Raw genomic sequence first — 108355 nt, 5'->3', positions numbered from 1 at the left:
GTCTCTCTATCTCTTGCTGCGCTGCTGCGTTGTGGTTGCTATTAATACCATTGTTAGGGTTTCGGTTTTATAAGGTGTTCTTCTGACTTTTAATTTGCTGTGTTGTTTCTGACTTTTGCTCTGATAGTAGTCGGAAGATGGACAATTCAACAGCATCAGAATCACAATTGGAAGCAAAAGCGAAAGCGAAAGCAATGGCACCTGTAAGTTATTATCCCACTTTTGTAGCACTATTATATACGCCACCTTGACTTGACTACAACTACGTTCTTGTTGTCAAATCAGCAAAATTATTTAAATTAATAATTTAATGCTGACTTTTATTATTATGAATTCCCATCAACTTATTCCCAAACTCCCATTCCCACATGCCAAACGCCCCGTTTATATTATATAGGTAATTCAATGGTATGGTAGATAGATAGAGTATAATCAAATATGCATTTAAATATATGTATGTATGTATGTTTGAAAAAAGTAGTACTCCGTATTATATAGCTGGACATGGACCAAATGTTGCAAAGGCAATGTAAAACAACTACCACATTAGTAGTACTCCGTACTTGTTATCTAATCAAGATGAAACTTTGTACTGTATGAGCTAACAATAATATATCTCAGGCAAGAGAACGATTACTTGGTGCTTGCAGAAAGAAGGCGAGGACAGGAAAGTATTATTCAGCACCTATTATTCCCTCTGATATCATCTTTAAAATATTATTACTATTTCCTGCTTCAGTTCTTGCGGAGATTATGAGGTTTGTTTGCAAGGAGTGGAATGCTATAATCACTGACCCGCTCTTCGTTAGAGCACACCTTCACTCGTATGAGACATATAGTATAAAGATGGACACAGGTGTGGGTATGGTGCATTTGCAATCCCCTCGCAAATGCTGGAAGGTCTGGGAAATGATAGAGCCAAAAACAAGCACTTGGGGTAGAGCTACGGATCTTCATGTAGCTTGTATGTTCCGAAAGCTTCGTCGATATTTCCCTCTTTGTAATGTTGAAGGCAGTACACCATTTCTTATTAATTTGAAAATTGGAGATCTTTGGTTTTGTTGTCGCGTGAATTGCCATTATATGTTGGTTATGTACAATTGGAAGACGAGGAATATTGAGTCACCTCAAATTAAATGGCCATGGCATCTTGCCTTCCCACATCTCCATGTAAACAGCTTGTTATCACCGAAAAAACTCTAGCTGTGGAGCGCAAGTGTTGTAGTTCAATGCAAGCATGTGGGAATGGATACTCAATAATTGACATGTTATATTCTTAATTGCCCTAATAATTGTCATTGCTGTAGTGTTAATTATCCCATAGTTTGTAATAATATTCTTATACTTGGTATAAATTAAGCTTGAAACACAACTATCATTGTGATTGTGTTGCAATGCATGTTGTGAACAAATTTTTCCTTTCGCATTAAATAATCTAAATGTTGTCAAGCTTTGTTTCTTTCGATACTCCTTCTCTTTTGAAAGTTTTGGATTTGTTGTTATATATTCTTCATAATGCATATTAAAGCTTAATATGTACAAATCCGTGATTCCATCAGATCAACTCTTGAAAAGAAAAAAAAGAGATGGAGAAAGAGATCGGGGCATATGATACGGTGCATAATCTAATAGAAGTATTAGATTACTTAAATTACTTCATAGCTGAGAGTGAGGGATAGCTCAAGTGGTTAGATCTCCCCTCTCAGTTTCATGGGATTCTAGAAATTGCTTCGTAGCAAGTCCACATCTAAACAAATGTCTTACTCCCAAAAGTACTACGGAGTAGTAATATACAAGTATATAAGCCGCTTAGCCGCACATATTTAAGTGACAATCATATGCTTTTTTATTGCTTGGACCAGGAAACACATACAAATATGTACACATTGTTACTTTATTTGACTTACGTTTGAAAATCCTTGTTTTTGAAGATTAAATTATAGTACCATTTCCAACAACAGGTCATCCAACAGCTGTTAACAAATTGATTTAATGATTGTAAAAGATATGATTCCCATGGTTCTACGAGTTTTGCTTTTGTTTATATGGATAATTGCCCTATTTAGGAGTTGTTAATTAATGACTATATATAGTTGATTATTCTTTTGTCAACTAGCTTAAGATAATATGAATGTTACATACTTCAACAACAACAACAAAATGTAGCTTCTAAAGAGGATACACTAATATAGGCCGTTAATAATGATTCCTTTATACGTAGTATATATATTATTAAAAAGGGGCTATAATTTAATGTAATTTACAATATATTCAAAGTTTTCATTAATTAAAGTTCGATTTGTTGAGAGAACGATAAGTTATTTTCATTTTGATGTCTTCGATCTCTAGTTGTTATAGCATGACACTTTACACACATGAAATTGATCTATTAATGCGGTTATTGATCATAATGTTGAAAACTAAACATGTTATTAGTCAATACTTAGATGAATGGACGAATAACAAGATTAATTCAAAGAACTTAGATTTTGGTTTCAATTTTCAAATGGTATTGTAGCTTAAGTTTAGCCTACTCAAATTTAAGTGAAGATATGACTCAAGTCTAAAATGATCATTTTAAGCCTAAATTGACTTAAACTAAATACAACATTATTTCAATGCAAGATCTCTTTACACTTAAATACGGAGTGCAATTATCTTAACAAGTTTAGTAATCATCCACGATTTAGTAAAATTCAGCATAAACACTTTAAACACATGCATAAAAGAAATGATAAGAAATCAGAACATCCTCCACAATACCAACCTTGTATAATGCCATGAATGATGAGTCATGACCCACAAGGCCACAAGAACAATTGGATATAACTTGGTTGTTACATTCAACTAACTCTGTCCTCAAGCCCCAACCTCCGGTTCTCATTACACTTAACCATCTATACAACACATTATTGGCCTAGATTTTAGTGCATTCCACCTAGTTTTATAAATATTTTTTAAATCCCCTTTTTAAAGTTTTGTTTATTGTCAAAGATAACGATGTACTTCCTTCATTTTTATTAGATGCAACACTTTCTTTCTATCACTTTAAATACATTACTTTTTCTTTTAATTAATAATTTTTTTTTATCTCTCTTCTATTACATGGGCTCTTTTTATTTATTTTTCTCTATCTTTCTTTACTCTAAAATTTTTTTAAGACTCCGCATTTACAAAAGTTATGCATCTAAAAAAATAGAGGAAGTATGAAAATTTGATGTCGATAAATGAATCAATATCTTTATGAATTAAGATGTGAATTGTGATGTCTCATTACTGCAACATACTTTCTTTGTTTGCCTCAATTTTCTCTTGACGATTTTCAAATTTCACATAATTTTTTCGTTTCTTATAAATTAGTGATAATTTATGTTCAAAATTTTTAAACTTTACATGAAATTTTTAAAAATTAACAAATAGATACAGAAGAGAGTACGGAGTAGTTAGATTACTTGAGAATTGAAAGAAGAGAAATGCTCCTATAAAAGTGAAATTCAAGGGCATTATATATTAATACACCACACCATCTTATTCTTTCATTTTTTTCCACCAAAAAACCCCTCCAAAACTCCCTCATCATGCTTAAACCCCAGCGCCACCTCTACCACCTCCTCTCCCTCCTATTTCTATTCCTTCACCTCCCATTCTCCCTCTCCACCACCGCCCCCGCCGACATCGCCGCGATAAAATCATTAAAATCCTCCATCACCCCTTCATCAATCCCTCCCTCCTCCTGCCTCTCAAGCTGGGACTTCACCTCGGACCCATGTTCCAAACCCATTACAACCCACTTCATTTGCGGACTCTCCTGCTCATCCAACCGAGTCACCTCAATCACACTCGACTCAGTCGGTTACTCCGGCACACTAACCCCCCTCATTTCTCAACTCACCCAACTAATCATCCTTGACCTCGGTCAAAACTCATTTCACGGCTCAATCCCACCTTCTCTCTCCTCTCTCTCTCTCCTCCAACAACTCACTCTTAGATCAAATTCCTTTTCTGGCCCTCTTCCTTCCTCAATCTCATCCCTTAAATCTCTTCAAGAGCTTGACCTTTCTGGTAATCTCCTCACTGGTATTCTCCCTAATACTCTCCATTTTCTCTCTCATTTGACCAGGCTTGACCTTAGCTTCAATAAATTCTCCGGTAATCTCCCCAAATTACCCCCTAATCTAATCGAACTTGCAATCAAATCAAACTTATTATCTGGGTTAATCTCGGAATCCTCCTTCTCCGAGTTGACTCAGCTTGAAACGGTCGAACTCAGTGCTAACTCGTTCACCGGGGTTTTACAATCATGGTTCTTCCAACTTCCGGGTTTGCAACAAATCAACCTCTCGAACAACAGTTTAACACGTGTCGAGATCTGGAAGCCTACGAAATACAACTCATTAGTAGCCGTTGATTTGGGGTTTAACACAATCGAAGGGTATTTCCCTTTAAATTTGACGGAATACCCTGTTTTAGCCTCACTTTCATTACGGTACAACCGCTTACGTGGATCAATCCCATTGGAGCTGAGTAAAAAGAGGAGTTTAAAGAGATTATTTCTTGATGGAAATTACTTGACGGGGATTCCGCCGCCGGGATTGTTTTCCGGTGCCGGAGAAGAATCTCCGGTGGCCGGAAGTTTGGGGGATAATTGTCTACGTGGGTGTCCACCGAAGTCGCAGCTATGCTTGCCTTTGCAAAAACCGATGTCAGTGTGTAAGCAAGTTTACGGCGGTAAAAGACATGGCAAAAATTGAATAGTCAACTTTGTCGGGAAAATTAATTAATTGAAAAATAAATTAATTATTTTGAAAAATTGTTGTTTGAATAAATGACTTCTACTTGCTGAGGTGGCGCGTGGTATTACTTTCTGGTGGGGAAATGTGATTTTGGCCGTTGATGAGGTGAGGAGGGAGATTGTGTGGTTTTTGCGGGCTTACGTGGACGGTTGAGATTTGTGGTGCTTTTGAAGGGTTATAAACTAATTTGCATGCGCGTGTAGATTTCATTTTCTTTCACTTTCATTTTTTTTTTCTTTTTTTTTTTTCGAGAGAGGAAGGGTATTTTGTGTAGTGTAGGACTATGCTACTTTATAAAAGTGTATAATAATGTGTATATTAGAATTTTTGAAATAATAAGATTTATACTCCGTAGTAGTTTATTCATTACTTGTCGTATGAAATTGTTCGATTAGTTATTTTAAGATTATTGTCAATTAATGTAAATGAAAAGTAGATTTGATGAATGTAATGAATTTAAATATCAAATTAGGGATTGAATTTTATCTATATGACTATATCTATGCTCTTTCAGGTCACAATAGCTCTTTATAGACCAACAATTATGTAAATAAGGAGTAAAATTAGTAGCAATACACATGATACGTGTTACATGTGTATGCTCATTGCTCAAATTTTCACAATATTATCGGAAATAATAACTCAAAACAACTAATCGTATTTAATTTCAATTGTCTATTCCCCTTTTAAGATCTAGCTAATGTTGTTTATTTAGTTTGTCGATTTCATTTTTATGTTCCTTGAGATCTATCTTTAAAAAAAAATTATATATGTCGCATGCAAATTTTATCATATGCCCTACTTTTAATCTAAATCATTTTATGATTTGATCTTAAAGATGGCACAATTGGTCTATCTTATACAGCATGGGTACGAGCTAAGTAACACCGCTCGCCCCGTGTTGGACCACAATTTTTGTTACCAAGGTTTTGAAAGTGAATGAAGCACAATATGGGGACATGGGGTACGAAATTAGCACGATAACTCTAAAAAAAACCTAGGCACAACACTTGGTCATCTACTTTAATTGTATGATGGGAAGAATATATTCAATTTTTCTAAAGTAATCACCTTTGCTAAAATTATGCCTACCCATAGCTTTAATCAAATGATGGCAATAAGAATATTAAACTAGTCGCCTTTTGGCAACCTTTGTATTAGTAATAGCAATATTAATACGGAGTATATAACTACAAAGTACAATAATATATTGAGTGGTATCAAGTACACAAATACTCAAACTAATCGAGTAACATAATATATACAATTAACATGTACGAACTACGAAGTATTACCCTTGTTTTTAAATACTTGTAACAATTTAATCGACACCTTAATCAATGGATACATAAGTTTGATTATAAATTTTAATTTTATAGTTGAGCCATTTAGCAAATTGAAAAACAAAGATTGACACAGTTGTCAAGTTGGGTAAATGTCGGTAGTAGACTAGTAGCAGCATTCGCATGTCATCCATGCAAATGCAAAAACTATTAAACGCCAAAAAAAATTAAATAAATGGTGGGTCCAAATATAAAACCAAAATTTTCTGTCCAGATATGTTGTTAAATTTATTAAACTCCAGGTACAGATCAGACACTGTTATAGTTTGATCGATCATATGATACGGAGTAATTAATTTATTTTACTCGTACTGTATTAATTTTGGATAAAATAAAATGACCAATATTCAACTATACTGCAAATTTTGTTGATCAGATTTACCGCATATTAGACATAGAAATGACGTTAACTGGAATCCAATGAGTCAATGACTGACTGACTGACATTAGTCAGAAATATTTTTTATAGCTAAATCATTGACATAGTACGGACTAACGTATTTTAAGATGATTAATTTAGAGTACGTATAAAATTAATGGATGATTGTATTCTCATTTGCTATTAGCAAGTACAAGTAGCTAGGACCAAGCAAAGCTTGGTGGAGTTGGTGGGGAACTCACCTTGTGACTTTGAGGTTACGAGTTCAAACCCCACCAACTATAAAATGCTTGGGAGTAGGTAGGGGTGAGCAAACCGGGTACCCGGTCAAAATTTTAGGACCCGGACTTGGAATTGGTTGGAACCGGGTCCTGGGTACTAAATTTTAGGAATTGGAATTGGAACCACCGGGTACCGGTTCCGGTTCCGGGTACCTACTTATGTATGTAATTGTTAAAATATAATACAAATTCTGATTCTTATTTTAGTTAGTATCATTATTAGTGTTTAATGCTTATATTTATATATGCATTAAGCTATTTGTATTCATGTTAGGCATTAATAATACTTTTTTTATTGTACAAATTAGATACATTTAACATATTTTTATTATTTAAAATTTATTTAGTTTAGGATATATTGGATAGCCGGGTACCCAATTAGTTCCGGGTCCAAAAAGTTGAGAATTGGAATTGGTTATAACCGGGTCCTTAATTTATTACCCAGAATTGGAACCACCGGGTCCAATCTCGGTTCCGGACCCTTCCGGTTCCGGCTCCAATTCCGGATACCCGTAATTTTTGCTCACCCCTAGGAGTAGGGGGATTCCCTTACCCTTCCCCTCTCTACTCTCAAGCGATGACCTGCGGAGTTGGGTTGGCTAAACCTGTGAGAGGTGCAGTAGCTAGAAAGTTATAATCCGTATTTTTGAAGATTATGCACACACTTGATAAATGAAAAGTAAAAATTCGTTATTGTATCAATATCTAAAGAAAGTTGTACTTTGACGATTAATACTACATGAGTACATAGTAGAATCGAAGAAGTTTTAAATGTACATAATTAAATGATATGATAAGACAACAATCAAATTAATGTAATTACAAGAATGAGACACTACTTTATATAGAATATAAGGTTTTATGCCTAAACAAGTTATAGAAAACATTCAAAAATTTGAATGATATTGAATAATGCTTAATTATTTGTCTAACGAAGACTTGCTTTTTTCTCATTATGGAACCATATATGGGAAAGTAAAATCCAAATATGCAGCATCAAATATTCTAGTGTTGAGACTTTAACTTGGACTCAAGTCTCAAGTGTAAATCCCGTCAAAAAAAAAAAAAAAAAAAAAAAAAAAAAAAAAAGTCTCAAGTGTATATATATGGCAAGTGTTTTCATTTTAGGAGTACTCCGTAGTTTGTAAGAAATTAAGGATGGTGTATGGAGTTTAGCTCCTTATTCACGTCAATCGTAATTAATAATTAATAACATGATATAAATGTAAATTGTCAGAATAAAAATGTTATCTACATTCTTGATGTTGCTGAATCCATGTAGTGGTGTATTGAGTTCGTAAATACCATTTGTTGAGGAGCCTCTTCTTCTAGATTTTAATATGATAAATAACCTATCAACTTTTCATAATACATAAATCTGTTAATAATTTAATTAGTTTATACTTCATAATATATATTTTTTTTATCCATTTAATTAATTCGTTTATTATATACGAAGCATACTTTATACTTGTATTTGATGTAGTAAAGAAAAAAAAAAGGTACAAAACAAGAAAAAACCTTGAGGAAAACTTGAACTGAATTTGTTACCTTCTTAATCACCAACAATAGCCAAACATTGAATCAACTTGAAAATTAATTAATTAGTAATAGTACGTGTAATATACATACTACCTCCGTTTCATATTATTTGTAACGATTAGACATTTTCAGATTTTCTCCTCACACTTTATGTCAAATAATCGTTGCAAATAGTGTAAAACGAATGTATGTATGTGGTATATACGACGTTTGCTTACAACTTAATTTATTACAAACATCTTAGGGATCGGGCCAATAAAACAAATGCTTCACCCGGCCATTGTCACTTATTTAGTCCATAGTGGCATAGGCTATTAGGGAGGTGATGGGGATGATGGGTTTGGGGTACGAGAAGATGTTGTTCTAGGCGGCGTATCAGGAGGATAATAGACCGGTGATGGTGTAGAAGGCGGGGTTGGATCAACTATTAGAACAGGAGGAGATGAAGGTCTAGGTGTATCAGGAGGATAGACCGGTGATGGTGGAGATGGTGGGGTTGGAATAATGGTTGGATCGTCGATTTGAATAGGAGGATATACTGGTATTGTATCGGGAGGAGCTGCTGGATCGACGACTAGAATAGGAGGAGATGGCGGTGTAGGTGACTCGGATGGACCGGGGTTTGAAGTTGAAGGATATGGTGCTGTTGTATTAGGTAATTTAGGTGGATATATTGGAATTGAAGTTGAAGGGGCTTCAGGTGCAGGTGGTGGAAAATAACAATTTGCAATCTGACCGCCTTTTTTATCATCAATTGGAGGCGAACCATATTCAGGAGATGATGGTAAGGATACCGGATTACAAATTGGCTTACATGAAGCACAATCAATTGTACAACCATTAGGACAAAACTCGGGACAAACATGCTCTAAGTTATAGCACATTTTGTACTTTTTGATCTTACACGATGCTCTCTTGAGATGGTTCGTGTTCCCTGGAGGAATCGCGGCATCTAGCAAGACTGTCAATGACAAAAGAAAACACCCTAGATAGAATATCTTGTGTACAGCCATTTTAAAGAATTTGATTATTAGTTCTCAACTGATGGGTTTGTAGCATCATTGCAAAACAGCTTATTATGTAGAGGTCTAGGCATCCAAGTTGATAATTTACTATTAATACTTCGTGTTAATTCCCTAAGATGTCGGGTCAAGGCGTTAACTAAACACAAGAAGTGAAATGTATATACATACCTTCAAAGTCATCTCCCATGTATATATTGTGCATAAGGCGGTCCAACATAAATAAATGGCTAATGAACATGATATATATGAATGTTGCAGAAAATACAAATAATTAAGGACCTTTGATTGTTAAGTCTGCAATGCTTCTTTGTTCTAATACTTTAATATGTACAACTTGGGATTACCATACATACAAGTAGCGCGATTGAATTGGAGCTTAGCTTCTAATATCGTGATGCTTAATTATCGATGAAGTTAATTATCATTTAAGTACCAAACATTAACCAATTGGATATAGTGTGATCAAAGGGTTAATTAAGAAAGAACTTAAGCTCAATTCTTGAATGGAGGAATGCTTAACCCTTAGACATCGGAGCTATTTTCCTTTTGTGGGCATTGTGGAGTTAATTGAAGCCACTTTAAGTAAGGGACTATTAATCTAGTAATCTACAGAGTACTAATCTTTACAGCTATGAGAATTTCAAATAATAATTAGTGTAATTTCTAGCAACATTACGTATTCCCTCTGTATTTTTTCAAGTGTTACAGTTTGAACAAACACGCATGCCGAAACACAACTTTGACAGCTAATTTATCTAATTATATGAAATCTGATATCATGAAATTATACATTATAACGAATCCAACAATGTAATATACAATAATACTTGTTTTTTTAGATTAATAAACTAATCAAGTCAAAACCATTATGTAAATAGTAAAAAGAAGTCAAACTGTAACAATTAAAAAAAAAACGTGGAGGGTGTATCATATACACTTGTAAAATATTGCTCATTATTAAAGATAAGTTCAACTTAATTAATTGGACTTATTCACGATAACATAAATTTAGTTAAGTTTAAATTCCTACAAAGATATTGCGTTCAAATGCACGCACTTACAAAATATGATTTTGATACATTAACATATCATTCATGTTAATTGATTAGATAAATTTTGACAAATAATACGTTTTGTGTGCAGTTGGCCACATCATGTGACCGCTTGTAAAATAAATAAAGACCTCCAACACTGATAAGTAACCCTTATAACAGTGATCAAGTAACCCTTTTATAATAACGGAATAACCCCGTAATGGTTGTCAAGCACTTATAAGAATTGTGAAATGCAAAATGAAAATGTTTGGATCGGATCTCTCAAATGTAAAATTTGTAAAGTCACACTCTCAAGTCTGTAAACCCTTTTAAGGGTCCGCCCTGAGATGTAGTGGGTCGGGTCAGACCCTATTATTTTAGGGCTGGGTCGTAAAAAAAATTAGCCCAAAAACCTTCTTTCTCTTTCCTCAAAGAAAAAAAAAAAACAAAACTTCTCTGTTTTTCGTAGTCGGCGAATTATCAGAGAAATAATCAGGGTGTATTTTCTGTTCAATCTTTAGCTCGGGAAATCATTCAATATGGGATTGAAAAACATCAGGTAATTCCTACCTCAAAAAATTATTGCAATTGTTAATTTTCTTATGAATTTAGGGCTTAAAATTTCTGCAAAATTGATGTTTAGGTCGGATGCTACGAAGAAAGCAGATCGCAAATTTGAGAAGAAACTTGAGTTTTATTCGAGTAATAATTCCTTTTCAATTACTGAAATATTATTAATTTTTTCTGGGTTTTTACTTTAAATGGTTGATTTGGTTGTTTATGATTCTGGGTTTTGTTCAAAACGAGTGCAGAAGTCAGAGAAACTGTTGCTTCATTAAGTGCTACAAAGGCGATTGCAAAGGTAAAATTTCTAATTCAAGCTTCATCTTTGTTGTCTTTCTCAAGCTTAATTAATTTGCAGTAAAAAATAAAAAAACAAATACATTGTAGTATCCAAAAAAAAAATTAAAACTTTAGGCTATGACAGAACTCATAATTTGTTTATTACCTTTGTTATGTTTAATTGTATATGTATATTTAGTGTATTGTTGGAGGTATTATGGTTGTTGGCAATTGAGATATACAATGCACTTTGCAGTTGTTGTAGCTGTATATAAGAGAACTAGCAATAAATTGAGATATACAATGCACTTTGCAGTTGTAGCTATAGACTTATAGCTTGTAGCTGTATATAAGAGAACTAGCAAAAGTCGATTATAAATTAGCGTGGCTGTGCTAACAGCCACCCTAAGAGCTAGGGCGATGTGCTGGCGTGGTTGCTTAGGGTGGTGGTCGTTGTTAGGTTGGGTGGTTAAGGGAAGAATAGAAGGGCATACACATTAAAAACCTGACTGTCAAATGTCATACCACCACCAAATGAAAGAGTCTCTGAAGTCTCAACAATTCTATCACCACAAACATAACCAATATCAGGAGCAATGTGAAAATTTAGCAAAACTAAAAAAAAGGGAGAATGTGGGGGCACCTAATTCTGATAAAGGAAGGCAACGACAGTGGAGGGAGCGAGGTTGATTTAGAAAATCCAATGATCTTGATCCAGAAATATGGCCTCTGCCTACTTTGCTATGACTGTTTGGTGGATAGGGAGGTGGTGTAGTTGTGTAGCCTTTTAATCAATCGAATGCAAGTTGTTCCTGTGGATATAGATATATTTCTACAACTTGAAAGATTTGAGGAAGTTTGGAGGGTTTTGGGTGATAATGTGACTGGTTATAGCGCAGCATCTAGAATGAGGAGGGAGATTCAAGTCAGATGGACTGGTGATAGCCTTTAATCGATCGTAATAGGATATATGTTTTTGGTTAATTTCTCTGATTTTTTTTTTTTTTACTCTATATCACTGCTGCATTTGGTCACTTGTGTTCTGTTTCTTTCGTTGCCAGAAAAGCAAGAGTGCAAGAAAACGGGAAAAGAAATTAAAAGCTTATGACCTATCCCTCCTCAATGAAGTCTTACCTGAGGTGAAAGAATCACAGCAACCTGCTCCTCCACCTAAAAAATTGAACTGCAAATCCAGACAGAAACTAGTGTGAGTGGCTAATTCTCTGTTTAATTACAGTTGTTTAACTTGATTTACTGATATATCTGTTGATGGCAGATTGAAGGAGACAGAACGAATGGAGGCTGTCTTAAAACATCCTGCTTTCCAATCCGATCCATTCGCTGCCATACATCGGTACCTGGTGAACACCCAACCAGCTCCTAAAGCTGAGCCTGTTAAGAAGAAGTCCAAAGACGATGCAAAGAAGAAAAGGAAGAAGAAATCAAAATCTTTGTCAAAACCACAGTCCATGGAGATGTGAATGGCAAACTTGGGTATGTTGGCAACAGCTTTTCTATCGATCCTTCTGAAGGCATTTTTAAGAGGTCAAGCTTTGCTGATACTTAGATGTTGTGGGACTATCATCATCCGATGGAAAAAGAACTTAGTCTGCTGGTAGGCTTGATTATCCATCTTATATGGAAATTATTAAAAATATCAATAGGTCATGTAGTTCTTAAATGAAAGAGTCATTGCAAACCCAACCACACCAACAGTCTTTTATGGCTTTAGGTGAGTAGATGTAGCAATGTCTTATCAAATACGAACTGCAGTTTTTGTATGATTATAATTTTCCTTAGGTAGACATCTCAATCGATTGCATAAGTTCTCTCTTGGCTCTATTATGAATTTATGATCATGAAACTTTTTAGTTAACATTACTACTACCTCTGTTACATATTAGTTGCAACTTTGTAATATTTTATCTCTCACAAATATTGCCCAAAGTTGCAACTAATATGTAACGGAGGTAGTATATGGAATAGAAATTGTCTATATTAATAAACCAACCTCTCCTTATTTTTCCTAACTTCACTACAACAGCTAGAAAGTGGTGACATGTATATTGTATATGTTGTTAAATAAAATAGGGATGAATTTTAGGAATGTAAAGAAAGGCTTCAAGACATTTTTAGAATGATGTATTTCATTGTTTTACTATTTTCTTTCTTTTTTTTTTTTTTTTCCATAAGTTACTCTCATGCAAGTAAGCAAAATTAGTATATGAATAAAAGGAACTTGATGCAGACTAAACAAAAAATTGTGGATGGAATTAAATTTTAGTTTCTAAAATGTTTGTTCAAGTTCTGTTATAAAAGTGAAATGCTACCAACAAAGTCGCACCAGTGGTCTAGTGGTAGAATAGTACCCTGCCACGGTACAGACCCGGGTTCGATTCCCGGCTGGTGCATTCTTAAATTTTTTTGCTCAAATGTAACCATGACAGTTGATAGAAGTCCAAATCTTCATTGTGTATTTAGAGTTTAATTTTTGACAGAAGTAAAGATAAATCATAAATGACCATAAATCTTCATATTAAGGTAATACTAATAGACTATTATGCTACTTCCTCTGTTTTTTATTACTTGCAACACTTCTCTTTTCACGCTTGTCGATGCATTATTACAATCATTTATATCTTTAATTAGCAATATGTAAAAATTATAAACGTTAGATATTAAAATAGTATAAAACGAGACGAATCTAACAAGATCACACATGACTATATTTTTTCTTAGCTATAAATCGTCAAAGCTAGTCAAAGTGGAGTACATGAATAGTGTAAAAGTCAAACTGTTGCAAGTATAAGAAAACGGAGGAAGTATATTACTATGTGAATTATGTGAGAGGATTAACATATAAGCAAGATCATGCATATAAAAATCGAAGAGGCAAGTCTATATAAGATTACAAACTCTTTCTCCTGAGTCCTGAATGAGGTCAGGCATAGGTTACAATACAAAGAACATCGCTGTCCTACTAAGCCTACAGAACAAAAAAACATTGGTCCAACATTAAAGTCGCACCACCTATCTACTCGCATTTGATTGACCGATATATATGACGGACAAAAAAAAGTGCAGCACGGAAGCCAACCATTCCAAGCATAAGGAAGAAGCCATAGCATATGCAGGCCATGTAGCCGAAGAAAAATGATGTCTGCATGAACCCAGACATATCAGAGCGGGCATAGTAGTAGTATAGGCAATAGCCATATATAAATAGCCCTGTAGAACCACCGCATAGGAAGGACCTGCCATAACAAGTAACAAATCAGTTAATAACTTAATATCATACTTATATGATTGCATCGGTAATACAGACTTATCTACTATATAAACAAATCCAGGATAACATGGGGGAAAGTTGGGAAAGCAACGCTGACATACAAAACAGAAGCACCAATGAAAGTGATCGTGAACTTTAAGATAAATTAGGTAGCAAATAATTCATATTGATGCATTCAAGTTATTCACTTATTCCTAGAGTTAAATGAAAACGCAACTTTCAAACTCACTAGCAAGGCAAAAGCATAGAAATAAATCATACAATATGAATATACCATTCATGAAATAATCAGACATGAGCGCAGAATACATACCTCCACCACCACTCATGGTCTTCAGCAGCAAGTTGGAAGTATGTCAAAGCAACAGTAATGAAAGCAGTGACTATAATCAAAATAATGAAGACAATGAACAAAATGCTATAAATTGTGTAAATCCTGTGTCCCCAAACACTGGCAAAGATGTAGTAGAGCTCTATGTATATCGCACTGAATGGTAAAAACCCAGCCATTGCCATCTGAGGAAGAGTCCCTCGGTACCACGGCAGTGGTGGAATTTCTCTGGGGTACTTTGTTGTGCGACAAGGAGCTTGGAACTCAGCCTTGCTATTCTTTCCAGCGATCCCACCCAATACAAGCAACGGTGAAGTTACAAGTGTCCAGATAAGAAGTATAACCATTATTGTGCCAAATGGAAGAGCAGCAGTAGCATGGTATGCTATCGCAACAGTGTTGAGGAAGCAAAAAGTGAGAAACAAAGGACCACAGAACAAGAAACCAGTCAGCAACAGATTCCTAACCTGTCAAAACAAATGGGGGACGCAATCAGTAAGCTTTCTGATACCATTTAATCAGTGGGATGGAAAGGGGTGAATCAGATGGAAGGCAGAAGCAGAGAAACTAAGATTTAGCATGCCATATGCGGTAGCACATACCCAGTTTGATCCTTCTAGCTGGCAATAAAAGGAGGTTGCAGTATAACCAGCAATGCCAGATGTAAGAGCATAGATAACAACCAATGCTGTGAACAGTGCTCCTCGGTTGTAAGGATAAAACACTCCAACTAGTGCAAGCAAGAATATGAATACCGTCCTGAGAGCACAGAAGATACAGGTCAGATAAATATTACAACATAGACTCCCCCATCCTCAAATGATGAAATAAATCAAGACAAAAGAAAATTTAGGTACTTACAGAGTAAATAGCTGAGTACCAGATCCAAGAGCAGCTGCCAGCACTGATTTGTACTTGGGAAACCTGAACACATCCCCATGAATATATTTCCAACCAGTTTCTTCCTGGTCTTCAGCTGTTTCTTCATCGTGTGCATACCTTTTCAGCAGAGAAAATGATGCATTAGAATTACAACAAATGATACAAATTGACCACATGCCTTGGTAAAAACAACTACTTGGCTATCACTTAAATAAACATTCACTCATCAAAGTTGGAGAAGCTGCATGGTATCCATAAATACAAACAGCATAATGAAAAGTTTAAATCAGCGATTCTTACTTAACAAAATCATTCTTAAGCACACGCATGAGAATTGTGGCAAGAAATCCAGTAAGGAGAAGCACTGTGACACATGAGTTTATGATAGAGAACCAATGGATCTCTAAATGATGAGGAAGAGAGGAAGACTGTGAGTATTTATCCATTCTCTTCTCAAATGGGGTGTTTGTCTCTTTCCACTTCACAGAATACATAAATTCTACATCCACTTCCTTATCATCAGTAATGTCCACCAAAGAGTTGGGATCAGTTCGGACATTGATTTCAATAACACGGTCCTTGTTGTAGAAGATGTCAAAATGGATATGCTTATATAAATAATACTTGTACTCGCTTGGATCCAGTTTGCCCTCCTTGTCAACTTTGCCAAGGAACCCCCAGATTGGCAAGTCATCATAGTACATTTGAAAATAGTAATCTTTGGCTACTGCATCTCTAAATTGAACAATGTCTTCCTTTGACAACTTTTTCTTGCAGATGACTTCTGAGTCCTTGTCCACAAGGAAATCAAGCTTGTAGGGAGCACTGACTAGACGATCTCCATTTAATACTTCACCAAGAGCTTCTTTCTTCTCCTTGACATGATCTGCAATTCAGAGAAAATAGATCTAGAATACAGCAATACACAGGTGTAACATGCACAAATGACTAAAATAGTTACTTACCTGGAACACAGAATGGAAGATCAAAATACCGATATGTTTCACTGAAAGAAAAGGACATAAAAATCAGACAGCAATATCAAAGCCAATATGGATCATCAAATTCAAACAAAGATAAGCAACCAAAATTAAATCAACTCAATTAACAATACAATATAAAAAAATCCTGTAATGTTGAAGCTCAAGCCTTTGTCACACGTGATGAATAAAATCTAGTCCTGCTTGTCAGTAATTATTAATTGGTTAACCATTAGATGTGTTGTTGCTCAGTAACATTCTAACGAAAGGAGGCCTACATTTAAAACCCACATATCTATGACCTTCCATGTAGAATATTTACCTCGTACAAAAGCAGAAGACAAAGCTACAAACAAGGGATGAGCAAGTTCTTTCGTCCAAATTCCTAGGACTTAACACTCAATCCCAGAAGATGAACTTTTCAGCATTCACAGCTCACAAGTCTACATTTTACCCAAATCTACTTCAGACAGTAAGAACATTACAAACCAAGAGCTGAACAATATCCCCAAAATCTCCAATTTCAGTCGAAGGTAACTTCACAACCAACATAATTCACACTTAACAACATATTTCGTATTTAAGACAGCATATAGCAAAAAGTTATCCTAAAACAACACAGCCTAAAGTAACATATCATCTTTTTGTCACATCTGTATTCAGTCACTCAAGTGCAAGCTAGATTCAATATAAACCCAAAATCCCTAATAATTAAGCCAATATTTTAGGTGTAGAGTATTTAATAGCCTGATTGCACCTGCTTAAAAGTTAAAATATCTATACCTATTATGGTGCATTGTATTGACCAATATCAAATTAAATCGAATTTCAATATCATGCATAATATCTGCATTTAATAGTAACCAAATAAACCAAACCCTAAAAAGGAAAGTGAGATTCCTTCCAAAATCAATTCAAACATGAATCTTGAATATTTCACCATTATTCTGTGAGCTTAACACATCTGATCACAAACAGGCCAATCAAGCATGATCCAACCACTAATCCAAACTAATTACGCTATAACATCATCAATTTCTCACATTGATCAAATTAACCCCAAATTTCACATCACTAAGCTAAAATTCAACATATTATCAACGCAGAGATCAATCATCCTAATTCCATAAAACGAAATCTATTAATCAAAACTGCAAAATTAAAAACATGATAAATCAAAACAACGTCAAATCTTTTCCTAAGCTCAAAATATACAATTAGTTCACAAATTAACAACATAATTAGCAAAAAATAGGAAAATTGATGACGAATTAGGAAAGAGAGTGACCTAGGGTTGTGGAAAGGGCCGACTTTGTTGGCGTAAAGAGGAACTTGTTCTCCGGCTTTGTAACGATGATTAGAACCATCGGATCTCACTTGAATAAAACCAGAAAAGAGAAGAATAACAATGGCCACCATTAAAGTGGCCTTGGATTTCTCCATTGTTGCGCAAAACCTCAGTTTCTCTCTCCTCTTTCTCTTGAATTCTGGAGTCAAATCGCAGAAATGTAGAGAAGAAAGAAAGAAAGAAAGAAAGAAAGAAAGAAGGGAAGATTGATCTGAATTTGGGTTATTATGGGCCACCGTTTTATTGGGAATTTTTATGGAAGGTTGGGTTTTTTTTTAGTTTTGTGGGTCCATGTAAACATTTTTTATTTTTTATTTTTACTGTTTGAGGAAATACCCAAAGGTAGAAAGATGTAAGTAACTCATGATTGAAATTTCTTGATTCAATTTCTGTATGAAGTTCTGCCCTAGGGGGTAATAAAGTAATGATCTTGATGGTAATTTAATAATTTGAGTTTGGTACAAACATAACGGCAAGTCGGCAATTGATGTAAAGTTGTGGCTTAAGTGCGTAGTTTATTCTTGTAAAATTTAGTACAAATAAATAAAAAGGGGTACGTGAGAAATATGACTTACATGTTGGGATTCTAAGATGAATAAAAGGCACAAGATATTAACTAGACACATTTGTCAAATAGGGTTAACGTCATATTAGTGGTTGTGTTCTTGTGTATGTTTACTTTACATTAATACTGAACATGTCTATTATACACCCGAGTGTACCTAAAGAAGATAGACTTAGTCACTTAGCAAAATAAATGCATATTAACATTCAAGACTGTTATTTTAAGCTTGAAAGCTACGAAATCATTATATTGGACTATCGGACACAGGTTCAAGGATATAGTAACAATTGTGAGTTCCACTCAATTTATTTTCTTGTACAATTAGGCTACCTTGCATGTTAGAGTTGGTCTTCTTTACCGTCACTTTGGGACGTTCGGGTCACATTGTTTGTCCTTTTGACAATTTATTAAATGCATTTATTGGAAGTTTAAACATCCAAATTTTATCAGGGGGATGACAAAGACTATCCAACTATGTGAATGGGCAATATTTCAACCAAAGTGGTGGGTTGGCCTAATTTTGATAACAAGTTTATAACATAATCTTGTCACAGTATTGCCAACTGCCAAAACTAGATCATAAATCCCAAAAGCAGACCAATTTCAATAACAAGTGATCATAGCAACATATTTCATTTTATGGAATGTAAAGAACTAAAAACTTTAAATACGAGGGAAATAGATTTGAGAGTTGAAAGAAAGAGCTAGAGGTGGGTAAATCAAAGAACGCGTGTGGGTTGGGAATATAGATAATGAAGTTCTTTTGATGTTACGCATTACACCCACATAACACACTTCGGATCATGGATTGCGCTATGTTTTAAGCGCTAACGCAATGGTTAGCGGTATTGAGGCTAACTTTTACTTCTATCAAAGAAAAAAAAAAATTATTGCAGGGTGGTAACTCCTTGAAACCCATTATTCATAATTAGTGGACTGGAGCAACCACCACCATACTGTGTCGAAGAACTGAAGAATTGGTAATGCTCTAGTCTTGCTGCTTGGCAATGATGATGCTAGACGGGACAACTTACAATCATTGAGAAGATGCTGCTGCTCATTTTTACTAAGTGTGTTTAGATGAGAGGAGTTAGGGGCTGTGAGAAGATTGCGCCCTGTAAATTGTTGATCACATTGAAGTGTGTAATGGATATAGTTCAAAATTAATTCAAATCCTTTTGCTGTATGTTTACTTTCAAATACGACGTGGTGTTGCACAGTTTATATGTATCTGAAAGCTCTAAATTGAAATAATCTGAAATGAACATAATTAGGTTGTATACACTTGCACTTGAAATCTGGAGACAATGTCTTGCCAGAGAAAGATAGAGAGCTTAAAGGATGTAAATTTTATACTAACAAGGAGAAAGATGAAGGGAAAAAGAGAAACAAATTTGAAATTTCATAAGATATAACTGAAAATTAATGTCAAAAATCTCTTAACAATTGATACAATTCTAGTATTCTATTACATGACATAATTCTCCAGAACTGAAACTATTTTCTTCATCCAGCCAATTTATAAGGAAGAGGATTTGGGGGCAAGATCTTGTGTGTAGCTAATACTGCAACGGCAAAGATGCCGGTCAAGTTTGAAAGAATACTTCTCCTTGATGAGATTAGAAGTTGGTTACAACACCAGATGGATCATTACTGGTGATGGTGTACAGAACAAAGACGACACTGGCACAAACCTAAAGTTCCATCGCTTATCTATTCACATTTGATAGACCGGTAAATATGGCGGACGAACAGAAGTGAGGCACGGAAACCAACAGTTCCAAGCATGAGGAAGAAGCCGTAGCAAATGCAAGCCATATAGCCGAAGAAAAATGATGTTTGCATGAAACCAGTCATATCAGAGCGCGCATAGTAGTAATATAAGCAATAGCCATAAATAAATAGACCAGTGGAACCACCACATAGGAAGGCTCTGTCATAAAAAGAACAAAGAGGTTAGAATCATGACCACATCAAAGTGAAGGGGGATTTGGTGTGACCTTTCCCATCACAACTGTTTACAAAGGATCACAAAGTGGAGACAAAAATGAGAAGTAATAGTACACAAGACAATGAAGTAGATGAGTATTTCACAAAGAATGTACTACAACATCATGTTTTGGCATGCTAATGTCAGATATTGACCATTTTTTTTACAGTCATGACTTTAGGGCAGAAGTCACATCTACATACATGCCAGCAAAATGGGTATGGACTAGTACCCGCAAGAAAGTTTAGCATGCATGAACACTGCATCTAAAGCAAAGTTTCCTAATCCACCTTCCACACCAAAAGGGCAGTTACTATGCACAATGGTGCAAACTCATCCCCTCCACCTCCCTTAGGCCCCTTGCCAAAACAAAAAGCAATGATAACATGATTATTGTGTACTCCTCACACTCTTGTACATCCTCAAAGAAGTCCACACAGAATACATGGCCTGAACATGTGATTAGCAAGTGGAAAGGTTCTCCAACTTTAAAGTATGTGAGTCAAAGCATCCAAATCATAGTGTGTTACAGTCCACAGTCCATTTTCACATCATTGAAGCAAGTGTTTTCCAAAATAAAAAGTTAATAACATCACAAGGATCTCACAAAGTGAAAAAAGACACAAACAAGCAATCACAGCAACCAAGAAAAAAAAATCTCTATCATTAAATGAAAGATATGAAATAAAACCACCAGCAAAATCAAAGCCTAGCATGACAGTATTGTTGGAAGTACCACTAATGGGAAAAGGCATGAAAACATAATTCAAGCATATATAAAGCCAGAAATTATATAAATAGTGCATACCTCCACCACCACTCATGATCTTCAGCAGCGAGTTGGAAGTATGTCAATGCCACAGTGATGAAAGCGGTAACTATAATCAATATAATGAAGACGATGAACAAGATGCTGTATATTGTGTAAATCCGGTGACCCCAGACACTGGCAAATATGTAGTAGAGCTCTATGTAAATTGCACTGAAAGGCAAAAATCCAGCCATTGCCATCTGAGGAAGAGTTCCCCGGTACCACGGTAGTGGTGGAATTTCTCTGGGGTACTTTGTTGTACGGCAAGGAGCTTGGAACTCGGCTTTGCTATTCTTTCCAGCAATTCCACCCAAAACAAGCAATGGTGATGTCACAAGTGTCCAGATAAGAAGAATCACCACAATGGTCCCAAAAGGAAGAGCTGCAGTAGCATGATATGCAATTGCTACCGTGTTTAGGAAACAGAAGGTCAGAAACAGAGGCCCACAAAACAGGCAACCCGTCAACAACAGGTTCCTTACCTGCAAAAAGGAAATATTACAAAAAGATCACACACGAGTTGTTTCTTTCAAATTCTCTCTAGTATCTTTCATCTATTTAATATGCTCTTTCCAAAGAAAAGAAAGCAGATCATACCCAGTTTGTTCCTTCCAATTGGCAATAAAAGGAGGTTGCAGTGTAGCCAGCAATTCCAGATGTGAGAGCGTAAATGACAACAAGGGCTGTGAACAGGGCTCCTCGGTTATATGGGTAAAACACTCCAACTAAAGCGAGTAGAAATATGAAAAATGTACTGAAAAAAAAAAGTGATGTAAATGTTAGGTCACAGGATGAAATAAAAACATAAGATGCATTAGAAAACACGTTGATGCACACAAGTGGAAGAACAACAACATTAGAAACTTACAGGGTAAAAAGCTGGGTGCCAGATCCAAGAGAAGCTGCAAGTAATGATTGGTACTTTGGAAACCTAAATACATCCCCATGGATATACTTCCATCCAGTTTCTTCCTGATCTTCTGCTGCTTCCTCATCGTGTGCATACCTTTAGTCAAAAACAATGAAGCATGAATTTTAAAAATTTACATGATCACTTAAAAGCATGCCCAGATATAAACAAATACCCAGACCAACTCTCCACTAATCAACCAGGAACTCCAACGCAGTTAATAGATACAGTATATATGACTGAAAGAAGGGAAAGGGAGGAAAGCTTTTGGATTCTTACTTGACAAAATCATTCTTAAGAACTCGCATAAGAATCGTGGCAAGAAATCCAGTTAGGAGGAGTACAGTGACACATGAGTTAATGATGGAAAACCAGTGGATCTCTAGATGATGAGGAAGAGAAGAAGATTGTGAATATTTATCCATCCTCTTCTCAAAAGGGGTGTTTGTCTCCTTCCACTTTACGGTGTACATAAATTCCACGTCAACATCTTTATCTTCAGTAATGTCAACTAAAGAGTTGGGATCAGTTCGAACATTGATTTCAATAACACGGTCCTTGTTGTAGAAGATGTCAAAATGAATATGCTTATACAAATAATACTTGTACTCGCTTGGGTCTAGTTTGCCTTCCTTGTCAGCTTTACCAAGGAACCCCCATATTGGCAAATCATCATAATACATTTGGAAGTAGTAATCTTTTGACACTGCATCTCTAAACTTAGCTACTTCTTCCTTTGTCATTTTTTTCTTGCAAATAAGTTCTGAATCTTTGTCCACTAGAAAGTCAAGCTTATAAGGAGCACTGACCAGACGATCACCATTCAAAACTTCACCTAGAGCTTCTTTCTTTTCTTTCAAATGATCTGCAATATGAAATAATTTTTACTTTTGTCCAAAATTAGGATAAATACAAATGCAAAGTAGTAAAACCAATTCAACTAATTTGTACCTGGAACACAGAATGGAAGATCGAAATAGCGGTATGTTTCACTGAAAAGAATAACCCATAACTATTAGATTGTCAGCAAGGCAATGAACATAACCAACTCTAAACATTTACATGCAAGGCTTTTCTATGAGAAGTTACAATAAGCTTAGCTACTGTAGGGTACTTAATGGTAAAGCTGCAAATAACAGTTCAGTGATTGCCGTGTGATGTTCATTGACACTTGAATGCATGTCACTAAATTACTACTTTGGGGCAAGAGGACATGGTTAGCATGCATGATCACTAGCTTGACTCGAGAAGTAGAGCCTAATTTTGAACCTCTAGCTAGAATGTTAAATGCAGAGCTCAAATCAGTAACAATTTCCAGATTGTTAAGATTCTCGACATCCACGGAATAACCCCAAAAATCAAATACACCCCCCACTAACCTGCTACACCCTTAATCATGTAACAACACTTCAATGGCTATTTCTTCTAGGTTCCTAGTAGCATCATCATTCCAATTATAGCCATATAAAGACCTGCTATACCAATATAGAAGTCACAACTTTTATTTTTCAGAAGTAACGGCAACAATCACAACAAAAGAGAACCTTTAGTTGAAACATTACCAAATTCAAGATCTCAACTTCTCTACATTACAGTTTCCAGTCAATCAATGATCAAAAATCACCCCAAACACACCAAATTAACACCAATTAACTCAATAATCACTTCACATTACAATAAAAAACTCAAGAATGCATAAATCTCAAGCAAACACAACAAATTATCAACATTTTATAAAAATGTGAGATCTATAATCAAATCAAATTTCGCATAAAACACAGTAAAAAAGGGCGATCAAAGAGGAGAAATGCGAAACCTAGGGTTATGGAAAGGGCCGACTTTATTAGCGTAAAGAGGAACAGCTTCACCAGCTTTGTATCGATGATCGGAAGCATCAGATCTCACATGACTAACACCAGAAATCAACACCACTGCAAAAACGGCCACCATTAAAGTGGCCATCGATCTCACCATTTTCTTCAAAATCTATCAATTTCTCCCTCCAAATCACAGCAAAAATACGGAATTGAAGAAGAGAAATTAGATCGAAATCTGGAGATGAAGATTGAGAAATGAGGGTTTTAGATTTGATTTGTAAGAAAAGGGAGTAACGTAAGAGATAAAATTGGGGGAGAAATTAAAAAAAAAAAAAAGGAAAGTGATAGAATGCCGAAGTTAAGTACGGAATTATAGTGTGGGGTTTTAGTGTGTGAGCTCGCTCTTAACCACCGACGCTTTCTCTCTCCTATTTTATTGTTTTTGTATCAGAATTCAGAATTGAAATGGGAGATCCAAGATTTCGAAACGTGACTTTTCCGTGACATCAGTTGTCAACGAGTTACGGTATGAATCCCGTATCAGATCTCTGACTATTCTCGACTCCGAATCAAGTCGAGTCGAGCTCAAATAAGTTGAATTGGGCCAAATTGAATCAAGTTAAGCTGGTTTTAAAGTTTTTGACATCTAATGTATGAATTCAAAATTTACTGAATATGAAATGATATTCTTATGTACGAGACTACGAGTATATGAAATACAAGTACTGTATATTCTTTTATAAATACAATGAAAAGTTACTCTCACTATGAACCTAACAACTAACAAGTACCCCGTATTTAGATATAGCATTGTTTATTACTTATGGAATAAATCGAGTACATACCTATGTTACCTACACGTGCTTAATTGCTTATGATATTATAAATGTTCTTTGCTCTTTTCTCACTCTTTTGACATTTTACAATACGTAGTATATGGAGTATGCAACATGCTAGGTCAACTTCCATGGCCTTTTGTAAATCTCTAACTTTGAAAAAGAAAAGAATCAAAATCTCTATTTGAAATGCATACTTTTCCCTCAAGCAACCAATATAAATAAAGAGAAAATGAAAATAAAGCTAGACTTCAACATGAAACTTTTGAAAAAGTTTTATTGTAAAAGAAAGACAATATTTAGAAGTAGTATGAACACTTTGGCTGGAAAGGCAAATTGTACCTACATGATGCCTTGCATTTGTTCTGCTCCCATGCAATCATGCAGAAAAAATTACAGAATACTAAGAAAATCGACGAAAAAAATAGATATTTTACATTCACTACAATCTATTTGATGAAATTAAAAATTTTCATCCTTGATCACAGTGTATTCTACTATTTATATATCAATGGTGCAAGTCTTTGTAAAAGCTTCCAAAATACTGGGGAAGGCCGAGAAGCGTCTATCATGTAAGATTGTCTTAGATATTCTGATTTAACCAATTAAGACCTTGATAAAGTCCGCGGCCAGATATTGCAGAAGCATCCTGGATAAACCTACAGCACACACAAGATCAATAATTATGCTGGTCCTAGTAACTTCAAATCTGTGAAGCAATCAGTTTGTTAATCTAGAATAAAAGTTTACCATCTGCGATCACGAAGTAAATATAACCCAAGCTTGTGAGCTACCTCTGAGACCGACATAGCATTTGGAAGATCTTGCTTGTTGGCAAAAACCAATACTGCTGTGTTAGACAGTTCATCCTGCTACAAAGATATACTTTCTATCAGCAAGTTGCACATATGATGATAATGAAAAGTTTGACATTTATCAAAAGCCTGAAATGACTGACATGTCAAACAGCAAGAAATTTAAGTGTAACTATTTTCTAACCTCAGTGAGAATCCGGTGAAGCTGATTACGAGCTTCCACAAGTCTTTCTCTGTCAGTGCTGTCCACTACAAAAATGAGTCCCTGGGTGTTCCGAAAATAATGTTTCCACAATGACCTAATCTGGAGGACAAATTAGTACGTAGTTAGTTGTGTCCCCTCATTGTGCAACGGTTTGATACTAAGAATCTAAAAATGCACTTCTAGCCCATTTGAAAAATCACAGCAATAGAAAGTAAGAAAAGGTCAACACTCAATAGCATCAGAAGCAAACTAGTGGGGGTCGAGGGAGAATAATCGCCACCAGATGAAACAAATTGAAGGATGTTCGGTACAGGTCATATAGAGGGAAGTTAAGGGTACGAAAAAGTAGTCTGATGAAGTATGTTAAGACAAAAGACAGGATTTGTCAATTACCGTTTTTATTTATCTCTTCTTTTTCAAGAAGGGTGGGGAAAGGAAGAGAAAAGAGCAAGAATAATATGCAGATACCTTCTCTTGTCCACCAAGATCCCACACAGCAAAGCTTAGATTATTGTATTCGACTGTCTCCACATTGAAACCTGATCCAAACAAGGAAATGCACGATTAAAACCGAAGCAGTTGCTGAATTAGGATTTCTACTGTCTACTACCTTAACACAATGCAAAAGAAACAACACAGGGAATGATAATGCCATACCAGCTAACATTTTCATACTAACTATTCATATTTTATCATACATTAATAAGAGTAAACAGATATTTCTCCACACTCTCTGTCTCCCGAGAGAGAGAGAGAGAGAGAGAAAGAGAGAGAATAGGAGGAAAAAAAAACACTGAAGGAAAATGAGCTGAGCATGGATGCATGCCAACATAAGCTAGATTTGTGGACTGGTTAATACCTATAGTGGGGAGTGTCCGTACAACTTGTCCGAGCTTGAGCTTGTAAAGGATTGTTGTCTTCCCTGAAGCATCAAGGCCAACCATCAGTATCTTCATCTGATGTTTAGAGCCCCTCCTTTTCATAAGACGGGATGTGCCTACACCCATGGAGCAATTAAAAGATTTGACAAGGTGGAAAATTCAAAATATCCAAAACAAAGAAAGGGTCAGAACTCAGAAGTGCGATGATCACATCTTCACCATCTGGAAATTATATATACTGGAAGAAAGAAAACAGAATTGGATTCTCATAAAGAAAGGAATAAAAATAAAATATTGAAAAGATCTACTGTCTTGAAACTAATTATTAGTTAGGAAAAAAAAAACATTTTTCTTCACATGGTCAATTAAAATTTTTTATTGCAAAGAAAAGAGTATTTAATTCCCAGCTTAAAAAATCATATTTTACCTGGAAATTCAGCAGCAAAGCTATGGTCTATTGATCTTCAACATATCACAGTGTGTACACCATTCTCAGTAGTCAGTAATAATACATAAAAAAAAGTATAGCAATAACTCAAACTTTATTCTCTTGAAGAGCAAACAGTTGGAAGATTCATTTTCCACATGCTTCAGAATATATATATTTCTCCACTGTTCTATAGAAGTGTAAAGGTCATGAGAAAAGGTATTGAACTGAAAATTTCACCATGCATTGAACTATTATATTATATTCAACATCATACCCAAAAAGAGTATATAAGATTCAACAAAATCTTGGAAGAAGATATGTTTGCATTCAAATTGCACTTTTACAAAAGGTTAGTTCTTCTGCTTGAACTGTAGTCAAAGCATCCGTACTTGAGCTTAAAAAACTAAGACAGAATAACATGATTTACAAGGAGCAAAGACAGCAGCCTGCATTTAATTCTTTGAGGCAGACTGGAATATGAAGACAGCAGTCAGAACACCGACCAGTCCTGTTACTGCAAGAGCCACAGTTGGCAATGGGGATGTGAGCCCAAAGTTCTGCAGTTCAGATTAAATCATCAGAATTAGCAATTGGCATCGACTTTTTACATGGATGAAATAACTTGTCCACAACAATGAAACACACAAATTCAGTCTCTAGCAGCCGGAAAAATATGAGGGAAAAAAACCGTAATTCTACAGAAAAAACATGGACCATATATCACCTTAGCAAATTGGGCTACACACCTGAATGGAAAGGTACATGTCAAGAAAGCAACTTAACGAAGACATTTTTATTTTATTAGCACCAATAGCATAATTTTATCCTCAAAATTCTTTGTCAAGACTACACCAATATCAGAGTCATACACTTACACTCAAAACTACTAGCCAATATTCACGAGTTGTACTTATTTACATAAATTTAGCGTCAGTCCGGTTGTTTTTTAATTATAAAACTAGAAACTTCAAATGGTTTAACTCCTTGTGACTTTGTATCCAGCTTGGAGTCCTTTTTTTTTTTTTTTTTTTTTTTTTTTTTTTTGCATGGATGAAAGCGAAAATGGTATAAGGGTAATTGTCACTATATAAACCATATAATATGATCCCCTCTTACCACCATCACAGAATAGTCATTAGTTTTACATTACTTAGAGAAGGGGCCTATGAAACTGATGAGTTTGTGTCTTTGTGAGATACAGTGATGTATACCTTTCCTGTTAAATGTTTCAAAATTCATTTTAGCCCCAAAAAATTTACGTTTTCCTTTCTAGTCTTCTAGAAGCATTCTTACATGGCTCATATCCCATCCTCCATTCAAGGTAGTACATAACTTCATACTAGTTCCCTTCCAAAAAGTTGAATACGGAACTGCATAGGTCTCAGAGCTAAACTTGACTGACAGGAAATTCTTTCAGTTTTCGTATTCAAGAAGTTTACAAATAGAAACGCACACTCTGTTGGGATATCTACAGTCTCTTAGCCCGTTGAGCTAGGGATAGCGCCAAGTGGGGCAAAAAAAGCTCAAGCTAAAGTAAACAGCACATACATTCCACCAACAATCAAAATTGTGTACAAAGGTTGGTGTGCAAGAGAATCAAAGCACCAATCTTATGGTAGGAAGAGTGACACTGGTAAAGTATGACAGCCAATAGTAAAGCTACCAATTGTTAGTCATTCAAATGATGAGAAAGGGAAATTCCATAATATGCATAAAAAGTAAAGGGTCTGGAGAAAAGGGAAATTATGAGATGCCAATGGAATAAATATGTTATAATGATTAGCTTATTTCGGGTGACGCTAATGCATCAGAACTCCATACCTCAAGAAGCCCCTTGCCAGTTGATACTTCAACAGTAATTGCCACAGCAAAGCCAATCATTGCAATTCTTCCTAACCAAATATCCAAGCCACCCTCATTTGCACTTTGCTGACACTTAATAGAAACTGAATTTGATTTGTGTACAGCCTTCAATTGAGCAGAGCTTGTCCTTATAACTGGCAAGACAATTACAAGATAAGTTGCTAGCTAGAGATAAGTTAATTCAATGTTCAAAACCTTAAAGAATTTTTAGGTACCAAACCCCCACTGTGTCAGTAATGGCAGTACCCTAATTTACCACCCACCCAACATAAAAAGGAAACAAATCAATGGAAAAGTGGTAAATAAGCTAGTAAATTTTTCCCCGATGGGATCTGGGGGTGAGGGTGGTTACCAGAGATGAATTTTTAGATAACGAGTCTAAAAGAAAGGGTCAGAAAACATCCATGATCCAAATTTTAATTATGAAGATGGAAGCTTTTTACAAGCTTAGTCCAGGAATAATGTTTTAAAATCAATATCTGACCCTACATCAAAACTAGCCAATACATCAATCACTAGCAGCAACTCAGTGACTGAGGTTAACATTATCTTAGGAATAGAATAAAGTAAGACCATTTAAAGTTCAAAGCACATTCACCATATCTTCATTAACTAAATTAACTTTACACCATCTGCTCTCATTCCTCTTCCCTAATAAACAATGCACCTCCAACTGGTAATTGTCGCATTAAACTAATCAATCATTATACCAAAATACCTTCTAGAATAATTGTAACTCTCCCATCCCCATTCCCATTCCCACTCCTTACTCAATAAGTCATTAGTCATAATCTCCTATCTTCTTAGCCTTTAAAGAAATAAAAAAACATTTTCATACATCCTGAAAGTCCATACTTCCAAAGTTATAGTGATGATCAACAGCGGTCATTCTAACAAAAGATCACATGATAGATTCAAAAGGCCAAATTTTTGCCGCCAAGGCTCAATTGCTTTCACATCAACCAATTACCACAACAATCAGTAATACTAACCACCACCAATTAGATAATAAGAGTTTATGATCGCAATCGTTGCCAAATTCAAACATACCACTCTAAAAACATCGTAACTCGAACATTGGGTTCAAAACCCATGAATTAATCAACCTATGAACTACCTCCTGAACACCATCAAAGCATCCAAATAATTCCATCAATCACCCCACTAAATCAAATGAGCTTAACATCAAAACACAAAACATTAAACCCTCAAATCAATTACAAGCCAAACCTTACCACAAACACTAAGAACAAATTTTACAGAACAACATACAATAATGAAAATTCAATAGAAGCATTACCAAGTGGAGATCCCCTCACAAAAGATGTAGCATTTCGAGCAAAATTCGAAGTGGGTATCCTTGAAATTGTACAAAGTCTTGTAGAATTTGGAGTACAAGCATCTACAATAAGAATCCCAACAAAGAAATTGTGAGAATTTCAAACATTTGCTAAAAAACCCAGAAAAAATAAATAAAGAGGAGAAGTATACCATAGACAGAAAGATTAAAAGAAGCAGTAACTTGCGAAACAGCCATATTCTTCAAAAAATTGAGTGGCTAAATTCTACTTCACCCTTCTTTTTTGCTTCTTGATTATCTTATCTTCTTTAGAAAACAATTTCAACAGAGGGTGATAGTAGAATTGGTGTATGTAGAAGAAGAGGGAAAATGAAATTCGTTGGAGGAGAAGATGTACACGTGTTTTGGGGGTTAGAGAGTAGAGACCAGGTATTTCAACTTCCAGCTTGTAAGTTGCCACTCTTATCCATAAACAAAATTAAGCACCATTACAAAAAAGTTAAGCATAAGCTTGGAATCTACCCTTTTAGATTTAATCCATATTATCTTTTGAGATACTCAAATTCTCGACTTAAATGTTTTTTTTCACCCTAAAGACCTCAGTTAACTATAGACGATATTTTTACAAAGGATCTTGTTGACGAACACTCTCAGCGTAGGATAAGCAGTTAAAACATTTTCTAAAGTGATATTAATTTGGAGAAAAAAAAAAGAATAAAAGAAAAGTGATATTAATTTGGGATTGCATGTCAAAAATATACAAGTACGAGATTTTTTCAATGTTAAATACGAATAAATAAAACCTGAAATTAACCTAAACATAAAAAATGAGTTTAACCGTGTTGCCTGACTCTGTAATTACTCTATTTTGGGGGAGTACTCTCTTCTTAAGCATGATTAGTTCCCTCTAAAAGAGATAAGATCTTGGATACATATTTTAATTCAACAAAAGCAATTTTAAAAATTATAAATAAGTTGGAATCAATAAAATTTAATAGTCTAATACGAAGTACAATGGATAACGATTGAAAGTTAATATTGAGGGTGTTTCAGCTCTAGCTATGAAGTATAGATTACAATAAGAGGTCATTGTGTCAAAAATGTGACAATATAGTTGATTCTGAATCTTTTGTCTCACAATTTGTGCACCATATGTTTGCAAATTTTACTTATATTTTTTTTTTTTTTTTTTTTTTTGACGGGTACTTATATTCCTGTTAATGCATGGTCCACCTTATTATCGAAATTTAAAATTACAATAATATCAACTGATACAAAGAAAAAGTGACACAGGTGATACACCTACTGACTGTAGGACAAAAAATTCGGATTCAATTCAATTTATTCTTGGTTTGCTCCCCAGTTTATCTTTTAGGATTTTTTATGCATATTCATAAATTCTACTCCCCCTTATACCCACTATGGAAATTACAGAGTCTTGCTCAGTACTGATCATGTAGTTTGATTAGGGCAATGCAACATTAGTTAACACTCTTAAGAGCATATGTCTGCTGAACATGCTATTTCCAGATTTTGTGTATTGGTTTGTTTTAAGAGTTTTTTGTAACAGTGTTAGTGTATTACTGCCATAAACATAAAATCATCAGAGTATAAAGATAAAACAAAGATGGATGAATGACCATAATTTTTTGAAACTGAATGGTTTGCATTACTGATTCATCCATCTTTATTTTTATCTTTACACAATTCAAAAGTGTTATCAAATGTGGGGTGTTGACTTAGCTATAGAATACTTCAACTGGCCAAGCTGAAGAATACCTATTCAAACATGAACCTGCAAGTATCAATTTTAATCAATATACTATAGTTGATTTCAGTTACCGGGTATGACTGTATGACTAGGTAACACTTCCATTATGTGTATCTGAAGCTTCTGTTTACACCCCTGCTTGCGATTTTTTCTTTCATGGTCCTGAATTGTCTTCATTGGAATTTTTCGAGTTGATCTTTTCCACTTCCTGTGATTATCTTTCTTATACTATTGTATTAGACTTCAAGTTGTCAAGCAGAAAAATACCTGTTCAAACTATAGCTAATATCAATCGATATTGTTTCTTCTAGTGCTAGACATGACTAATTGGTACCTGTCTTTTCATATCAAATCTTATCTGATGGCTTCAATGGGTATTAGATTAGTAAATAAAGTCAATCAGAAGCAAATTGCACGCGCTCTTATTGTTGTTAAAGATGTTGAAGCATTGAACTCAAACAGAATTCTGGTTGAAATTTGAAGGGATTATTTTGAATCCAGTATGTATGTAGTTGTGTAACCAAGGCACTTTTCAGTAGCACTAAAAAAATACTGAAATATCACAAGTGTAATATCTTTGTTTTTGTTTTTCAAATTGAAACACAAATACAATATTTTTACATCAAGAAATCAGTGCTTCAAACCATATTCCTGTACTCACATAGTTTTCATTTATCTTACAAAAACCACAATCCTGAATACCAAAACATCACACACAAGACTTCATATTTACATCCAAACAATTGTTTAAAAGAGGATAGAATTTCAACTGCAAAATGTAATCAATCGAGTGGATAATGGATCTAACTTTCAAGTAAGCTCTCAATAATACTTGATACTGGAAGTCTGAAGTTGACATTATTAGTACTTCCTGATGCCGGATCCCTTGTGGATGCAATATGTGAATATGAAGATATTAAATTCGCAACTGGCAGTACTGTAATTTTATGCTCTATGTGATTCTGTCTCACTTCATCGTCTAGACCAGTTACAGACTTCTTTAGGATGCAAGTATGATCAAAATCAAGACCACACTCTGTACAGCTATACTTAGAGCCATATGTCTTCCACTCCGAACAAGCAGAACAGCGATAATCACTGCATGATCTCTGAAGCACCAGTGGATGGGGAGGGTGTAGTGGATGGAGCAAGTATAGTGGTAACTGGCTGCATTCAGGGTGCATGAAGAATTCACATTCTTTGCATGTGTACACTCGATTATTTCTGTTACTCCCTTTTGTTCCACATAGTTCACAGTATTTAAAATGTGGCCTGAGCTTGAGTTCAAGCTCGTGCTGGGGGTGCAGGTGGGAAATTAGTCGGGTTGGTTGCTCAGCGCAGACCTGGTGCAACGTGACATTACATGCTTCACAATAATACCTTAGGCCATCCCCAACATTCTTGCAGTGGTCACACCTGAAAAGCTTCTGTTTGTACTCAGAAATCATCGAGTGCTGGGGATGGGCGAAAGTCTGAATGGTCTCATGATGGATCCCAAACCTTTCAATCTCTTCGGATGGCATTTTGTGTAAGAGCCACACGATGGGGCTTTGAGCACAAATCTTGTGCAGATCAAAGTTGCATTGGGCACAACGATATCTCTTTCCTTTCCCGTAATCTTTGCAAGAATTACAACGATAACGTTTATACTCAGAATCAGTATATGTCAGGGGATGTGGGTGGGTGAAGTGCTCAGTAATCTCCGTTTGAAGATTATCTTGAGATGTTTTTTTCTCCAATTCTCTTTCCCTCACTCTCTCCTCCGTGATTTCTTTGTCTTTTAGTTTCATTTGACTCCTACCCTCTCCTGTATTCCCACGCAACATTTTCCCCCCCTTCTGTTTTGCTCAGGATTGTAGAGCTCTTATGCATGAATATATATATATACACAGAGATAGGTGCTTTGTCAAACATGATATCGTAAAACATTCAAGTGAAGAATGAGTTTTTAATTTTATATTTGTATCTTTGCTATCCTTGAATGGTTTATATTGAATAATTCTTGATGATCTTTGCATCTTTTTATATTTATATGATCCGTTCATCCTGCACGTTATGACATGAGTACTTCTTAAGTTCTTATGAATTAGAAGAAATAGAATACTTTAAGTAGCCAAGCTGAAGAATACCTATTTAAACATGAACCTGAAAGTATCAATTATTATCAATATAGTTGCTTTCAGTTACTGGGTATGACTAGGTAAGTGACACTTTCCTCATGTGTATATGAAGCTTCAGTTAACAATCTTGTTGTGCTTTTTTCTTTCTTGGTCCTGAATTGTCTTCATTGGAATTTTTCAGAGTTGAACTTATCCACTTCCAGTGATTATTTTCGTATATTATTGGCTTAGACTTCCAAGTTGTCAAGAAGAAGAATACCTGTTCAAACTTCAGCCTACAAATATCAATCAATATTGTTTTTTCTAGTGCTAGACATGACTTGGTATCTGTCTCCTCATATCAAATCTAATCTGCTGGCTTCAATGTGTATTTGTATTAGATCGGTTAGTAAATGAAGTCAACAAGAAGCCAATTGCACACGCTCTTGTTGTTGTTGAAGATGTTTAAAAACATTGTACTCAATTAGAATTCTGGTTGAAATTTGAAGGAATTTTTTTGAATCCAGTATGTATTTGTGTAATCAAGGACAATTTTCATCAACAGTTACAAAATGCTGAAAATCACAGGTAAAATATCTTTGTTTTAGTTTTTATTGAAACATAATTGCAATATCTTTTACTGTTTTACATAATGAAATCAGTGCTTCAAAGTTCAAACCATAATCCTGTACTCACATAATTTTCATACATTTTACAAAAACCACAATCCTGAATACCACAAAGCACCACACATCAGACATCAAATTTACATTCAAACATTTCTTTAAATGAGGATAGAATACCAACTGCATAAATACGTAATGAAGAGATCAATCAGGAACTACGAATCTAAATTTCAGAAAAGCTCTGAATAATATTTGATGGGACCGTGAGGAAGTTAAAATCAATGCTTGAGGTAGAAGAATCCTGTGGAGATGCTATCAGTGCGTATGAAGATATTAAATTTGCAACTGGCAGTACTGTGATCTTATGCTCTCTGTGATTCTGTCTCACTTCATCATCCAGACCAATTATAGACTTCTTTATGATGCAAGTATGATCAAAATCAAGCCCACACCGTGTGCAACTATACTTAGAGCCATATGTCTTCAACTCGGAACAAGCAGAGCAACGATAATCACTACATGATCTTTGAAGCAGCAGTGGATGGGGAGGGTGTAGTGGGTGAAGCAAGTATAGTGGCAACTGGCTACATTCAGGGTGCATATAGAATTCACATTCTTTGCAGGTGTACACTCGATTATTCCTGTGACTCCCTTTGGTTCCACATAGTTCACAGTATTTAAAATGTGGCCTGAGCTTCAGTTCAAGCTCATGCTGGGGGTGTAGGTGGGAGGTTAGTCTGGTTGGTTGCTCAGCGCAGACCTGGTGCAACGTGACATTACATGCATCACAGTAATACCTTAGACCATCCCCAACATTCTTGCAGTGATCACACCTGAAAAGCTTCTGTTTGTACTCAGAAATCACCGAGTGCTGGGGATGGGCGAAAGTATCAATGATGTCATGAAGGATCCCAAACCTTTCTATCTCTTCAGGTGGCATTTTGTGTAAGAGCCAGATGATGGGGCTTTCGCCACAAATCTTGTGCAGATCAAAGTTGCATAGGGCACAATGGAATCTCTTTCCTTTCCCCTTGCAGTTGCAAGAATTACATTGAAATTGCTTATAGTCTGACTCGGTATATATCAGGGGATGTGGGTGGGTAAAGTGCTCAGTGATCTCTGTTTTAAGATTATCTTGAGCTGTTATTCTCTCCAATTCTCTTTCCCTCTCTCTCTCCTCCTTGATTTCTATGTCTTTTAGTTTCATTTGACTCCTAGACTCTCCTCTTACCCCACACAACATTTTCCCCCTTCAGTTTTGCTCAGGATAGTTGAATTGTTATGCATATATACAGTATATATAGGGAGAGGTGCTTAGTCAAACATTATATCATAATAATTCAAGTGAAGAATGAGCTTTGAATTTTATATCTGTATCTTTGCTATCCCTGGATGTTGTATGTTGAATGGTTCTTAATGATCTTTTCATCCTTTTAAATTTATATATGATCAGTTCATTCTGCACGTTATGACATATGAATTACATAGTGTGTATGTATCATAATGTGGAGTTTATTTGGTACATTAGTGACATAATGACTTCACACTGCAGGTACAATATTTACCCCAATGGCTCCGCTATACAAAGCTAGTTCAGATATAATACTCTAATCCCATCCAACCTTTTTCTCTAATCTAGAAGATTAAGGATCAGAAATACACAAACAGAAATTCATCTTAAGTTCTAAAAGTTGGAGACCAGCTAACATAGAGTAGAATTGTAGAAAAGAGCAAAGTGAGTTCACATTTCAGACAGGAATCACCAGGATTTTTCAAAGATCACAACTCTATATACGTAGTAACTTGTTTCGTTGTAGCATATGAGACATGAAATGACCGGGGGGAAAAGAAAAAAAAAAAAATCAAGGCATCAGGGTTCTAGTTCAGTACGTGGTTCTACTAAAGAAAGTATCCCATAAATGCTTCCCAATCAGCAAGGTGCCCCCAAAACTCCCTTATCTGTAACCCTAAGTCCCTGAATATACAGTATATACTCCTGATGCTCGTCTAAATAGATGCAAATCTGATATACACATATCATCCCTTGAATCTACAGGCATGAAAGAGTAAAGGTTCTAAGACTTCTAACATTGATAAATGCTCTAATAGTAACAATGAACAATACAGAATCAACAATTGTTGGGCTCCTAAGTGTTCCCACAATTACGACTACAACACCCAACCAAAGAAGACAGCATTTTCTTACTCTATTCTTAAAGCACTAGAGTCCTTTGCAAATGAAGCCCAAATAGGATGGTAGTTGATGCAAGAAAGTTAGTTGAATCCTAGAGTATCATATATACACCTACAAGGTTTCGGCAACACAAGCTCAAGGTTTAACTTCAGCAGGAAGCACGTACAGGGGAAGGAAACAAAGAGATTTCATCTTTGTTCAGGAGATCTAAATGTGTTATTAAAAATATTCATCGACTCTCCATAAAATTGGATACATAGAGCCAACTCTTAGCGACTTCATCAAAATCAAAATTGATTCTCCATAGAAATTAGTACAACTCCAAAACATCAATAACCTTGACATTCAAATCTCTCCCCTGTAGTGGCCAACATACAACCACAACCTACACATCTAACTAGAGTACTAGACCATAGAAAGATTAATATCATTATCATGTTCACCATAGTAAACCAAGGCATTATAATTAGCAAAGATTAATAAACAGCCGCATATAAAATGAACATGATGACATATACAAAACATACCTATTCACCAAACCCATCAAGCAGCAAGATCTTCAACTTATATTGTTTGGTTTCGCTCAATGGCAATTAATGTTTTATATATTGTACTGGATAATTCAATCAATATAGGATGGATTAAGCACTCTGAACAACACAAAAGCAAAAACTAAAATCAAAATTGAAGCTTCATAGCATTATAATTTAACACTGCAATCATCTTCATCTAATCATATATCATTATAAATCGTAGATCATACATTGCCCACTAACACAAAAGTCTGAATTTCCATCCATCCCAACAACAAAATTCAAAATTGAAAAAAACCCAATTCAAAGTTCATCCTCCATCCTCAAATACTCACCAATATCACCCTGATGAATAACCACCATAGTTTGCGGGTCCGATTTACGAACATCCTTAGTCGATTTAGTAGCAATTCCAAATCCCAAAGGAACATCAGACATAGAATACACAACAATACCATCACCAGCATTAATATCCTCCGTAATCCTCCCTAAATGAGCCTTCAACACAGGATTCCCATACAAAAACGACATCTCCGAAGTGGGTTTAAGCCATACCTTATGCTTCGCATTCGCAGCAAGAATAGGAAGTGCGTGAATTGTCAGATGGAAGTTTCCATGGTGGGTGAACTTCCCGACTTGAACACCCAACGAAACGAGCAGCTCTTTCGAAACGTTTGTGGCGCGTTTCACGAGCGATTCGCTTGCGTAGTAGACTCGATTCTTCTGGAGGCGGAAGCAGTAGCGACCTGGAAGTGGGTCTGAAGCTGGACCTTCGTAGGCGGGGTTGTCGACGATGTTTTTCAGGTTGTTTCCCACGAATTTGAAGAGCTTCTCGAAGACTATGGTGGTTTCTTGCTCGTCTAGGGTTCTCATCTTCTTCGTTGTGTTGAAGGTTACGTTAATGGCGGCAATTAGGTTTTAGAGGATTTCTGGAGAAAAGGAGAAGCTTCAAAGGGTTTAAGACCTTTTATATGGAGTACTTCGTATAATTTGTGTACATAGGTCAAACGCAGCGTTTAATAGTTTTAAGGAATTTTTATTTTTTATTTTTATTTTCATTTTAATAAAGAAAGACTATCATCAAGTTAAGACAAATAATCTTGTCAATAAAAATAAAAAAAAGTTAAGACAAATTAGGGTCTGTTCACTTCAGCTTAATTTCCGTTCAGTTTAGCTCCAACAAGTTTTGTTCAGTTCAGCTCCTAATTTCCTTCTACCATATTCAATTCAGCTCAATTCAGTTCAATTCATTTCAGCTCAGTTTAGTAAATATGAACAGACCCTTAATATCCCATTATCCCCTATATTATACTAATTCCTAAAAACAGCCTTTAAAAAAAATATATATCCCCTAAAAACACATTTCGAGGTTATAGTTTAAACCATATAAGAACATTAGTTGGTCACATATACATCCGTGATGACTTGCTCGTATAGCCAACAAAAGGAGGTGTATACAAAAATAATTATTTTGATTGTTTAAAGACAAAGTGGACGATTCTAACCATTCAAAGGACCTCCCAGGTGTTTTTGGGGTCCATAAGAATCACCTCGAACTCTTCATTTCCAGATTCGGTAAAAATTTGAATTTGTCCAAAATTGAAGGGTATAATTCACGTTTTGGAGAAAATTTTCAATTAATGGGACTTGGTGTCAAAAATCTCGTAATTTTAGGGTATTCATATCGAAGTCATATAATATTGTTTTGAACCATAAATAACAACTAGTCGGTCATATACTCATATCAAGTCATGTGGTGGCCTTGAGTAAATAAAACGAGTGTAAACAATCAACGGATAAATTGACTGTTTAAAGACAAAGTGGACATTTCAACCACCAAAATGGATTCATGTGATGTCGTGAAGTCTAGCGGAAGCACCTCAACATGTTTTCTTTCCGTTTCAAAGCGTGTTGAAAATGGTCCAAAACTCAAAGACTTAATTCCATTTCCGGGCTAATTTGAGCCCCTAATTAACATAGACTTGTTTCAAATGTGTACGTCTTTAAACACAATACGAGAGAAAAGGGAATAGGGAAATTGCATTATCCATAAATTCATAAAATTCCATGATCATAACTTCCATTCTTGCTCACTCTACTCTCACTGCTCTCTATCTCTCTAATGGCGTCATCTCTCTCCTCGCCAGCCCACTACTTGTCGACTTCACTTCCATCACTTAAACGCCCATTTCTACCATCACCCTTCCCTTCGCCGGTACTTCTCCGGCGAACCTCGCCGGCGATTGCTCATTCTCCGGCGAGCTTGAGTTCGAGCTTTTTTGGCAGAAAATGTAGGAACTTTAGGGAAGGTGTTATTGTCAGAGCTGAAGATAAGGCCAGAAGTTCATCACCTCCGCCACAACTTAAGGTCCTCTCACTCTTAATTTTTTTTTTTTTTTTTTTTTCAATTTTATTATCATATTTAATAATGTAATTGTTGATTTCTTGCAATCAATTGATGAATTAGTAGGGTTGTTTTTGTGTTGACTTGGGAAAAATACGGAGTATGTAATTGTGTGGGATTAATTGTTTGTAATTAAAAATTGCGGAATTGATCTTGTTTTGACAGTTTTACAGTTCAACGCTATTGGATTATATTGGAAAATAAATTCATTGTTGTCGTCTTGAATTCTAATTTTGAGTATTTGAGCTTGATCCTGATGAGTTTATTTATTTATTTATTTTGTGGTGAGGTTCTTTCTTGCTGACATGTTTTTGGGATAATTGGAAGTTGCTTGGGTATTTTTACTGTTGGATGACAATATCATATTGAATTACTGAATTTGTGCATTAATTGTTATGGATATCCGAAAATCGGGTTGTAAACTGCAGACTTAGAAGTTGAATTGGATGAGGTTGGATATTGTAAATGGAGTTATGCAAAATTGTACACTCTGTATTTGTATTTTGCTGCTATGTTACTTGAAACCTTCTTTTCATCTAAGTACCCATGTTTGATGATCGACATTCTTACATAAACGATAAACACTAGACACTTTACATTAGAACTTTAATACGCTGATATAGCTAAGTTTGACACTATGATATTTGGATGTGTGACTACTCTTGTCCAAGGAACATAGTTTTGCTGTAGTCCACTGCATATCTATGTAAGTATGTTTCATGTATTGTTCAACTCACTCTACCTGTGTTGAATACTGGACATCGTGGCATAGGGAAACAGATGCTTCTTATGTAGGTCAGACCACCAGAAACACGATGTTTGACGTGTATGGAAGTTGGATTCCTGAGCTGCGTGCATTTAGCAATGTAGCATAGTTGGTTGGACCTTAATATTCATGTAATTGATCACTATTTCATTAATAGTCTTGTGTATTATAATTTATTGACGTGACTACTTCTGAGTTGTGCATTTACCTTATTAGTGCATTCTCAGGAGCTAATAAATTCATCAGGAGAATGTGATCCAATATGCTCAGTTGATGAAACAAGTTCCCAAGATTTCGAAGCCAGTTATCAGCCAAAGACTGATTTGCTGAAAGCTCTTGCTATTTTTGCTGCTGCTTTGACTGGTGCTGTAGCCATAAATCATTCATGGGTTGCTGCTAATCAGGTTAATTTTATGTTTGATTGCACTATTGCAGTCTTTGCTTATCCATATTGCTTTAGACCTGAAGTAGACAAGCTGATAGAAGTTTATTTATATAATCTTGTGACGCAGGATCTTGCTATGACATTGCTATTTGGAATAGGATATGCAGGGATCATATTTGAGGAATCTCTGGCTTTTAATAAAAGTGGAGTAGGTTTAATCATGGCAGTAAGCTTGTGGGCTGTAAGAAGCATAGGGGTAAGTTTTTCTTTACTTGCGGAATTTTCTGGCAGTGTAATACTTCCTTTTTTCCACAAACATTGCAACATTTCCTTATTTGCACGTGTTCTCTCTCTCTCTCTCTCTCTCTCTCTCTCTCTCTCTCTCTCTCTCTCTCTCTCTCTCTCTCTCTCTCTCTCTCTCTCTCTCCCCCCTCATCACTTGGGTCCCTATCTTTACTCCTCTCTATCTCTCTCCTCTTCTTAAAATTCGTGTCCCATCCCCATATTGCAATATTTGGGGAACAAAGGAAGTAGATGGTAAAAATTTAAATGCTTAACATGCTCTCCTTAAAATGTTAGTTTGCTAGTTGCAAAGTTAAATGCTCTAGACGTGCTGATATGCTAGTTGCGTACAGAGAAAATGTTTACAGCACCAAATTTACTTGTTCTCTATTTTCTTATGGAAGTAGCTAAAGCAATTAGAGTTTTATAGCAAGGAGTAATCTGCAGCTTGAATAAGTGGAGCTAGCAGAATAGCAGTTACAATTTATTGACTCTAGTGCAGTGCTCCCCATGAATGAGAAGCAAAAAGCTGTGCATTTCATACTCGTCATATCTGGTGTGAGTTTGTAGCACTACATATCTGATATAATAAGCAATAACTACGTAACTATACCAATACTAAGATCAATAAAGGTTATCAGTCCCCCATATCTTTTGCATATTAGTCAGTCATTTCGTAACATGTCATTAATTTGTATCTAAATATTTTGTAGGCTCCATCTACTGAGGTTGCTTTGTCAGAGCTTGAGCATGCCACTGCTGAAGTCAGTCAAATCGTTTTCTTTCTGTTAGGTGCGATGACAATTGTCGAAATAGTTGATGCTCATCAAGGATTTAAGCTTGTCACTGAGAATATTACAACGCGTAAACCGCGCACCCTCTTATGGGTGGTAAGTGCTTTGTTTGATTAGTTACGAATGTTCAAATCCAATGCATTTGATGAAGGGAAAGTTTCATGTTCAGCAATATACAGTGCAATCAACAGTGGATTTAGCAGCTATCTTTAAGATATCTTTCTTTGCGATTCCCGGAATAAAGCTATGGTCTTTACTTTACTATGAAGTATTTGTTAATAATTAGCTGAAGCATTTTTTTTTTTGGTTTCTTGTCTTCTGTTTTCCTCCGTATACTTACAACCTTACTAGCATCCGGATATTCTTTGCAATGAATCCCTACTATCTAACACCTACTATATCTTTATGAACCCCTACTACCCTAACCCCTACTACATGAACCCCTACTATACTAACCCCTATTATATCTATATGAACACCTACTATCTAACCCCTACTATCCTAACCCATACTATCTAACCTCTACTATATATATATATATATATATAATCCCTTGTTATCCTAACCACTACTATCCTTACCCCTACTATTTAACCTTGCCTATATCTATATGAACCCATACCAAACTAACCCCTGCTATCCCTACCTCAACCTTTACTACCCTAACCCCTAGTATCTCTACCCATAACCCCCTACTATATAACCCCTACTTCTAACCCTTGAAAACCCATACTATACTATCCTCAAAAACTGAAGAAGGGGGGAGTATCGGATAGTGGGGTTCATATAGTAGGGGTTAGATATAATAGGGATAATAGGGGTTAGATAGTAAGGGTTCATATAAATATACTAGGGGTTAGACAATAGTTTAATATAATAGGGGTTCATATAGTTATAGCAAGAGTTAGATAGTAAAGGTTAGGGTAGTAGGGGTTAGTAACTTAGTATAATATGGATTCGGTAGTAGGGTTAGTATAGTAGGGGTTCATGTAATAGAGTTTAGGGTAGTAGGGGTTAGGATAGTAGGGGTTCATATAGATATAGTAGAGGTTAGATAGTAGGAGTTAGGGTAGTAGGGGTTGAAGTAGAGGTCCATAGATGATAGGTTAGGATAGTAGGGGTTGAAGTAGAGATAGTAGGGGTTATATAGTCGGGGTTCATGTTGATATAATAAGGTTAAATACTATGGTTTAGGGTCGTAGGGGTTAGAATAGTATATGTTCATATAGATATAGTAGGGGCTATGATAGTAGGGATTATTAAGGGATAGTAGGGGTTCATATAGATATAGTAGGGATGTCGGATGGTGCAAGGGGGCGTGTGGCATGTGCACAAGACATGTGCACCCAAGGACAAGGCATACGTTAAGATATTTTTGTCATTTAAGGGTATGTGAACTTTGCCTTGAGACATGATGATTAAGTATGAATGAGATGGTTCCGGGCACTATTTATGACTTCCAGGGCCCTTTGGAAACCCATGGAATTTCCTGGATAGATAATCTTGTTGGGTAAAAAGATGATATAAGGAAGCCAAATATGATGGCTATAATACATGAAATCGGAGACCCATTGTCGGAAATTCACGGAATACTACGGGATGCATCCCGGGGTCATATAATATTGTTTCGAGCCATATATGACCATTATTCGGCTACGTAGAGGCCCCGTAAAAGCTTATAGCCAATACAAGAGGTGTGTACGAAAACGGGTAAATTGGATGCTTAAAGGCAAATTGGATGGTTCCACCCACCTAATTGGACCCCCGGAGGGTATTAGGGTCCATGGTAAACATCTCGGCAATTTTTATTTCCGGGCCAAAAGAAGTTAAAAATTTCCAAAATTAAAGGCTATTATCCATGCTTTTTGAGCAATTTTGGAGGTTTCGGGACTCTGTGTCGAAAATTCTTGAGATTCTAGGGGATACATCTCGGGGTCATATAATGCCGTTTGGAACCATATATGACCATTGTATGTTGTCATAAATGTCCGTGGTAGGCTTGAGTTTATGAAATTAATGCAAGTTGTAAACGGGTAAATTGATTGTTTAAAGGCATATTGAATGGTTTTACCTACCCAAGTGGATTCCCGGGGTGTATTAGGGTTCAAGGTAAGCATCTCGACAATTTTTATTTTCGGGCAAAAAAAAGTCAAAAATTCCCAAAATTAAATATTTGGACTCGGAAATAAAAATTGTCGAGTTGTTTACCATGGACCCTAATACCCTCAGAGAGTCCAATTAGGTGGGTGGAATCACCCAATTTGCCTTTAAGCTTTCAATCTACCCGTTTTCGTACACACCTCTTGTATTGGCTATAATCTTTCACGAGGCCTTTACGTAGCCGAATAATGGTTATATATGGGTCAAAACAATATTATATGACCTTGGGATGCATCTCGTAGTGTTCCGTGAATTTTTGACACCGGATTCTGACATCTCCTAAATTCCTCCGATTTCATGTATTATAGTCTTCATATTTGGCTTTCGTATATCATTTTTTCACCTAGTGAGATTTTCTATCCACGTACTTCCATGGGTCCCCATATGGCACTGGGAGTCATAAAAAGTGCCCGTAACCATCTCATTCATTCTTAATCATCACGTCTTAAGGTAAAGTTGACATACCCTTAAATGACAAAAATATCTCCAAGTATGCCTTGTTCTTATAGTATGGGTTAGGATAGTAGGGGTTAGAGGGGGGGGGGGATAGTAGGGGTTAGTATAGTATAGGTTCATACTAACAATTAGAGATTCTTGTATTGCATGTCTCCATAAGTGCTTTGGAAAGATGTTTGAATAACATAAATAGCTCACGTTTATTGCTTACTTAGAGATTTGTTGCTCAACATGTTAGCCATTCCGTCAAAAAAATCAATGATCATCGAATCTAGCAGTGAAAGGCTGATTACACATTCTATTTCCAAAATCTAAGGAAAATGAAAGTGTTCACTTCATTGGACTAACAAAGCATTCATGGCTGCACCTAATTTGAACATCTACTTGCAGGTTGGGTTAGGGTGAGGCCGCAATCCCTGTTTGGGTTGAGGTTAGGTTGGGGCTTCGGGGAAGGCTATTGTATAATACCTCCGTTTTTTTTTTTTTTTTTTGTTCTATTCACTTTCTGGTTATGTTGTTTTAATTTGTTAATTTTTATTTATTTATTTATTTTTTTGCTCTCCTCACTTTTCTTAATTGCATTCCATTTATTTGCGGATTTCCACCATTTTACCCCTCATATCCCACAATATGTACACTTTTCCACACTCTCTCTAACCATTCACATTCTTATTACATCCATCCACCTTTTTACACATTTTCTACTTAGTCTCACACTCATCTCCTAGCTTAAAATAAGATTATATTAAAATTAATATTATCTCTTAGCACCCTTGTAGATATGGATGTTTCTTGATTTTGATGCATTAATATAAGTTACTTCTTGCTTAGAGAAAAAATGTCTCACTCTCATCCATTTTTACGCTCTTTCTTACTTTTTCTTACACCCGCTCATCGTTTTCAAAGTTCTTAAAAACTAGATATCTACAATTTGTGGGTCGAACAGATAATTAAAATAAACGTAAAGGTTATAATTATGTATTTTTTAAGCATCATAAATCTCTCGTAAATCATAGACATACGACTATATGTGTGTAATTTTTTTATTTGTATTGAATCTATTGTACATTCTTGCTAGCTTAACTTTACAAGTTGTTAAGTTGTGATATGATATTCTGTATTCTAATCATACTGCAGGTTGGTTTTGTAACCTTTTTTTTGAGTTCAATCCTTGACAACCTAACATCTACAATAGTCATGGTTTCTTTGCTGAGGAAACTAGTTCCCCCATCTGAGTACCGCAAGTAAGTTCCTTAACTTTTTTTGAGGTCTCCTAGCTTAAAATAAGATAATATTAAAATTAATATTGAATTTTAATTCTGAGCCACTACATTAAAATAAAATAAAATAATGGGCACAAATTTGCTTAATGTTACAAAGTCATGCAGTTGTTGGCCCTTAAAATCTGCTGGAGTAAAAGAAAATACTGGATTTCATACCTGTATGTTTGTGCAAATGAAACATGAAATGTACTAGCTACAAACAAACACATAATATGCTGATGCAGAATTCTTGTTAATTTACAAGTACCACAGAAGTTGGAAATATTTAAAAGTGGATGATTGCCATATAGGCCTTCCCTAGTGGGAATCATTTTTTTCATTCTTACTTTTGTTGCTTGTTTGGGATATGGTGAGGGTTATTATTCTCCCAAGAAAATTACATATATAATATCTCAGAAAGTTAACCGATAAGAAGCCTATGAATGTCAATCCATAAAGGCCAGTTCTCATGAATGACAATCTCTGGAAGCCGGTTACTAATGAATGTCAATTACTAGAACCCAATTAAATGGGAAGCAATATTCAAGAGACTAATTTTCCAGGGAGGGTGGGGAAGATGTTTTGTGATAGTGGAGGTTATCCACTTATTTTGCAACGCAGGGGCTTTTACTCCTAGACATTTCTAATTGGGGCCTGAGCTGTGCAAGAGAAAACTGCGACGTTGCCGACATATTACAATTTTACATGGACAAACTAATAGCTGTCAGTCAGATGAAAAGTTGGTTCCTGTTCAATGTAGCTTCATTTCAATTACTATTCTTAATTCTCAAAAAAGACCCACTAATGGTATCCCTTTTGTGTGTTGTCTGTGTTTAGGAAGGGGATAAGACCCATTTTAAAAATGTACCTATAACACTTGCTGCCAGATTTGTCTGCATTCTTCAAACAGCTTGTGCCCCTGTACATCCCATTATTCCCTTATTGTACTCATGAGAGTATAAGATTTTACTTATTATTATCCCTGGCAGGATTCTTGGGGGTGTTGTTGTCATAGCTGCAAATGCTGGGGGTGCTTGGACTCCCATTGGTGATGTCACAACTACCATGCTTTGGATTCATGGTCAGATATCCACACTGCCCACAATGAAGGTTTGTCGTGGTTTATGAAGTCAGATTTCCTAAAATAGTAATGGTTTGTGATAGCTTGATAGGTTTTCCATTTCTCCCAAAATTTTTATTAAGATTTGAGCGTATGGGGAGGATTGGAAATTCTCATACAATAATAGAAGTAATACATGTGACGAATTATTTTACCTATCCATGATTAGTTAATCAGGGTTAGGATGATGTCACTAGGGAGTTTTATTGTTGTGGTGGGCCTGGTGCCTGGTGGCCACTGTCCGTAGTCTGTACATTCTGCAACATTCAATCGAGGTCTAGAATTACGTTTCACAAGTTGAAAATACTGGCTTAGCATATCTGGCTGTCATAAGTTGAGATTCTTGACAACTGCTTCTAATTTCATTATAGCTTCCTAATCTTGACATTTCTGTGGGATTTGTAGGCCTTGTTTATACCTTCTGCTGTTTCTTTGGCTGTCCCATTGGCCCTTATGTCACTTACAAGGTATGTATCTTACTAATAAGTGCAGTATATTCTGTCAGCTGGAGAAAAATGATTCTTTTTGGATGAAGCTATACCAGTCTCTTTTTTCCCCATCACAGTGAAGCTAATGGAAAGGCAACAGAATCTTCTGGTGTCTTGGCATCTGAGCAGATGGCACCTCGAGGGCAGCTTGTTTTTGCAGTAGGTATTGGTGCTTTGGTCTTTGTTCCCGTGTTCAAATCCCTTACTGGTCTGCCTCCGTACATGGGCATGCTTTTAGGACTTGGTGTTCTTTGGCTATTAACTGATGCCATTCACTATGGTGAATCTGAAAGGCAGAGACTGAAAGTACCTCAAGCTTTGTCTCGAATCGATACTCAAGGGGCTCTTTTCTTCTTAGGGATTCTTTTGTCTGTTGCAAGGTAATTTCAAACCCATTTAGCAGTGTTTACAATCTTGCATCTCTGGTTAATTTGTGTTTATTCTTTTGTTTCTTTTGGGTGTTTGAGCTGTTTAGTCTTACTTGTGGCTTAACTGCATTGCATACTTTGTTTTTGTTTGGGTTGGGCCGAGGGGGTTGGTTAAATGAGGTGCTCATATTCGTGATAATTAATGAATAAATTTGCACTTGCATATATCAACGGATTACAGTGGACTAAAACTTTCACATTTTCATTAACATTCTGATCTCTTTTCAATTTTTATGGCTGTAGCTTGGAAGCAGCAGGAATCCTTCGGGAACTGGCAAATTACCTTGATGCTCATATACCAAATGTTGAACTCATTGCTAGCGCTGTAGGGGTGGTTTCAGCGATTATAGATAATGTTCCTCTTGTTGCAGCAACAATGGGAATGTATGATGTAACTTCATTTCCTCAAGACTCTGAATTCTGGCAACTAATTGCATATTGTGCTGGTACTGGAGGCTCCATGTTGATTATAGGATCTGCAGCCGGAGTTGCCTATATGGGCATGGAGAAGGTTGATTTTTTTTGGTACTTCAGGAAGGTAATACATTCATCATGATGACATATCATTTCATCAGTTTTAATCCTTTTAATTGAGCTCATCACACAAGTCTTTTTTGTGTAGGTGAGTGGTTTTGCTTTTGCTGGGTATGCTGCTGGAGTTGCAGCTTATTTGGCTATACATAACCTTGATATCTCCCTGCCTACTACACTCGCTCATGTCCCATTCCTGTCTGGATGAATTTCTTCCTTAGAAGCCAGGAAACTTTGATTTGCTTGAAGCAAGAACTCGAGGTAGACACAGTCTGGAACCACTAGTGCTGAGGTTCAAAGCAATTGTGAAAAAGCAGAGGCATAGATAATGTTGATTCTGTTTCCAGGCAACATTTTCACTTCATGTATGTAATTCTTTTGTTAAGTAGACTGGGGATCAGATGAATGAGAATTACGGGAAGCTTCCCAAATACGTCAAGAGATTAGTTAGGTTGATAGGAAATAAAGCTAGCACAGCTGAAGGATGTTATTATGCTTTGGAAACAATAATCTTAATAAGAAAAAACAATCATTCTGATGATTTTACGTGTTGTATGGCCAATGAAACTAATATCGTTTGAGTTGTTCAGTAATTATCCTTTACAAGTTAATACTTGATTACAGTTGAATAACTGAGTTCACAGTTGAGTATAATACTTGATTACGGTTGAATAACTGAGTTCACAGTTGAGTATATATTCTTGTTTTGGGAAGGAAATTGTGGGAAATCATAAGGGAAAAAGAAAGAAAAGAGTGGCAAATTTTTTTTTTTTTTTTTTTTTTAAAAAGCAATGCTAGAAAGTAAATACCCCTTAGGCTCTGTTCTCTTCACCTTAAAAAAATAATATTAAATAAAAATAATTTCAGTTTAGTAAAAACAAGTTCAGTTAAGCAAAAATAATTTCAGTGCAGTAAAAATAATTTAAGTTTAGTAAAAATCGGTAACTTCAAAGAAGAAATATAATATGGAATTCGTAAAATTAATTAGAGTTCAGTAAAAATAATTTCAGTTCAGTAAAAATAATTTCAGTTCAGCAAAAATAAGGTGAAGAGAACGGGACTTTAGTTTACCAACAACAATTTATGTTTTATAAGATAGTTATCAAAAACTTTCAAAAAAAATAAAAAAAAATACTACAAATACTCCTTAGTTTACCAACAACATTTTTTTGTTTTCACAAAACTGATTTTTACAAGTAAAGTTTCTCACAATTTTTTTTTTCTTTTATCCAAATGGGCGGCAATACAAATTACAAATAGAGATGGGGAATTTAAACCTGTAACATTCGTACACATGCTATCAATCTTAACCACTAGTTCAAGCCCTTAGCATTAATAATAATCTAAGTTGCTACAGTAGAACCATATATTGACAGAAACTGTACACATTGTTTGCGCCAGGGGCTCAACTATGAGAAGCCTCTATGCCAAAAGAAAAAGACTGCTGAGCAAGAGCTCTTGTACAGCATATGAATACATGGTATGCCTCTTAAGCAACTGTAAGGATCCTAAAATCATAGCAGTGAAGTACTCATTGGATTTGCAAAGTAATGCTGTCGACAAACAAACTTAGGTCTAGAGTGGCTGCCACTGAGACTCTCCAGCAAGGCAGGGGGTGTTGAAGAAATTCTTTGAGTCATCTTCCGCACAATGAGGTGTTTATCCAAAACCATCAATTCCAACAGCTTTCGGCAACTCTGAAGAAAGTGTAAACAAAGCATAAACAAATGCAGCTTTGATATAACGAAGAAAGAAAAGGTAAACTCATAATGAATCAAGCAGGAAACCAAAACTTTGTGGCTTAGTAGTAAAAATATTTTCATCTGCCCCATATAAGACCAAATTAACAAAAACATTCTCTCTACTGCAGTGTCAAGTCATATTCTCCATGTCTTCATGACCACATTTACCGCTAAAGATTTTATTGCCATGAATAATCTAGGTAAGGTGCCTCCCAAGCTCTAAGTTTTACCTGTGATCTAACTATAATCACACCACTAAATCTCCACATCTTCTAGCATAACTAATTTATGAGACAATTTACATTCAAAGACTCAAGCAGAGTTCCTTATTCAAAATGTTTTCCTCTAGGAAGAGGCATATACCAACTGCCAACATCATGTTGTCAGCTGATCAACTAAAACAATTCAATAAAAAAACAAATTTTATGTCTTGATTCATAATTTCAACCTCTTTCAATTGGCAGCATTACATAGAATTTAGCTATTTAACACATGACATTTTAAGATGCTGCGATTAACTTAACTTTGGACAATACAGTGACCATTCAGACAAATCTTCACTCTGAAAATCCATGAATATGCAAATAAGTTTTAACGATAAATTAAAAGATTAGGACTTGGGAGACAGCAAATAATAAGAGCTTAAGATTTAGTCCTGTAGGCGGCCTTTCAATTGACAAGTAGTTAGAATCAGAACATGCATACTCGTGTATCATAGATCTGTCTTCTTAACTATAACATCCATGTAGTTGTAGAGTTGGAGTATTAGATATACAAAACGCATCAACCCTTAAATACTTCATCATGATTCATGAAGAAGATGCAAAAACATTTTTAAGACCCACTCTAATACACGGAGTAGTCCATTATAGCCCAAAGCCAGAAATTAAAAAGTGAAAATTTTGGCTCCATTGATTTTTACCAGTTAAGAAAATATAATGATAGTAGCATAAAGAGTAGGGCGCAAGGCATATTATGTATCGACATGCAATAAATGGGGGTGGGGGGGATTGTTTAATATTCAATATCAACCTTGCTTCCAGAATTTTGCAATATTCAATGGATTTTATTTATTATCATATTGTTAAATACTTGTTATCTATAGCTGTCTATTAACAGTTCATATTTAAACTGAGCTTCCAATCTTCCATCTTAATTGGCATGAAGTATAAGACAAAACTGATCTTTATAATTATTTATTCAATTTTAAGTGCTGAACAGGCAGAACTCAGGCACTGAATCTTTGTTTATACTCTTGCAACAACTCCATGTCTCACTGCATAATTTCATAGCAGCATGCAATTAAATGAAAAAGAAAAATCTTTAGGTTAAGGACAATTAAGGAAGTCAGTTAAAAAATTACTTAGAGAAAATTGATGATATGTTAAGCAGCATAAAACTTTAAGGTTAATATCTTGTTTAAACAGACAAATCAAACAAGAAAAGGATACCTGTGGATTTAATACTTCCATTTGACTGAGAATACCAGCCTGTCAGAATCATACAACGATCAGCAGAGGGGACAAAAAAAATAATAGTAGAAAACCACGACCATACAAAAATCAACAAGAAAAGAAGGACCATACAAAGATCAACGAGAAAAGGACTCTGTAAAGTTTAAATTGGACTATTCAAAAACATAAACAGAAAACCAGTCTAATTTATTATTGTAAAGCATAAGAAAATTCTACTAATATTGGAAAGCCACAATACCATTTCCCCAACACCTCCCCTCCCACAATACCACCCCCCATTTAGAACTCGTTGAAAGATTAATCAACAGCCCCCCTCCCCCTAAAAAAAAAACATGTATATCACTTCTGCCTTTAACAGGATCTGGAGAAGTCCAGATTCCAGAATTCATGCAATTTTGACCTTAACAGTACAACAGCAGAGTTACTTTCAGGAGGAACGGCCCCTCATACAAAATAGTGGATAAAGTAATATTACCTCTAGTATGGCAGGATTTTGAGTCACAATACCAAGTATACGACGTGTAAGCCCCCTGTAGACAATCCTATTAATAGTTCCATCCCCGTTGATCCAAGGCAAAATTGGCCGAAAAGCAGCAGTTGATTTGTCAAAGTTTTGGATATTTTCCCTATCTTCAGTGGATGTTCTAGAGCTGCTTCCTTCAAGCTTTTTGTGAGCCTGAACTACATTAAAGAGTGGTGAGACCTCTTCAGCTGAATTACGACTATGCACTTCACAATCATCTGAGTAATTCACTTTATCTTCACAATCTGCAGTCCCTTCAACTGTATGTGTCTCATCTCTCTGAGGAACTGAAGATGAAGCCATTCCAGGACCTTGAGAAAAAGTTGTCTTTGAGGCCAGAAAGTACTTGGTGAGATATTGACCATCAACTACATGAACAGAATTGTAACCATTGACCTAAATCACAGGAAATATTATCAGCTCACTTTAAATATTAAAATCGTTGAGAAGTATCAGAATCACCATCCTGAAATCAGAAATAACACCAACCTTCAATACAAGGCCAAACAGTTGAAGCACATCAACAACATGTTCAGCCAGAATTGTACCTAGTAAGAGAAACCAAATAATCAGTATGATGACTATGATCTTTAGAGTAAGAAAGTAAAAAAAAATACACCCAACTCCGAAAAATAATACCTTGAATTCCCAAGCACTCAGAAACCTTTGACATGGTTAAGCCCTGATCACCAGCTTTCTGAATATTTGTGTGCGCAATTTTGAAAAGCTCTGGATGCAATTGAGCATATTCTTGTCCACTATGTTTGGACAGACCTTGAATAGTGAAATTTGTCATAACTTCCCATAATGAATTACCAGAAATAATAGTAGCTGGAATAATACTGCCAAAATCAGGGGATTCTTTCACACTCTCAATGGAGGATAATGTGCAGCTGACTTTCTGACCCAAAGTCGAGTAAAACTGATCATTTTCACTGAACAGCATTGCATTACCTTCATTTTTGAAAAATTCAACAGTACTGGACCTCAAAATTGTTGCTCGACTTACAGAAACTTTTATACCAGGGAAGCCTTTCTCTCGGCGGGAAAAGATCTCACTTTCTTGCAAAGAGTTACATTTATGTTTCTTGCTAACACCACTGTCCTCAAATTCATGGTCATCGTATTTACGCTTTGTACTTCTTGAGTCCTCAGCCTCCCCAACACCTTCAAGAGGTAGAACCGGCATAATGGACAGCTCTCCAGAAGATATTAAAGCAAACAAATGGAAAACATCTCCACACTGCAGATCTGAAGGTAAATCCACCATTCCTTCCATCAACTTCTTCTCCTTTTCACTTATCCATTTTACTAACTTAGAAGCTCGCTTCCCCGTATTTGCTGGAAATTGAGACAATGAAAGGCTCCTCAAGAAATTTTGAGACAGGACAAATGGTTGACTGGGACCACTTCCTACCTGTTACACATTACGTTAGCCCCCAAAAAAGGCAATCTTGATTCATAAAATGATAACAACAATAAAGTAGCAGTAGTTTCCATAACATGAGCATAAGCATAACCAAAGCATGATCCTTCTTTCTTCTTTTGGATTTAGGGTAGGGGAAGATGGCCGGCATGGCCCTAGTTTTACTCTTAGCACCTCATCCCTCATGTGAGTTAATTTGACTTGGTGCTTAATTAATAAGCAGCTTTGCAAGCTACCAAGCCTGCAACATTTTTTCACAAATTCTGAAACTGGGAGAAACGAAACATACCGCCCAGACGCCAAGGTGAAAATCAAACTTCCAGATTTGACAATAAAAATTATTAGGCTAAGCATTAGAAACTCGAAGCATATTGTCTGAGCCAATGCATTTCTAATCATGTACAATGTACAATACTACCATTCTTCAAAAAAAAAAAAAAAAAAAAATGTACAATACTACCATAACACTTACTAGAAGACAGAAAGCAGTTGAGAGCAGAGAGCATAAATTAAAATGCAATCAATCAATCAAAGCCTTAATCCCATAAGTGGGGTCCATAAATTAAAAAGCCATACCAGAATTTTTTTCTGCCTGAGGTAGTCAAAAGCTGAGAAAAGATCATGCTCCGAATAGCAACATAACGTTTCCGCTAGCAAATTTGGCATTTCAGCTGCTTTTGAGTTGGTCAAGAAGACCAGCTTAAAAAGCTCAACAGCACAAGAAACAGCCAATGATTGGTTCATTCGTTTGGTTATGCTAACCCCCTCCTTCAAATGCATGACAAACTTCTGAGGAAGGCGGTGGCGTCTGGATCTTTGACTGGAACCTATCTGTTGCTTTTCAGAGTCATTGTCAAACTCACCTGGACTACTTGCAACAACATTGTGGGCTCCCTACAACCACAGATAGCTTTATAAGCACTAAATTGCATAAGGATTTAAACTATTTTAAAAGATTATAACTCCATGTCGATAAATTTTTGGCTGATGAAGTTACAATGCCTCCCAACCTTGAGGAGTTACATTCACAAAGTCAAGGAAGAACAATCTACATTAAAAGTCTTTCAAGGTTATGCATATGAATGATGGATGTGTAAATTATTGCATTGGTATATAATAAATAAATAAATAAATAAATAAATAAATAAATAAAAACTATAAGAATTTCATTGATACTTTAAAGAAGAAAATTATATAGCATTAATATTATTAAATTTTTAAAAAACAATTTTTTAAAAAAGGGTTGATAACATGGAATGGAGAGAGAATAAATGCATATTCAAAATTGGAAAAATCACAAAAGGCTGAATGAATAGACAATTGATCTATTTAGATAGGGAATAAGGGAAGCATTTAGCAGTTTGGTAAAAAAAATTCAACAAAGAGTAAAGTGAGTTAGTTTGAGCAATGGGTAGTCTTAAGCTGCTTCATTAGTTCATTGCATAGAGGTTATTTACGCATCTGTGCTAAAAACTTGATAAATATTAAATACCTGAGATGCAGATTCACTTCTCTTGGCGGATTCCAATTTCATCATCTGCTTTTGTACAAGAACCTCCTTAAGGGCTACCTTAATTGTACTATCATCAAAATCATCCCAGCGTTTTCCCTGAGAATGGGACTCTTGACCACACTCATTTTTTTCTTGATCCAGCTGCTGAGCATACCTCTGAGTAAGCAACTTACACAGCCTCATCAAAGATTCTGCAAATTTATTGTCCCTTCTCAGAACAGAAACTCTTCTACGACAGGTATTTGGAGGAGCAGGAAGATCGCTAATTGAAGCCCAATCTGTGCCGCGCCTTGCACCTTGAATTGCTCTTTGTCTTGCATACTGAATTAGTAAATGCCTGACAACAATAGGAGAGACAAAAGGCAATCAAGCAACATGACTACTAATGAAACTAATACTCCTGTAAATGAATGACATATATACACAAATTTCAACTTCAAAACCTGTGTCTATAGGATGAAGTGACGTAAAAATACCAAAAATTAACCATCACCTAAAGGCCATCAATTTCCTAACCCTCTTCTGTTGTTCATATTAGCCACCAAGCTCCAAACCAAAGTAATTATATTGGCAGACTGGTAATTACAAGTTTTAGACCCTTCATATATTTTTTTTGACATACCTGTCTGCTTCTTCTGTCCATGAGAACTTTTGCTGACGAGTTGGTTTCAACATTGGCATGATACACTGCCCAATCAATGCCTCCTGTTGCTCCTCATGTTCAACAACTTCAGGCTCCTCCAACTCCTCTTCTTCACTATCTTCATGGGATTCTAGAATCCAGCATGCCATCAAAGAAACAACATGCTTTAGTACACTGGCAAGTAGGCTCGGCTAATACATCTAGTAAAAAACAACAAAAATTGAATTTCAACAAACCACTTGTATGATTGGCTTTCGCACGCTTTGTCGATCTTTCTTCTTCAGATACTTTCCTTTTGCGCCGAGATTGAGGATGCCTATCACTTCTAGCATCTGAAACCACGCCCTGAATATTGAAATCTCCCTGAAATCTGTTAAGACGCTGTTGCCGATTATCATAATATACACGAAGCACCTGCAAACAATTTACTGAATCTTAGGATTTGGTGCATATACCTCTCAGTGTAAACTAATTGCAACAAATAAAACACTTTACTCGATCAATAATTGATACTCCATCAGCTCCATCCAACTTAGTTCAACTTTATAAAACAGTCTACAAAGACACTTTTACCGTTGACTTTTGGTAAGATTTGCTCACTCTTTCCCTATAACTGTCCTAGCAGGTTTTCTACACCAACTTTAGTAAGAAAAATATGTTAGAGCAGGTCAAAGAGGATATCTTACTTTCTATAGAGAGAAAGAAGACCAATTTTCAATTCTTTTTCCATTACAAGAACATCAAAGCAATAGCAAGACCAAATTTTATCAAGAGGTTGATTATTCATCATGAACTAGCAACTGTGGTTTGACCGGTAAGGAACATCAACATGGTTACAGGCAAGTGAGGTAACATTAATCCCTCTTGGTAATATGAATTTTAATAAGAAAGGTTTTGATCACATGAGACGTGAGCAGACTGATGTTTTGTGATCTTGGTCAATATAAAGAGGAAAAGAAAAGAAAAAAAAAAGCCTTTTTCGCATCCATCTGCAAAACTACATTCAATGACTTTTCAGAACATTAAAACAATCAACAGCTGCATCATCTTTATTCTCATCATTTGATAGATAGCTCTTTTCATAAACTTCGTTTTCCCATCGTAACAGTGAATAACATTCAGATAATTAAGCTTAAAAATAAGATAAAGGTAATGAGATAGGTAAGGAGTGGTATAATTCAAGCCTACAGAGTTTCATGACAATAAAGAGCTATAGCCTATAAGGCTCCTTCACCTGCTCTAAAGAAAGATTGAGATCTTTGGCGATTTCTCTACACTCCTGAAAGCTGAGTTTTTTACTTTGCTGATCCTTAATGCGCTTGAGGAGCTCAGCACGTTGCTCTGCCTTCATCACCCTGACTGTAGTCCATGACCGATAAAGACAAACCTGCAGACTCAAATGATTGAATTTATCAATTACAAGCTGAGAATACAGGACTAAGAAACAGGGGGCAAGACAAGCTGGTAATGGGTAACAATTCTTCAAATTTTGTACAAAGAGAAGTACATACACACGTATGTTGGTATGCACAAGTCAAACAACAAAATGGAAAAAAAAAAATGTATCAACTATCTACAAGGGCTATCACCCTCAAACTTAGTGATTAAAATGAAGAGTGACGCTAAAGATTATTTTTTCTTAAGGAAATACTACACCTAAGCTTAAGTGAAGCCATATATATACAAGGGCAGACAGTCATATAATTGAAAGAGAGTACGTGAATTGTATGGATACATTATTGTCTAATCATTACCTCAAAAACCACAGATCCAGGGAACGCACGTATAGCAGCTTTTGTGTCAGCAGCAGCATAGCAATACTCTAAAGTCTGCCAATATTTTTCAACAGCTTCGCCAGTGGACAACACAAAGTCGTGCCTAGGGCCCCGAGGCAACAGGTCCATTGATAGCGGTTCCTCAATGTATGGTTTCAGCTCTAAAGCATATGTAAGTTTAGTGTGTGAGATCTTGGTTGCATCCGTGGGACTTTCATCAGCTACCAGCCGGATAAGCTAGATTATCAATTCAAAATGATAGAGATGAGGAGAACATAAAGACAAAAAATATTACAAAACCCAGAAGGTTCAGCTTTCTATTCAAAACCAAAACTGAAGGAATGACAAATCCTAATTAATTCACAAGGTGAATAAAACTTCTCTATAATTGGACATGCAAGATATAGTAAAAGGTGACCCAGGTTGCAAGGATTAGTCCATGATAAACTTGACATCAATGGAAATAAATCTGAAACAACATCTTAATATTGATGAAACTTCTTAATTCCCTGCTAAGAGCAGGATAGTCTTGTGCGCATGGAAGTCATAATGTTTGGACATTAAAAATTAGATCAATTCAGCCTTACACAAATGGTCTGACCTGGGTTATATAGTACAAACAAAGTTGCAATAACAAGAAAATATAACTTCCTTCAACAGTTAAAAAAGAAAAAAGAAAACAAAAATTGCATTAAACAATTTAGCTGACTCCTGACATTGAAGTCCATAAAATAATAAAAACAATTTACATTAACTTCGTAATTATTCAGCATTAAACAAGTAGCCTGATACTTGAATGCCTATTAAAGAATGATATCTTCTGTAAAAGGTATTACGGTCTTTTGATATAGAATATAGATAGTTTGGAGAATGAAGGTGGGGCCCACCACTTACCTTAAGAAAAAGAAAAAACTCACCTCTAATGAGGCCAAATTAGTTCAAGGTGTCAATGATGCCAAAAAAATGTGCATAACTGCTTACATGTTAACTTTCAAAAATATACAGCTTTACTCATTTTCATCATGAATCAATAGTTAACATCCAAAATATAAAAGATGAAAGTCAAAAAAATCACAGTCAAAGAGAAGTAGGCAACAAGGTTAAAAAATAATAACACCGTATATACCTTGAGACGGCGCAAGATATCAATAAGCCACGATAGCCTTCCAGTTGCTCGAGTATCCATCATGCTCTTGAATTCTTCGTCAGAAAGATCAGACAGAAGAAGGCCAGTCTTGCACTTCTCAATCATATCAGTCCATTTAAGAGGAGAGCCCACAACTTGCAAAAACAGTTCAAAAGGCATAGCTTTGATAGCAACATCTAAACCAAACAATAGGCAGGAACTGTTTTTTGTGGGATTTACACTTTTAGTCGATGTTGACACCTCACTGCATGCAGCTGAACTATTCACATAATCCCATAAAAAACGATGCAAGAGCTTCGTTCGAACCATTTTTGCCAAGACAAATCCATTAGCACGCATAACTTCCGATTTAGCACTTTGAGTGTCAGAGTGTGCACTTATCTGAATTCTCTCAATGCCATGAAGTACAGGAATGGGAAGTTCCTTCTTTGACTGAGATAAGGCACCACGGGTTTGCATCTCAAACGATCTCAGTCTATCATGCACTTGGTCTGACAGCTCACTAGCCGAACCTTGGACAGAAGGATGAAGAACCACGAGTATTTGACGGAGATGTCCACAATTTGAGACACCTGGTATACTAAAGACCATGAGTTTACACTTCCCTTCTCGTTCAAGCTTATTCAGACAATGTGTCAAGGTCTTTCTGTCCATTCTTGTCTTCTTGTCCTTCTCAAAACTCTCAAGCCACCTTTGCAGCTCAGGTTTAACAATGATTTTCTCAGTCTGCAAAAGTGAAGAAATTTTGGACAAAAATGCAAGTACATAATTGAGGTATATACAAAAGAACTGAAGAGCAAAGCCAAAGAATATATACAAAGATCATGCTATTGCTATCATGTCAGTCTATTAATTCAACAAAAACTACTAAAATAATGCAATTCATCAAGATCAATAGGATTGGCTGTAAAATTCTTCACAGACATACAGCAGTAGGAATCATAGGTCAGAGTTATGTTTTACTCCCTCCGTTTCATATTAATTGCAACAGTAGGGTTGGCACAAAGTTTAAGAAAATTATAGACTAGGCTTATAGGCATATAATATAAAGTATTGTTAGTAAGAGAGAAATAATAAAAAAAGTGGTATGGGTGGGGTTGGTAGGAAAGAGAAATAATAAAATATTTGTGAAAGTGGAGCTAGTGGGAGAGAGAAATTAAAAATAATGGTGGGTCCCTTCCAAACATAGAAGTGTTGCAATTTATATGAAATGGATGTTAAAGGAAAGGCCTGTAATACGAAACGGAGGGAGTAGACATTTTCCATAACCTCTAGCATAGGCCTGTAAAACCTACCAGTAGCTACCACTAGCTAACTAAATATTTTATCTACCAGCCAACCCTCATCGACATCCTTCCCAGGTTTCACAAGTAATTCGTAGGGCTTCTGCAATTTTGCACAGAACATGTGCAAAACAAGACAAAACCCCTACTATACCTTCTTTTCATAGATCAGTAAGATAATATAGTAGTAGCATCTTGCTACAAAGCAAACAATATTTTCTTTATTGCCTATTAGACTATAAACTTATCTGATACTGCAAGATTTATAACCAGGACCAGAAACAAGTACAGACTACAGAGAATGAAAAGACTATAAACAAACCTCGAGTCTTTCAAGTAAACGTATCTCTCTCTGAGCATTAGTTAATGATGGATATCTTTGGCCTTCTTGAAGATCAAATGGCTTTAATACTGAATTTGCTAACGCCTCATTTGTACCATTACATTCATTTCTACTAGCTGAACCAGGAACAATATTGCTCATATCAAGGACTAAACCTGGTGAACCTCCAGGACAAGCAACAATTTGGACTGATCCTCTGACCTGCTGAGATTCATGCTCAAGTTCTTCCTCAGTATCTATCTTCTCCATATTATCTCCAGTTAGCCATTTTTGTGAGTTTAAGGAATCCATGTCAGCAATGGTTCTCTGGGAGCTTGTACCATGGGTTGGCTCTTGAATAGGTGCTAAAGCTAAAGGATGCCCATCAGAGCCATCTTGTAATCTGTTGAATGATGAATTAGGTAATTCAGGACAGAAATTTCCTTTTGTCCAAAACCGATAAGCTAACCCTCTCTCAAGGTTTTCGGAAAGTTGATGCAAACCAAACCGAGAGACCATTGTATTGGTCAGGTTGTCGAGCATTTTAGTGCTGATACCAAGCCTTCCGCAAACCTGCTCATATAGGATTTTAGATGTGAATGAAACTTTAGAAGCTAATTCACGCAAACACATGAAGAGTACAAAAGTAAAATATACTTAAATGCAATTGTGCATAAATAAATTACAACAACAACAAAGCCTTAGTCCCAAAATTATTTGGGGTCGTCTAACATGAATCGTCATAAGGAACCGTACAATATATAAAAAGACATAACAAGATAATCAGTTAAATGGGTTTGAAAAAAGGTGAGTAAAGTGAGAAAAAGAAAGAGCATCCAAGAGAAATTAGGGGTGTGCATGAATACATTCATTTAAAATAAGATTACACACACACACACACACAGCATTTCTTTCCAGTAATTATTTCCTTACATTTAAGTCAAAATACTACCTTTAAAAAAAAAAAAATTTAAAAAAAATAAAAAATCGAATTACAAGTCCTTGTTAATGACAAGGGTAACCTAATATGTAGTATGCGTACGAGATCGCAATATGCTTCCTTATTATGTTAATATAGGCCAAAAGTATTCCAAAGTACCTATATGCATGTTCCCAACACACAATACGCAATTCTCATTCTCATAAACATTAATTTCACTACCAGTCTGCCACTTCCACTTGATAAATCAGATAGAGGTACACTTCCACGGTGAAATAATATAATGTAGTAACATATATCCTAACTGGTTTCGATTAGCTAACAAAAATAATCACGGACACAAATCTGTTATCACATGTGAACTCCACAATACTCAGCCATTAGTCTGAAAAAATATCAAGAAAGATACGAACATACGTCAACTCCAAGCAGCCCCTTAGATCCTTCAATATCAATCATGTCATATATTTGTTGCTCAAAAGGAAGCTCCACAAGCTGCTCTGAGGCAATACACTTGCCATCTCGATTCTTTTGTTGAAAATACTTTGGAGAAAAACTCTTCAGCAATCGCAAACAACTGACAGGCTGCCCAATACCAGAAAAAAAGAGATATTATAGGACAAAAAAAAAAGAGGAACTCAAGACTGACTATTGATAACAACATATTTAAAGACTTGGGATGAGTAAATCAAGAATACTTCTCTTATTAATCATCCCATGCATTATTTAAAGCTTTTATTGTTCCCATGAATATCCAAAGAGTCATAGAGAAAGTTTAAATGACGTTAGTGACAAATGGCTCTAGGAAATGTCGAATGAATGATAAGTTTTATATACTCAATAGCCCAAAATTTCAAAATAGTTGCTCCTAATCTTTGTGGATACCAGCCTAGTAACTACTACCTCCGTTTTGTTCCAAACTTTTCACGTTGGCCTATGCATAATTTTGACCATCAATATCTGTATAGATATCTATATGTACGATTATAAAAACCTGATAGTAGGACAATAGAAAGCAAACATTGAAATGAATTCAATAACAGTATACGATGGATATAATATCACTTGTTATATATTTGTAGAAAAATATGGTCAAAGGAAGATACATAAATATTGTCACAAGTCAATATGGAATAGTTTAAAAAAGGGGGACATGCTATGAGAAATTTGGTGAGCTTAAAACTTTCTCCATTTTTTTTTTTGGGTAATTTCTCCAATTTCTATATCCTTTTGGCTTCATGAGATGAATATTTCAATTCAGATCTCATTAGTACAATCATGACAGAAAATATAATATTTAGATTTCATGAGAGACCGAAAAGACCATATTGAACTCCCAAGCAATGAGGGTCATTATGAAGCAGTAATACCTTGTTTTGCCCTCTAGATCTGGCCTTTTTGGATTTCGTAGGGGTTTCTACTTTGCTATCTACTTTCGCCTCAAATACTTCAACAAGACCAGCCTGCTTCAACCTGTTGCTAATCTGGAAACCAACATCATGAAGACAGACAGACAATTTTCTGAGAGTGTATTAGTGGTCATATAACATAACCGATGGGTATGAGATAAAGAAAATATTACGTTTCTCCAAGCTCTATGTCCTTTCGTTTCTCGATAACCAAGTTCCTGTTTTATATCTGAGACCACGAGAACCTTCAAGGAAAAAAGTGCCATTGAAAAATAAGGTTACCGTTGCAATCAATAATACTAGGTAACCAATAATTCAAAGATGCCTTCACAAAAATTATTCAGATTCACAAATTCAAATAGAGCAGACCTTGCCTTCGGCTTGCTCAAGTCTATCACAAACAGCTTTGATTGCAGGCAAGAAATCCTTGACACGCACATCATCTTGGTCACATTCTTCTAGGTCGGCACCACTGACAATTTCTCCAAGGTTTTCTTCCAAATTCTTGTTTTCTTTTGTAATCTCAAGTCTTTGCTGAGAGCTCAAAGGCAGCGCATAGCGATGTAAGTGGATCAGCTTGGTACACACAGGTTGACTATTCTTCGGCACCTTGTCACTAGATGTTTCTTTTGTTCTCACTATTATTTCTTGCCGAACAATCAAACCCCAGGACTGAAGCCTCTTGACCACATAAAACATATTGTTTCCAGGTATCCCAAGGTCCTTAGAGAGTTGATTTTGTGTCACTCCAGTTTCCCTGAATAAATGCAATCAATAAATGTGATTATAAGTGGCAAAGAGACTTCAAAAAAGGGTAGAGTAAGAAACTTAAGCCTACATGAAGGAATAATCTGAAATCAGACAAAAGTTGTATCTTGATCAAGAGAAGTTTCCTAGATGAGAGACAGTTTAATATTTCTAGCAGAGTTGATTCTACTATACCACCAAGGCACCAATTGTGCCTCTACAATGGGCCCCTAGGATCATATTCATGACCCTTTCAAACTACATTGACAAAATGATGATAAAAGGAGAATCAAATTAAGTCGTTTAAAAGCTTTAAGGTAGTATTTAATCTAAAGACAATAATAATCACAGCTGTTTTATGAAGAGCTGTTATCACAAAGCTCTCATGAAACTACAGCAAGGACCCTCAACCTTGGCAATGACATGTTGACATGGCCCATGGATTGCTATTTATTTTCAGATGTTTAATTGCCTTATATTAAAGAGTAATCAATATTAGAACCCAAGACCTCATATATTTTCAAACTACTTGGCTACTGCCTACTGGTTACCAATTTGAAAATTAATAAATAATTTTGATGTAAATCAATATCAATAAGTACACTACAATTCACAAAGGACAACAACAATCTTGCATTGTTGCTCCTACAACTAATTTGACCCTCCAAGCTCATTACCTCTTACCCTTCTATTACCCGTAGTCCAGTAACACTGTCGTACCACTGCCTAACCTCCACAATTTCATCTATTATAAGCTTAAATAATGTAATCAAAGTTTCAGGTTTTTCTCATCTCTTTTCTTCTCTCTTTTACAGCTATACCAAGAATAAAGAAAAACTAGGTAAACTACTAATTTGTATTATCCATTTATTCATAAATTTAGGCTCTTGAGGAAAAGATAAAAGCAGCAACTTTGTATCTCGTATCAAGATAGAGAAGTAATAAAACATTTTAAAAAGACAACTGTCATTAATAACTTGAGTAGTGAAATGTACTAATAATGTCAAATTATTTCAATAGGCAGTACATACTATCATGACGGATCAACCTCACCCGAGAAAACATATACACCAAGATATCTCCTGTCTATTTCCTGCCCATCCAGGCATCCAGCTTCTATTACATCGTAACATTCCTACAATAGTAGGATCAAATTCTTCTCCAAACTAATAGAGTAAAGGATTTATCAAAGCATAAGTTTGCAGCTTTCCAAAGCTTTTGTTTTCATTTATTTTTTGCTTTATATTGTGCTATATACAGAATTTGATTCCAAGTCTTGCATTTTCGGGCCAATGCTTACAGATTTAAATTCCCCAGAAATTCCCATAGGACCACATAAATCAATCAAATAACATTAATCATATTAGCAGAAAACCCCATAATTTATCAACCAACAATACCAAAATCAATTCCACTAAAATTCCTATTGCCCGCATTTATTAATCAAATAGCATTGATCATACTAGCAGATAACCAAAATCAATTCCACCCAAAATTGACAACAAAATCACAAATAAATTTAAAAAAAAAAAAAAAACAAATTGCCACAAAATACCTTGCAAGAGCAAGACGCTCAAGAACCCGTTGCTGAGGAGCAGTAATATTGGAAGCTTTAACATCATACAACCCAACAAAGCATTGTCGAAGCTGCTCATTAGCAACCACCTTCACTTCCAAACTCTCACACTCTTCAACCGACTTCGATTTCGGGTCGGGTAATTCCGACCCATTAACATCCCTAAACTGGAGGCCCGGAACAGCAACAAGGCCCGACCATACGGCCCGCTTTACAGCAGGGCAGAGGTTGATTTCTGCAGAGGAGAGAGAAGAGTGAAGGCGAGGCCAGAGGAGAGAGAGTGAGACGCCATTAACACCTTGTGAGCAGATCTCCTCGATTGCAGCGTGGATGATCGTGTCCATTGATTTCAGTGGGTGATGATGATCATCATCAGAAGATGGAATTGATGGTGGTTTAAGGAGGAATTTGAATGTTTGGGGATGAAATTGGGGGGTTAAGGAAGGCGGGAATTGGAGTTAACGGTTGGGAAATTGGGGTTTTTTTCTGGTGATTTTGACAGAGAAGTGGTGGAAGATGAGAGAGATGGTGAAAGGTCTAGGGTTCGAGGGGTCTGCAAAAGACAGAGAAAAGAATTTCAGCAAACACTATTTTACGCTCTTTGTTTAATAGTTGACACGTTTCGACTTTATCATTATTCAGTATTCACGCACTTTTCTTTGACTTTGTTTTGTGCTTTAAATGTAATGAAATATATAGTCATGTGCATCTTGTAAGATTCATCACGATATATATATATATATATATTCCAAAATTCAATTTTTTTTATAATTTTTGTTTCATCAGTAATTAAAGATATTAATGGTTGAATTTGTGCATCGGCAAATACGACTAAATAAACGTGTCAACTACAAGAATAGGTGGGACACGAATGGAGGGGTGTGTGCATGTGTATATAGAGTACAAGGGACATGCAAATATATTGATCCACTTTTGCGTTAAAAAAAAAAAGGACATGCAAATATGATGAATGAACATATGGTGTACGGAGTATTAATTCGGATACTTGTGTTGAATATAATCTAACCATATGTCCATATTCGAGTAGAGGTGTCAAGTTTAGAGTTTGGACTCAAGTTTTTAATCAATTGACATGCATATGAACAAATACACGTTATTATGGAGTATTAGCTAATGTCGTACTCCATTATAACTTGACACTTCATAAATTTATAGCTGCTCATTGGAATCATAATTGACAAAATCAAATGCAAGTATACAATGAAAAATTTGTGTAAACCATGAAGATACACAAGGAATTTTGCAAGCTTAGTCCAGATTTGTGACTCAGTGACAATTGTCACCTCGCTTTTTATTACCAAATTGTCACCAACATCCATTTTTCACAAATTCCAATTTCTTTCATGGTTAACCAAATATTCTAGTCAATGCTAGATTGAGACATAAAAAAGGATGAGAAGCAGGTGCTAAAACGAGCAAACTCTTCCTCAACTCAAAATTATTAAAAACTCCGGATACAAGTTACAAGTTTGTTACATTCAACAAATCCCAAAATTGGTATCATCTTGGACTATTAACTAGTAACTAGAGCATCATAACTTCAAAAATACAAGTCTCCAATTGCCAAAATATCCTCAGTCCATTTCAAAATTCAATAGCTAAGCTAATCTGCGTTACTGCCATCAGAGAAGCTGAATTCTCAGAGCTAGCACTTCCACAGTGGTGCAGGAAAGAACATCATGACTTCAAAAATACGAACTCTTCAACAGCTGGAATCTCACCAATCCTCTTCAATACCTGACTGCTAGGTGGTTCATCAACCCCAATAGCCATCACAGCATGGGTTCTTGGAGCCAGTCTTCCAACACTCATGAAACTGACATTCACATTCTCTTCTCCCAAAACGCTTCCCACCTTTCCGATCATTCCAGGTTGATCAACCTGTCGGCAGAGAATAATGCTACCCTCCAAACTGACATCGACCTCAAACGACCCAACCTTTATCAAATGTGGGACTCCATCTTTAACCCTCCCCTCAAGTCTAATCTCCCCAGAATCTGAAATTGCACTGGCAAATTTAGATTCCACATTGGCGATCTGGATCTGGATTGACTCCAGTGGGCTTTCAGGTGATCCATCCAGAAGAATGCGCTCTTCGGTAATACGAAGTCCTCTCTGCTTTGCAGTGAAATCAGCATTTACCAAGTTTACAAAAGTGCTGGAAATAGGCTCAATCAGACCCTTGGTAATCATGGCCCGGAGCACCCTTGTGTCAAGATCATCAGGTGCTCTTGAGGTTGCATAACCCACCTTCACAGATTTAACACCACTTCCACCTGCTACCAGTTGGATAGCCAGTCTACCAAGTTTCTCAGCAAGGTCAACATAAGGTTTCAGCTCATTAAGGACCTGAGCAAACAAGGAAAGATGGAAATCAAACACATGCAGTAATCAAAGCTTTTTGCCTCTGATTTTTCAATTTCCAAGACACAAGCACTTAGCAGTATTGCATACAGCACACACACACACTCTTGAAACATACACAGGAACATCACCTTAGACCAGCACACACACTCTCTGAAACATACACAGGAACATCACCTTAGAGTCTTAGACCAACACACACACACTCTTGAAGCATACACAGGAACATTACCTGAGAGTGAGACTAACATGGAGATATCTCAAGGAAAAGGCCAATACAAAACCAAAAAAAAAAAGACAGGTATGTCTTCAGCTAATAAAAATCTTTTAAAACACGGAGGGAGTACTATCAGATAATGGATTGCTTAAAGGGATGGCGATAACTTTGTGAGCAATTTATAAAAATGTCTTATGTGACATGATATTGAAACTTCTTTACAAGCATGTATCTTTTTATCATTGATTTTTGTTATTTCTCTACCCACACTTCTATAGTACTAAGTATATTATTAAAAATCAGTTTAAGAAACATGTACGTGATAGTAAAAAACTAAAAATACACAACTGTAAACAACAAGTATGATCGATCCATGTATTTATATCCAAAACCAACTATAGAACAGAACAAGGCCGCAAAGAGCAACTATCAACAAATAGAGGAATATTCTAGATACCAAAATTGTAAATATGCGTAGTGGTGAAGCCATAACTATGAACTAAATCACAAAATAGTTAATATCGAACGACTTGTGAAGGGTTAAGGCAATAGGTGTACCTCAGCAGGAACCATTGGCGCATTCACGGCAGTTGCAGCAAGCTCTCCATTCAAGGCCCCTATAACTGCTTCTGCGATTTCAATGGCCACTCCTTCCTGCAGAACAAACACTACTTTGTAATGACACAATAAGTTATACTATCACCAATTCTCAGTGTGTATCACTTAACCTACCTGAGCTTCCATGGTACTAGCACCAAGATGTGGAGTTGCAGTAACTCTTTCATGCTGTATCAACTTACTGTCCTTTGCTGGGGGCTCTTGTGTGAAGACATCAAGTGCAGCCTACAAAAGAAATGTTTCATGTTATATACCTCATATCTTCCCAAAAAAAATGTAAAATATGTACTCTTTTCATTAATATCTAATAGTTACCTGAGCAACAATCCCAGAATCCAGAGCCCTAACAAGAGCATCTTCATCAATCACTCCACCACGAGCAACATTCACGATCATAACACCTTTCTTCATCTTAGCGAAAGTGTCATCATTTAACACCTTTGTTGTAGAAGAGGTGAGAGGCATGTGTAGGGAAATGAAATCCGCTGTTGCTAAGGCCTCATCAAAGGAAACAAGGTCCACTCCAATAGCTCGGGCACGGTCAGCAGGTGCATAGGGATCATGAGCAATCACATGCATGCCAAGCCCCTTGGCACGCCTTGCAACCTCAGACCCAACCTTTCCGAAACCCAAAACAGCAAGCTTCTTTCCCACAAGTGATACACCCACATACTTATTCCTCTTCCACTCCCCTGCATTGTCATAGATAAAACAACATACACATCATTGAAAAGAAATTGACACTCCATAATAATCATATACAATTAAGCTTGTTAGGCAACAAAATAACACCAAAGCAGAGGATACTAATATCTAATCATGACCATTTGTATAGCTATAATTCAATAAGAATAGCTTAAACCCTGCATTAACCTTAACAACTATCATCTCTAAATAAACCAATCAGTACCAAATTCAACCTACCTTGTAATACCATTTACAATTAACACCTAAATCACAACAATCAATCCCAAATGCAAGAAACCAGATTCAACCAAAACAACAAAAACCCAGAATTCCCATTAAACAGATCTAACAACCTATTAAACATAACCTCCAAAACATCAAAAACACAAAATAATAAACAACAAAATTATAATAATGCCCACAATCTGTTCGACAAAATGCCTGAAAAGAAAAATTCACAGGAAAACTAACCAGCCTTAACAGAAGCATCAGCTTGAGCAACATTCCTAGACATAGCAGTCAAAAGAGCAATCCCATGTTCAGCCGCCGCAATGGTGTTAGCCGTCGGAGCATTAACAACCAAACACCCATGCTCCGTCGCAGCACCCAGATCTACATTATCAATCCCAACACCCGCTCTTCCAACCACCTTCAACCTCCCAGCAGACGACTCAAACACCTCCCTCGTAACCTTAGTCCCACTCCGAACAATCAAAGCATCACAGAGAGAGATCTTAGTGCAAAGCTCTTCTGGGCTAAGATTATACGAACAATCAACATTCGCAAACGATTTCAGAAGATCCAACCCAGCGTCACCGAGCTTTTCGGCGACCAAAACGGTGGGTTTCGATTCAAGGGAGGCAGAAACGACGAGTTTTTGGCGGGGGGTAGTGGGGATCAGGTGGCGATAAGGGTTGTGCGAGAAGAGGGAGATCGAGGGAGAAAGGGAGAGTTTAGAGGAGAGAGAAAGTTGGGAATTGGGGGAAATGGAGGTGGGGTGGAGGAATCTGTGTTTGGGGGTAAGAGATTTTTTGGAGAGTAAAGCTGTTGAAGCAGATGAAGAAGCGGCCGCCATTGTTGAGGAAGAAAAGAGAGAGATGAAGCTATTTCCTGGGGTTGAAGGAAGGTGCGCCGCCGTAAGAGGGAGGATTTATGGGGTGAAGAAGATGGTGGGGTTTTAAAGGGGGTTTTAGGGAGGAGAGAGAAAGAGAGAGAGTGAGGATGGAGGAGAGAGAAAGAGGGAGATGTGAGTGCACGTGCTGTGAAACTGCGCGGGAAAATGGGGAGTGTGGTGGTTGAGAAGGTGGAGCGTGAGATTGACGGTAAGGGTTTGAGAGTGGGGTTAGGGTTGATTCCTTGTATTTGGGGGTTGGTGACTGGTAAGTGAGTACTCTGTTGTAATTTAGGGTTGGTAAAATAAAATGACAAATTGACAATGGTAATCGAGTCTTTTTGATCTTAAGGTTGGGGTTTGAGGTAATTAAAATTTGGGTCGGATTGGGTCATAATCTCGTCCCCAAACTCATTAAAAGAATAGGGCTTGTCGAGCCAAATCAGCCTCTATGGGTTTTTTCTGGCCGGGATTGATCTAACTAAAATTGTGTTTTTAAGTTGTTCAAATCCATACATTTTTTTTGGGTCAGGTCATAGTTGATCGTGTATATCTTAAATTTAATGGTTCATTTTTATGGCACTTTGAAGGTAGAAACTTTTCATATCCTTCCTCTTTATATTTAAAGTGTCTAACTCAAAAGCACAATGAGTTAGATTACAAGTTTAGATTAATTTTTACTTTAAAGTAGGAAAGTGATTTTATTGCCTTTCAATTTGATTTTGTCATTTGTATACGTGAGTGAAGTCAGTGGAGGAGCGGGACATAAAAGATTGTGCTATTAATAGGGCTTCAAATATTAAAGATTACCCCTCTCTGACATAATCTCCAATGTTAAGTTTTAATTACTAATACCTTATTAGTCAAAGTTTATATTTCCACATACACCTTGTTAAAAGTTGTTATTGTTAAAATTAGTTTTGCCGAAGTTTGATCAAACAAAGTTGGTGGTAAAAGTTACACATAGTCAATCGTAGCTAGAGTGACATGTGACCCGTGTGAGGCGTGATTCCTTTTCAACTATACACTTGATCACTTAAATTATACGGAATTACGGAGTAGATTAGTGTTAAAGTACACCTACAACTACTAAAAGCAAAAAAATGGGCAAGCTTAATGACTTAAATAAATCAAACTTAATCACTTGTCATTTAGTGATTTGCGGCTAAAGCAAATTTCACCTAACAAAAGCATTAAATGGTGGGGCTCATTTTTTGGTATAGCCTTCAAATTTGATTCTTTCTTTTACATTGGATCGTACTCAACATTTTATATTTGTATCACCCTCATTCTTTATGCTGCGCCTTTCAGCCTTCAAAGTTTTGGGTATTGTGTAATTGTGTGGTGTATTTTATATTTTGACTAGCAACTTGTAATTTTTGGATCCTGAGTCCTGATTCCTGATTCCACCCCCTTTTAACGCATCGCCCTGCATGCTTTATTGCTCTGCACGTTTACAACCAACCATTACTTGGGTCTTTTTTAAGCATCGTGTACTCGTATTAAACTAATACAATGTACTTTACGTGCAACGCATATGTGATATGCTTAAATATTAAATGAAAAAACAAATTGAGTAGGAGATCTTTCTCACGAAAGAAAGGTAAAAAACCGCATTTAGTTGATACATGAGTACTTCATAATTGTCATCCTTGTGCAAGTATCAAACTTTAGTTTTAATATCTGCTTGTATTAATTTCACCTGATACAAACGCTTGTAAAGTAGAACAAATACATACACAATACAAGTATTATCTGGTTCATGTAAAATAAGAATACACGCGAGACTCACAAGTTGTGTAAAACCATAATTTCAGAGGTTTGGTTTCTTTCCTTGTTGAAAAGAAGGCACAGGTAATGCAAATTCATGTATGAGCTAACCAAACAAAGGACTAAAAATGGCTAAGGTAGGCATCAGCCAACATTTGTCCTAAATGAACTTGGGATTCAGTAGTTAAATGCATATTATCATCTTTCAGCTTCAACCCCTTGGCATCCACACATACCACATTGGGGAGATTAATCTCAAGCTGTGCTTCTCTCACCTTTTCTGTGTATTGTTCTTCCACCCCGGATGCAAGTGCCACCTACACAGAAATTAACCATTCTCTTATCATATATTCCAAGCTATAACTTTCGTAAGAATAAGTTAGTAGAGTAACTATATAATGAGACATTCATATATTAACTTAGCCCCGTCCATGTATCAAAAATTACTAGCAAAAACAGAAACTATATAAAGGCACTCTAGTACTATATAGGATCGGTTTAGTTAATTATTGTTAGACCATCTCATACAAGGTTTCACACAATAATGACATGTTATCACGTCTATTTAGTAGTAGTACAGAGTAGTATAGTACCAGTTGTAAACTTTATCTGAAATCTTAAGGCAGGATAAAAACATGTATTATGGTGATTGCTCTTATAAGAAAACCATGAAAAAAAAAAAAAAAAAAAAAAACTTAGAACTTTGATCTTTAATTGAAAGTAGATTACCTGAATAATTGGAAGCAGTGGCAACTGAAGATCCTCCCTGACATTACAAATAAACTCCTCCATCCTATCTTTATATTCATCCGCATCATGCTCTGTCAACGTATCACTCTCTCCTTGGTACCACAACAATGCCTTAATCTCACTCTCATCCCCACCTCTCCTCACTGCAGCTTTAGCCCTCTTCACCATACTCTTGTACAAGGGTGTTCCTCGTGCCCACTCACTGATCGGAGATGCACCCACAGCACAGGGCACGAGTCCAACAGTGCCACCCACATGCTCTATAAGCTTATGGGCAAAGGGCATGCCAGGCCCAACCCCACAAACCTTCTGTGTATCAATATCAACATGTAGAGGCTCATGCGCCTCCTCCCAAAGGAGTTGAGCGCTGAAGCGGAGGATTGAAGGGTTAGGCTGACATTCGGGTGGAACAACACCATCCCATTTCTGATCAGTCTCGGAGTACTTAATGACTCCTCCGCGGCCTGACATGTTGCTCTGCCCTGAGAGGATGAAGATCTCTTTGGAGTTCTCACATGACATGATTGCCTAGCTATGGAAGATGATGTATTATTGTATTCTATTGAAAATGCATCATTCCTCTAATCTAGGTTGTTTTATGCTATTCATTCCATTTCTTTAACATTTTACAGCTGTCTTCCCATCATTTCCCAAGATGTAGAGTATAAACATTGATTACAATTTGCAACTTGCAAATTTAAAATTCTGAACTCTATACCCTTGCAGATAGAATTCATGGCCAAAGCCTTCACATATTTTAAGTCAATAATAAGCATCTTCACGGTACTCCAACGACTAGCATTACATTACTTATGTTAGCTATATAGAGCATGCATCCATATATAGCAAGTCTTAAAAGTTAAAACAAACCGATACAGAGTACACAATCATTGTATGCAAATATATCCATTGTATAAAAACAGTCATGATATTTAGAACGTTAGAGACAAAAATAAAGACGATTTCCACACACACACACACCCATGAGAGCAATAAGAACAGATCAAAAATATTTTGATTTATTGAATACAGAGAAATATAAAGCCGCAGTATAAGAAGTGTAACTGTGTAAGTTATCCAAAAGACAGCATATGCACGCAGTAATGCAGCAATCTACATATGTAGAACCTAAGAGGAGGAAGGATTAAAATGGCAGAGGTAAGCATCAGCCAACATCTGACCTAATTGAACCTGGGCTTCGGTAGATAAATGAAGATTGTCGTCATTGAGTTTCAATCCTTTGGCATCCACACATACAACATTTGGGAGTTTGATCCCTAGTTGTGCTTCTCTCACCTTCTCTATGTATTTTTCATCCCCGGATGCGAGTGCCACCTAAACAAATCAAGCATTTTCAATCACTCCTAAATTTATCATACGAAGTATATTCACACATCAATGTTTTTTTAACTACACCAAGTATTGTTTGAATTCTTGGTTCTGATCAAGCAAGGTACTTCACATAGCTAGGCAGTATACAATAAAAATCATAATGAATTCATACACCATAGAATTGACATAAAATGTAGACATACTAACTCACAAACTCCACCAACATTACCAATTTACCAGGTTAGAGGAGTCAACTTAACGTAATACTCCCTCCGTTTCATAATGATGTTCCTATTTCGTAAATCGATGCAAATTTTGACCCAACTTTGACCGTAAATATCTTTAATCTCACACTAGCAAAAATTATAAAAGTTAGATATTAATAATCTACTCACTAAGACGAATCAAACTAGATCTCACATGACTATATTTATTCTTATACATTAAGAGAAATTTAGAAGATTCTCTCTTTCTTAAAAAAGTCAAAAAGTCAAAACAAGGGGTACCAAGTTTGAGTTTAAGTTCACAATGCACATCAATCTTTTAAAGATCGTTTTATTTGACTTTTCAGGGTCTTCAAGACGTAACATCTCCGATCTCTAATTGTGCTTGAAACCATACACAAGACTAGTCCAAATTTAGACGTAATTTCATTCCTAAAATGAATAATTACCAACAAATACCATATCAAAACAAACAACATCAAGTAAAGTAGTACAAATGTACAATAGTGTACCTGAATGATAGGAAGCAATGGCAACTGAAGATCTTCCCTAACATCACAAAAAACCTTCTCCAATCGCCCTTTATACGCGTCAGCATCACTCGCGGTGGCATCACTCTCACCTTGATACCACAACATTGCTTTAATCTCACCCCCACCATTCTCCACCCCACATTTAGCTCTCTTCACCATATTCTCATACAAGTGTTCCCCACGCGCCCACTCTCTTATCGCGGTTCCGCCAACGGCACACGGGACAAGTCCAATAGTACCCTCCACGCGCTCCCTAACCACGTTGGCAAAGGGCATTCCGGGTCCCACCCCACAAACCTTTCGGCTATCGATGTCGGAATGTAGTGGATCACGCGCTTGTTCCCAATGGAGGTGCGCGTTGAGGCGGAGGATTGAAGGGTGGGGTTGACATTCCGGCGGAATAACGCCGTCCCATTTCTTGTGGTGGTGGTGATGGTGGTCGGTGTATTTTACGACGCCTCCTCGGCCGGCCATGTTGCTTTGGCCGGAGAGGAGGAAGATCTGTTTGTTGGTGGTGGTGGTGGTGGTGTCGCACGACATGATTAATTGATTGGGTTTTTGGGATCGAAAGATGTTGACCCCTGGTACAGTCGGTCACACTGTTGTTTTGGGTTGGTAATCACTGTTTTTGACTTTGGTACCAATTAAGCCATTTTTTTTTTTTTTTTTCCTTTCTTGGGGTTCAGTTATGTTGGATTAAATTAAGTTTAAAGACTTGTTCTCCCTAGCTTAACTTCAGTTCTGTTCAATTCCAATAAGTTCGGTTCAGTCAATCAGAACAAGCCTTAATTCAAATTTTTAAATATTTTAAATTGTGCTAAATTATTTTCACATACAAATCATAAGACAATCGGATTTTGTTTAGATTGATTGTCAATCAGGTCAATTGTGTCAGTTTTGACATCTTAGGTACAATAGTACTCCGAAAATATAATTAGGGAAAGTATCCATTTGGCCTCTTGCAACATTTATTTTTGTATAAAACAACCTAAAATCACACGCAATCTTTAAATTTGTAACCAAGAATGACTATTTTAACAAGAAAATATTGAAGATATGTGTATTTTCAAAATAACAATTTTTAATATAGCTTTTATTAACATACAATATAAGATATTAATGTAAAATGTGGTTTATCATTATAAGTATTGACAAGCATAAAATCCTAATGATACGAATAAATATAAAGAAATGGAGAAAATACTAGACACGAGTTGGTGTGAGTTTTGTTGGTTACTTGGCTATCATTGACTCATTGTATCAAGTGGGGCTAGGATTTTATGATTCAACAAATGAATTAGATACATAAAACGTGACTAGATATTGACTAGTGACTAGTGACTAGTGACTAGTAAGTAGTGACTAGCTAGAAGTGACCAGTTACAAAATCGTGTAATTCATACAAGAGATTAAGAAAGTAAGAAATTTATGTAAGTTACTAAGTTGTGACTAGTACAGTAAGTTAAAAGCTCTAAACGTGAAGAGTAGAGCTATATAGGAGATTAGGAGATACCAAATATGGCAACTGTCTCAGTGTTATCAACTGCTGCTAGAAGGTAATACTCTATATTCCGTGCGTACGAGTATAAGCTTAGGTAATGACTAATAAGTTACATAAAATGCAACGAATTTTCTTCGTCTTAGAAAACTATCGTATTGCATTGTGTTCATTGTGTTAGCATTTTCTTCGTTTCTCTAAATTTACCCTTATTTTCAATGCTGGTTGTTCATTTAAAGGTAGTAAGGTTCATCCATTACTCTTACAATCGATATTTTTTTTGCCCATCTACTAATTTCTCTCTTGTTTAATCTATGAAATCAAATAATTTTTTTTTTTTTTCATTAAATTTGTGTTTTTGTTCATAGGTTGGAAGGTAAGGTTGCACTCATCACAGGTGGTGCTAGTGGAATTGGAGAATTTGCTGCAAAACTTTTTACCAAACATGGTGCCAAAGTCATGATTGCTGATATCCAAGATGAATTGGGCCAAACTGTATGCAAGAACATGGGCTTATGTGCATCATCCTACATCCATTGCAATGTCACAAATGAATCCCATGTTCAAAACGCAGTTGACTCAACGATGGCCCAATATGGAAAACTCGACATCATGTTTAACAACGCGGGTATAGTGGGCTTACCAAAGCCCAACATCCTTGACAATACGCAATCCGAATTTGAAGAAGTTGTTAGGGTAAATCTTATTGGGCCGTTTTTGGGTACTAAACATGCGGCCCGAGTCATGATCCCGGCCCAACAAGGTAGTATTATTACAACAGCTAGTATTTGTTCCACCATTGGAGGTGTAGCCTCCCATGCCTACACTAGCTCCAAGCATGGAGTGGTTGGGCTCACACGGAACACGGCCGTCGAGCTCGGAAAATATGGGATTAGGGTGAATTGTGTGTCACCTCATGCGGTTGCTACTCCTTTGGCCAAACGCTTTTTTAACCTAGATGATGGAGGTATAGCAAACATATACTCTAATCTCAAAGGTGCTTGGTGTAAAGTGGAGGATGTTGGGAATGCAGCTTTATTTCTTGCTAGTGATGATTCAAAGTTTATTAGTGGACACAATCTTATTGTTGATGGAGGATTTACCATTGTGAATCCTGGGTTTTGCATGTTTGAACAACTAAAATAATAATAATAATGTCATTGTCAATTAGGGGAAAAAAAGAAGAAAAAATTATCCTTGAATTATCATTGTATTGAAATGTCCAAATTATTGAATTTATTGCAATTTGCATTTGAAATAAGGTATCAACTTTCTACAAATATTAATTATATTGTACTTGTATATGCGTATATGGAGTGTATATTATTAAAGTCATTAAGCATGACGATGATACTATATTGAATATGAAGTTCTATTCTAGAATATAAAATGGTAAAAAAGACAACCGTTCTCTCTCTTTCTTTTTCTTCTGTTTTTTAGTAATTGAGAGTCACATGGCCATCTCCTGCTTATTGATTAGAGCAAAGTTGAGGATAGTTATTAAATCGAAAATAGCCTCCCTTAATCTTGTGAAACATATAACTCTTATCGTTTAATGTGGGACACTCATATGTATAATTGAATGTGAGTTATAATTCAACATGAACAAATGAAGGAATTGTTTAAAATGAATGTGTCGTAATATTATTCCAGGTTCGCCTCATTCTGGATCCAAATTAGTAAAATGACATTTTTTTTTTCTCAATGGGATAAAGTTGATCAAGAACACCACCTTTGACTTAGCATATGGAGGAGAAAAAGGCCAACGACTTGTCACAATTTTACAATTGAATGTGTTGATTCAAGAGGCTTGATAAATAGGCTTTAGGCGTCTATGATATACCAAGCAATCACACATTCACTTCACACTTAGCAAACATTGCATGCAAACTCTACATCCAATTTTCTTTTTTTCAAATTTTTTTTTTTTTTTGTTTTTTTGCAAACTCTAAAAAATTAGATAACAAATACTTTAAGAACATAATATTATATTATCCTATATCATACATCAAATGGCAAGCGTCTCAATCTTTTCCACTGCGGCTAGAAGGTAATTAAACGTATATATTCTCATGGTTTTTTTTTTTTTTTTTTTTTTTTTTTTTTTTTTTTTTTTTTTTTTTAAATAATTAATTAATTAATTTATTTTGCTGCATTTGCTTAACATGATTTCCAAGCTCACGGTGTTTATAGAATTGTAGGTTAACGATTTGGTAATCCAATCAATGTTTTTGCAAATTAGATGTACCACATACTTCTATAGCTCTACGACATAACAAAAGGGAAAATGATTGTGCAAAATCAACGAATAAGATCACATAAAATTGATGTGGTTATCTAATAACATGCTTGCTGGCTATGTTAACATCAATACAAGTTAGACTACGCTTATATTGATATTGAAGGAAGTTAAAATAGAATTTGAAGTGCAAAATTAGGCAAGTTTGAGAGTTAGAGATCTTATATATAACTCCCCAAAAAAATCAAAATAAAGCCTAAAAAGACAAACTAAATTAAGAATACTTCGTATATCACAAGCAAGTACTCAGAGTCTGTTCCGATTTACTAAAATGAATTTAATAGAGCTGAAATGATTTGTTTATGGGAGAAAGAAATTAGGAATTAAATTAAGTAAAGCTGAAATGAATTGAAATTAAGTTGAAGAGAACATACCCTCACTATTAATGAAATTTTGTTTTTAGGTTGGAAGGCAAGGTTGCCCTTATCACAGGAGGTGCTAACGGAATTGGTGAATATACAGCTAAATTTTTCACTCAAAATGGTGCAAAAGTAATGATTGCTGACATCCAAGATGATTTGGGCCAAGAAGTTTGCAAGGATCTAGGCCCATCAGTAGCCTCATACATCCACTGCAATGTCACTAATGAAGCCCACGTAAAAAACGCAGTTGACTCAACAATGGCTCAATACGGAAAACTCGACATCATGTTCAATAATGCTGGCATAGTTAGCCATCCCAAGCCCACTATCCTTGACAACACATTATCGGAGTTTGAAGAAGTTGTAAAAGTGAATCTTATTGGGCCGTTTTTGGGGACCAAACATGCGGCCCGAGTCATGATCCCGGCCCAACAAGGTAGTATAATTACAATGGCTAGTACTTGCTCCACCATAGGAGGTGCTGCACCCCATGCCTACACTAGCTCGAAGCATGGTGTGGTGGGGCTCACAAGGAACACCGCCGTTGAACTCGGAAAATATGGGATTAGGGTCAATTGTTTGTCACCACATGTGACTTCAACCTCTTTGACTAAGAACTTCTTTGATCTAGATGATGAAGGTATATCCAAGATATACTCTAATCTCAAAGGTGTTTGGTGTAAAAAGGAGGATGTTGCGAATGCGGCTTTATTTCTTGCAAGTGATGAATCAAAGTTTATAAGTGGACATAATCTTCTTGTTGATGGAGGATTTACTATTGTGAATCCGGCATTTACTATGTTTGAATAAGGCCTCGTTTGGTAGTTGCGTTTGAGGTAAAAGTACTGCTAGAGAAAAATAAGAGTGTTTGGTAAGGAAATGGTTCGAATAGCGGTTAGTTGTACACTTGTACTGGTACAAGTAACGATTGGTTAGCTTTTCTCAAACGTAAAAAATAATAGTGTTGTAAAGTAGCAAGTACCATCACTTTAATAGTGTTAAACTAATAAAAGATTGTTAAGGTTTAATATACTTTGTATATGATACTTAATACCATTAATCCATTATTGATCTTTTTGTACTTCATAATTAGAGTATATGTTTGACAGAGGATTTACCATTATGAATCCTAGATTTCAATTCGTATGTTTGGACAACTCAAATACTAATAATACTGTTGTATGTCACTGTCATATTTGTCAATTAGGTAACATGTCCTTAATTTTCATTGTATTATTGATAAAATGTCCACATGCATTATCAGAATTTATTGCAATTAGCAATAGAAATAAAGCTCCTAGGCCACTTTTTATTAACCGTGTAATTGTGTATGCATGCTTAATTGCTTTATATATTATGCTTATATATCGTACATTCATTCCTTTGTAATTTAATTAATACTTTACGTTATCTTTTAAAATTTTATTATGAAGCGATCATCTTTAACATAAATCATAAACAACAAATAAAATAAAATTGAGGAAGTATTAAAGATAACTGTCTCATAACGTTATTGCAAATTCGTCTTTTAAAAAATGACACCACACCTATGAATGAGATAGATTTGGACAGTTGGTAAGATCTCAAGAACACCATCTTTGACTTGGTATGTGGAAGAGCTAACCGTTTAAAAAAGCTCAATGATTTGCTTCGTCAATTTTCACTACTTTGTACTTGAATGTGTGGATTCAAAAGGCTTTATAAATAGGTTCATGAGATACTTGTAATCACACATATCAACAGCAAACTGTGCAAAATTCATACAATAATATCCTATATTCGTTCATCGGATGTCAAATTTCTCAATTTTGTCTACTGCAGCTAAAAGGTAACTAATTAAACTTGTTAAATTCGCTGTTTGTTTATTGTTTTTACTAAATTTCCAAGTTCATATTGTAGGTTCACGATTTGTAAATCAATAAATTATTTAGGGTGCTGATATTACCAAAGTAAAAAAGTCACTTCTATGTAAAGGATAATGATCCCTTGATTTATTCCTTAATTTACTCTTTAGGTTGATGGTCAAAGATATCCCTTATTCTTAGTTAATATACCTAGACAAGTACTCTAATGTATCTAGTCGTATTATATTGCTTACTCATGTACTATATATACTCATGGAATTACATCAATATAATTAAGCTTTCCAACATTCTCTTTCTCATAACTCTATCATGGTATCATGAGCTTTTGATCCATCTTTTCTTGCTTCCGCTACTACCATGGTTACACTATCAAAACCCTTTGTCGACGCCGACAAATGATGGTGCCCATATCAAACTCCCTTCCCGAAAAGCTTCAAACCAAAATCACAACTTCTTTCCAACTCTTCTATATGGTATCAGATACCTTGATCCTTTTTATAAACTTTATTCATGGATGACAACCCAAACTCGTCCCATTCAAAACCACAAACCAATACCGCTATCCTCGCTTCACCTTCACCTTCTTCCTCTTGGATTCTTGACAGTGGTGCATCTCACCATGTCACTGCTGATTTGGAAAATCTCTCTCTCCATACACCATATGATGGCATGGAAGAACTTCTTGTAGGTGATGGTACGGGCCTCAAAATCACACTTCGCTCAACTCTTTTGACACCCCGTATTTTGCATACCAAGAGATGTCAATTATCAATATTTTTTTTTCTCCAAACCCCTTTCGGAGAAACAATCCCTTTTCGGCATCCCGTAGTTTACCTACCAAGTGTTGCCAAACATGAAATTCTTTCTCCAAAATCATTATGGAGAAACATAACATTCTTTCCGTTCTAAACCACCATCAACACCATCATATTTTTTTTCTATCTCGCCTTCAATAGTTGTGAAGGAAACCCTATATTTTTTATTCTTCTCCCAATCTCCCATATATTGCAAGCACATGCTAGCAAAAAAAAAAAAAAAAAAAAAAAAAAATCTAATACTCCCCTCTCTCAAAACCCTTCCGGAGAATCACAATGCGATGCAACCCTTCTCACATCACCTACACTTCACTTCCTAACAAGATTTGCGAATTATAATCAAGATCGGTCTCTCATTCTGGACGTCCATCTTGCGGGGGCGTGTAAAGGATAATGATCCCTTGATTTATTCCTTAATTTACTCTTTAGGTTGATGGTCAAAGATATCCCTTATTCTTAGTTAATATACCTAGACAAGTACTCTAATGTATCTAGTCGTATTATATTGCTTACTCATGTACTATATATACTCATAGAATTACATCAATATAATTAAGCTTTCCAACATTCTCTTTCTCATAACTCTATCATTCTAAGGCTAAATTATCTACAATCGCCCAAAATGACTTTTTTTTGCCTTTTGCCTTGGCAATATCAGCACCCATTATTTATAATTTGAGAGTTATTCATGTATGCTATAACCAACCTGAGGGCAGAAGTTTATTCAAAATCAACAAATAAGAACACAACACATAAATTTGACTTACGTGGTTCACTAATAATATGCTAGCTAAATTCACATGTAAGAGAAAGTAACAAGTTTATATTGATTTTGAGGAAAACATAATAGTACACATAAGGCAAGGTTGAGTTTTATACAAGACTTCCCAAGATGATGTTGAGGAATATAATATTGATGAGATTTTGTTTTTAGGTTGGAAGGCAAAGTTGCCCTTATCACAGGAGGAGCTAGTGGAATTGGTGAATATGTAGCTAAATTTTTTACACAAAATGGTGCAAAAGTCATGATTGCTGACATCCAAGATGATTTGGGTCATTCTGTTTGCAAGGATTTAGGCTCATCAGTAGCCTCATACATCCACTGCAATGTCACAAATGAAGGCCATGTACAAAACGCAGTCGATTCAACGATGATCCAATACGGAAAACTCGACATCATGTTCAATAATGCGGGCATAAATTGCTTTCCTAAGCCCAATATCCTTGACAACACGTTATCGGAGTTTGAAGAAGTTGTAAAAGTCAATCTTGTTGGGCCGTTTTTGGGGACCAAACACGCGGCTCGAGTAATGATCCCGGCCAAACAAGGTACTATAATTACAATGGCTAGTACTTGCTCTACCATAGCTGGTGTAGCGCCCCATGCCTACACTAGCTCGAAGCATGGTGTGCTGGGGCTCACAAGGAACACTGCTGTCGAGCTTGGAAGATATGGGATCAGGGTGAATTGTGTGTCACCACATGTGACTGCAACCTCTATGACTAAGACCCTTTTTGACCTGGACGAAGCACGTATATCTAAGTTATACTCTAATCTCAAAGGTGCTTGGTGTAAAAAGGAGGATGTTGCTAATGCGGCTTTATTTCTTGCAAGTGATGAATCAAAGTTTATTAGTGGACATAATCTTATTGTAGATGGAGGATTTACTATTGTCAATCCTGCATTTTGTATGTTTGAAGTTTGAACAACCCATGTAAGGGTGGTTGAAATTACTAGCGGAATTAATTAATACAGTAACGTTCATTTTTTATTGTAGAAAACAAAAAACAAGGTTGCACCAGCCGGGAATCGAACCGGGTCTGTACCGTGGCAGGGTACTAGTCTACCACTAGACCACTGGTGCTTAATATTTAAGTAAATAATATATATATTTAAAATCTTCTCAAAATGTATATATTTAAAAAATATAAGTATAAATATACATATTTATTTGGAAAATTTCACATTTACTACCAGCGAAAGCACCACGTATCAGATTTACTACCTGTTTAAAAAAATATTTTATATTACTACCACCCAAATTCCCTAACTGTATATATTGCTACCACTGACTAACCCCGTTAATGTTTCTGTTTGAGGGGCCCACAAGAACGGCTGGTTGGGTCGTGTAGCCACCGTTCAACCACCTTGCAGCCCACCCGTCCCCTCAACTGCCACCCCCTCCCCCTGCTGGAGCCGGCGCGACCCCACCACACCCCCCCGCCGGCACGACCCCACTCCCTCCCTTTCCCCCACCTACGCAGACAACCACCCCTCTCCTTTCCCGTTGTTGCTGCCCCGACCCCCACCCCGTACCGGAAACCACTACCCTCTCCCTTTCCCCCACCGAAAATTGCCCCCCTCCCTATTCCCCACACCGAAATCGACCCCCTCCCCTTCCCTTACCCTTTCGGCCATCCCTAAACCACCAGCCCCAAACCACCCTAAACGAGGGTTTTGATTTCGGTGGTTTGGGGCCGGTGGTTTATGATTTTGATTTTGATTCGATTTTGAATTTTAGGGTTTCGATTGGCTGGTGGTTTGGGGCTGGTGGTCGGGGCAACATTAAGGGGAAAGGAGTTTGTTGGCTGCGTAGGGGTGGGGGAAAGATCGGGGCGTTGCCGATGAAGAATGTGGTGGAACTTCGCTGCGGAGGTGACGGTTTAGCAGCAGGCGGGTGATGCACCGACCACGAGGTTAGGGGTGGTTGGCAGGAGGGGCAATGGAGGAGGTGGGGTTCGCCGGTTTCGGGGAAACTGTTGGCCGCCAGCAAGGGGAGGGGGGAGGGTGGCTGACGCCGGGAAGGGGAGGGGAGGTGTTTTAGATTTTTTTTTTTTAAGTTTTTTTTTATATAATTTAAATTATTATTTAATGAAATATGGGGCCCACTTAACGGAACCTTAACGGATTCTGTTAAGTGGTAGCAATATATACAGTTAGGGAATTTGGGTGGTAGTAATATAAAATATTTTTTTAAACAGGTAGTAAATCTGATATGTGGTGCTTTCGCTGGTAGCAAATGTGAAATTTTCCTATTTATTTACTATATTCTCTAAATGTACACAAGTGGAATTTTCCAAAACAAGAATAGACCTGTGACCACAATAATTAATGGCTATCCAACATACAAAACATACATTTTTCGTTTTATCACTTTGTGAACTATGCCAAACATCTACAGACTACAGACTACAGACTACAGTTTTTAGGGTGTTTTTTTTGTTTTGTGTGTTTATGTACTAATGAACTATGGCAACTACTCCTATATAGTATATATTAAAAATGCCCAACATGGACGATAAGCTTTATGAATGAATATATGGATATAATGCTATAAGAGACTTTATAAATAGGTGGTCGATTGTTGAGATGATAAACAATTATAGTACTCCCTCCGTTCCACAATGATATTCTTGTTTTGAATTTTTGACTTTTTTAAGAAAGAGAGAATCTTCTAAATTTCTCTTAATCTATAAGAATAAATATAGTCATGTGGGATCTAGTTTGATTCGTCTTAGTGAGTAGATTATTAATATCTAACTTTTATAATTTTTGCTAGTGTGAGATTAAAGATATTTGCGGTCAAAGTTGGGTCAAAATTTGCATCGATTTACGAAACAGGAACATCATTCTGAAACGGAGGGAGTAACTCTTAAGATTTAAGAACAACAACTAGCATTTAGGAACAAGGAAATACTATTTATAAATAAAATGGCAGGCGTCTCAATTTTTTCTGCCGCAGCCAGAAGGTAATTAAACATGTATATTCTCTCTCTTATTAGTATTTTTTTAGTTGTCAATAGTAACTTACAAAGGTTAAATGATTCAGTCAAGATTTGATCTCAATTGTAAGAATCGTCTTGCAAACTATTTGTAAATCATAGTAGTGATGCTTGTCGTTTGACTATTTTTAAATCCAATTAGGAGGTAATTTTTTTCTCTTCTAGAGTATTTACATTTAGAATTTTATAATCATGGAGGGAAAAAATACTAAGTTGCCAGTGAATACAATTTGAATGTTTTGTTTTCAGGTTGGAAGGCAAGGTTGCCCTTATCACAGGAGGTGCTAGTGGAATTGGTGAATACACTGCCAAAATTTTCACACAAAATGGTGCAAAAGTCATGATTGCTGACATCCAAGATGATTTGGGCCAAGAAGTTTGCAAAGAATTAGGCCTAACAGTAGCCTCATACATTCATTGCAATGTCACTAATGAAGTCCACGTAAAAAACGCTGTTGATTCAACAATGACCCAATACGGAAAACTCGACATCATGTTCAATAATGCTGGCATAGCAGCATCTTATCCCAAGCCCATCCTTGACAACACACAATCGGAGTTTGAAGATGTCATTAAGGTTAATCTTGTTGGCCCATTTTTGGGAATCAAGCATGCGGCCCGAGTAATGATCCCGGCCCAAAAGGGTAGTATTATTACAACAGCTAGTACTTGCTCCACCATTGGAGGAGCGGCCGCCCATGCCTACACTAGCTCGAAGCATGGCGTGGTGGGGCTCACGAGAAACACGTCGGTGGAACTTGGAAAATATGGGATTAGGGTGAATTGTGTGTCACCACACGCGGTTGTGACTTCTATGACTAAGACCATCTTAAATCTAGATGATGAAAATATAGCTAAGGTATACTCTAATCTTAAGGGTACGTGGTGTAAAAAGGAGGATATTGCAAATGCGGCTTTATTTCTTGCAAGTGATGAATCAAAATATATTAGTGGTCATAATCTTTTTGTTGATGGAGGATTTACTATTATGAATTCAGGATTTTGTATGTTTGAATAAATCAAGTAAAGATTGTTACGGAGTTATGATTGATAATAAAAATGCTTCATTCGTTTGCTTAAAAAGTTAAATGTGTAATATTAAGAAAACAAGGCAAATAAAGGTTTTGTTACTTGACGTAGGTAATAAGATTTAGTACATTATTTGATGACATAGACTCATAGTTGATGTTAGAGGTGTCAAAAGCACACCCGATCCGAAAAATATCCGATTCAGATTTGGACTTGCGTGGACATAACAATTTAGTATGACTTAACTTTAAAAATTTATCCGACCCGACCCGACCATATCAGACCTGATCCGATCATCCGAATTGACACCCCTACTTCATATAGAGTACATGTTGCAATTACAAGCATCATCGTGATAATACTCTAAACAAGTATAAGTGTCAAGTACATTCTACTTTCGTGTGTTTTGTTTTTGTTCAACCACATACAAAGAAATCGTTTGATATTTCAAAGAAAAAAAATTAATAATAAATAATAAATAAATGTTCGAGCTTCTTAAAAAAAAACAAGTAAAATGCAAGAGAATAAAGAACTGAAAAAAAAAAAAGCAGAATGCACCAGCCGGGAATCGAACCCGGGTCTGTACCGTGGCAGGGTACTATTCTACCACTAGACCACTGGTGCTTGATTGCTGGGTAAGATAATTAGATTTAATAATTAATTAAAGCTGCATACATTCCGTACTGCTCCATTTCTAATAGGCTCGAGTATGAGTTATGACAATTTTAAGTTCTTTTTATTTGGCGAATCAGTCTTTACCGGATCCAATCCGTTCATACTACCTCTATTTCATATTATTTGAAATAATTAGATTTTATTCTATCACAAGATAATATAAAACGAAGGTATTACATATGGAAGTAGCCGTATATAATAATGGTAAAGCAGTCTCATCTTCTAGGCTTATTGCACGTTTTTCTTTATGACTATTCATTGTCACTCGTCATTTCATCAATAGTCAATATCAATTAGCTAGCGATGATTAAAGTCATGAAACTTTTTTCTTTATTTTGACAGGAACTAAAGTCACTGAGCTAAACTTTTTTGTTTTGTTCTTAGATTAGAAGGCAAGGTTTCTCTCATCACAAGAGGAGCTAGTGGAATTGGAGTATAAACTGCTAAACTTTTTACAGAAAATGGTGCCAAGGTTATGATTGCTGATATTCAAGATGTTTCAAATTTTATTAATGGACATAATCTTATTATAGATGAAGGATTTACGATTGTAAATCCTGAATTTTGTACGTTTGAATAATTTATGTAAACGGTAAATCATTACTTATGTCAAAATCTATGGTATTTTATTTATTACGAGTACTCCGTAACAATTTGTAAAAGTTCCTTTGTTCTTATTTATTATTGCTGTTGCACATGACTATATGACAATTTTTAGTTTTTTGTTTGGCCAATCCGTCTTTAGAGGACCAATAACGCAAATCAATTTAAGAGTATTTGGACATCGAAAGTAGTATATGATCATGACTCATGACATTGCCATCTCATCCTCTAATTTATGTTTTTTTATATGAATTTTCATTGTCACTCATCAATAGTAAATGATATTGGAATAGTCAATACTATCGATTATTAATGACTAACTAAGGTCAATTAAGTAATTAATAAATGCCCCCATCTACTTATATTTTAGGTAATTAAGATGGAGGGCAATTTAATAAAATTGTACAGTTCATGGGTTGCTAATTATACAAGTAAAGTAGTACCTTACTTCCTTTTCTAGAGGCTTTATAAATATCAATCACTAATCATCAATAATCTCAACAAAATACTACTTATTTCTAAAGTCTCAATTTAATCATCCATTCTAAACAATACTATTTATTATACATACATATGGCAACCGTCTCAGTTTCCTCTGCTATTGCAAGAAGGCAAGCTTATACTTCGTTATATCCTTATTATTATGATAATCTCTCTTTCTAATACTTATAATTTGACATATGAAGTACTATACTTTAAAAAATTAACAATAATTTTTGTTTTGTTCTTAGGTTGGAAGGAAAGGTTGCTCTCATCACAGGAGGGGCTAGTGGAATTGGGGAATACATTGCTAGACATTTTACTAAAAATGGTGCCAAGGTTTTGATTGCTGATATTCAAGATGATTTAGGCCAATCCGTTTGTAAGGATTTAGGCCCATCAATGGCTTCATATATCCATTGCGATGTCACTAATGAAGCCCATGTTCAAAATGCAGTGGACTCAACAATGGCTGTTACGATAATTAGCAAACAAAGCTTGATCTATTCCTCCACCATCATAAGATATTTATACAAGAATTGCCTTGAGCCACAAGGACTAAAGTCTATCTAACTTAGGAAGTTTATCATACTTACCTAAGATAATACTAACAATATAGCAATTATTTATCTTTGCCAATTAATAAGATATTACTAGGATATTATATTATCTTTCCCTAATACCCCCCCTCAAGTTGGAGCACTTGGGTCAAAGATGCCCAACTTGCTAAGTAGGTAATCAAATTGTTGTTTTCCTAATGCCTTAGTAAATAAATCGGCCAATTGCTCGTTTGTACGCACATGATGAGGAACAATCAAACCTTCTTGAATTGCATCCCGAACAAAATGACAATCCACTTCGATATGTTTTGTGCGTTCATGAAATACGGGGTTTTGAGCAATATGTATAGCCGCTTGACTATCACAATATATAGGTATAGCACGAGGATGTTGCACACCCAAACTCAAAAGTAGACCCCGTAGCCACTTCATTTCCATAGTGATGGCGCACATAGACCGATACTCCGATTCACCTGATGAGGTTGCCACCGTAGGCTGCTTCTTACACTTCCACGCAATAGGTGAATGACCCAAAAAAACAAGCCAACCCGAGACTGAACGACGCGTTAAAGGACACGCTGCCCAGTCCGCATCACACCACCCTTCGAGCGTGAGGTTGTTATCCGCACTCAGCAATATCCCTTGTCCCGGTGTACTCTTCAAGTAACGCACAACCCGAATCGCAGCATCCCAATGAGCTTGTTGAGGAGCTTGCATAAATTGAGAAAGGACATGAACGGAATATGTTAAATCAGGCCTCGTCACTGCCAAATACACTAGACGACCAACCAAGCGTCTATAAGGCTCCGGATCTTCGAGGATAGGGCCATTTGCTCGGCCTAATTGATGATTTTGCTCCATAGGGGTTGCTGCCGGTTTTGACCCTAAGAGTCCTGTCTCCGAGATGATGTCAAGTGCATATTTGCGTTGACATAAGAACAAGCCGGTACTACTTCTTGCTACCTCAATGCCAAGAAAATATTTTAGCACACCCAAATCCTTCATATGGAAGCAAGAACTTAAGTAATTTTTGAACAATTTCAAAGCTGTAGAATTGTTCCCTGCAACAATAAGATCATCTACATAAACAAGAATATTGAGTTGAACAGATCCATTTGTGTAAGTGAAGAGAGAATAATCCGAGTAAGACTGCATAAAACCATATTTTTTTAATGCCGCAGTCAATTTGGCAAACCAACATCTAGGAGCTTGCTTGAGGCCATATAGAGACTTTCGAAGACGACAAACAAGGCCCGGTTCATCGGTAGAAAAACCCGGAGGAAGCTTCATGTAAACTTCTTCATCTAAATCACCATGTAGGAACGCATTGTGAACATCCATTTGATGGAGCTCCCAATTTTTGGAGGCGGCAATGGCGAGAAATGCACGAACTGTGGTCATCTTAACAACCGGGGCAAAAGTTTCATCATAGTCAATGCCTTCGGTTTGGTGGTTACCAAAAACAACCAATCTTGCTTTCAATCTTTCAATGCTTCCATCAGAGTTATATTTAATTTTGTACAACCATTGACTCCCAAGAGCCTTCTTTCCGGGAGGAAGCTTCTCTAGTGTCCATGTGCCATTGGCTTCTAGAGCACTCATTTCCTCTTTCATGGCCATCTTCCAACCATGATCTTGCATTGCCTCTTTGAATGATCGAGGCTCCTTCCCTCCTGTAATAGCTGCAACAAAATTTCGGTGTTTTGCAGAAAACTTATCACAACTAACATAATGTGCTATAGGATACGGCATACCTGAGGGAGGAGTAGCAATTGGATTAAGTGAAGCTTCGGATGGACTATTTCGCGCCACATGAGTATGAGTTACAAAATCACGGTATTTGGTGTTGGCATATTTAGGACGATGACCACGCCCCATTAACTCGGGGGCCGTGGTGTCCTCACGCTGATTAGCCCCTGCTGCTGCCGAGGTGGGGGAGGCAGCCGTGGCAGGGCTGTGGTGTTGCGCAGCCACCTGCTGCGGTGAGGGAGGGGTGGCTGGGTCCGTAGGCTGCTGCCTAGGCTGCCCCTCCTCACTGTCGAATATGGGTGGGATATTGTCACAATTTTCCCCCATATTTATTGTAGCTTGTATGCCATCCGTAGTAGTATCAATGTTGGTGCTTTCGGCATCCAAATAAGGGTAAACGTCCTCAAAAAAACGCACATCACGTGACACAAAAAATTCCTTTTTATCTAAATCAAATAAATACCATCCCTTCTTCCCAAAGGGATACCCAACAAAAACACACTTCCTACTACGGCTTGCAAATTTATTCCCTTTCGCCTTTTGATTATGAGCAAAACACAAGGAGCCAAACACACGCAATTCACTAAATAGAGGTGGGGTTCCAAACAACAATTCATAAGGTGTTTTATTGTCTAAAAGCACAGAAGGTGTACGATTAATAATATGAGCTGCCGCAAGAGCACACTCTCCCCAAAAATATATTGGTAACCCCCCCTGAAATCTAAGAGCACGAGCAACATTGAGAATGTGTTGGTGTTTTCTCTCTACCCTCCCGTTTTGTTGAGGAGTGCCTACACATGAGGTTTGGAATATAATACCCTGGGCAAGAAAATAATTTTTCATGCAAAAAAATTCGGTACCATTATCACTCCGGACAATTTTTATTTTCTGAGAAAATTGTCTATCAACCATGGCAATAAAGGACATAAACATCTTAAACACCTCAGTTTTATCAATTAGCAAATATATCCAAACGGCACGAGAAAAATCATCTACCAAGGTTAAAAAATAATGTGCACCACACGAAGAGGGTTCATCATAGGGTCCCCATAAATCACAATGTACTACTTCAAAAATACGAGAAGCTTTATTATCACTTAAAGGAAATTTGTCTCTAGAGTGCTTAGAACGATGACACACTTCACAATCTTTATTTAAATGACCACTAGAATTGCTTAAAAAAGGAAGTAGCTTTACAACTTTTTCGGAAGGGTGGCCCAACCGCTTATGCCAAAGTTTTAGGGTATCTTCAACTGAAATAGACGCAATCGATTCCTCCTCCCGAAGATAGTATAGTCCATCCTTAAGATCACCCGTTCCAATCACCTCCCTCGTGCGTTGGTCCTGTATAGTACATGTTAGAGAGTTAGTTGTGACTAAATTTAGTTAACCCGCTCTGATACCATGTTACGATAATTAGCAAACAAAGCTTGATCTATTCCTCCACCATCATAAGATATTTATACAAGAATTGCCTTGAGCCACAAGGACTAAAGTCTATCTAACTTAGGAAGTTTATCATACTTACCTAAGATAATACTAACAATATAGCAATTATTTATCTTTGCCAATTAATAAGATATTACTAGGATATTATATTATCTTTTCCTAATAATGGCCAAACATGGAAAACTAGACATCATGCTCAATAATGCAGGAATAGTAGACGTTCTCAATCCTAACATCCTTGATGTCACACAATCCGACTTTGAAAAGGTTGTTAAGGTGAATCTTTTTGGACCATTTTTGGGCACCAAGCATGCGGCTCGGGTGATGATTCCGGCACAACGAGGTAGCATAATTACGACGGCTAGTACATGTTCTATCATAGGAGGTGCAGCAACCCATGCCTACACAAGCTCGAAGCATGGGGTGTTGGGCCTCACAAGAAACACTGCTGTGGAACTTGGAAAGTATGGGATTCGAGTGAATTGTGTATCACCACATTTGGTTGCAACTCCTTTGACAAGAAAAGCTAATGTAGACGATGAAACTATAGCTAAGGCCTACTCTTGTCTTAAAGGGGCTTGCTGTAAAAAGGAGGATGTTGCTAATGCGGCTTTATTTCTTGCAAGTGATGCTTCAAAGTTTATTACCGGACATAATCTTATAGTAGATGGAGGATTTACCATTGTGAATCCAGGATTTTGTATGTTTGAATAATTTGTGTAATCATGACTAAATGTCAAAATCTATGGGGTTTATTTTTTATTATTATTTTTTTTTTTAATATGGTGTTAATTTTAAAAATAGCTATTGAAAATTAAATTAAAAATAATGTTCAGCATAGTCAATTTTACAGAAAGTAATGTTGTTTATGGATTAATGATTTGTTCGTTGCTCCAAGTTGTTCAGTTTGGAAAATAGCGAGCAGCTCTGTTTATAGATCCATAATTGTTGCTTCATGTTCTTTCAAGAACAGAAGTCCAGCTCTAATTATTCAAGAACACCGTCTTTGACTAAGTATGTGGAAGAGCTAACCGTTTACGAAAGCTCAATGATTTGCATAGTCACTACTTTATATTTGAATGTGTGAATTCAAGAGGCTTTATAAATAGGTTCATGAGATACACTATGCAATCACACATATCAACAGCAAATTCTGCAAAATCAAACAACAATATCCCATAATCGTTAATAGGATATTAGGATGGCAATTGTCTCAAATTTGTCTGAATCCCATAAATTTATTAAGTAATTTAATTCCCGCAAATTCTAAACTCATGAGAAATTCTACTTTCTTAATTAACCAAACATCACCTACGAATACCTGGGTACTAGACCACTCTTGTTCATAGGTGTCAATTCGCATAATCGGATGGAATTTGGGTCGGATTTGTTCGGATCGGGTATATTCGGTTCAAAATTATCTTTTTGACCCGCCTCGGTCGGATCGGGTCATTTTCGAGTTAGATCAAATTCGGGTCAAGATCGTTTGTCGAAACCAGATTAGGTTTGAGTCGGGTAAATTTCAGATCAGTTCATATTCGGCTCGGATAAATTCAAATTGTGTTCAAAACGGGTTTAATCGGGTTAATTTCAAGTTGATGACTTTATATCGGATTGGTTCTGGTTCGGTTGATTGCGTTTCCGTTAAGTTCAATTTGAATACCAAGGTTGATTTAGTATTCGGTCCATATCGATTAGATACTTTCGTGTTTGGCTGAATTTTGGTTGGGTGACCAAATTTAATATTCAAATAAGTACACTTTTTTTTTGAAAGACAAATAAGTACACTTTTAAACTAGAGTAATTATTGAGTTTTTTTTTTTTTTTTTCTTTTCTTTTATCTTGTTTATAGGTCAATATCAAGTTCCCCTAAAAAAAAAAAAGGTCAATATCAAGTCATTCACGTGTCATTTTTCCATATCGTGCTATTAATGTATGTCAAAAAGTTAAAAAAAAAAGGTTTATAACAGTTTGGGTTTAAAATTATGGTTGATTTGAAATCATGTCAGGTTAAAATCAGTTCGGGTTGGGTTAATATCAGTTCAGATAAATTTTTTTTTTCTAGATTGAAACGAGTATTTGTCTGATCCATTTTGGTAAGGATTGAATTTTAATCAGGTTAAATTGTTTTAATTTTAGTTCAAGTCGATCAAATCAGTGCCAGGTAAAGTTCAAATTGGGCCAAGTTTGGATTCAGGTTGAATTCAATTCGGTTACAAATCGAATTTAGATCTTCAATTTCTCGGATCATATTGTAGCAGTTACCGTCCGAAACAAAAGGTTTTTTTTTTCGTGTCGGTTCAGTTTTGACACGAAAACGAAAACTAGTGCTTGATTGCTCAATAATATAATTCAGCGTTTTCATTTATTATTGTTGTTGCATACGTTTCGTGATGCATCAGTACTAATAGCATATGAGACAATACAAGTTTTAGTTCTTTATTTAGCCAATCAGTCTTTAGAGGATTCAATAATGCAAATAAATTTAAGAGTATTTGGACATTGAAAGCAGTATTATATGATCATGACACTGCCATCTCATCCTCTAACTTGTGTTTTTCTATATGAATCTTCATTGTCACACATCAACAGTCAATGATTATCAATAATCAAATCGATTATTAATGACTAAAGTCACTAAACTAATCAGTAAATTCCCCCATCGATTAAATTAAATAAGATGGACAGCAATTTAATAAAATTGTACTGTTAATGGGCTGCTAATTATACTAGTAAAGTAGTACCTTATAACCTTATCTAGAGGCTTTATAAATTGCAATCACTAATCTTCAGTAATCTCAACAAAATACTACTTATTTCTAAAGCCTCAATTTAATCACCCACTCTAAACAATACAGTTTATTTTTACACATTTATATGGCAACCGTCTCAGTTCTCTCTGCTATTGCAAGAAGGCAAGCTTATATACTTCATATTATATCCTTATTTTTAATTAATTATTTTTAATTATAATATCTCTTGATATCTCTAATACTTATAATTTGATACACGAAGTACTATACTTTTAACAATTGACAATAATTTTTGTTTTGTTCTTAGGTTGGAAGGCAAGGTTGCTCTCATCACAGGAGGGGCTAGTGGAATTGGAGAACAAACTGCTAAACTTTTTACAGAAAATGGTTGCAAGGTTATGATTGCTGATATTCAAGATGATTTGGGCCAATCCGTTTGTAAGGATTTAGGCCCATCAATGGCTTCATATATCCATTGCAATGTCACTAATGAAGCCCATGTTCAAAATGCAGTGGACACAACTATGGCCCAACATGGAAAACTAGACATCATGTTCAATAATGCAGGAATAGTAGACTTTCCCAAGGCTAACATCCTTGAAGTCGCACAATCCGATTTTGAAGAGGTTGTTAAGGTGAATCTTGTTGGACCATTCTTGGGCACCAAGCATGTGGCTAGAGTGATGATTCCGGCTCAACGAGGTAGCATAATTACGACGGCTAGTATTTGCTCTATCATAGGAGGTGTAGGAACCCATGCCTACACAAGCTCGAAACATGGGGTGTTGGGTCTTACAAGAAATACTGCTGTGGAACTTGGAAAGTATGGGATTCGAGTGAATTGTGTATCACCACATTTGGTTGCAACCCCTTTGACAAGAAAAGCTAATGTAGACGATGAAACTATAACTAAGGTCCACTCTAGTCTTAAAGGGGCTTGGTGTAAAAAGGAGGATGTTGCTAATGCGGCTTTATTTCTTGCAAGTGATGATTCAAAGTATGTTACTGGACATAATCTTATTGTAGATGGAGGATTTACCATTGTGAATCCAGGATTTTGTATGTTTGAATAATTTGTGTAAACTGTAAACGGAGGTGAAAGTTGGGATTATTGCAGAATAATCGATACTTGTCTAGTTGGGATTATTCAAAGTAAATTGGCCAAAGTTGGGATTAATAAAGTGTATTTTTTTAATTTCGTTATTGCATATGCATAATTATTGAGATTACATAAATAAACCCTGCAAAATATCTAAAACTGCATCCCCAATGGTATCCTCTTGAAGCAGTTCCTTGATTTTATCCTTGACTTCTTCCATTAGTTGAACCTTGGCTCCTTTTATGAATGCTTTCTTGAATAATTTGGCGTAAGGAACATCGTCGTCGTCTTCATCGTCGTCATCTTCATCGTCATCGTCTTTGGTCATGTCGTCTTTGCGGGCAGATGCTTGGAGTATCATACTACTACTACCAACTGGGACAGCCGCCGCACACTCCTTGTGCAAGTCAAAGTTGCATTCCTTGCAACAATACCTGAACCCTTCGCCTTTCTTTTGGCATGCATCACACCCATAAGAATAATACCTATAAAAATCATTTACATGTATGATTTCATAAGTTATCTAGAAACTTAATACGTAGTATATCACAATCAGTATAATTAATTATAATGAAAAGGACATTTTGTGAGAAACTACCTTTTAAAGCATTTTTTTTGCAAGAAACTACCTTATAAAAAAATTGTTGTAAAAAACTACCTTATAAAAGATAAATGTTGTAAGACACTACCTTTGGTCGGAAAGTGAGAGTTGACTTAATTTTTCCGGCGTTGACCTAGTCATGTGCCGGTCACGTGACGTTTAATTCATCTTTCCACATTTCCCCTAATTTTCCCCGAGCTTATCCACATAATACCCAAGATGGATTAAATGTCATGTGATCGGCACATGACTTGGTCAATGCCGGAAAAATTTATTAGTCAACTCTCACTTTCCGGCCAAGGGGTAGTATCTTACAACATTTAGTTTTTATAAGGTAGTTTATTACAATATTTTTTTTATAAGGTAGTTTCTCGCAAAAAAATTGCTTTAAAAGGTAGTTTCTCACAAAATGTCCTAATGAAAAATATAAGTTTAGATCAGATAAGCAAAAATAAGATGAACTACTAAAAAAAAACTAACCCGATTTTGCCACCAAAACAGGAGTATTCCAATTGATGTTGTGGATGAAGTGAGTGCCTTATTACAGTTTGGAGAGAAGAGCCAACGACTGTTGTAGGATTACCGGTACCATCATTCGTGTTACACGGAAGATGTTTGTTGGCAAATGTTTGAAGGTGTGTAGTGTTGTCGTTTGTTATCGTACAACTACCAACTTGGAGAGCACAATCCTTGTGCAAATCAAAGTTGCATTCTGTGCAACTATACATGAATTCTTCCGCCTTCTTAAAGCATGCATCACAGCAAAAAATAACACCATACCTATAAGCATTATTCAAAGGATCTTTTACTGAATTAGCTCGTTTAGCAAAATAATTTACATACCAAAACAGCTCTTTATAAATTTATATTCAAAAAGTATCCATGTTATTGACAAAATATTGACCTTGAAAGGATTTTTTTCCCTATTTTATTTATGGAAAATGCTATACATATATAGCCCTAAGCGCAAATCGGTGTAATTAGTGTGTTTTTGTCATGAATTCCCAACTTTATACATTTTTCAAGAGTAAATTCAATGCTTATATATAGCCCTAAGGGCTATGTATAGCATTACCCTTTATTTATTACATGTAAGTTGCTGGTTTTTTTTTTTTAATTAAATTACTAGGTTTCATTTTTAATTTGTATTCATAATTTAATTATAGCCGCACAATACTACCATTCCCATTATTCCCATTATACATTTTTATCTACTTTTCATACTATGGAATCATTTTTGTTTTGTTTTGTTTATCTGATTGAATGGTTGTAAGTTTATTTTCATATTATCCTAATTTTTAGAATTGTTCTATCCAAGTAAATGAAATTATACGACGATAACATAAACATAAATTTTATTTGGATCATTCTCAGATCATGTTGTAGGTCTATGATGCATAATACAATATTTTTTTTGTGTATTATTATTTTATTTTGAATTGAGCATAATACAGTAGTCAGAAACTCTGAATTAATCTCTGAATTGTTTTTTTTTTTTTTTTTTTTTTTTTTTTTTTTTTTTTTTTTATAAATGTGATTGATGCTATAATTTTTGCATATGTATTAACGTAAATATTTCTAGAAACTTTCACAAGATAAAATAATTAAAAGTTTGGAACAGGGGTGCCGTATATCTGATTGTATTTCGGTTCATTTATAGAGTATGGATAATTAGAAAAGGTTATAAGGGTCTGTTCATATTAACTGAACTGAGCTGAACTGAACTGGTTGGAGTTGAACTAAACTGAACTGGTTGGAGCTGAACTGAACTGAACTAAGCTGAGCTGAAATGAATATTTTATGAGAGAGGGAATCAATCAAGAGCTGAACTGAACTTAAATTAAGTAAATATGGACAGGCCCAAATCTAGAAAAAACCAAATCAACCTCAAAAAAAAAAAAAAAAAGAAAAAAAAGTAAACCAAAGCGCTTCATAGGAAGAAGAAAAAAAATAAGAATTTTTCCCTCCAAGTTAAAATTATGTAATAATTTAGCTAGTTTTGGAATTAGAATTTATAAATAGCCATTTCGGTGAAAAGTTTTGCTAAATTAGCTAATTTGGTAAAAATTCCTTATTCAAAAGTTATTTTAAAAGCTTATTACTCATAAAATAGGCCAACATGAATATTTTGGTATAAAGCTCCCACAAATAGATAGACTAAAACACACAATAATATATATATAATGCAATGTGATAAATCTAACCCGACTTGAAGGGTGTTTAATATCAATTGATGCTCTGGATGAAGTGAGTGCCTCAATCGATGCTGTAAATGAAGTGGTTGCCTTGTTATAGCTGGGGGTGAAGAACCTCTACGATTCTCAATTTGATTTCTATCATTTTCTCCCTTCAACCTTGAAGCGTAAATAGCTGAAATCATTGGATCCCCCATGTTTTTGATGTGTAATTAAATTTAATTTAATATGATTAATAGTACGAGTAGTAGTTAATACAAATGTATTCTATGTTTTGTGTGCGTGTATATATATTATATATATATATATATATGAACTACTGGGTCTTCCAAAAGCTACCACTCTCCCTATTAGGGTATAATCGTAATTTTCGTATGGAACAAACAAAGCACTTGGGAGGAAAAGAATATGTAAGAGCAGTGCGCGCTGCGCGGTAGTCAACATTAAAGACAAAATAAAGAAGCAAGCAAGAAAGAGAGTAGAATTGAAAGAAAGATAGGATCATAGGAGTAAATGATTGAGAGATATATGGCAGAAAAAAATCACTTAACTAGTTCTCACACTTAATAAGAATGGAAAAACGTAAACCACTTGACTTGTTCTATATCTTAATCACATTATTCATAGTACAATTGGTTAGAATATTAAATGTTAGGTTAGTCCCAAACCATTTTGATTTTTACCACCTTAATCTTTCATTCGTAATATAAATATTTGAAATACTAATTGATAGAGAATAAAACATATTTTTGGGCCTCAACCATCAGCTTAAGCTTTTGGTTGAGATGGTCCTCTAACATGGTATCAAGAGCCAATTTGTGATTATTCTCATTGTATATAAGTATTAATTTTGGACAAAATGTAAGAACTGAATTTAAAGGAAAAAAAAAAAAACGATACAATCAAATTAAAATTTCATAAGATTATCAGGGACAAGTGGACAACCTTGAATTTGTATTGTGATTGGCCTATGATCTTCGTCGTGATTGCAAAAGATAAATCCATGCTATTTTTGGTAGAAAGAAAGCCATAATATAATACTAACTCCGTTAAATGTTATGTACAACTTTGAAATATTTTATAATCTCACAAATAATACCCCAAATTTGTACATAATATTTAACGGAGGTAGTATAAATAATGTAAACGGTCTTTTTTGTCCCCTTGACATTTTTTATGAGATCCATTTTATTTGTTGGGATTACCTTTACGGCATTTCTCACCAAGTTACCATTAGTTTTGGATATTTTAACCCTTGGGACCTCACCGACTCAAATTCTTAGTTGCTTTCAGGTATTGAGTGATTTTTACCCATTTGAATTTCGACAAATAAATAAAATTTATAAATTGAACAAAAATCACAGACCTAGCTTAAGGTGTTGACTCAGTCATTATTCCGAGATAGTCAATCAAATTTACCTCAACGCCACACTTTAATACGAGTAACACGTAACTAGTAAGTAGTAACTATGCTTCTTGTGTTGACAAGTCTAGAGCAAGTACTCCATAGAAGTAGCAAGTAGCAACGAACTACAAACCATATAACAAAATGGAAGACTACTAGTCTTATAGTCTACAACCCAGTACCCACCCAATTTGATGATATAAGATGGACCGCTTACCTCTTAGTCCTTAACTTAACATATAGTGAAAAATAAGGTGTTCACTTACGACATATTTCACAAACTCAAATTTGACTCCTTTTTGTTTTCAATATATAGACTTTATATAATTTTTTCTTATTGATGAGATCTTTACGTTTGAATTTGCGTTAAAAAATGTGACATAATAGTCGGTTATGACAGAAGAATGAGCTTGATGCATTAGGCTCAAAAAAGGACAGCTTGATGCATTGCATTACCAGTCTACCAAAAGTAGATTAACAGCAAAAACAGTAGATACTAGAAAATATTACCCTGCCTTAACTAGACATAAACAAACGTACAACGGGTACAAAAGATAGCCACCATATAATTACTTCAAAAGGCCTACATAGCATATCATCAGCTCTCCTCCAATGGCACTAAAAACCAATCAAAAGCGCAGGCGTTAACAATGCAAATTCCCAACACTGCCAAAACAAAGAGCAATTTAATAGCAGCAACACATATTCATGAAAATATCATATGTTCATAGTATATATATTGTCTCTCAACCAAGAAAGCACAAGTTTTTTTTATGCAAAGTCAGGGCCCTTAAACTTATACGAGTAAGACTCAATTAAAGGGTCTTCTTAGTTAAACAGTGCTATCATTGAAGTTGGACTGTTATAACAATTTATAAAAATAATCCCCAATGCAGATTAGTTGGACTACTAGCATCGATCGTTGACTTAAATAAAATGTAGCTATAAGTCGTTAACTAACATGCACATGAACCAAACATTGGACATTAAAAAACTTTCAGCAACTATGACAGTCACAGATCTTATGGCAGAGGTGGTTCTGGAATTTTCAGGTTGATGATTTTCATGGGAGCTCAAACATGTTTAGATAGAAACACATATCGATGATGACTCAAGTCTTTTGTGTGGCTTTCATGACAGACTTTCTTGATCCTCTCTTGGATGGAAATGAGGATGTCCTGTGACGATGTTTCTGAGAGTTGGACATCTCACTCTCATATGATATTTGAACATAGTATACATCGTCTAAACAAGATCAAAGAGACACTGAGACAGCCTATTCATTCTTCGCATAGCAATTTAAACTCTTTTCCACCCCCTCACTTTTCTCCAAATATTAGTCCTGTCCTGGTCTGCTTCTCCCACTCCTTTTCCATTTACATTGGATAGGGAGGATGAAGGATCGGGTTTCCCATCAAATTTGAGTGCTTTAACCTATACATATCATGCATAAAGGTGTATACTAGGTCTATACAAAGTATTTTTTTGTCCAACTTAAGTGCATCTTATTATTTTTTTGTTTATTATATAGACTTTAAAAGGGATTTAACACAAATTTTTTTTTGCTCAGCCAGTAGCGTCATTGAAGTATTGAACATCAACCAAGAGATACAATATGAATATTCTCAGAGTGAAGAAGAGTACTCCACATTAGCAATACAGCATGTCAACAAGGATGAAACCAAAACAAAAAAAAGATGTGTGAAGACAATATTTAGACCAATGGAAGACAAATTTCACTTACATTATGCGATTCAGATCAAAATCCAATTAGTAGCATCTTCAAAAAAAAAGATCACAGCCTCAGCTTGAATCCCACAGAAAGATATTTATCCAAATCATTCCTGATGGAAAAGAAGGAATTTCTTTAGAGGGGTCCATAAGAGTCATTACATAGAGATTAGTCTATCCAAGATAATAACAACGCAAAATTACTAATTAGAACCTATTTAGTTCCAGAAAATAAAAAGTAACCAAAAAGTAAGAAAAGAATAACACAATTTTTGTTAGATGTCAAACAATTAGAAGAAAATGGTAAAGATTTATTACTCTACTATTGATAATAGCTTCCAGACATAGCATTATAACTTCAATAGACATTCAGACGATAACAATCTACACTCAGGTAAGAAGGGAAACGTTGGTAGTGGCCTCGGCTTTCTAGACATTAATCGTAATCATACCAAACATAAACCATGAGTGTATGACTGTCACACAGCTAAGAGCATATACTATAAAAGTAACACTATCACATAGCTAAGATCATTAGGCAGCTACTTTAAAAATCACCAGCAACCATCAACCAAACAAGTCACAGAACAACACAAATCCAGCATTGAACAACAAAATATATATGCAACAACATAGCAGAAAATTTGTTTACTTGTTTTTGTTCTTCTTTGGTAAGGTTCCACTTTGAAGTCGCGGCTCATCTTCAACTGAGACAAGGCTGCCCACGAAATACTCCATCCCCAAAGGTTCAAACGGCATCCCCTGAGTTGTGTACACATTAACTTTCTCGGACTTCAAATCATACCAACCAAGTATCCTATTGTCAATCTCTAGCAACACTCTTCGCCCGTCAGAGTAAACAAGAGGCTTAAAATGTACCATACCCAAAATCTTCCTAGGCTCGCGAATAGTGTATACCTTAATCCAGGACTCATTCCTTCCATGCTCCTTCATTACCCACACCTCAGCAGATTCCAGTATAGGATCATGCAACTCATAAGGAGAAAGTTTATTAATGTCACTTGAATGATGATTGATAAATAGACTTAAACACCCACCCAATTCATACAAACGCATCAGCCAATAAGACTTTAGGTTAACATCATATTTGGGGCATTTCATAAGCGAGAAACTCTCGGTTCGAAGATCGAAACTTGCAATAAACTTACACAGCTTCGAATCCGATTTCCTTCTTTTTACCATGTAATGTAAAGCCTCATTAACAAGAACACCATTGCAATTAGCATAGTAGAGATAGTATGGATTACCTTTAACACATTTCCAGGAATTATCTTTCAGGCTATACACTTTCGCTTCATTTCTGGAATTCTTACGGTTTCTAGGCCCTTGAATCATCATCAAAACCTTGTAATCGTCGTGCTTGCTGTCGTACCCGAACCCATAAACCTTGTAATCTTTGTCAGGGTCAATGATTGGATTGGAGGGGAGCTTACGGTGCGATCCGGTAAGAGGATTGTACAAGAAGACGTCGTTTCCCGACTCGTCGGAAATGCAAACGACGCCGTTGCAAGAACCAATAAAAATCACAGTTTCACGGGGTTTGAGGGGGTGGCGGAGCTCCGAGAAAGAGATCCAATTAGGTTCGAGATCGAGCTCGGCGGAATGGAGGGAAGAGTAATGGAGGAGAATATGGCGATTGGAGCTGGAAATTAGGGATTGATTGAGGTGTAATTTGATGAAATTAGGGTTTTTGATAAGGAGATACCAGGATTTGCAGACGCATTTGAAGCGGAGAAGTGATTTAACAGGTAATCGTGAGAGAATTTCAGTGATCATCTCAACTGGGAGATCCGCCATTGTTGCTCAAGCTTGAGCTCAAGACAAGTTATGGGTGTTTAGGAGGGTTTTGAAATGAAACGACAAGTGGTTTTTAGTTTTTATAGTTCTACTAACCTTTTCACATTCCCGCTCTTTTTTCCCTCCTTTTTTTTCCCTCTTTTTTTTATTTTTTTTATTGTTTTTATTTTTTTTAAATGTTAAATGTTTGTTAATGCGACGTAGATTTCCTCTATTTATTAATTATTTAATTTTAACATATATAGTGGACAGTTTTCAAATGGCTACAATAAAATTGTGGCCATTGTAATTGAGTGAATCACAACCCTTCAATTAATAAAATTCATCATGTCCATCCATTTAGCTGACTTTAAAATACACCTTATCAACCAAAAAAAAAAATCATCTTTTTTAATACTAGAAAATTTGGTAGAAAGATGAAATTTATCATTTATGTTACTTGATGTTTTCAATTATTTTTTTTATCTTTACTGTCAATTGGTTGGTTTCTTGAAAATTAGAGACAAATCTCATGATTTTTTATCTTCTTTTTTCCTCCATTTTCCTGGTTTTCGAGGATGACTCATTATTCGACAAATTTGATGCAAAAATCATGGACCTTATAACATATAATGTCGTAGACTAGGTTTAGCGTGAATGAACTATAATCAAATGTTGATTTTTAATGGAGATGGGAGAATCGATCCTTTGAAACTTAGAAATTGCAAGTATATGCATCAATGGCAAAGTTCAGTTTTTTGTTTTAGAAACTGTAAAACTGTTTTTTTATTTTTTATTTTTTTTATTCTTTTTTAATTAAAAATTAAAGTCAATTGGATGAATGGACAACATTGAACATTAAAAATATAGGGTCAAGATTAAAACTTTTACAATAGCTACAATTTTATTGTAGCCATTGAATAGTCTTCCCATATATAGTACATTTGTTAAAATATAACTTTGATAATTAATACTCGTATTTATAATGATGAAATTATAAAAATTACTATGCATATTTTGAAGAGGTAATTTAAATAAGACCTAATTTAACTATTAGTATACATTTCATTATGTATAATTGTCAAATGATGATGATTTTGCCTTCAAATAGATTTGACTTTGTAGGAAAAAAGATTCTCAGAATTTGGTGTTAACATTATGCACAAGCTCATAATGTAACTTGTGCTATTATTTAGATCGACATCATGAATTCATGATTTCAATTTAAGGTTGTAAAATATAAGTTGTGAAACTCAATCCAACTTGGTTCAAGCTGAAGTTTTATCAGTGAGTGTATAATTTGGCTTTTTGCTACAGTTACAAATCTACCATAACCTAGCTACGCATACATTTGACAGGATACACTATACAGGGGTAGCAATAAACCAACTGTATGATGTATATAAGAGCATATACTTTGTATATTTTAAGCATAATTTAAAGATGCGCGACTTTTATTTAATTTCAAAGTAACATACAAAAATCATCCGAGTAGCTAGAGTTCATAACAAGATGACAAGTTTTCATAATAATTTACTCTTAATAAAACAAAGGCACAAACAATGAAGAAGTTTTCTGCTCTTATATATCTACCATTGCCTAGCTAGCTAGTTGAAATGGTGTCAATCCAATCTGGAACAGGCCAAAAAATGCTGGTATATTTAGAAGGCAAATTATCAGCAGTGATAATTCTATCATCTTCCAAAGTATAGATTCCACAGAATTTGCTAATTATGCAAGAGTACTCCGGGTTTGATTTGAAGCTTGAATCAAACAAAGATCCATCCCCCTCAAACCCATCTTGGGTAAAAAACAAGCAATTCCCTTGATCCCAACCAAATTCTTGAGCTGAAACACAAAATGTAACGTAGTTACTCACAAAAAACACTCGATCACCCAAACTCGTAACTTGCCCCCAAAAGTAATTAGCCTCCCCATTTGGTGAAATGGAACACCCCAAGACGAATACATTAAGTCCAAACTGGCTTTCCAAATTCAAAAGAAACAATATAATCTTCTAGATCAGAATCACGAATATCAGTAACTTTATGAACTAGGTGTAACCTCCCACATGATATCACCAAGTAAAGGCAAAGCCCAACCACCAAGTGACCATTAATAATCTCTTTCACATCGACTGTCACAGGATCAATAAATAGCAGCTTGCCCTTACTCGGGTCGGTTGCATAAAATCTGCCCTCAAAAGATATTATATTACCATAATTATCAATTCTCTCAGGGATTCTAAACCACTTATGTTCCTCAGACTTAAAAAGTAACAAGCATCCATCAATCCCTAAAGCCAAAAGACAAAAATCTCCGGCAGTGTCACCAAATTTAGAGAATTGGAGCATAACTACATTACGGATTCAACTTACATGATGATAATCAGAAAATCTGTATGATCTAGCAACTTCAGAGAGTCTACATTCCAATGAGTTAACCACTGCTTTGATTTCTGGCAATGGTTTAAATTCAACAACATTAAGACATTGGGTTCTGGAGTTTCCATACATTTGGAGGGGTTCGGGCTGATCTTTTCAACTCTTCAACGCGGGTGAGCCATACACTAGCATGGCTACTAGCCTTTGGTGGAGAAATTAGGTAAAACTTGCTTTGCCTCAGAAATGCATATTGGTCGTAGGTATTGAAGGTAAGAGTGCCGGAACGAAGTTCAGGACTAGGGAGGATGAGTTTGAGGGGAAACTGCAGAGATGGTCTACGAGTAGAAAGAGATGACCGCCATGACGTGCAGACACCACGAAGCCTGAGACAATCCATTTCGGTGTCGTCTAAGCAAGTGAGTACTTGTGAAAGTATATCACTAGGAAGACTACTCCAGTCTCTAAGGCTCTCTGATGTATCAGCCATTTAGCTTGGTTTTGGTTATTTAGATTGGGGTTGGCTAAAGAGACGGAAATTTGGATGGTATATAATGAGAGATTTAACACTCTATATATAGGATTATAGGGGAAGTGTATGGTTTATTAATATTGTGGGAGCATGATTTTGGAAGATCCATAATGTATAGGAAACTGAAGAGCTTCGGCAGTAGTTGATGTGTATTTATGCCATTTTTTGGTTACATACTGAGTAAGATTCTCGTACTTCGTATCTGACTAATCAATTGCTTTACAATATAACGAGTAAAACAACCTATTGCCAAGATCAACCGGAAGTTGTGTACACAGTTTTTACTGAACTCTTCAAATTCTTTAGGCTGCTGCAATTCTTATTGGAATAGATTAACATATATTCTGAATCAGCTCACGCACATCGGCACATGTATCTTTATTATTCATATACTCCCCTAATTTATTTATTTATTTTGAAAACATATCCCAATTTTGATTAATTGCAATACTGGTCTTTTTTTTTTATCTATATTTCTGATTAACTACAATATTTTTATTTTATTTGGCAAGTGACTCAAAAGGTTAAAGTTGCATGTGATGAGGAGAGAGATGAAAAAAAAAAACAAGTTCAAAATAAAACAAATTATTGATTAGCCATGGTTTTAAAGTAGAATTTGACTCGATCCAATTAATGGTAGATGAAGAACTAAAATCTTCCTCAACATCATACAAGCAATAAACTACACACGCAACTATTTAATGCAGCGGATTAAAGAACATAAAAGTTTTTCATCAAAATATAAGATACACAACTACACATGCAACTCCAGCACTTGAATATCATCAATTGAGTTACTAAACCAGAAACAAGTGAGAATTTTGGGCACTTGAACACAAAACAATTCCATCTCAAGGTCTACATATTGAGAAATTTTGAACAAAAAAATTTGCTAATTGGTTCAAATGAGCAATAAGCATCTTTTTCAATCATCAATAGTAAGCTACAGAGTATTAAGAATTTCCTCAGCAAAGCAACAATGAACCAAACAAGCCACAAAACACAAAATAATAGAATCCCAAGAATATTAAAGCATATCATCTACCCAACAGTATTTGTCAAATAAAGTACTTAATACTCCGTATGATCATACGTAAATAAAGGTACGACAAAACATACAAAGTAGGTTACTTGCAAATTCTTCATACTGGATTCATCTAGACAAAGCTCCTCGACCCAATATACCGCCTCCACCAAGGGTCATTTCAACGACAGTAAGTAAAGAGAAACATGTTATGAGCCTTTTGCCACATAAGAAGTTGTAGCCCTGGAAATTGTAAAAGAAATTAGTTCATAAGCCGATAAATGTATGGAGTACTTCACAAATAATTGTGAACGAAAACTTATAGGTCAAATTGAAGCAGACTATGACCTTTTGATGCAAAAGTTCATGCAATCTTGTGTATGTTTACAGAAATTTAGATCACTGCAAGATGACTTCCATACTTACCATATAATTCTGAACTATCTCATCAGTAACCAATTCTCATAGCCTGAGCTTGAACCCCTTAGATAGAAAATTATCCAAATTAACCCTGAATAAAGTAGGGAGAGCTTCAGAATGTGCATTAATAGTTTATCATGGATACTTACAAGACAAAATAATGAAAGAAGACCCTATCAAAGCTACCCAAATATCAACTGATGCGAGATTAGGAAACATGCATCTGTTTAGACACAAACAAAAACACACATAAAAAGATTAAGCAAAAAAAAAAAGGGGGGGGGGGGGTTATGGATAATGGGCACCTATA

The 108355-nt window shown here is 35.9% G+C and overlaps 17 protein-coding genes, 2 non-coding genes and 3 pseudogenes across 20 annotated transcripts; 10 read left to right on the top strand and 12 right to left on the bottom strand.

Annotated features, from left to right (window-relative positions):
- Window positions 1–3529: 3529 nt before the first annotated feature.
- Window positions 3530–5162, top strand: LOC145621075 (uncharacterized). The gene has a single exon (XM_081675810.1). The coding sequence runs from the start codon at window positions 3579–3581 to the stop codon at window positions 4749–4751; it is 1173 nt and encodes a 390-aa protein (XP_081531936.1). The 5' UTR covers window positions 3530–3578; the 3' UTR covers window positions 4752–5162.
- Window positions 5163–10828: 5666 nt separating this feature from the next.
- Window positions 10829–13036, top strand: LOC145621318 (uncharacterized). Its single transcript, XM_081676056.1, has 5 exons — window positions 10829–10956; window positions 11041–11099; window positions 11210–11259; window positions 12302–12447; window positions 12517–13036. The coding sequence occupies exons 1-5, from the start codon at window positions 10937–10939 to the stop codon at window positions 12719–12721; spliced, it is 480 nt and encodes a 159-aa protein (XP_081532182.1). The 5' UTR covers window positions 10829–10936; the 3' UTR covers window positions 12722–13036.
- Window positions 13037–13580: 544 nt separating this feature from the next.
- On the top strand, window positions 13581–13651 carry TRNAG-GCC (transfer RNA glycine (anticodon GCC)). The gene has a single exon. It is a non-coding gene; the product is annotated as a tRNA-Gly (tRNA).
- Window positions 13652–14044: 393 nt separating this feature from the next.
- On the bottom strand, window positions 14045–18279 carry LOC145619169 (transmembrane 9 superfamily member 3-like). Its single transcript, XM_081673800.1, has 7 exons — window positions 18011–18279; window positions 16708–16748; window positions 16043–16628; window positions 15722–15859; window positions 15463–15619; window positions 14843–15327; window positions 14045–14494 (listed from the first exon to the last, which is right to left on the bottom strand). The coding sequence occupies exons 1-7, from the start codon at window positions 18163–18165 to the stop codon at window positions 14275–14277; spliced, it is 1782 nt and encodes a 593-aa protein (XP_081529926.1). The 5' UTR covers window positions 18166–18279; the 3' UTR covers window positions 14045–14274.
- Window positions 18280–20012: 1733 nt separating this feature from the next.
- Window positions 20013–24574, bottom strand: LOC145619126 (transmembrane 9 superfamily member 2). The gene is made up of 7 exons (XM_081673729.1): window positions 24163–24574; window positions 23298–23338; window positions 22626–23211; window positions 22305–22442; window positions 22034–22190; window positions 21434–21918; window positions 20013–20568 (listed from the first exon to the last, which is right to left on the bottom strand). The coding sequence occupies exons 1-7, from the start codon at window positions 24318–24320 to the stop codon at window positions 20349–20351; spliced, it is 1785 nt and encodes a 594-aa protein (XP_081529855.1). The 5' UTR covers window positions 24321–24574; the 3' UTR covers window positions 20013–20348.
- Window positions 24575–25255: 681 nt separating this feature from the next.
- On the bottom strand, window positions 25256–27410 carry LOC145619127 (ADP-ribosylation factor 1-like). Of its 2 annotated transcripts, none has more exons than XM_081673730.1 (5): window positions 26879–27410; window positions 26488–26558; window positions 25999–26118; window positions 25750–25871; window positions 25256–25658 (listed from the first exon to the last, which is right to left on the bottom strand). In XM_081673730.1, exons 1-5 carry the CDS (start codon window positions 27024–27026, stop codon window positions 25583–25585), a joined length of 537 nt encoding a protein of 178 aa, XP_081529856.1. In that variant the 5' UTR covers window positions 27027–27410; the 3' UTR covers window positions 25256–25582. The 2 variants fall into 2 exon arrangements, with proteins under 2 accessions (XP_081529856.1, XP_081529857.1); XM_081673731.1 differs by having other exon boundaries at window positions 25750–25868.
- Window positions 27411–27549: 139 nt separating this feature from the next.
- On the bottom strand, window positions 27550–30918 carry LOC145619129 (stress enhanced protein 1, chloroplastic-like). Its single transcript, XM_081673732.1, has 4 exons — window positions 30685–30918; window positions 30494–30595; window positions 29152–29327; window positions 27550–27887 (listed from the first exon to the last, which is right to left on the bottom strand). Exons 1-4 carry the CDS (start codon window positions 30728–30730, stop codon window positions 27783–27785), a joined length of 429 nt encoding a protein of 142 aa, XP_081529858.1. The 5' UTR covers window positions 30731–30918; the 3' UTR covers window positions 27550–27782.
- Window positions 30919–37851: 6933 nt separating this feature from the next.
- Window positions 37852–38632, bottom strand: LOC145620930 (uncharacterized; annotated as a pseudogene).
- Window positions 38633–39692: 1060 nt separating this feature from the next.
- LOC145620787 (sodium/proton antiporter 1-like) lies at window positions 39693–49385 on the top strand. The gene is made up of 10 exons (XM_081675497.1): window positions 39693–40084; window positions 41114–41290; window positions 41399–41527; window positions 42267–42443; window positions 46101–46207; window positions 47215–47335; window positions 47751–47812; window positions 47911–48213; window positions 48505–48799; window positions 48884–49385. The coding sequence occupies exons 1-10, from the start codon at window positions 39839–39841 to the stop codon at window positions 48998–49000; spliced, it is 1734 nt and encodes a 577-aa protein (XP_081531623.1). The 5' UTR covers window positions 39693–39838; the 3' UTR covers window positions 49001–49385.
- A 632-nt stretch (window positions 49386–50017) lies between these two features.
- On the bottom strand, window positions 50018–65861 carry LOC145620441 (uncharacterized). The gene is made up of 18 exons (XM_081675118.1): window positions 65293–65861; window positions 63360–63747; window positions 63164–63235; window positions 62952–63065; window positions 61999–62166; window positions 60642–61214; window positions 59016–59762; window positions 57869–58126; window positions 57349–57501; window positions 56351–56528; window positions 56094–56244; window positions 55451–55808; window positions 54535–54852; window positions 53172–53949; window positions 53022–53080; window positions 52485–52928; window positions 51986–52024; window positions 50018–50489 (listed from the first exon to the last, which is right to left on the bottom strand). The coding sequence occupies exons 1-18, from the start codon at window positions 65655–65657 to the stop codon at window positions 50307–50309; spliced, it is 5346 nt and encodes a 1781-aa protein (XP_081531244.1). The 5' UTR covers window positions 65658–65861; the 3' UTR covers window positions 50018–50306.
- Window positions 65862–66741: 880 nt separating this feature from the next.
- Window positions 66742–70411, bottom strand: LOC145620368 (D-3-phosphoglycerate dehydrogenase 1, chloroplastic-like). The gene is made up of 5 exons (XM_081675034.1): window positions 69692–70411; window positions 68849–69225; window positions 68648–68758; window positions 68474–68569; window positions 66742–67683 (listed from the first exon to the last, which is right to left on the bottom strand). Exons 1-5 carry the CDS (start codon window positions 70293–70295, stop codon window positions 67012–67014), a joined length of 1860 nt encoding a protein of 619 aa, XP_081531160.1. The 5' UTR covers window positions 70296–70411; the 3' UTR covers window positions 66742–67011.
- A 1715-nt stretch (window positions 70412–72126) lies between these two features.
- On the bottom strand, window positions 72127–73373 carry LOC145619368 (putative carbohydrate esterase At4g34215). The gene is made up of 2 exons (XM_081674047.1): window positions 72831–73373; window positions 72127–72418 (listed from the first exon to the last, which is right to left on the bottom strand). Exons 1-2 carry the CDS (start codon window positions 73371–73373, stop codon window positions 72224–72226), a joined length of 738 nt encoding a protein of 245 aa, XP_081530173.1. The 3' UTR covers window positions 72127–72223.
- Window positions 73374–73952: 579 nt separating this feature from the next.
- On the bottom strand, window positions 73953–75503 carry LOC145619367 (putative carbohydrate esterase At4g34215). The gene is made up of 2 exons (XM_081674046.1): window positions 74920–75503; window positions 73953–74186 (listed from the first exon to the last, which is right to left on the bottom strand). The coding sequence occupies exons 1-2, from the start codon at window positions 75478–75480 to the stop codon at window positions 73980–73982; spliced, it is 768 nt and encodes a 255-aa protein (XP_081530172.1). The 5' UTR covers window positions 75481–75503; the 3' UTR covers window positions 73953–73979.
- A 955-nt stretch (window positions 75504–76458) lies between these two features.
- Window positions 76459–77584, top strand: LOC145620079 (borneol dehydrogenase, mitochondrial pseudogene; annotated as a pseudogene).
- Window positions 77585–78251: 667 nt separating this feature from the next.
- On the top strand, window positions 78252–80092 carry LOC145621428 (secoisolariciresinol dehydrogenase-like). Its single transcript, XM_081676158.1, has 2 exons — window positions 78252–78488; window positions 79141–80092. The coding sequence occupies exons 1-2, from the start codon at window positions 78451–78453 to the stop codon at window positions 79907–79909; spliced, it is 807 nt and encodes a 268-aa protein (XP_081532284.1). The 5' UTR covers window positions 78252–78450; the 3' UTR covers window positions 79910–80092.
- A 696-nt stretch (window positions 80093–80788) lies between these two features.
- Window positions 80789–83681, top strand: LOC145621039 (borneol dehydrogenase, mitochondrial-like). The gene is made up of 2 exons (XM_081675772.1): window positions 80789–80927; window positions 82714–83681. The coding sequence occupies exons 1-2, from the start codon at window positions 80890–80892 to the stop codon at window positions 83483–83485; spliced, it is 810 nt and encodes a 269-aa protein (XP_081531898.1). The 5' UTR covers window positions 80789–80889; the 3' UTR covers window positions 83486–83681.
- Window positions 83682–85491: 1810 nt separating this feature from the next.
- Window positions 85492–86580, top strand: LOC145618905 (secoisolariciresinol dehydrogenase-like). The gene is made up of 2 exons (XM_081673513.1): window positions 85492–85529; window positions 85812–86580. The coding sequence occupies exons 1-2, from the start codon at window positions 85492–85494 to the stop codon at window positions 86578–86580; spliced, it is 807 nt and encodes a 268-aa protein (XP_081529639.1).
- A 564-nt stretch (window positions 86581–87144) lies between these two features.
- Window positions 87145–87215, bottom strand: TRNAG-GCC (transfer RNA glycine (anticodon GCC)). The gene has a single exon. It is a non-coding gene; the product is annotated as a tRNA-Gly (tRNA).
- Window positions 87216–88442: 1227 nt separating this feature from the next.
- On the top strand, window positions 88443–93032 carry LOC145620078 (borneol dehydrogenase, mitochondrial pseudogene; annotated as a pseudogene).
- A 1952-nt stretch (window positions 93033–94984) lies between these two features.
- Window positions 94985–95933, top strand: LOC145620910 (borneol dehydrogenase, mitochondrial-like). The gene is made up of 2 exons (XM_081675643.1): window positions 94985–95022; window positions 95168–95933. Exons 1-2 carry the CDS (start codon window positions 94985–94987, stop codon window positions 95931–95933), a joined length of 804 nt encoding a protein of 267 aa, XP_081531769.1.
- Window positions 95934–96002: 69 nt separating this feature from the next.
- LOC145620909 (uncharacterized) lies at window positions 96003–99006 on the bottom strand. The gene is made up of 3 exons (XM_081675642.1): window positions 98765–99006; window positions 97041–97340; window positions 96003–96444 (listed from the first exon to the last, which is right to left on the bottom strand). The coding sequence occupies exons 1-3, from the start codon at window positions 98950–98952 to the stop codon at window positions 96087–96089; spliced, it is 846 nt and encodes a 281-aa protein (XP_081531768.1). The 5' UTR covers window positions 98953–99006; the 3' UTR covers window positions 96003–96086.
- A 3533-nt stretch (window positions 99007–102539) lies between these two features.
- On the bottom strand, window positions 102540–103709 carry LOC145620077 (F-box protein CPR1-like). Its single transcript, XM_081674727.1, has one exon. It carries the CDS (start codon window positions 103707–103709, stop codon window positions 102540–102542), a length of 1170 nt encoding a protein of 389 aa, XP_081530853.1.
- Between the last annotated feature and the right edge of the window lie 4646 nt (window positions 103710–108355).

The sequence above is a fragment of the Chenopodium album genome, chromosome 27, assembly GCF_948465745.1.
Source record: "Chenopodium album chromosome 27, dcCheAlbu1.1, whole genome shotgun sequence".
NCBI lineage: Eukaryota > Viridiplantae > Streptophyta > Magnoliopsida > Caryophyllales > Amaranthaceae > Chenopodium > Chenopodium album.
The sequence above is the reverse complement of the archived record's forward strand: the minus strand, read 5'-3'. Positions and strand labels throughout refer to the sequence as shown.

Bases quoted from the DNA above. Each gene is read 5' to 3' on its own strand.
- LOC145620910 (XM_081675643.1), top strand. From the start codon at position 94,985: ATGGCAACCGTCTCAGTTCTCTCTGCTATTGCAAGAAG. The intron at 95,023-95,167 runs GCAAGCTTATAT...TTTTGTTCTTAG, and splicing joins CTCTCTGCTATTGCAAGAAG to GTTGGAAGGCAAGGTTGCTC.
- LOC145621075 (XM_081675810.1), top strand. From the start codon at position 3,579: ATGCTTAAACCCCAGCGCCACCTCTACCACCTCCTCTCCCTCCTATTT.
- LOC145619169 (XM_081673800.1), bottom strand. From the start codon at position 18,165: ATGGAGAAATCCAAGGCCACTTTAATGGTGGCCATTGTTATTCTTCTC. The intron at 16,749-18,010 runs GTCACTCTCTTT...CTTTTCTTTCAG, and splicing joins GGCCCTTTCCACAACCCTAG to TGAAACATATCGGTATTTTG. The intron at 15,860-16,042 runs GTAAGAATCGCT...TCTGCTGAAAAG, and splicing joins CTTAAGAATGATTTTGTTAA to GTATGCACACGATGAAGAAA.
- LOC145620787 (XM_081675497.1), top strand. From the start codon at position 39,839: ATGGCGTCATCTCTCTCCTCGCCAGCCCACTACTTGTCGACTTCACTT. The intron at 42,444-46,100 runs GTAAGTGCTTTG...ATCATACTGCAG, and splicing joins CGCGCACCCTCTTATGGGTG to GTTGGTTTTGTAACCTTTTT. The intron at 46,208-47,214 runs GTAAGTTCCTTA...TATCCCTGGCAG, and splicing joins CCCCCATCTGAGTACCGCAA to GATTCTTGGGGGTGTTGTTG.
- LOC145620909 (XM_081675642.1), bottom strand. From the start codon at position 98,952: ATGGGGGATCCAATGATTTCAGCTATTTACGCTTCAAGGTTGAAGGGA. The intron at 97,341-98,764 runs GTTAGATTTATC...TAATGCTTATAG, and splicing joins TTAAACACCCTTCAAGTCGG to GTATGGTGTTATTTTTTGCT. The intron at 96,445-97,040 runs GTTAGTTTTTTT...TGATTTTTATAG, and splicing joins TGTTTTGGTGGCAAAATCGG to GTATTATTCTTATGGGTGTG.
- LOC145621318 (XM_081676056.1), top strand. From the start codon at position 10,937: ATGGGATTGAAAAACATCAG. The intron at 11,100-11,209 runs GTAATAATTCCT...AAACGAGTGCAG, and splicing joins GAAACTTGAGTTTTATTCGA to AAGTCAGAGAAACTGTTGCT. The intron at 12,448-12,516 runs GTGAGTGGCTAA...TGTTGATGGCAG, and splicing joins AAATCCAGACAGAAACTAGT to ATTGAAGGAGACAGAACGAA.
- LOC145620441 (XM_081675118.1), bottom strand. From the start codon at position 65,657: ATGGACACGATCATCCACGCTGCAATCGAGGAGATCTGCTCACAAGGT. The intron at 57,502-57,868 runs GTAATGATTAGA...TTGAGTCTGCAG, and splicing joins CTGGATCTGTGGTTTTTGAG to GTTTGTCTTTATCGGTCATG. The intron at 52,929-53,021 runs GTTGGTGTTATT...CCTGTGATTTAG, and splicing joins TGTTTGGCCTTGTATTGAAG to GTCAATGGTTACAATTCTGT.
- LOC145619127 (XM_081673730.1), bottom strand. From the start codon at position 27,026: ATGGGTGTAGGCACATCCCGTCTTATGAAAAGGAGGGGCTCTAAACAT. The intron at 25,872-25,998 runs GTTAGAAAATAG...ATATCTTTGTAG, and splicing joins TTCACCGGATTCTCACTGAG to CAGGATGAACTGTCTAACAC. The intron at 25,659-25,749 runs GTAAACTTTTAT...TGTGTGCTGTAG, and splicing joins TTACTTCGTGATCGCAGATG to GTTTATCCAGGATGCTTCTG.
- LOC145619129 (XM_081673732.1), bottom strand. From the start codon at position 30,730: ATGGCTGTTTCGCAAGTTACTGCTTCTTTTAATCTTTCTGTCTATG. The intron at 30,596-30,684 runs GTATACTTCTCC...TTCTTATTGTAG, and splicing joins TTTTAATCTTTCTGTCTATG to ATGCTTGTACTCCAAATTCT. The intron at 27,888-29,151 runs GTATGGAGTTCT...TCTGAACTGCAG, and splicing joins CTGGCAAGGGGCTTCTTGAG to AACTTTGGGCTCACATCCCC.
- LOC145619126 (XM_081673729.1), bottom strand. From the start codon at position 24,320: ATGGTGAGATCGATGGCCACTTTAATGGTGGCCGTTTTTGCAGTGGTG. The intron at 23,339-24,162 runs GTTTCGCATTTC...TATTCTTTTCAG, and splicing joins GGCCCTTTCCATAACCCTAG to TGAAACATACCGCTATTTCG. The intron at 20,569-21,433 runs GTATGCACTATT...TTTTTATGACAG, and splicing joins GATCATGAGTGGTGGTGGAG to AGCCTTCCTATGTGGTGGTT.
- LOC145619368 (XM_081674047.1), bottom strand. From the start codon at position 73,373: ATGTCATGTGAGAACTCCAAAGAGATCTTCATCCTCTCAGGGCAGAGC. The intron at 72,419-72,830 runs GTAATCTACTTT...ATTTCTGTGTAG, and splicing joins CACTGCTTCCAATTATTCAG to GTGGCACTTGCATCCGGGGT.
- LOC145621039 (XM_081675772.1), top strand. From the start codon at position 80,890: ATGTCAAATTTCTCAATTTTGTCTACTGCAGCTAAAAG. The intron at 80,928-82,713 runs GTAACTAATTAA...TTTTGTTTTTAG, and splicing joins TTGTCTACTGCAGCTAAAAG to GTTGGAAGGCAAAGTTGCCC.
- LOC145619367 (XM_081674046.1), bottom strand. From the start codon at position 75,480: ATGTCGTGCGACACCACCACCACCACCACCAACAAACAGATCTTCCTC. The intron at 74,187-74,919 runs GTACACTATTGT...TGATTTGTTTAG, and splicing joins CATTGCTTCCTATCATTCAG to GTGGCACTCGCATCCGGGGA.
- LOC145620368 (XM_081675034.1), bottom strand. From the start codon at position 70,295: ATGGCGGCCGCTTCTTCATCTGCTTCAACAGCTTTACTCTCCAAAAAA. The intron at 68,570-68,647 runs GTAGGTTAAGTG...TTTGTTCTGCAG, and splicing joins CTAGTACCATGGAAGCTCAG to GAAGGAGTGGCCATTGAAAT. The intron at 67,684-68,473 runs GTACACCTATTG...TTGTTTGCTCAG, and splicing joins CGCCAATGGTTCCTGCTGAG to GTCCTTAATGAGCTGAAACC.
- LOC145621428 (XM_081676158.1), top strand. From the start codon at position 78,451: ATGGCAAGCGTCTCAATCTTTTCCACTGCGGCTAGAAG. The intron at 78,489-79,140 runs GTAATTAAACGT...TTTTGTTTTTAG, and splicing joins TTTTCCACTGCGGCTAGAAG to GTTGGAAGGCAAGGTTGCCC.
- LOC145620077 (XM_081674727.1), bottom strand. From the start codon at position 103,709: ATGGCGGATCTCCCAGTTGAGATGATCACTGAAATTCTCTCACGATTA.
- LOC145618905 (XM_081673513.1), top strand. From the start codon at position 85,492: ATGGCAGGCGTCTCAATTTTTTCTGCCGCAGCCAGAAG. The intron at 85,530-85,811 runs GTAATTAAACAT...TTTTGTTTTCAG, and splicing joins TTTTCTGCCGCAGCCAGAAG to GTTGGAAGGCAAGGTTGCCC.